At 33.7% G+C, this 123,594-nt stretch overlaps 1 protein-coding gene and 2 long non-coding RNA genes across 6 annotated transcripts; 2 read left to right on the top strand and 1 right to left on the bottom strand.

Moving 5' to 3' along the window:
• Positions 1-52,740: 52,740 nt before the first annotated feature.
• On the bottom strand, positions 52,741-62,545 carry LOC140014310 (uncharacterized). Of its 2 annotated transcripts, XR_011821035.1 has the most exons (4): positions 58,762-62,544; positions 57,340-57,400; positions 55,181-56,501; positions 52,741-53,136 (listed from the first exon to the last, which is right to left on the bottom strand). It is a non-coding gene; the product is annotated as an uncharacterized lncRNA (long non-coding RNA). The 2 variants fall into 2 exon arrangements; XR_011821034.1 differs by having other exon boundaries at positions 57,340-62,545.
• A 259-nt stretch (positions 62,546-62,804) lies between these two features.
• Positions 62,805-72,622, top strand: LOC140013984 (uncharacterized). 3 transcript variants are annotated; one of them, XR_011820832.1, is made up of 4 exons: positions 62,805-63,431; positions 63,704-63,774; positions 65,297-65,385; positions 67,233-72,276. It is a non-coding gene; the product is annotated as an uncharacterized lncRNA (long non-coding RNA). The 3 variants fall into 3 exon arrangements; XR_011820831.1 differs by lacking the exon at positions 67,233-72,276 and adding an exon at positions 72,293-72,622 and having other exon boundaries at positions 62,806-63,431; XR_011820830.1 differs by lacking the exon at positions 67,233-72,276 and having other exon boundaries at positions 62,806-63,431; positions 65,297-65,647.
• A 23,026-nt stretch (positions 72,623-95,648) lies between these two features.
• On the top strand, positions 95,649-98,358 carry LOC113708529 (large ribosomal subunit protein uL4z-like). Its single transcript, XM_027230994.2, has 2 exons — positions 95,649-96,805; positions 97,966-98,358. The coding sequence occupies exons 1-2, from the start codon at positions 95,702-95,704 to the stop codon at positions 98,077-98,079; spliced, it is 1,218 nt and encodes a 405-aa protein (XP_027086795.2). The 5' UTR covers positions 95,649-95,701; the 3' UTR covers positions 98,080-98,358.
• Positions 98,359-123,594: the final 25,236 nt, after the last annotated feature.

Here is a 123,594-nt window from a genome sequence, read left to right as displayed (position 1 = left end):
GAACACAGGTATTCGTAAGATGAAGAGGAGAACAGTTTATGTATAAAAGCAGTAAATGAAAGTAGAAAAAACAAACCAGAGTTCAAACACAACTGAGGTTTGAACAACACTTTTATATACCAAGTTACTTCAAGTTGAACACACTTGCAACCAATATCTTGTGTATAAGGGAGGGATCACTTCCTTCTTGCCCCAAACCACACTTGGTCAAGTAAGGAAGTTTTACAAGCACTCGAATAACCCTCACTGATCTACACCATTGAAGAAGCTGTGTCACACTTGAAAAACTACAAGAAGATTGCACAAGCTAAGAGTACACGAGTTCTTTTTGAGTATTCTAACACTTGAATCATTCACTATCTGATGTAGACTTGATGTACAAAGTTATTCTGAGGTGGTTGACTTTGTTCTTTTTATAGGATACCAGAAAGTTCTTCAATTAATGCTGTCAACGGGTAGAAGGCAACTGAAGAGTCAACTAGCCGTTGGTGCTGTCGGACGTCCGATGTTTAGTTTTTATGCGTCCGAACGAGATCAATAAGTTCTGGAAGTTTTCTTGAATCCCTTAGGACGTCCGATCATGCGTCCGAGGGCAGGATGCATACTTGAACTTTCTTCTTCAATTCCTTCGGACGGCCGATGCGTCCGAAGAGCAGCAACACTTGTCGAACGTCCGATACTCAGGTGTTGAGCGTCCGATCATGATCAGTAATCATAGAAGCCCTGGCTTGTCTTCTTCGGATGTCCGAGTCTGAGTTCTTCACACGTCCGAAGATACTCAAAGGATGTCGGACGTCCGATACTCTCCTTTTGTGCGTCCGACATCATCCTCAGCACCCTTCATCCTTTTTGATCTTCTTTTTCTGCTTTAAATCCACATACCTGTTTGGTGTCATTTCTGAAAAGGATCTCTACAAAAAGTATTAGTAACATCCATTTGTTTTGTAATCATCAAAAGATATGAATTGAGATAAACAGATTTGTATTTACTCTCAAATATTTAATTTTTGTTAAATAAAAAACCTACCAGTTTTTCTTCCGTAGAAATATTAATATAACACTTTTTCAATTTTAGTTATAAATATTTATGTATTTAGCATAAATTAAATGATTCAGGATAAAATACTCATAAAGAGCTAATACTTTACTCATGTAATGGATGAAAACCATAAAAAATTAATACTTTATGGGCCATTTCTTTTTTTAAAAAATATTTAATTTATATTAAATAGATAACCTATTTTCTTTTTGCGAGAATATTAGGTTGTCTTCAATCCTTACAAAATCTGTATTTGAGAATAAATATTTGTAATAAAGTAAATGTTTGAAAGTAAAATACCCGTAAAGAGTTGGTACTTTAAATAAGTAATACGTATTTGCCTATAAACTACGCTCCTTAAAGTTTATTAATTATTAATTAATTTGTAATACTTTGTCATTCATTGGACATGTAGCACAAAGGGCAAATCAGGTACAAAATTCTAATTTCACTCTCTAAAACAATATTTTAATTATTTGGATTGAATTTGTAAAGGATTAGTAACCTCAGGGGAGATTAGTGTAATTGTTCAAACCACATGGGAGGTGAGTGTAAATGTCAGAAACCTCAGGGGAGGTTTCTGAAATTATTCCTTAATAATAATAGAATGGACTCATTTGAGTAATCATTAATTCTTATGTTGGAATAAATATCCTAATGTCACCGTAACTTATGCCTAAAATTTAGATCACCTTAATTAAATTGCAGCAATTGATTATCATTTTAGTTTTCTATTGGTAGGAAATATTTTGCAAATCATTTAGGCCATGCTTGGTTCCAGGAAAGCACTACGGAAAGAAAGAAAGGAAATCGAAAATGAATTCCTTGAAAACCTTAATTCATTCTCTTGTTTGGTTGTCAGTGGAAAGTGCTAGGGAAATGAAAAAGAAATCCAAAGAAAGTATTTTAATTTTTTTGGTTTAGATCATGGGTTTTTCCTCTGGGAAATGGAAACGGAAACGGAAACGGAAACAAAAGTTACCAAAAAAAAAGTTACCAAAAATTACCTTTTTTTAATTAAGAATAACCAACGATATGGGAAATTCAACTTGGTATATTCTATAAGTTGACTTCGTAAAAGAAATCCAAAGAAAGTATTTTTTTTTTTTTGGTTTAGATCATGTGTTTTTCCTCAGGGAAATAGAAACGGAAACGGAAACGGAAACAAAAGTTACCAAAAAAAAAGTTACCAAAAGTTACCAAAAATTACCTTTTTTTTATTAAGAATAACCAACGATATGGGAAATTCAACTTGGTATATTCTATAAGTTGACTTCGTAAATATCTACAACTTGAGTCACAATTTAAAATTAAATAATTGAGCCATATCTTTAAAATTAAAATTGTGAGCCACAATTTAAAATTAAAATATCTACAATTTGAGCCACAACTTTAAAAATTAGTGTCCCTTAAGTTGGTCGAGATGGTAAAATTGAGTTTTTTGCCAAAATAACACTCTTTTAAAAAAATATTCCCAATATGATTCACTTTCAAATTTTATTTCCAAATCGATGTTATTGTTGCCAGCTAATTACCCTGATTGCCATGTAGTATAACAATAAAGGAAAGCTTTAATCTAGTCTATACTTTCCAACAAAAACTAAAAATTTAAACTTTTTTATTATAGAGGCACAAGAAGATTGCATAACTTTAATAATTTCCTTATAATTATTTAAAATAAATTCTACCATTTTGACCTTGCTATTATTGCTCTCTGTAATTTTTTTTAAATGTATCAAACTTATTGCATATATTTTTCAAAAATAAATTTGCAAAATACAAAAGTTGCAATGAAAATTGTAAGCAACAACAAGAAAAAGTTACAAAAACTTCAAGGCTATCATATTTGTTTTATGTTATGCTTCTGACTCATTGAAAAGAACTTTTACAAAAAGTAATCAAACTTTTGCAATTGAGATAATGCTAAAGTTTCTTGAAAGTAACACAAGCCATTAATTGATGTTGAATAAATGTGCAAAAATATTTCAAGTATACGAGATTATTTGATCATGTGATAGAGAGGCGCTACAAATGAACATGCTTATATATGTGGCGGAAATCAAACATATTGAGTATGAATATATGTTGTTACGTAGTTTTCTTATTAACATTTTATCAAATACACGGTGTGAGAAATCATTTGTTAAAACAATTAGTATTCAAAATTTTTGAAGGCCATAGGAATGTTCCAAAAATTGCACAATAGAAAGATAATAGAATAATCTTCGTTTACCTTGAAATTATCAAATTGAGGAGAATATTTTCATCCACAGATATAATATCAGGAATGACAATGAAGTTTTAGATGTTGTTAATATAAATATTGGCTTCTGACAATTACATTTGACAAGGAAAAATAATGAAAGAACGAAAAATAACGAACCGAAAAAAAAGGTGAGAAGGTTCAAAGAGAGAATGGGGGGGAAAATATTAGTTCGAAAAGAGAGATAGAATGTGCATCTATCTCTATCCTACCACATATGCAACCTATGTGACAAAAAAAGAATTATAAAGGTAATAAATTTTAAAACTAGGTTACTTTGGGTATATGTTTCGAAAGAAGAGTTATTTTGGCAATAAACTCGGTAAAGGTGTCATACCTTCCTATCAATCCGGATTCGAGCCTCTCCTGGGACATCTGCCGATCGCACAGGGTTTGCCTAATACGTCTTATCCCTCCGTGTGGTTGATAGGGTTCGAACCTTTCTGGGGACATCTGCCCATCGCACAGGGCTTGTCTAGCGTCTTACCCCTCCGTGTGGTTGGTGTGCTATTACACGGGGTGGAATTTACCTAATATGCACTCTTAGATAATGATTGTAGGTCTTCTTGTCAACAAAAAAAAATATATTAAAATTAGTTTAACCACTCTCACACCCCAAATGCAAAAAACCAAAGGCAACAAAATAGAAAAGACAAATCGCAAATTACCTACTTTTAGAATTCAAGTGCTTCATGCTTCTTTTATTCTTTTTTATTATCACTAGGAGGTGTTAACTACGCATATGCACAGTGTAGAATACAAAGGCGGGTATGACCAGTTTTGGTGATTAACCTAACAAAAATGGAGAAAATGGAAAAAAATGAAACTGAAAATTATAAGAAAGGACATTATAATCTATTATAATAAAAGACATAACTTCTATTAAAGGACATAACATTTGTAGCAAAGTGCAAGTTTAAAAAAATAATAAATACAGTGCTAGTCATTAATGTTGAGATTGTTGAGAGCTTCATCCATAGTATAGGAAGTGATTATTTCGTGAGTTGCATATCTGATAAGCCTAAATGTGGAAGGAAAAGGCTTGATGTAACATGTAATCATCCTTCTATGCAGAGCAGTTATGAGATACTGAGTTAAATATATATTTTGGCAGAGACAGAGAGAAAAAGTAACATAAGTTGTTGAAAAAACTAAAGGAAACAGTTGTTACATAAAAAGAAATGATTATTACCTCTGTATATAAATAGTAGAGCTCAGCGGTTGAAAACTGAGTTAGTCTCTCAACTTCAGATGACATAGCAGTTGCACACAAGGTTCCGGTTGAATCCATTATTGAAATTGAAATGCAAGCTCCTGAATTAGTGAGAAAATATATATGGAATTAGTAAACACAATATGTTATTTATAAGTACCTAGGTTGGAGATTGACATTGGATTGACGGTAGGTGCAGATAATTTTTCGTTCTTCTATAGAATTGTTTGGATGATTACAATTTGGACAAGCTATATAGGTGAGTTTTTGAGGTTTACAGGCAAGTTCTATAACATCTCTAATCCATGCAGTTTTTGGTTTCTGTAAAATAAAAGCAATAAAAGAACAAGTTAGAAAAGACTATTTAGTCAATATAAAGAGGTTTATTTGTGTAGTTAAGTTGTAGAGTTAGAGTTTTACTGAATGAAGTAGAGTGGCTATATCAAGGATCGATTGTCATGAACAGGAGGAAGAAGGATTCGTGGATTACTATAACTGTGTTCATGGACCATTTGTGCTAGTTGAATTGCATTGTTATGATACCTAAAAAAAACAGAGAAGTCATGAATAGGAGGAAGAAGGATGATGTTACATAGAGTAATAAAAAAAATTCTTACCAATGATGTAGGTCTATTGCCTGTTGCACAATTGAACTTGTCAAAATAACAGATGAATCTTGAGTTGAAAGACTAAGATCTAGTTTTAAGGAGAAAAAAAAAAGATAATGTTATGTATGAAAAGAATGAAAGAGTCTGTCTTCTAATAAATATGTTTATGTGTTCTAGATAATAAGTAATAGTGTTTGGCTACAATTTTGTGTTGTGACTTGTACTTTTGTGGCAATGATGATTGGAAAGTATTGTTGAGCAGTCGCAATGGCAGGACCGTCATTGTCTTCAAACTCATTCCATAAAGTTAAGATCAATGGTTTCATGCAAAGAACAAAGGAAGAATAAATGCTTCTGTTAGAAGTTTAGTTGTACGTGTAAAGAATAGTAAAGTGAATGAGGTTAATAATTAAGATGGTTACTCTTGATTGACAATCACATAGTCTCGAGCAATGAACGTTTTTCCATGAAAAGTGATAGTCTTGGCAGGTAAAGCATGTAATATAGCCCATGACATCTAAGATTGTCCAAATTAAGAAAGAATATTAACATTCAAGCTATTTGCGGGAAGTTTAAAAAATGTTGTATAGGATAAGTATAAACGTACTTATAAGCTGATTAGTGTCAGCAATTACATCCAACATAGTGAATGGGTACAGTTGATAGTGAAAAGGAAGAGAAGGTGGATTATATTCTTGAATCTCCTGAATAAAGGTATCTTCAGCAGCAATCCAGTAAAATGGATATTCGGCGGTTGAAGCATGTGCATTTTGATGACAAACCGATGCTTTGGAAATGTAATATTTTTTAAATGGTACAAGAAATCCAAGTGTTTGATCAAACATGTCTTCTGTAACATGCATTTTGACTTTAGTACCCTGTCATTAATTATTATTAGGCTACATTAGACTTGTGTTTGATGATGAGAAGGAAAAATGAAGAACGAGATACATAGTACCTGCATGTCGGCTAGCAGAAAGGTTCGATAACGTTGTTGAAGATTTGAGCTATGCTTTACATGAGTTGCTTCAATAACTTGACGAGTAATACACCAGTTTTCCAAAGATGGGTTAATTACAGACAAAGGAATAGTAACAGGATCCATTTTTGGGATATTCTGTATCAAGGATGATCAAGGAAATTGTATGTGAATGGTAAGAAATAAATAAGAAGTAATTAGAAAAATTTTAGAAGTAAAGAAGAAGATGGTGGAAAGATGTTTATAAACTGGGGAGGTTTTTTAGTATTCATAAACTGGAGAGGCTTTTTGGTATTCATAAATAGGTATTTCTAGATAGTTGTATCCACATTGGCAACAATAGTTTTTTTGCTTGCATGGCTGCAAATTATAGTTTTTAATTTCTTGCCATTTTTTTTGCAGATGTGTTGTGAATGCGATTGCTTATTTTTGTGCAAAGGTGAACTAAATTGGTGTGAAAAAAATGCCTGGAAACAATTTAACTATCAAAGAATACTTACCTATTTGAGAGTTCAAAAAGGTCTTCAGATTTTTGATGCTGAAGAAAGAAGTATAATGCAGTTAATATTAAAAAAAAGCTATGAGAAATCTGAGATAGATGGTAAGAGCACCAGTGTATTATATAGGGAAATAGTAAACTTAGATTGTAAAAGAAATAATGGTTAGAGAGAGACAGATTCGATTACAGCTAAAGTGGAAGGGCAAGATAGCTGTGTTATGATTAAGTTGTCCGTGAATGTTATGGATATTCTTTGTTTAGGGATAAAAAGTTAAGGAATACAAGGTAAAATCTATAATTGGGGAAAATAGTGATTAGAAAGGCTTAAAGCTGCATTTTTTATGTAGCTCTGGTGGATTAGCGAGAATGAAGTAGAATGAATAGGAATATCTGTAGGGGAAAGAAAATTTTGTTTGATTAGTATTGAGTCAGCTGGAACATTTGATTGAGATGAGACAATTCAGTGTCAGGAATCTTGTTGGCTTTTGCAGGAGTGGAATATATTCCTGACCAAAAATTTAAAGTAGTCTATATAGCTATCACAGATGTCATATGTGGTTTTTCATAGAAATGGGTGAAAGTAGTTTAGCTTTTCAGTAGCATGATAAAACGTTTGATACTTAACTGGATGAAAGGGTCAAGTAGATTATAAGGAAGATACAGATATGTATTGAGAATCATTAGCAAAGTAAATTTATGAGTAAACAGATCTCTATTGTGGGTAACAAATGCTCATTATACAATGGATGAAAGTAACAAGTCTGCTGCGTTAACTTGTAAATAATGTTACATATCTAATTGAGATTACTTAAGCACAAAAATACAATGGAAATGTATAGTACCAAGGAAAAATTTTCTCAACTCCATTACTATCAAAAATTAACACGGTAAAGGTTGTCTCTGATTCTGGAATGAACACAAGGATATCGTTATGTTGGAGATGATGTTGCAGAACAAAGTTTCTCCAGTTTCTTTAGAGGCGGTTGTGTTTCATGCCAACTTCAATACCGCTGTGTCCAGTTTTGAGAACTATAACTGAAGTTTTGTCACCGTTCAAAAAGTAATCAACAAAGCGAGATATTTTCTAATAATAAAACAATAATGGTTAGGTTATTAACTAGTATGAAATAACTTTGTTCATGAACCTTTTTGAGAAACAGGTGGAATAAATTCATTACCAAACTGTGTGGATATGCTGAGTCAAAGATTTGATAAAAGCAGGTTGAATTACACAAATCTTGAGAGAAATCTAGTTTCAGTGATGAGGAAATTGTTTGCGATTGAACTGATGAGAATGTAGCTTTTGGTGATGAAAAAGAATCATGTGATAACATATAATAAGTAATGCGGATAAGAATATAGAATTAGAGGGTTAGGTATACCTTGAGAAGTTATAATGCTGTGTTCATGCAAAAGATTTGGCAGAGGAACTATCAATTGAAGATAGACTTGTTTTTTGAGCTGACAAAAATAAATAACATCAAAAATTAGATCTCCAGAGTGTCAAAGTAACAGCATATCATGCTGTTTAGTAATGTTTGGAACTCAATATTGTTGCCAACCTTCTCCAAAACAGCGATTAGCAACTGCGATAGTCCATTGGTGGATCCCATGCCTGAAGGTGATGGCATTGCGATGTGCTGTGTTAGCAATATTTCATTTCATAGGTAGAATCTGTGCATTGTATAAAAAGAAAGCTCATGCGTAAATGTTACCTGTATAATAAAAATAGTGGAGTAGTGTGTTTGGAGAAAAAATAATACTACATGTCCTCTGTCTTTGCAGCTGATAAGGAAGCAATATGTTTGGGGACCATTGTTTGTCATATGAGAGTAAGCTATAGGGATAACGCTTTCTGTTGCCATTAAAGTTTTAACTTTAGGTGATGAGAAATTGTTGATAAGGTAATGTCAAAGTAATAGCTTGGAAAAGGAAAATGATGAATATATGAATGTCAATAGGTGGTGAAGTTGGCTTTGAGAAGTTATCAATATATAATGAAAGCAGCGGATAGAGAAGATCTTTTTGTGATGTTATGGACGAGCTTACCATATCATGTGCTGGGTCAAAGAAACAAAGATATCTATATATAAAGAATAAATGCAATAGGAAAGGTATCTTATCAATACCATTAATGAATAATAGTTAATAATTTTATAGCTAATATAACTTGTACAGTGAATGAAGAGTAGTTTATATATATTAGTAACCCCAGGTATACAAGAGTATTCGCTACAATTGATAAGATTGGTTTTTCTATTGAGTGAATATTTATTTTAGAAATGCATTAGTTGAGAGTAAATATGATTCATCAGTAGAAAGAAATCCAGGAAATGACTTAATTGTAAGATTGTATAAAAGATAATAAACTTGATTGGAATTGAAATGTTAGTGAGAACAGTTGGTTTAATGGCAAAATGAGCTCAATCTGATAGACACGTAATGAAGAAATAATTGAACACGGTTAAATGGCTGTAAAATATTTAGCTAGAAAAGTTACAAAATGAGCAAAAGCAGTGTTCATTGCACAATGTTTTCCAAAAACTAAGCTGCTGAATTAGCTATTGTCAGCATAGTTTTGTAGTAGAATAAGCTGCTCTACAAAAATAATTAGTAGCAGCACACTGGTGATATAGGCATCTCAGCTTTTTTAATACAAAAGGGTATGGCAACAGTCTAATTAATTTTTGGCTTCTTCCGAGAACTTTCGCCTGCAGCCTGAGAGACACATCTGTGTATTTCATCTGCGAAGTCAAATTTTCCAGCAAGGCAAATACGAGTCTTTGAAGGTGCTTTGTTTTCTTCAACAGTTTTAATTCCTGTACCATCAACAACTTAGTTTACAAAAGCAAAACATTAATTTATCTACATATACATTATGTTGTATTGTGTTGAATTAATATCTATTTAACTATGTAAAAGAATTTATTAGAGAGGCAAAAGTTTGTTTGAATTTCAGGAGGTGTCAGCCATTTGTGTCAAGAATGGAAGTTAAATTCTGATTAAGTAGAAACACCTGCGGTGATCATTTGGCCACTATCAGTTTGGAGGTCGATTAATAAAGAGTCAGTTTTTGTCTCTCTCGTTGGCTGAATAGCATCAGTAGTATCTACAATTTCAAAATAGTAAATAACTGTATAACGCTGCTTTGCATCAGCTAACTGAGTCTGCACTGGTTTTATATGCACCAGAGACCACTTTGACTCTAGATCCTTGTGGACAGTTTCAAGAGAAAGTTCAATGTTCTATGAAAAAATAGAAGAAATAGAAAAATCAATAAAGACGCAGATGTTGTATTTGCAATCTAGGCATGACTTGTGGTAAGAACTAAAATGAAATAATAATATTTTAACACTTTTTTTATGTTAATGATAACAAGCCTGCTTAAAATGCTCCATTATCTCAAGAGCAGTGAATGTCAGAAGTTTTTCTACTTGTTCTCCAAAGATAGAGGCTATGATAATTCCAGAATCATCAGATAAATCCAGATCAAACCGACACCTATAAATGTACATAATTTTCAGTCAATAATTTCAAAAAAGGAATTGTTAAATGATTATGAAAGAAGGTTTATATTATAATGAATTTTAAAACAACTACCTTAGCTGACTAGGATGCTTTTCTTTGCATGTATTAGACATAAAAATAACTCCGTAAGCTGCTGCTATGCTGTGACAGCATTTTTTGTAGCTCATATACCAATATTTTTGAAATATGTACTGAAAAGAGAACTTTGCCTTCACCCATGCACTCTAAAGAACAACAATAAATGGTAGTGTTTGAATCTATACATTAATATTCATATGGAGGGACAAATGACAGAGAAGGAAAATTTTTTTTTAACCTTTTGTGATGGACTGACATTTGAAATTAAGATAATCTTCTGATATGTTTTGAACGATATTTCAAGGTTATACTTAATATAACTCTTTTCATTGACAATTGTTGCAAGCAACTTGGCATTTCTCATTGCCTTATAACAGAGTGAAAAGAAAAAGAAAAAGTAACAATTGGCTGCAGTTTAACTATTGCTGAGTATAATACATCTAATTAACCAGCACCAGTTCTTCAAGTCTCTTGCTTCCTGTATAGGAGGATCAACCAGGATTGCAGAATCAAATCATGTGGATAATGCAACTCCTAGTATATAGACAACTATATTATATCAACAAATTTAGTGTATCAGATTTGCATGTAAAGACATTTTAAAATACAAAAGAAGAGAATGCAGAGTTACCATTGTAATTGGTAACTTTCATCCTACGGCATATAACGATAGGATAGGTATGCATGTTTGTCAATATTTACTGGGCTTCATTCTTGATGAAATCGTCCCACATCGAAAGCAGTACAGCTTGTGATCTAATAGCAGAACATCAATTATGAGTCAAAAAGTATGAGATATATTTAGAAGGTAGAAATAGAGAGGAAAAACTGGAAATAGGAGAAGAAACAAAATTCTCACTCATTGACGAGAACAAATTTTTGAACAATGGATTCTTTAAAATCCTTAGTAATAATTCTTTTGTCCAATGCTTCAATAACTATGCCGAGTACATCCGCAAAATAAGATGTTCTTATACAAGATATTATAAGGTATCGATCTATAACATATGTTTAATGTATAGTGTACATACCCACAGACTTATCCTTGCGATCCATGTATTGTGCCAAGTCTATGAATTTAGCGCAATTGAATTTGATAGACATTATGTCTTCAGCATCAGCAACCTCTTTAATGATAGTTTTGCTAGTGATCATTTACTGCATTGTTAGTTCACTCGTTTGATATTTGGGGTCGATCTATCTAACAACAACATTTGATGTCTTGTATTTCTTGTACACTTATAAGATTGGTCCCATTCTAAGAATGTTATAGTTGAAAATAATACCTTCAACCTTTGATCCTTATTATATAAAAGAAAGTATCAGGTTGTTAGTTATATGTAAATACGAATACAATATGAAAGAGAATTTTCATAAGGAAAAATTATGCTTGTGCACCTCTGCATCAACAAAAATAAACTTTTGTTTCTTTGTTGACGTGAACAATGACTAGGTAACTTGCTGTTTTTCTTGAACAATAATGTTGCATGCCCAGTTGTGCATATCAGGTACAATTTCTTTGATGGATAAAAGGTTATCCATTCTAAACAGAACAGAAAAAAAGAAATATGTAAGAAGCATTAGCATAATAAACAGTGCTATTATTGTTATCACAAGAAAGAATAATAATCATGGTAAACAAACCTAATGGTGAAATAGCTTTAATGTTCAGTTTTCGTGTTAAGTCAACTGAAATATTTCTTGAAAGACAATATTTCTATTCTTGCAATCTACTTTCATTTCATCAAAAGTTCCAGGCACAATAAAAATTTTAAGCACTGCAGATGTTTTAACTCTGGATAGAGCAATATATAGCTGACCATGAGAAAAAACCGGTTCACGAAGGTAGATTCCAACATAATCTAAAGTCTGGCCTTGATATTTGTTGATGGTTAAGGCAAAACAAACACGGATAGGAAATTGTGTCCTTATAAATGGCAAGTCATTTTTGTCATCATCAGATACTTGCAAAGGAATTATGGGGAGGAAAATTCTTTTTTCCCTGATGTTGACCAAAAGCTATCTCTAGGGCTGTGTATCGAAATCAAAATCGGTAAATCGGAAGTTTGAAATCAGAATTTTTTGAAATTTTGACATGAATTTTTCCGACCGATTTCGAATTCGAAATGACCTATTCCGATTTCAAATTTGATTCAAATTGAATTCAAAACCTGTTCCTTTTTTTTTTATTTCCTTGTTCAACACCCTGTTCGAATTTAATGACTTCTCACAAGAACTCCGCCACTTCATACAAGAATACAAAACATCATTCCAGTGAATACTTATACAACCATTCCAGTCCAAATTTCAAATACAAAACAATTCCAGTAAATAATACAAAACAACTATTATCAAATAATACAAACGTAAGCAACAATTTCAGTCCAAATTTCACACAAATAAGACAACAAGTATTTCAAATAAATCATAAATGTAAAACAACATTTCAATTTGTAACTTCCGAGGGATTGAGGGATAGGCTTGACTACTCAAACTTCAATTTATGTACTCCAAATCATCATTAGAGAATTCAAACATCAACAATTATGGCTTCTGCACCTCCTTTGATCAAACCCATTATTCAAGAAAGGAAAAAAGAATGAAGTAGTTTAATTGCATTTATGAATAGAAAAAATATTTCAAGTTTGTAAATAAGAAAGAAGATAATTTTCCAGATTCAAATTCCTCAAGTTCCTCCAATTTTTCTTCTACATTCAACTCCTTGTCTGATGCCCGCAACCAGTCTTGAGCAGAACAAGGCTTGCACAATTGTTGGAGTTAAAGAGTTTCTGAATAGGTCAAGAACACGTCCTCCGGTACTAAAGGCAGATTTGGAAGAAACTGTAGAGACTGGGACAGCCAACACATCACGAGCCATTTGCGAAAGTATTGGCAATCGAAAACTATTACCTTTCTACAAATTCAAGATATCGAACTGGGGATCCTCATCCTCACAATCCTCACTCAAATATTTGTCAAGTTCAGATTTAGCATTCTTTCCTCCAAGTTCAACTTTTCTTTTCTTGAACTCAATTCTGTATCTATCATTTATTTTTTTGGAGACTTCTCCATCAAAGGAAGAGATGCTATTTTCATATCCACTAGACTGTGAAGAAGTAGAGGATTGAGAAATAGTAGTTGATCCAGCAGGAATATTGAGTCTCTTGTACTCATCAAACAATTCATACATTGCATCCTTGGCTACACAAGCCACAACGGCACCCTCGGTATCACTATACATTTTACAAGTAATGAATTCAAAATACTCAAACTTTGTCCTAGGATCAAGCATGTAAGCAATGAAAATCAACATGTTCATTTTCTCCACTCTTCCCCAATACTTATCATACTTGTCTTTCATCGTTTTTGCCATCCCACTCAAGTCAAGATTAGCACTTTCTACCATTTCCTTTATGATGCCATTAATGTGACTAAGCTCATTAATAAGATTATTAGATGTTATATATTTGGAACCAGAAAACTTTACTGTGAGATCATAAAAGTTCTCCAAAAATATAGTTAACAATCTTGCCTTTTCCTAATCAACTTTTGTTAGCAAATGCTCTAGCTCATGCAGCATATATGGATTTTGCTCCTCAAACCTCTCAAATGCCCTCTTAAATCTATGAGCACTGTCTAACATTAAGTAGGTTGAGTTCCACCTAGTTGCCACATCTAAACTTAGCAACCTTTTACAGTCAATTTTTTCAATTTCGGCACATTTCTTGAACTTTTTCAAACGAGAAGGTGATTGTCTAATGTATCTCACAGCTGTTCGGATAGAATCAACGGACCCCCAAAATTTTTTTAGGCCATCAGTCACAATCAAATTGATTTTGTGAGTTACACATCTTATATGAATCCACTTTCCCCCTAATATGGCTTTACCCTAATTTTGCAATTTTTCAGCCAAATATTGCACAGCCGTGTCATTTGAAGAAGCATTGTCAACTATTACTGTGAAAACATCATCAATCCCCCACTCTAAGCATTTCTCAATACTCTTCCCAATTTTATTCCCTTTATGACTACTAGTTGGACAAAAATTTAAAATTCTTCTGTTCAAATAGCCAATCACAGTCAATAAAGTGAGCTGTCAAACACATATAATTTATTCGCTGAATAGATGTCCAACAATCAGTGGTAAGACAAACTCTAATAGCACTATGCCTCAATATATTCTTCAACTTAATTTTTTCATCTAAATAAAGTTGATAGCAATCTCTAGTAATTGTCCACCTTGAAGGAATTTTAAAAGAAGGACAAGCAGTTCTCATGACATGCTGGAATCTTTTACCTTCTACATGTTTGAATGGCAATTCATCAACAATCAACATATAAGCAATGCTTTTTCTAATTGTATCAGGATCATGCTTCCAACTAACAAGTGCACTCTTAACATCCCTCCCAAGAGTACCAACTTCTCCCAAGCATAATATACCTTGCTCCTTACACTTATTTGCAAGATTCGTTTCACATGATTTAATATGGGATAAGAGAGGAATAGTACTATTAGACTTCGGATCAGCAGCTATCATTTTCGTACAATAGTTACATATGCCATGGCGAGCACCTTGGACATAGTGAGGCTGAAAATGATCCCAAGCTGGTGACCTTTTCTTGCACTCACCTCTCTTCTTCTTAACACCAAGGCCAGATTCTTCATAGCTATTGGAAGCAGGAGCTAGACATGAAGATGGCGTTGAATCACTTGAATCTTCTATCTCCTTAAAAGTGGACATGTTTACTGGTATGCAAAAGAAAATGAAAATAAAATGAAGATATGTTTCCCAATATATGCAATAGATTAGACAATACTCTTCCATGGCAATAACTTAAAAGAAAAAATGCACATTCACAACACAAACACTTAGGAAGGTCAGATAGGTGGACAGGAATAGTGGCAGAGCCACAGAGGCCATAAAGCATAAATCCAGTAGCAGGGGAGAAAAAAAGCAAGTAATCTGACAAACCACCATATTCCAAACAAAATTAACCCGAAATCTAAATGAATGTCATAGAATTGAGCAAAATACACTCCCCCAACTCTCCTACTTGCTTGGTTGTCATTTTGCTTGTCTAGCATGAAATTATGCTTTAGTAAATGCTGCACGGAGGTTTGGATATATAATGCTATTTATAACTACAATTATAGGAAGATATATCGGTTTAGCTAGTTATGACAGAGATATGCATCTGTTGCTTTTGTTGCACTGAGGTTCTTAATGTTTGCTGTCCTAAAACAGATGAGCTATTAAGGATATGCCTACTATACTGCTTTTGTAAGTACTGAGTCAAACTAGTTGTAGTTTTATTTAGATGGTATGATGGCTGCTTTTTTGGTTTATAGCACTATGACATAGACATTGAAAGTTGTAACTAGATAAGAAGTTTTGAGTTAAGAGCAGATAATGTAATTATCTTTCATTTGTCGACTGTTCATACGTATATTTTGGAGCATTGTTTTATTATGTGGGGAGCGGTCAATATATGTAAAAAAAAAATTTTGCGAGTGTATTGACGAGTTCTATTATGCTACTGAAATGATAGGAGTAGGTCACAGATTCTCCATTTGTAATATCACCAAGAATAACTTTTAAAGTTAGCGTGCGGCTTCTTGGTGGTTTGATGGCCTTAGGATACACAATAGCAGCTATACTTAAGAGAAACAGTCATGTATTCTCTGATGATAAGGTCTGTGTGAAAATTGATTGGCTGGAGCTGCTCAACCGAGTACGAGTATAAAGAGAGAGAGAGTACGAGTATAGAGAGGAAACTCCTCCAACTCTCCTACTCCGAAGCTGTTTGATGAAATGCTTAAGAAAAATAAACTAGAAACATAGATGAAAGCTAAGTAAAATCACATGCGTACCTCAATTTGTCCTTGAAGATGAAGGATCTTGATGGCTAGCTGATGATGGCTTAAAGATGAAGGTGAAACCGAGAGTGAGAGACAATGAAGATGAAAGTTGAGGAAGTAGGAAAGCTGAAGGCAGAATAGTTGAGCTCTTTCTCAGCTTCTCGACTCTAGACTGAAGACTCAAGACTGGTAGACAGATTGGTGGTGGAGACGGAGCCGCAGAGGAAGGAAGGTTTCTCAAAGACGAATTGAGGAATGAGGAAGAGGCGGAAGATTAGGTTTTACAATTTGCACTTTTGCTTTTTTTGTCTTTTTGGAAGTTGTTTTGCAATTTAACTTATTATGTTAATAATTTAAATTATATATTACATATATAACACATTGTTAAAAAATATTATATTATATATACATATTATAAATCTAATTCGAAATTATATATAAATATATTATATTATATATCTGGGAATTCAAAATCGGAATTATCTATTTCAAAAATTATATTTTCGAATTTGACTCGATTTTGACTAATTCGAAATTGAAATTACCGAATTCCATTCAGAATTACCGATTTACCGATTTTGAAATTCCAAATTCAATTTGAAATCGGTCGGTAAATCAGAATTTTTCGACTTTGCACACCCCTAGCTATCTCAGCAGAGATAGTATTTTGTTTTAACTCTCTGCATATGAGTCGTGTAGCATGGCACAATCCTTCTGCAGGGTTCAAATTCCTTAAAAGCATATCGGACAATTTTCTTTAAGCAACAACTTGTGAGGAGAAAGACCTTTTGGATTTTGAGAATTAAGGAAATCCTCATAATCTCCTTGATGCCGTGGATCAACAGTTCTATCATAACTTATATAAACATGAAGATTTCCTGAAAATCTTTTAATCATCATATCATTTATTTCATCGATAGAAATATTTTTTGGAGAAAAAAATGCATCTATTAATCATACTATAAGGATCATTTGAATAGGTTGTTAAATCTGGAAAATGAGATTCCATCAACCTGTTTATAAGAAATCTGAGTTAGGATATATACATGGTGAACTGCAGAGCAAAGACCTGCTAAAAGTAGCACTTGAAAGGGAAAAGTTGATAACCTGTTCAAAGATTCTTCTTTTTCATTATAAGGAATGACTATGTCGCTAGGTAAAGTTATTTCACCTTGTGCATCGACAAGTTCTCTTCCTTCGCCTACTCTTCATAAAAAGTTTTATAATGCCGGATCTAAGATCGCTCGCATATTTTATGTCAACTTGAGCTTTTGTAATTTAGGCCACAAAGAAGAATTAGCAAGGATGGATTTTATAAGAACTTCTTTTGTAGCCTGTTTAATAACTGGCAGGGTTTGCCGAAAGTCGCCACCAAACAACCAATTTTTCTCCGAAAGGAAGGTCACAATCCATTATATCTCTGAGCAAATCATAAAAAGCTTCAATAGTTTGTCGTTTGGCCATTGTAGCTTCATCCCACAAAATTAATTTTGCCTGAAAAAGCAATCTGGCAACACTGCCCTGTTTACTAAGTTGGCTGGTCTTAATTTTAGAAAAATCTAATGGTATTTTAAATCTAGAATGCGCTGTTTACCCCCTGGAAGAATAGATGTTGCAACGCCTGATGTAGCAACAGCAATAGCAATGTGTCCCTGGGATCTTAAAGTAGCAAGAAGCGACCTATACAGGAAGGTCTTACCAATTCCTCCAGGACCATCAATTTAAAAACTTTGACCACCAGAAGAAAAAGTCGTTTCCAAAATCAGATTATAGGCATGACGCTGCTGAGCATTTAACTTGAAAGGCATAAGAAGATCTTCTGGTAGAACTTAAATATTCCTTTCACTCTCCACTTCTTTTGTTACTTGGTCAGAGTAGGTGTTTCTTGAAATACTGGGAGTTAGATGGTAATTAGCAAAGTTCTTACCCATTTGCTCCACTAATTTTTTGATATTTTCCAAGACCTTATTTTTTATTTCATCAGGTGAATAGGGACAGAGATTGTAGACACCAAATTTTATTTATTTTATTCAATTTTAGCTTTATCCTTGTTTTTTTCAATTTTAACTTTATCCTTGTTTTACTTAATTTTATTTTTATATTTTATTGATTAAATGATAGTTAATGTTCATTTTATTTATTTTTATAAATTAGGTTTATAATTTTTATTTTAAGGTATTTTTGCATTAAATTTCTAAAAAAAGAAAAATTCTCACAAAAATTCAAGATTTGTCTTTAAACCTTTTGGATTCACTTTTTTTTTTAAGATTAATGAAAATTGTGCAATAAGAATTAATATTTTTTATTTATTATGTTTACCTAAGTTGATTTTTGAAACAAAACAAAAATATTGAAAATCAGAAGACAAGTGTATTAGGAGGATATTAGACAAGTAGAGTACATGCAAATAGGACAAATGTCCTCATTCTTAGTTGACAACACATGCAAGGAGGGGTTAGGTGGTTAGACACTTGGAGGCCTAGAATAATTTGGAAGGAAAAAAAAACAACAAAAAGAAAATACAAAAGAAAAGAGCTGGCGGCTAGGGCTAGAAAAAGGCAGGGAAGAATGAGAGATTGAGAGGGTTTCAGAGAGTGAGAGATAGGAGGGCAAAAGAAAGCGAGAGCAAAGAAAGAAAGAGAGCTGGAGAGATAGAAAAAGCTTGGTGAGACTACGGGCTGGGCAGGAGAAAATCAAAGGAAAAAAAAAGCAAGAAGAGAACCAAGAAAAATCAGCAGAGGGGGCTACGGGAAAGAACCAAGGAAGAGAAAAAAAACTGGGAAAAGAAAAGAGCTTTGAGGAGAAGAAAAAGTGTCTTCGGCTGGTGGAAGAAAAGGGAAAAGAAACCAAGAAAAGGGGAGAGCTTCAAGAGGGACTGAGTGAGGGTAGGAAACCTGAGAGGAAGAGGGTTTCGGCCGTGAGCTTGAGGAATAAAGAAGAAAGGAAGGTTGCGAGGGGGTTTCGTCTATGGGAAAGGAAGAGTTTTGGGAGAGAAAAACTGAGCTGAGAGGAAGAGAGGGAAATATGGCACGACAACAGCAGAAGGACTACCACCGCTAACATTGGGGTATGCAAGCACACCGATGGATGCACACTCCATCGAGTCTTGAACTAGAATAGTTTCATGATCAGAAAATTGATCGTGATCACCCCATAATTTGCTATCACCCTCGGGAGCAATAGCAGGAAAACAAACACCGGTCTTTATGCAACCAAATGGTACTCTATGAACATAAGAACGCGAGGATTTTTCCTTTGTTTTCAAAAGCCTAACTTCACGCCTCCAACGCGAAAATGCAGCCTTTTCACTCTGTGACATTTCAGCATATCACTTCCGATGAATAGCATTTCTATCCATGCGACTTAAATAACTAAGATATAGGAGTCGAACAAAAGCCCGTGAGTCGTAATTTACAACATCCACAAAAGACTATAACAGAATCAGTGTAAACAATGGAAAAAAAACAATGCATGTGCACCACTGTAAAGAACAACGTTACATACATGGCATAAGAAAATAGAAAACATACATGTATAACAGCTTGACCGCACAAAAATTGAGAAAGAAAATAACAGCTTTACTGTACAAAATGAAGAAGGAAAAAGAACAAAGAATATATTTTTTTGGAATAACCATGCATGGCAAATGTCAAAGGTAAGCTAACGATTATCATGCAAAAGAGATAGTCTTGCATGAATTATGAACGTAAGATAGAATGAAAAAGTAGAGAAGACAAAAAAAACAAACATCTGACTTGCAGCAGAACTTCTGTCGCAATACATAGCAAAGAATCAGCTTCAAAGAAGGATTCTTGCAAGAAGCAAAAAGCCAGCGCATTCTACAGCAATAAATATACCATACGGATGTAAAATAGGTAATGACAAAATAGGAAGGAGAACCGAATACAAAAAGGAAAAGGCGGGAAAGCTTAAAATGAACTTGCCAAAAATCCAAAAGCGCATAGGCAGCCAGATTTACGAAGAAAGGGAAGAAAAAGTTCAAGTCAGCTAACAAAAAAGATCACATTACAACACTGCTGACATTAACAGAAAAATATAAATTTGTAAGAAGAAACTGACTTGGGCAACGCAGGCGAAGAAGTTGAAGACAAATGAGGCTTGCAAAAGAACAAAGGAAGAAGCAAAAGAGCAAATGAAATTAACAGGAGAAACAACACAATGCACAATAAAGAAAAGATTGTCTCTTATCGGTAGAAAGGCAAATAGGAAAAGAAAAGAAGAACTAAACGCACTACAAAGCATCATAATGCCTGCAAAATCTAGGACTAAGACATGGCCAAAGTTCCTAATACCAAAGTTCCTAACGTAGAGCAAAGTCAAAAGAGCAAGTATAATTCTAAAAGTTCTACAGTTGTTGGGACATTTTTTTACATATATAACCTAAGCAAAAAACTAATTCAATCTGCAAAAAAAGAAAAAAGAAGAAGAAAAGAAGACAAAGCAGCATGTTTAAGAAGGGCAAATAAGTAACATGAAACACATGATCCGTCATATTCAGCCAAACAAATGACTTCTCCAAGTTTCATCACAATTCATTACCAAAAGCCTGACATTAGGTAAAGTGAAAAGAAAGAAAAAAGACCACCTACAAACCACCTGACTCTCCCTAGTGGGTTGCATGTAATGTAAACAACAACAATAAAAACGGCCAATTGCTCACAAACGCAATTCACAGCCCATTTTGCAAGCATCAGCTCACATGAACATGGAGGACCACAACTTTTCAACAAATCACCAATCGACATGTCAGCAAAAACACATACCTTCGAACAAGTTCCTAAGCTCTTAGTCTATATATGTTTGATAATGGCTTAAAATAAGTTTTAATTATTTCCATTCTATCACTTCCCAAATTTTTCATCAAAATTTCCACATTGGATTTAAGATTACATTAAGAAAACATTTCATTTCAAGACAATAGCTCAACACTTGCATGGCTATGATTGTCCCCGAATTGGCTATGATTTTTGATAAGGATGTGTCAGTAGCAGCTAAACAATGTATTTACGCCTACCAAACTACAAAAAAAAAGGAAGCAAATAAGAACTAACAAGATTAAATGTCATTCTTTAAGTTCTCTTCAACATCAGACATCACTACTCTCCACTTCCCATTGACGACAACTTTCCTTCAGCACAATGGCTTATTTTCTTGTAGCATGATCTATCCCATGAATTTCATCCAGCTCTTTTGAAGTCAAGAAAAGGTGTATGTTGAAGGCAAGAATGAAATGGTTTCCCCTAGTTCATTTCAAAACAATAGATAGTCATTCGATAAAGTAGGTTTATAGCTAAATGTTAAATTGCACATAAACCATAGATTTATAGTTAAATCTCAATATTCTAAAACTACATTAAAATATTGAAAAATGAATTAGAACTTCATCATAGTATCTTTAGTTACTTTTAAATCCTTAATCTTCTCAAATTTACAAGAGAAGGGCCTAGAGGGTAGGAAGCCCTAAGATACAGACTACTATGGCACCTCCACCGCTCTCAGGTGTTTCTTCTCCAGGGATCATGTCCGGCGCTTTTGGGGAAATTAATTTTTACACCTACGGGTAATGGTGGGTAATATTTCTAGCATTTATCTCTTGTTTAGAAACATCATATTATATAACAAAAAGTACAAAATAGCTAAATCTCTAAAATCTAGTGGTTAAGCATTTAGACACACGGATCAAATTCAAAATCATAAATTCACAATTTGGATTGCCAATTGGTGTCAGGACATCCCATCCTGATATTGGCACTAAATATGACAAAATTTTTCAAAAATAATCAAATGTACAGAAAGTAGAAAAGATATTTGAAAACAATATACCACTCCATTAACTTTATAATTGAAGTTCTACTCTTATCTAAATAATTGATTCTGTAAGTTTGGTGTAAATGTATAATAAGAAAGAGAATTAAAGAGAGAGGAACCCTATAGAGCGAAAACTAGAGAAAGCAAATGAGGAGATTGAGAGAGGAAGAAATGTGGAGCCAACGAATTTGAGGAAGAAGGGATGAACTGGAATCTCGAACACTTCCTTTATTATTTTTTAAATATTTTATTTTAACCAATTTTGTAAGTTACTAGTGTTTGTTTAACCAATCACCTTTATGCAGTGTTTTCAAATTCAGACCAGACCAATTGATCGAATCGATTGAATCGGAATCGGCTAGGCATCCTATCCGAGTCAAATTAAAAACTCGAGTGGTTGGTCGAGTGACTAAAAGTAAAAACTAAAAAGATGAAAAATCCAAAGAAAAGGGAAAACTGAACATCAGCCAACCCCTTGCTTGACCAAATCCTTAATCTTCCTAATCGTTGCCACTCTATTCTTTCAACCTCCACCCGGCGCCACCTGAAAACACCAGCCAATTTTGGAGGACATCAACCTACGCGATTGATTAAAATGCTAAGGTTTGTTTCATATTTTTCGACTTTATGATGAATTTGCTATATTTTTGCATAGTTACATGAAGAATAAGGATAAAACAAAATTTATTCGTTGGATGGGTACTCCCAAATCTTTTGTAGAGAAGAAACAGAAGAAATAGTCACTCTATACTTATCACTAGTTTTGGTATCTTAAACATTTGTTTGCAATATAGGAAGGATGAGACGTTATTACTTGTCAAGTTGTCATCATCTTTTAGTTTCACCTCAAGTGTAAGATGTGTCACCTGAATTTAAACATAAGACTGGAAATAGGCTGACATTTTCTTAGCTTATTTATTGGCTGTTCAGTATTCTTGGATTTTCTTATTCTTCTAATATGGAGTTGAAAATTAAAAAGATTATGTATGCTATACAAGTCAATGTATCAAGTTCTGAAATATTTGTGTGAGCAAAGTTTTAGTTTGTTGCTCAGCCTAATTGTTTGTTTATATAACAAAATAATCAGTTTGATAGATAATGGAGGCCGTGATTTCTGACGAACAATATGATGCAACATCATACTATTTTATGTGTTTTGTTGCTTCTTATTGTCTCCCAACAAAACTCATTAATGTCAAGGTGTGTTTAGAATACAGATGATGAATTGTCAATTTTCATGCCAATGTCATTCATTCTCTATTGTTTCCTTTCCTTTGTTGTTTCTCTTCCTTCTTGCTAAGATATATGACAAATACATGAATTGGCACCTTACACAGCTTACTGAATTGTCTCTGGATTATAACTTTCTTTGAGGGAAATTTTTAGATAAATTTTCCAGTTCACAAAAGATAAGTAGGCCGTTACTTGGTCACAATTTATTGTTTGGGAAATTTTCAAATTCACTTCTCAACCTTACACAGCTTACTAAATTGTATCTGGAAGGTTACTATCTTCTAGAGAAAATTATAGATAAATTTTCCAGTTCACAAAAGATAAGTAGACTGTCACTTGATCACAATTATTGGTTGGGAAATTTCCAAACTCATATCTCAACCTTACGTATCTTTACCTTTTAGATCTCTCTAGTAATCAACTGGTGAGGGAAATAGAAGATTTCAAAAGTAGGCTACTATCAAAAATTTAGTTGGAAAATAATCAACTAAGTGGTTCAATTCCTCTATTAGTTTTTACTATTTCAACCCTATCTTACCATGACCTTTCATCAAATCATTTTACTGGGGTTGGGCAAGACTCGTTTGTGGACTTCAATAAGCTTCAAAAGAATTCTCTTCAGACTGAAGCACCATGGAACATTACCAACAATGCTAGCATATACTATCCAGGTTTCATGCACTTGGCATTGTCTTCTTGCCAAATAAAGGAATTTCTGGAGTTTCTTAGAAATTTAGAGAGCTTACATTATTTGGACCTCTCAAATAACACGATTCATGGTGAAATCCCAAGGTAATTCATGTCTAAGACTTTGGATAAGTTGCTCTCCTTCAGCCTTTTGCATAACTTTTTGATTGGTACCATAAATCAACTACCTATTACTCCATATCTAATGTGTCAATGGATAATTACTATTAATTGGGTACGTATGTCAGTATGGCTTGTGTATTGAAAGTTGGCCAATGCAAATTACGAGAATGATACATCAAAAAACATGATTTTTAAGACTACATACTAGCGGTGCAAACGAGTCAATGCGAGTTGAGTTTCGGCCTAATCAAGCCGAGCGTCAACATAATGTTAGGAACCTTAGAGATTTAGGCAAGAATTTGCAGAATTAGAATCAGAAAGAAGACTTTAGAGAGAGAATATGCGAAAGAGAGAGAGAGAGAGAGAGAGATGAAGATTTTATTCATAACCACCTGATACCTTCTTACATTATGGAGCGCACTATTTATGGTTATTGTCTAACTAATTCCAACTAACTCTTTATGGTGCTAACGGCACCGTATTGATGATTCTGGAAGGATTATTTATAGAAACTAATTTTTCAACAATTCACTAATCATTCTAATAATTTCCATCCTAACAATCCCTTCCCCTTGAGAAATGACTTGTCCTCCAGTCTGAAATTCTGGAAACTATTGCTCAATAAACATTTTTGTCTTCCCAGGATGCCTCATCAAAAGTAAGATGGCTCCATTTGATCAAGAGCTGTACAACTGGTTTCCCATCCTTTAGAATTGCTCTTCGTTTGAGGATCAGTTTTGGTTGTAACGGACACAAGTCATGGCCATTCCACTCTGGTAACGTAGCAGAAACCTGTTACAGAGGTCCCACCTTTTTTTTTAAGTAACAAAACATGAAATACTGGATGTAATCTAGCTCCCGTAGGAAGTTTCAGCTTGTAGGCTACTTTCCCAATTCTTTCTTCAACTTGGATAGGACCTAAATACTTGGTAGAGAGAGCTTCAACCATTTTCTAACTGATACTGTTTGCTGCCTAAATGGCTGCAATTTCAGAAATACCCAGTCCCTTACTTCGAATTCCCGTTCAGTTCTGTGCTTGTCAGCAAAATACTTCATTCTATTCTGAGCTTTGGACAAGTGTTCCTTGATGCTGCTAAGAATTCTGGTTCTTTCTTGTAACATTTGAGTTGCAGTAGGTATCATAAAATCCAAATAAGGTCCCAATGGTAGAGGAGTTTGTTTGTACCCAAACAAGGCTTCAAATGGTGACATCTCTAAACTGGTGTGATAGGTAGGATTATACCACCACTCTGCAGTAGGTATCTATTTGCTCCATTGAGATGGAAATTCACAGGTCATGCATCGCAGATAAGATTCAAGGCATTGGTTAAGCCTCTCAGTCTGACCATCTAACTGTGGATGGTATGAAGAAGTCTAATTAAGTTCAGTACCTACCAATTTGAACAACTCCTTCTCTTTCCGAAAACAACAAGCGAACACCTTATCTCTATCAGTGATAATAGATTTTGGTAAACCATGCAACTTGATGACATTATCTAAGAAAACTTATGCAACCTGTCTTGCTGTGAAGGGATATGTAAGTAGCAAAAAATGCCCAAACTTAGTAAACTTGTCAATAACTACTAGGATCATATCATATCCTTGTGATTTTGGATGTTTTTCAATGAAATCCATAGAAATGTAGGACCAAGCTTGCTGAGGAATTGGAATTGGTTGTAAAAAACCAGGATATGAGAGATGTTTAGGTTTACTTCTTTGGCATACATCACACTCCTGCACAAAAAGCAATAACATCCTTTGTGAGTTCTGGCCAGTAAAACAAGTATTTAATCCTATGCCAATAACTCCTTTGTCCAGAATGGCCCCCCTATTGCAAAGGTACGCAAAGCTATTATAAGTTTGTTTCTGATGCCATTGCTTGTGCCTACATACATCTTTCCTTGGTATCTCAGTATTCCATTTGTCAAGGTATAGGAGGGCTAAGATGTGGAATCAGTAGTAACTAGGACATGATCTCTTGGCAATGTTTGTCATTTTCATAGCTTTTCAACAATTCCTCAATCCACCCTAGTCTTTTAGTAGAAATAGCCAAGCAAGAACTGGTGTTGTTATCTATTAGGCTATTCCCTTCATATCTCCTTGAAAGAACATCTGCAACTAGATTTTTAGCACCCTTTTTGCATTGAATTTCATAGTCTAACCCCAGTAGCTTGGTTAACCACTTATGATGTAGGGCAGTGTTCAGTTTCTGATCAAGCAGGTATTTTAATGACTAGTGATCTGCCTATCGCACCCTTTTTTTTTTTTGAAAAATAATAATAATCTAAATATTTAGGTGTTAGAAAAATGAATTTTTTGATTTGGAAAATGAGTTTTCTATTTTAGAGAATAAACAAAAGAAAAAGGGCCTAAAATGGGATTTAAAAAGTGCGACGGTTTTGGTCCAAAATAATAGTCTAAAAAAGGGTTTCTAAGAAAAATAGGAGTTGCCACTTGGTATTGAGTTAAGGTGTACCAAGCCACTCAAACTATGTATTTTTAATTAAAAAATAGATAAAACCCCTTTTAGACAACTCCAGATCTTCGAAAAGCAAGAAAAAAGAGTTCGAGAGTCACGGTTGAAGAAAAAAAAGGCAAAAATTTGATCTAAAACACTTTTTAACCTAACCAAAGCTAGTTGCGTGATTTAGTCGAAAATTTTCTTAATCTAACCCATAAACTTATCATATTAGGGCGTTTCTATATGGATGCAAATCTAGACCTAATGGATATCGAGAGAATCGAAATATCTTTTCAAAATTTAATTGGTGCGAATCACATTAATTGTGATATCCAAAATGATTCTTAAAAGAGGCCATGAATATGCAAAAGATGAGACTCGAAAAAAGAAAAATTATAAGATATATAAACAAGTATATGGGCCTAAGAGAGGGATGCAACATAACGGGTACGGGAACTAAGATTCGTGACTTCAATTTTTCTTTTTATAGAGAGGATGAGAGCATGCTAAGACTAAGAAACCACCCTCGTTCATTTCCCATATTTGAAGAGTAACTCTCCTAATCTAATCAAGCAAATGAACCAACCTACTTCTAATTTCCTAAATGGAATGCAAGTTTGAATGCCATGTTTCGGACATGTCACGCCCCATTTTTTATGAAAAATAAAATAAAATAAAATATGAGTTTTTTGTAAAAATGAATTTTTGATTAATTTTGAGTGAAAATGAGTTTTTAATTTTTAGAAAATAAATAAAAAATGGGCCTAAATGGGACTTTAAAAAATGCGACGATTTTGGCCCAAAATAATAGTTTAAAAAGGGTTTTCAATGAAAAAAATAGGAGTCGCCACTTGGTATTGAATTAAGGTATACCAAGTCATATAAAATGAATTTTTAAAGAAAAAATAGAAAAAACCCTTTTTAAACGATGCTAAATCTACGAAAATCAAGAGAAAAAAGTTTGGGAATCATGGTTGAAGAAAGGAAAAGCAAGGATAAAATCCAAAGCACTCTTTCAACCTAACCAAGGCTAGTTACGTGATTTAGTCAAAAAATTTTCTTATTTTAATCTAAAAATTTATAACATTTGGATGTCACTATATGAATGTAAATCTAGACCTAATGTATATCGAAAGGGTCAATATGTCTCTTCGAATTTTAGTTGATGCAAATCGCATTAAATTGCGATACTCAAAAGTGACTCTTTGAAGAGGTCACGAGTGTAAGTCCCAAAGACAACCAAGAGGGGGGGTGAATTGGGTTGATTAAAATCCTAACCAAATTTATGCACTTTTTCTTTAATAAAAATTTACCTTCTTTTCTAGTAATGATTAACCAAGTAGATTAGAAGACAGGAGCAATATTGATCAGAAAAATAAGTATAGAAAAGCAATGAGAATTTTATTAAACAGAAAAATAAAATAGGGAATCAAACCAGGTGTCTACCAAGCTATCCTCAAACTTGAAGACCAAACACTAGGAAGAGCAACTTCTCTTTGATGAAAGAAGATCAACTAGATGTACAATGGAGGGAGCACTTCCTCCTCGCCCTAAGCCTCACTTAGTCAAGCTAAGAAGTTTTACAATCACTCAGAAAACCCTCAACAAAGCTACACTAAAGATCCTTTCAACCACAAAAGAAATGCTCAACAGAAATTCACACCACTTTAATACAAATCTGCTTTGGAGACTATTTTCTAGCTAAAATATATCTTGAGAACTTGTAAACAAAGTGTGCAAAAGTCTCTCCTTCGTTCAGACCAGTTTAATTTTAAAGGGAACCAGAAATGGGTTTCATCAATGCTTCCAACGGATAGAAGGCAGCTGAAGAGTCAACTAGCCGTTGGGGCTGTCGGACGTCCGACGATCGAATCATCGTCCGAACCAATCGTCCGATGATAGCCATGTTGAGGTTCGGACGTCCGATGAGTTTTTTGTCGTCCGACAGCACAGCGTCCGACCTTGGGCCGAGAGCTAGCAAGTTATTTTGGAATTTTTCGGACGTCCGATCTGGTTGATATGCATCCGAGGTGTGCGTCCGATCCTTCCGGACGTCCGATGCTCCCATATGAGCGTCCGACAGAGCTTCCTTCCTGATGTTCTTCATCCTTTCGGACGTCCGACAGATTCCTTTCGGCCGTCCGACCTGATTGTCCTGTTTTTGCTTCACATTTTGGTTGTTTTGCTTTTGATGACATATTCGAACCTGATTCTTGGATAGACAAAAACACTTGTTTTCGAAGAAGGTTAGATAAACATTTCAAAGTGCCAAGAATGACACACAAGACACACTTAAAAGACAGTATCTTTGATCGGAACAAAACAATTACTAAATTCATTTATATTATTTCAATCTTGTTTGCCACATCCAAAGCATCGTAGACTGGAGTCAATCAGACATATGCTTTCCTTGTTCCATCAGGCCTGATCAAAGTGTTCACTTTCTTGGTCTGTATAAACGAACTTTTGTGATCATCAAAACCAAGAATAACATTCTCCCCCTTTTTGATGATGACAAAACAAAAGTTTGAAATGAAATTTGATGATTGCAATGAAAACTCCCCCTTTCAAAATAGACAAGAACTCCCCCTGCCTTAGTGAATCATAAAAAGTTTGAAAACCTCCCCCTCACTAGACTGCCCAACCGAGTTTAGACAATTATCCAAAAACATGACAATTAAGCAACTCACAACCAATATATCATTTCCATTCTCCCCCTTTTTGTCATCACAAAGGGCAACCAATTACATCAACACATCAACACATCCACAAATACATTCATCAATGAAAACAAAAAAAAAAATTCATTATATTCACACAATTAGAATAGACAAACAAACATCCATCAAGACAGTACTTAAACATCTATCAAAACAGAACTTAAACATTCATCAAAAACATACCAAAAGAAACTTAAAATATCCATTACATTACATATTCATTGTTGAATACCACAAACACATAAACGAGACAGACAACATGCAAATGTCCTAAATGATGAACTAAGTGGATCCAGGTGTCCTCCGAGAGAGCTGATATTGGTCAAGATCCTCCTCTTCAGTCTCTTCATCATCTTCAGCAGCCTCTTCAACTGGTGCCTTGCCTTTATCTAATGTAGAGGTGCCATGAGGAGTCACAGGGGTTGAAGAATCAGGATCTGGAATTGATGAACTTGGATCAGTGGGGTGTGACTCTTTGTCATGGGAAACTTCCTCAACCACAGGTGGAGGAAAAAGAAGATTCTTTTTGTCAAGAAAGGCAGTTTGTTGCTCAGAAGACATGGTGAGCATTAGGCCATGTTCTAGAAGAAGAACATGCTGTTTGAGTTCATGAAGAAGCTCAATTACTTCATTACTTGAAGAGGAAGATGCTTTAGTGGCAGACTTCCTAGGGTGAATGGGAGTGAGTGAAATGGGTGAAAGATCATGTATAGTCTTAGACCTCTGTTCACTAGATGATGCCCCCTTATATGCCCACAGATTATCTTTAAAAACAAGATTTTTCCTTTCAAAATATGCTCTGGTAAAAGCATAAGAAGATGCTTCTTTGGGACAGACACCTAAAATTGGAACTTTGTAAAATTCAAAAATCTTTTGAAGAAACTTTCCATAGGATAGTTTTCTTCGAGAGTCAGTAGCATAGCGAAGTAAAAACTTGCACATGACAAAACCAAAATCAATCCGGATTTTTTCTCGAAAACAATAAAAGAGATACAACTCCATTTTGTTTGCATCAGTTCTGTGGCCATCAGTGGGCACAAGCAGGTTTGAAATGATAGAAAAGGCAATTAAATTCACAGGGGCCAGATCATTCAACTTAACATCAGCAGGTGAGGAAAAACTTCTTTTGAAATAAGTTAACATTTTTGTCCCATCAAAATGATTTGCAGCAGTAGGGAGCTGTTCATAGGAAAAGAAATTAGCAACCTTATCTTTGCATAAACGTTCAATTGTAGTTTTTAAAATGGAATTCACAGTATCAGAATCAAAGATGAGGTCTACCCCATTTACCCTAGACATGATCTCAGTTTGGTCAGTTCCTTTCCTAAGGTTGGCAAAAAATTGATGCAGCATATCAGGATAGTAGACATTGGGCATGGAAATGAGATGTGACCATTTCTGGAAAGTAAATAGATTCAGAATGGATTCTAAACCTATGGAGCGAAATTCAGAGGGGTTTACAGTTCTTTGAGGGATGACACCCTTCTGGGATATCCAGGCGTATCTGTCTTTCGCAACATCATCAAAGAATGGAGAGAGAGGGACTGATTTAGGAGGCGGTTGAGAAGAGGTCCCCTGTCCAGATTCTGGTTGAGAAGTGGGTTGTGGAGTAGGTCGTGATATCTGACCCTTGATAGCTCCTCTTTTGAAGCGCTTGGATGTCCGTTTGACAGTAGGAAGATCCTCATCCTCATCCCTGAGTGGATACTTGCGTCCGGCAGTAACTTTTCCTCCCCTTAGATTCACCATTTTTCTAAATGTGTGGAATGGAGGATGCAAATGATGCACACAGCAGTAGGGAAGTGAATCGCACAGAAATTTTGGGACAAAAATACCTTGAACGAGATTTGACAGAGCGGTTATGCAAGAGTAGGGTTGTGAGGAAAATTTGGGGATTTGCGAAATGTTATTCAGTTTGGTGAAATGATCAGGAGAAATGAAACGCAAACGATGGGGAAATGTTTTGGTTGAGTCAATTTGGGAATGGTAGCCACAAAATGGTACGAATTTGAGAGTGAGGGAAGAGAGAGTTTTCGTCCGAGAGGAAATAGGATGGGAAGAGTCTGAAGCAAATGCGGAAGAAAGTTGTTTTAAAAAATGAGCCGTTACACTGTCGGACGGCCGAACGAAGTTGTGCGTCCGACAGTTGCGTCCGAACAGACGCAATCTGGAGAATGGCTGAAGAACATCATCGGACGTCCGTTCATCTTCTTTCGGACGTCCGAAGACCCAAAGAAAATTAAGATGATTTTTCGATTATTCCTAATTTTGATCTTAGATGAATGAACTGTTCTAATGGCAAAGCTTTCGTAAAAATATCAGCAAATTGATCTTTAGAACAAACATAATTTACACATATTTCACTTTTTTGAACAAGATCACGAATAAAGTGATGCTTTATATCTATGTGCTTTGTCCTAGAATGATGAATAGGATTTTTGGTCAAATTGATAGCACTAGTATTATCACAGAATACAGGCATGCAGTCATACAACAATCCAAAATCATTCAAAGTGTGCTTCATCCATAGAAGTTGAGCACAACATGCACTAGCGGCAAATACATTCCGCCTCGGTGGTAGACAAAGAGATTGCACATTGTTTCTTGCTAAACCAAGAGACTAAACAATTTTCAAGAAAATGACAAGTTCCACTCGTACTCTTTCTATCCACATGACAACCTCCAAAATCAGCATCCGAATAACCATATAGAGCAAACTCATTAGATCTAGCATACCAAAGACCATAGTCTAATGTACCTTTCAAATACCTAAAAATTCTTTTTACAGCATTCAAATGTGATTCTTTTGGACAAGATTGAAATCTAGCACACAAGCAAACAGCAAACATAATATCAGGTCTACTTGCGGTTAAATAAAGTAGGCTTCCTATCATACCTCTATAATGCTTTTCATCCACATGATTACCTTCTTCATCTTTGTCAAGCTTTGTAGAAGTGCACATTGGAGTTCCAACTTGTTTTGAGTCCTCCATGCCAAACCTTTTCAGCAATTCCTTGGTATATTTTGCTTGATTTATAAAAATTCCCTCAAGAGCTTGATGTATTTGAAGTCCAAGGAAGAAATTTAATTCTCCCATCATACTCATTTCAAATTCACTTTGCATAGTGGTGGAAAACTCCTTACATAGATACTCATTAGTAGCACCAAAAATAATATCATCAACATATATTTGCACAATAAGAAGGTCATTCAACACATGCTTAGTAAACAGTGTGGTATCCACAATACCTCTTTTGAAACCTTTTTCAATCAAGAACCCACTTAATCTTTCATACCAAGCTCTTGGAGCCTGCTTTAAACCATATAAAGCTTTAGAAAGTTTAAACACATGACTTGGAAATTTTGTATTTTCCAAACCGGGGGGTTGATCCACATATATTTCTTGATCAATAAAACCATTTAAAAAGGCACTTTTAACATCCATTTGAAACAATTTGAAACATTTGAAGCAAGCAAAAGCAAGAAGCATTCTAATAGATTCTAATCTTGCTACGGGAGCAAATGTTTCATCAAAATCAATGCCTTCTTCTTGTGCATATCCTTTAGCAACTAATCTGGCTTTATTTCTTACAACAACACCTTTATCATCCAATTTATTTCTAAAAATCCACTTTGTGCCAATGATAGGTTGATTTTGAGGTCTATCAACAAGTGTCCAAACTTCATTTCTCTCAAATTGATTAAGTTCCTCTTGCATTGCCAAAATCCAGTTTTCATCCTTTAAAGCATCATTGACATTTTTGGGTTCATAAAGAGAAACTAAAGCAAAATTGTCAATCAATTTTCTAGATGAGGAACGAGTGTTTACCTTCTCGGATGGATCACCAATTATAAGTTCTTTTGGATGATTTTGGCTGAATTTCCAAGCCTTGGGAAGATCTTTGAGTGGATCATCATTTTTGTCTTCATCTTCCACTTCTTGATCATTATGAACTTCATTTTCCATTTCAGTTGCTGTTGGTTTAGAACTTCCTTCATTTTCAATTGATAGTTTTTCCATTCCTTCTCGAACACCTACATCATCATCCTCACACAAACTTTTGGAATTATCATCATTGGCTTTATCAAATGTTATATGTATAGCTTCTTCAATCACAAGTGTTCTTCTATTAAAAACTCTATATCCTCTTTTATTCTCACAATACCCCAAAAATATTCCTTCATCAGATTTTTTGTCAAACTTACCAAGATGTTCCTTTAAATTCAAAATAAAACATTTACAACTAAATGCTTTGAAGTAACCAACCGTAGGTTTCTTGTCAAAAATCAGTTCATAAGAAGTTTTCTTCAAAATAGGTCTCAAGAGGATTCTGTTCATCACATAACATGCGGTGTTTACCGCTTCAGCCCAAAGATATTTAGGCAGCCTACATTCATTCAACATAGTTCTAGCAGCCTCTTGGAGAGTCCTATTTTTCCTTTCTACAACACCATTTTGCTGTGGAGTCCTTGCAATAGAAAACTCATGTGTTATACCATTATGATCACAAAATTCTGGAAAATCACAATACTTGAATTCTGTTCCATTATCACTTCTAATCCTAACAATTTTTAACCCAAGCAGATTTTGCACTTTAGCAAACATTGAAGTAAAATTCTTGAAGGCATCATCTTTATGAGCAAGAAATATCACCCAGGTGTATCTAGAATAATCATCAACAATTACAAAACAATATTTCTTACCTCCCACGCTAGTGATTTGAGTGGGACCAAATAAATCAAGATGCAAGAGTTCCAAAGGTTTTGAAGTAGATACACACATTTTTGGTTTAAAAGAAATTTTAGTTTGCTTCCCAAATTGACATGCATCACATATTTTGTCCTTATCAAAACTAATTTTTGGCAAGCCTCTAACCAACTTCTTTTTCGAAATTTTCTTTAGTAAATCCATGTTAAAATGACAGAGTCTTCTATGCCACAACCAAGGATCTTCATTTGAAACTTTGAGACATTTTAAGCTAGAAGAATCAACTTTATCGAGAATCACAATATATATGTCATTAAACCTCTTACCTTTGAACACAACATTATATTTGGAATCAAGTACAATGCATTCATGCTTTTTAAACAACACATACAAGTCTTTATCACACAATTGACTAACACTAAGCAAGTTATAACCTAAGTTATCAACCAAGAGCACATTATGAACAAAAGTTTCACCATCCTTACCAACATCACCTATTCCAATTGTCTTAGTTTTCACATCATCACCAAATGTTACCTTTCCACTTGATTTTGATTTCAGCTTTATGAACAAGGAAGGATCACCGGTCATGTGCCTTGAGCAACCGCTATCAATGAACCATTTGGACTTGTTTGATCATTTTTCCTGAAAAGAAAAGGTGTTTGGTACCCTTTTTAATTTTTGGGTCCATAATAGTTAGCATTGTATCTAACTAACCACATGCACTTCATCCCTTTGTTCAGATTTCTTTTCACATAGCAATTACCTTTCAAATGCCCTCTTTGACAACAAAAACCACACATAATGGAAGAGTCCTTAACATGTACTGGTTTGATATATCTCAATCCACCTCTTCTATATGTTGTGAACCCATGTGCAATTTTGTTGTGTGCAAATGTTCTTTGAAAAGTAGTAGGATGGGTAAATAACATGTTCCTTTTGCAAAACTCCTGCTTTCTTGCTTTCAGAGTCTCATCCAAGTTGTCCATTCTTTTTTTCAAATCACCCTGTCTTTCCTTCAGCATTTCACAAATATTTGTCTTTCTATCAAGCTCATCTTGAACATTACATCCGGCTCTTACTAGACTTTCATTGTCGGTCTTTAGTTGTTTATTTTGTTGAAAAAGACTTGCATTTTCTTGAATGAGAAAAGCCATTTTCTGTTTTAACTGCTTGTTTTTATCATAAGATTCCTTCAAGGCATTATGCAGTTTTTCAACAAAGGATTCAAGATCATCATCTTCATCATTATCACTTTCAGATTGAGAGTGTGTGGAAGTTACCTCATTATTTCCAATAGCCATGAAGGCCATTTGAGCAGATTCTTCTTCTTCTTCAACTTCCCCTTCGGAGTTGCATTCATTCCAAGTAATCTGAAAATTGTTGAATCTTGGCTTTCGATCAGCTTTTCCATCTTTCATCTTCTTCATAGGGCATTCGTTTGCATAATGTCCAATCTGTCCACATTCGAAGCATTTGTCCAACTGTTTCTTGTTGAAATCTTGTTTACCTTTATACTTTGCGATAGATGGCTGATTGTGGAATTGATTGCTAGATCCTCCCCTTCTAAACTTTCTTTTATTCAAGATTCTTTTGAAGCCTCTGGTGATGAGAGCAAGATCATTATCGTCACCATCCGAGTCTTCATCATCCAGGTGAGCAGTATCATCTTCACCTTGAGTAGTCTTTAGAGCAATGTTTCTCTTTGCTCTAGCATCCTCTTCCTCCTGCACTTTAGATTTCAGTTTCAACTCATAAGAGGTTAGTGAGTTAATGATAGATTCAATAGGCACAGAACTTAAATCCTTGGCCTCCTCTATTGCAGTCACTTTATTTTCCCATTCTTTGCCCAAGGCATTGAGAATTTTCCTGTTCTTCTCTCCCAAGGTGTACTCTTTGCCCAACGCCTCGAGATCTTTGATCAAGTCAGTGAACCTGCAATACATTTTGTCAATATCCTCAAGAGGTTCAATTTTAAATGATTCATATTTCGTGACCAAGATGGCCTTTTTCTGTTCTTTCACATTGTCACCACCCTCATGGATTTCTCTTAGTTTATCCCACATTTCTTTAGCCGATTTGCAGCCTTTTACTCTGATTGATTCATTTGAATCTAGGGCACTATAAATAACATTCATGGCCTTGGCATTCAATGTGAGGTTAGTCCTATCTTGAGCATTCATTTCAACTCTTGTTTTTGGCCGAAGCAACCCTGTATCTGCATCAAGAAAGTTAGCTTCATGCGGTCCTTCACTCACAATAAACCATAATTCAATATCAATAGATTGCAGAAAGATAATCATTCGTTCTTTCCAGGTAACATAGTTGGAGCCACTGAACATGGGAGGCCTAGTAACAGATTGCCCCTCAACAAACATAGCATGACTGGTTGTCATCTTTACTCCAAGCCGTTAGAGCTTAATCTCAAGGAGACCAAGCTCTGATACCAATTGTAAGTCCCAAAGACAACCAAGAGGGGGGGTGAATTGGGTTGATTAAAATCCTAACCAAATTTATGCACTTTTTCTTTAATAAAAATTTACCTTCTTTTCTAGTAATGATTAACCAAGTAGATTAGAAGACAGGAGCAATATTGATCAGAAAAATAAGTATAGAAAAGCAATGAGAATTTTATTAAACAGAAAAGTAAAATAGGGAATCAAACCAAGTGTCTACCAAGCTATCCTCAAACTTGAAGACCAAACACTAGGAAGAGCAACTTCTCTTTGATGAAAGAAGATCAACTAGATGTACAATGGAGGGAGCACTTCCTCCTCGCCCTAAGCCTCACTTAGTCAAGCTAAGAAGTTTTACAATCACTCAGAAAACCCTCAACAAAGCTACACTAAATATCCTTTCAACCACAAAAGAAATGCTCAACAGAAATTCACACCACTTTAATACAAATCTGCTTTGGAGACTATTTTCTAGCTAAAATATCTCTTGAGAACTTGTAAACAAAGTGTGCAAAAGTCCCTCCTTCGTTCAGATCAGTTTAATTTTAAAGGGAACCAGAAATGGGCTTCATCAATGCTTCCAACGGATAGAAGGCAGCTGAAGAGTCAACTAGCCGTTGGGGCTGTCGGACGTCCGACGATCGAATCATCGTCCGAACCAATCGTCCGATGATAGCCATGTTGAGGTTCGGACGTCCGATGAGTTTTTTGTCGTCCGACAGCACAGCGTCCGACCTTGGGCCGAGAGCTAGCAAGTTATCTTGGAATTTTTCGGACGTCCGATCTGGTTGATATGCGTCCGAGGTGTGCGTCCGATCCTTCCGGACGTCCGATGCTCCCATATGAGCGTCCGACAGAGCTTCCTTCCTGATGTTCTTCATCCTTTCGGACGTCCGACAGATTCCTTTCGGCCGTCCGACCTGATTGTCCTGTTTTTGCTTCACATTTTGGTTGTTTTGCTTTTGATGACATATTCGAACCTGATTCTTGGATAGACAAAAACACTTGTTTTCGAAGAAGGTTAGATAAACATTTCAAAGTGCCAAGAATGACACACAAGACACACTTAAAAGACAGTATCTTTGATCGGAACAAAACAATTACTAAATTCATTTATATTATTTCAATCTTGTTTGCCACATCCAAAGCATCGTAGACTGGAGTCAATCAGACATATGCTTTCCTTGTTCCATCAGGCCTGATCAAAGTGTTCACTTTCTTGGTCTGTATAAACGAACTTTTGTGATCATCAAAACCAAGAATAACAACGAGTATGCAAAATATGATACCCAAAGAAAAGAAAAAAAATAATATTTATACAAATATACATGACCTAAAGGAATGCATCATAACGGGTGCGGGGGACTAAAATTTGTGACTCAATTTTCCCTTTTATAGAGGAGATACGAATGTGCTAAGGCTTAAGGGACCATACTCGTCCATATCCCATATTTAAAAGGTTTTTTTCTCTAATTTAATCAAGCAAATGCACTAATCTACTCTAATTTACTTAAATGGAATGCAAGTCTACGTGTTATGTTTCGCACATAGGGATAGGGAATATATATAGGGAAAATTTCATGCAAAAGTGATAAGGATCCTAAAAAGTGGAAAAAAAAATGTATGAAAGGTAGTGATTTGTTACACAAGCATGATCTAATGCGTGGACGGTTCCTAAGAGTCTAGTTTTGGACTATCCCATGTCTATAAGTTCTCATTAGCGTTGGATTAGTGGGAAATTAGAAAGGAGGGCTACAACTAATGTTGGACTAGTATGGAATCGAAAAAGGGGCCACAATTAGTGTTGGACTAGTGTGGTGACGTCATGCATTTATTACAATCAAATAAATCATGTAAAATATAATAAAGCAAATAAACACATAAATCACATATAGCACATAACACATAAACATGATATCTAGATGCAACAACCCTAAAAAAGCACGTAAACACATAGGCACACAAGCATGCAAACACAAATAAAATAAAAAAGAATAAAAACCTAACTATGACATTTGGGGGGTTCTAACTACAATCTAAAAGGGGAAAGAATGAAATAAAATAAAATAATAATCTAATTATTACAATTTGGCATTTAATCGCCTTTCAAATAATCAAAATTAAATTAAAATAAATTTACTAAATTAAAACAAATAAAGTGACTAAAATAAATAAATAAAATAAAATTAAAACATCCAAAAATCATGCAATTACACACATAGGAGCATATAGGATCAAGTAAAGTTAAAATAAAGACTACAGTATACCTCCTTTGAATTGGTCACCTAATGAAGTGAAATTACTCCCTTTCTACCCTCCAACACAAAAAAAATGATTAAGGTACCACTTTAGTTAACAAATAATCATAAGAGATGAAACTAAACATAAAATTGAACAATTAAAACATTTAAATGAACGTAAACAATCTAGATTCAAAAATTTAAAACAAGCAGGGACTTAATTGAAAGAATTAAAGAAATTTGTGGGGTCAAATTATTATTACTACAAATATTAAGGGTCTAAATTAAAATAAAATAAAATAAAATTAAGGGCTTAAGATGCAGCATACCAAAACCAAATGCTAAACTTCACAAAATGAATGAAAACCCCAAATCAAAACAATAAATCTATCAAAAATTATTAAACCTTCAATTTCTCTCCTAAAACTTATGAATAATCTGTCGAAAAATCACATTGAAGTATGCCAAATAAAGTTAACATTTTAAAAGGACAAAATTGATTAAATTTTCCAATATTCTGGGCCATAGTAGAATAAAGGAAAACTTGAGGGGTTAAAATACAATTGTTTGGAAAATCCCATGCAAAGCCGCGATGCGTTCTTCTTCTTCTTTGCTAGTTTCTTTCGGGTGAATTCTTAGTTTATGATGAAAAAAAAGGCATTCTACAACTAGGGCGACTTTGGGAGGGTATTCTACAAATGGGGTCTTCGCATTCGGAAAATGCGAGCTCACTGAGGTCATGCGAGCTAACTGAGCTTGCATTCCCTAAGTGCGAGCTCACTGAGCTCGCATTCCATGAGTGCGAGCTCACTGAGCTCGCATTCCATGAATGCGAGCTCACTGACCTCGCATTCGCGGAATGCGAGCTCGCCAACCGCCAAGCCCCCATTTCAAAAAAAAAAAAAAAAAAGAGAAAAGTGAGTCAAAGAAGCAGAACGCAATATCGAAACATAGATATAGAACAGGAAAACAAAGAAAACAGAGCTGGGTTCTGCACATCGAAGCATCCAAAGACCGGAGCTGGCCACAATTTGTCCTATTTTGTGCTGCCCAAACGCTGGACGGTAGAAATAGGAGGAGCGGCGTCACCAACTCTGTTGTTCTGCCCCGCCGGAAGCTACGCCTCCTTCTCTTTGTACCTCGCTGAAGCAAGCCCTCCAGATTGCAGCCGGTTTTGCAGAGCTTCTTCAACCATATTGCCGACCCATTTGCGGCTTTGACCACCCACTGCCGACCCAAAATTTGCGAGCATTGCCGTTCCATTGCGACTCTCAAACAGCATAAAGGTGAGCCTTTTCCATTTGCAATGCCTCACTTATAGCATTTTAAGTTTAATTAATACTTGAACACTTGAATCCAATGACAAGTTCAGATTTGTTGTGAAATTTGGGTTGTGAAATTTGGGTTTAAATTTGATGTGGGTTGTGCTTATTTTTGCAATTTTTGTGGTGGATTTGAGAATATACGTTACATTTTTCAAGTTCTTGCAATTTTTCTGTTTCCAATTTGTTGCAGTTTATTTGCAGTTTCTGTAATTAGTGCAAAAAAAGCATGATCCGAGCTCGGATCCGACTCAACGCAGACGGATCCGACGTCGGATCCTTTGAGGATCAAAGATGAAATTGGGTGATACGACCTCGGATCCATAGTTGTTCACTTAGATCTGAGGGCTCGTCTGATCATCTGTTGAGACGGATCCGAACCCTGTTGGATCCGAGGGATGCCAGATATTATCTGAGCTCGGATCTGTTGGATCCGAGAGATGCCAGAAATTATCCGAGCTCGGATCTGTTCGCGGACATAGCAAATCCTATGCTCTATTTCTTTTCACTGACCTCGCATCTCAGTGACCACGCATTTCATAAATGCGAGGTCTGTTTTTTTTTTTGTTTTTGTTTTGGATTTCGTTGTTGGAAAATTCGAGGAGACTTCGCATTCAGCAAATGCGAACCCACGGAGCTCGTATGTACTGAACGCGAAGACCCTTTGGACGGAATCCCATGCTAAAAAATGCTCCATTTATAGAATTTTTTAAAAATTCATCATAATTTTAGAAATTTCTCTTTCATCATTTTTTTTAAAAATGTCTATTTTTTTGTGTTGAAGAAGATAAAACAAAAAAAAAGAAAAAAGGGAAAAGTTCCATTTAAAATAGAAAATGGGTTCTAATTAAGGGAATTAAACATGAGATGCAAATGAGAAACGAATTTCTCTAGGGCAGCTATGGGTAAATTGTACATTATAGTTGTGTTGTTAGAGAAGATTTTAGAAAAATAAGGGCCTTGAACTAAAATGGAAAAATAAATTGTGCTAAAATTACAATATATGTTAGCGTGACCCAAAATTTGATGCCGAGCATTGAAGTTGTCTTGGATGCATTTCCGTTGCTTTAACAGTCTTAGCATGCCATTTAATTATTTTTTATATACATTTAGACACTATTGTCGTACTTTAACAAGTGTATATAAATATATTTGACAAATACTTATTTTTCACTAATGTAGTTATCAAAGCCATTTACAATAATTAGTACTTTAATACGCCTGTATAATTTGAAATGATAATAATTACAATAATTAGTACTTTAATATGTCTTGTGTAATTTAAAATGATAATAATTAATCATCTCTGACTAGTTTAATGTACAAAATAATTCTCTAAAATACTAAGCACATAATAGACAAAGTCTCTAATACTCAATGTGGGGGCAAGGGTTATGTACCAAATTTGGGTGGCAAGTGCCCACTTTTCAGTTTTTGTTTTTAAAATATATTTCGCAACTATTATTTTTTGTTGAAACACTATCTATATTGGACATTGTATGTTTTGCAATTGGAGTTTAGAAAATTTATTGATATTATTTAGTTTATAGATTGGAGCTTTTGAATTTCATGGATATTTGGATTGTTTGACAGGGAGTTTTAGCCTATTTATAGGGGAGACAATGTCGAAATTTTTGTAGATCTTTCTTTGTGAGGGCAACTGACTATTAGATAATTTATTTTATATTACAACTACCATTTCTTTGTGAGGGCTACATTCGGATTTGATACAAGCCATTAGGTAATTTATTTTATATTACAACTATTGGATCTTTGCCGTCAAATTGAAATAGTATAGTTTGTTAAATTTTGTTTCAGTAGAAAAGGGCGTTACAATATGAAATACGGATTTATTTTAAGGCGAATTAATAGATTTAAAGTCAATGACCAACCTTGTAGTATTTTTTGTAATTGGCAAAATCTATAATGCTAAAAAAGTGGCAAAATCTACTACAGGGAAAAACATTAATTTTGTAAGGTTCATTGCTAGAATATCACATCATTGTGAATATGGATTTTGTTATGCGGTGTGAATGTGGAGTCCAAATATATATAACTTCCCGTACTTTTCTTATACTTGTACTTTGAAAATTATAGGGTCTCTTGACAATATGTAGTGTGGCAAATGTCATTACAATTTCATATAAACCTTGTTCGGATTGGGTCGCAGGGAGTTTTAATCTATTTTGTGGATTGGTTGGCAGGGAGTTTTAGTCTATTTTTAGAGGAGACTCTGTCCAAATTTTCTAAAAATTTCGTTAGGTGTTTTAGGCTATTCGTATCGTCATTTATAGGATATTTCATACTTGTTTTCAATTTTTTGATAAACATCTGGATCGAAATTAGTCTATTTAATAGTTTCAATTTCGACCTAGTGTCCACTCTCTTTCATTTGTTTGGACCATTGGACTGCTAATTCTAATTTATTGTCCCCAAAATAGGGATTCATTTCACAGACATGTCTGTAGAAAGACCTCTGCGGGTAAACCTATACTAGGGAGGAGAAATACATTACGAGGGTGACTTTGTTTGTTATTTGCCTCGTACTTCCAACCGGACATTCACTTTGAGGCATAAAATTGGATAAGGAGAGTTGGTTGACAGGATTTACCACTATATTGGGGTCGATAAAGGGATGATCAAGTTGAAATTGTTTCTTCGTCAACCGTTGGAGAGTTTCAAATATACTGTTTTCGCTGTGGTGGATGATGAAACTCTTGATGTAATGTACGATCTTTGGATCGAAAGAGTTTCATACATGGCAGAAATTTATATCGAGAAGAAAAAAATCGTCCAAATGCCTGTAGTTAATAACGTATTCACTGGACCAATAGGTAATGTTGGTCCAATGATGTCGCTTGTACATGCATTCATGGATCCAACAAAGTTTAAATTCGATTCTAGTTCAGTCGTTCCAGAGACTTCATCGGCATCTCACTATATGCATGATGATCGATCTATGGATTCATTAGAACCAAGGCTCACATCAGGGTCCATGGGTGCCCAGAAATATTTTCATGGCCTGAATTCGATTCCAAGTTTTGGAGATCCAGGGCTATCATGCCATATTTCTCCACATAGGATCGAGTCTAACCCTGATCAATGTTGTCGCAGTTCAGCTGAAGATGATGTATTTGCTAGTGGGTATGATAGGTTCGTTGCCTCTGAAGAAGATGATCCATAAGAAGATGACCCGAAAGTTAATGCGGAAGAGGTTGACGAGTCGGAGTCGCAAGATGTGTCTGGTAGTGACTCGGATGATGAGCATGAAGGTGGGGGTTTAAGAGTAAACCTCAATACCCAACAACCCTTTGTTCTAAACAGGGTTGCCAACACAGAATGCGGAGATATCAGACGCAATAGCACAGCTGACAACTCTGCATATGTTCCAAGAGGGATGGCATTTTTCTCCGATCTTGGGAGCATAGATGATGATGTTATAGAAGAGGAAGATGGATTGGAGCGTATTGTCACATTCAGTGAGGAGAATAATAATATACGTTTCCATATGAGATTTGAGAGTAAGCAGCAGCTCAGCCGGGCAGTTAGGATGTGGTCCATCAATCACAATAGAGAGTTTAGAGTTATTGAGAGTAAGGGTAACACGTGGTTTGCTAAATGTAAATCATCAATTGAAAGAACTCCTTCCAGTTCAACCGTGCCATCGTATCCACCATGCGACTGGTGTGTTGGAGCCATAAAGAAAACGACTCATGGAATGTGGCAAATTACAAAATGGATCGATGACCATAACTGCTTGGGCGACATGATTAGAAATAACAATACAAGCCTGACGACTTTCGTTATTTCAAGGCACATACTCCGTAGCATTGAAGATGATCCTGGATTAAAGGTCAAGAACATACTAAGTTTCGTTAAAAAAAACTTGAAAGTTGATGTGTCTTACAAAAAAACTTAGTATGCCAGACGTAAAGCAATTGAGCTTGTGTTTGGATCTTGGGAGACGAATTTTACCAAACTACCACAGTATCTCGATGCCCTGGTGCAATCCAATCCAGGCACCGTGGTGGAGTGATCACATCATTCGGATAGTTCGGATCGAGTTAAGACTTTTAAATATGTATTTTGGGCCTTTGGACGGGCTATTGAAGCATTCCACATGTTCAGGTTGGTTATATGCATTGATGGCACTCATTTGCATGGCGAATACAAGGGTAAGCTCCTTGTTGCAGTCACTCAAGATGCGAACAACAAGATTCTGTCAATTGCTTATGCCATAGTGGATGGGGAGACGATTTTCAGTTGGTCGTGGTTCATGGAACAATTAAGATATAATGTGGCACTTGATCGACATCCTATCTATGTCATTTCCGATCACCACAATGGTATCATCTATACCATGACACACTTTGACTATGGGAGGAACCTTTGGCCTACCATAGATTTTGTCTGCGACATGTTAGGAGCAATTTGATAACACACTTCAAAGGTTTACACCTTAAAAAGTTGGTTTGGGCAATGGGAAGGGCAAGACAATTACGCAAGTGACGGATGTTCAGAAGAGAACTACGAAACATGTTTTCAGATGATTGGAATTATCTGTCTGCCATTAGTCCAGAAAAGTGGTGCTTAACACACGACGATGGCCGTCGTTAGGGTATTCTAACTACCAACATATTCGAAAGCTATAATAATGTCTTGTGCGGGGTACGGCATTTGCCAATTCGTGCATGCATTGACATGACATTACATTGGACAGTTGTGTTGTTTAAGACGAGAAGGGAAGATGCTTCACATTGTCGCAATCATTTTCCCCCAAAGATATGGCGGCGTTTTAAAAATGCTGAGCTGAAGGCAGGCGCTCACAGAGTCATTGAGTTCGATGGCCCATTCGGCGTATACAAGGTTATGACAGGCCGGCATGTCGATGGTAAAGGAGGCAATACGCAAACCACTAGATTTTTTGATAAGACATGCTCTTGTGAAAAGTGGCAGAATTACAGGTTTCCCTGTTCACACGCTTTGGCCGTGTGCAGGAATAGAGGTAACAATCCGGAATTGCTTGTGGATCAACAGTTTACCAAAACGAGGTGGGCCGTGCAGTATTCAGGAAAGTTTAACCCACTGCCGCATCAAGATACTTGACTCCATGTTGGGTGGGAGCTGCAGGCAGACAGGAGCAAATTTGTTGCACGTCGGGCAGGACGGATTCGAGCTAGTAGAATTCGGAATGAGATGGATGAAAGGGATCCAGACGAACCAAGAAGATGTCGAAATTGTCATCAGCCGGGTCACAATAGAAGAAATTGTCCGAATTATAGATCTTGATTTGATCGGGTTCCTAGAAATTGAAAACTCATGTCAGTGTACTCGAGTTTGTCGTAGGGTTCATTCTAGTTCATTTGTGTTCGATTCAGGACTTATTTTAAACAATTACAGTAGTGACTTTCATTTTTATTTGTCAAATACATGCTTCGTTCTTGACTATGATAAGTATTAAATTAACCAGTTTAAACGTGCAGTCCAACAGTTTTATTCATTTATCACTATAACCGGTGGCCATTGATTTGTTGACATATATGTTAAAGGAATGCTCGGATGGTGTGCTATATGTGTTAATGCTCTCACATATGCAGGATATGATATTTTGATGTTTGATTGACAGGGAGTTATGGCCGCTTTATAGGGCAGACAGGAGCAAATTTTTTTAAAACTTTTAAAATATGACTACAAATAGATTGCTGTAGTATATGAATACATAGAGGGATAACAAATGTTTATCCAAATAAATAACTGATAGGCATGGAGTTTTAGTCGATTTTTAAGGGATATATGGTCAAAATTTTCTCAAAAAAAAGTCTTGAGCGCAATTTATAGGTCAAAATTATATACACAAACTTTTGGGAAGTACTTATGCATAACTATTGAATTTATCGATGCAGATATTTGCTTGAAATTATGGCCGACACTCTTATCCCTGCAGGCCTACATCCAGGACCATACGTGCACGATATTATATCGGCCGGAACTGCACACCAAGCACATTCCATTTTTCACGGACATATTGAGGGCAATCAGTTAGATGTCAGACGGTGTAACAGAGGATTTTGGGAGCATACGCCTATTCCTGATCGGGTTTGTCATTATATTGCCTTAGCTGGATTCGAGGGGGTGCTTGAGAGTGGATATTAGATGGTTGATCATTCTTTGATCACAAGTTTAGTGGAGAGATGGCAGCCCGAGACGCATACATTCCATTTATCAGTTGGAGAGGCTACCGTGACATTACAGGATGTAGAGGTGTTGTGGGGATTACACATCGATGATCCACCAGTTATAAAAATAGACACATACCGCAGCATTCACGAGTGAGGAGCCATTTGTGAGGAGCTCATTGGATTTTCTCCTGCAGTTGGATACTTTGATGGACAGAGGCCAAAATTGGGATGTTTAGTAAGAGTCTTGGATACAGAGTTGCCACCCAATGCTTCAGATGTCGAATGTAGGCAGCGTGCGTGCATCTACCTCTTACTGATATTAGGTGGACATTTATTGTCCGATAAGTCCAGCAACAAAGTCCCTTTGTTGTATCTTCCATTATTGCGGGACTTGAAAACTGTTGGGCAATATAGTTGGGGTAGTGCATGTTTGGCGACTCTCTATCGGTCACTTTGTGATGCCATGAATCCTGCCAAATTGGCTATTGCCGGTCCATTAGTTTTGCTACAGGTACATTGCACCCAATAATGATAGGTTTTGGATTTTTTCCATATTATCATTTTACAATTTAGTCGATTGATTCTAAGTTTCTAACAGCTCCGGATTTGGGAACATATACCAACCATGCGTCCAGACCGAATCGCGCCGTTGGAGCATTACCCTGGTCCATATGGAGTTAGGTGCGCGTTTCGCCCTTATTTCGGTTGTTTTAATGACATTTGTTATCAAAATAACTTTAATTTGTTCTAAACAGGTTCCTACTTTATTAAATATAGGTGGAATAATGACTTGGACGTACACAGAGTTGTTAGGCATGTTATGCCCGCATTTCGAGATCAGTTGATTGGCCTGCGTTCTTAAGAGGTATTGTACATATGTCCGGACAATAGAATTTTTTGAAAATCGTGCCAGTAGTCTTGTCATAATATTTCTTGTCAACTGAAAGCATAAGTTTGTCAGATTGCATTTTGTGAATGGAAATTGAGTTTGTTGGCAGGGAGTTAACCTCCAGTTATAGGGGAGATTCTGCCGAAATTTTTTTAAAAATTCAAAAATTTTTTAATTTACCGGAGACTACCACTTTTTTCATGAAATTGTCCAATTTGAATATTGGGAAGTTTTATTATTTTTTAATAGAAAAAATGAAACAACTTTGACTTTATATTTTTTTCAGTTCATATGGCAGCCATATTCGGAGGACGTTCTCGCTTCTCTTTCTGCGTATTGTACTGCAGGTCGGGGTATTTGGAGGTCCGTAACGTATCTTATTTGTTGGGATGTAGTTGAGCCGCATCTCCCTCGTCGGGTTATGCGGCAGTTTGGGTTTCATCAGTCCCTGCCTGATATGTGGTTGACAGATAATCATGACGCTCTACATTCTCTAGATCGTCGTGGTAGGGTGAATCAGGACTGGAACATCACGCATAGACAATATATTGATATTTGGACTGATCGACGTGTGCATGTACAAGATGGCATTGTAATTGAAGATACTACATATCCATCGGATGAGTATGTTCAGTGGTATCAGGAGCGGACGGTGTTTTATATTTCAAATTCGAGTCGATTTCTGGCTTTCCCAGAAGGCTTTCAGGGTGATAGCGCTAGGGCACAATATCTTGTAAGTTTATTTCCAACCCACTTTTAATAATCACAAGCCATTTGCTCACTTTTTAAACTATTTTTTATCACAGTATCTCCTTATTCTTATATTTGTTTCTCCAGAGCAATGCCATGTCTCGCATGTATTTCATGGCACAGGACTCTCTTGCAGTTAGTGATGAACAACACAACAGATATTTTCAAGAGTTGAGGGACTTTGCATCCACATCTTTGCATCATGTAGAAGAGTCACGCCGACTTGCATTTCGCCCTCCACACGTACCACAGGAGATTCCACTATATGCTGATCCATGTCGTGTTCAGCGAACTCCTAGAAATACTCACGGAAGTCAGCATGGCGGTGGACGACGTCGTAGACTCCGATCACCAGAACCCGCCACACAAACTGGATTTCATGAAGGTTCGGTTCAATGGCTACTGAGGACCAAGCTGGCGCATCTACTTTTCTCACACCTTAGACTGAAATCATGCATGAGAGAGGTGTATCGATTGGGCATTCTAGGACCCCTGTGACTTTTCTAGAGTTTACGCCCGATAGGGACTCACATCAGCATACTTCTGAGCAATGTGAAGGAGGTGAAAGCACAAGCACTCAAATTCAAGATGCTACACTGTTGACACATATTACTCAAATCCATACATTAGTGCCAAACTAACCACGTCGAAGTCAAAGAATACCCAAACCAACAACATGTGGTACTCATGAAAAACTTGGGCAGCATTGATGGCACGCTACTTATATCGTTATTGTATAAATAACCTAACTTATGGATTGCATACTTTTTTGGTGACATTTTGTATATATTCTAAAATTTTACGAATATGAGTGGAACAATGCCATCACGCGTATCTTATTTCTCACTTTATATGAGTACTCTTTTAAACAAAATCAAACAAAAACGGCTACATATGTAAACCAAAAAAGGTAAACATACTAACCTCTTCTCTAGTTCATACACGGTAAGTTAGATACATGTCGGAATTTCACAAAAACAAAATTAAACATACTATTTATAATATATTTATAAACAGGTTATTTTTTACCTTTTGTTATTCATAGTTTCCCCATTAAATATAGGGAACAAACTTTAATATTCTCATATGGGTAAGTTAAAAATAAGATTCCAATTTTGTTCATGCAAATTAAGGCCTAACTTATTAACAATTTAATTTTATTTAATATTGACATTGAAAATAAAGAAGCAAGATGTGTAGTTATTTCGTTAGTATAGTTGTATTATAATAAAATTATTGGCTCACCACATGGTGGATTGGCTCGGAAGTTTCGACCCATAGGGAGAAAATCGCTCTCTAATGTTACAAAATAATTCAATTTTTTTGAGTCGAGCCAATGACTATAAACGAAACCGCTTGTTGGAAGGCAACCCAATAATAATATTGTAGTTGTGTTTTTATATGTTTCTTACATTTTGGTGTGATTTAATTGACTAATTAGATATGCCACACTTGTTTGCAGGCGGTACCGGAGTTTCAACATTATTTTGGAGCTACAATTGAGGAACAAGTGTAAAAAGGGAGGTTTTCTTACCAAATTGTGTTTTAAGTGTTTAGAATTCCCAAGCATACATATAATGTTGCATTTTCAGTATATTCAATTGAGTTTTGGTGATAACATGTTTATACATGCTTATGGACTCATTTGATGTGCATATAATGCCCAAAAGTGCCATTTTTGTGTAAAAATGTAAAAATGATCAAAGAATCTCACCCATCGATTTGCAATGTAGATGTATTTGATATGTTTTAAGAGATTGGATATTGTACTTTTGGTATATTACATGTGCGTAGGATGTTAGAATTGATAAAACGTTTTCCAACGCGGTGTTTTGTAATTGGCTGAAAAAAGGGAAAAAAGTTTAAAAAATTGCAGTTTCTGCAATTAGTTAAACTGCAATTAGTGCAGAGAAATACAGATCCGAGCTCGGATCATAATTGCCCAGACGGATCCGACCGCGGATCCATTGATCCGAGCTCGAATCCAAAAAATTTCATAAATATCCGAGGGCTCGTCTGTGCTTCTGGCGGAGCGGATCCGAACCATGTCGGATACGAGGACTTTCAGTAACGATCCGAGCTCGGATCGGTTCGCGGATATAGCAGAACCGAAGCCTTGTTCCTGCACTTTTCAAACTTTTCTTCCCTCTTTTCACTGAACCCTAACCCTCTCTCTCTAATATTCCATTTCATCCGTTCATTCCCTAATCTTTCACCTCAAAATCATTTTCCAACATCTTGTGATCATAAACCCTCAAAGATTTCATTTGAAAAACATCAATTTGGGGGATTTCAAGTGTTAAAACACGAAATGAGGGCTGAACTGAAATCTTCAAATTTGGAGCGAATTTGGACTGTTTTCTTCCTTATTTTTGCAACAATATCTTCTTCTATCATCACTTTACACATTTGAGGTAACAATTTGCAACTTCCTATGAGATTTTATATTTCCTATTTTTGCATTTTTCTAGTTTTTGGGCATATTGTGATAAATGCATATTTGTTGGAATTTCTTGTTATAAATGTGCTACATTGTACTAGAATATGTTGTTACTACTATTTTTATGTTTAGTATGGAAAAAGTTGTGGATTTGGTGATATTTTTGGTATATTTTTTGAATTTATTAGGCTTGAGCAATTTGATTCTTTAGGATTGTGAATGTTGGTTTCCATTGACTATATAAACTTGTTTTGAGGAGTATAAGTCACTGTTGTACCAATTAAAAATGATATGCGATTAATAGAACCAATACAATTGGGTAAAAGAGTGTGTTTATGATTAAGTTTAGCACATTCAATTAATTTTTTTTATTTGAAATCTCTTATCTCTTTGAGTTCAATTGTAATATGTTTTGGTAAATTTGGAACTCATTCGTATGCACTTTATTAAGAATGGGTATAGCCAATTGTGGTGTGATTCGTGAATAAAGTTATGAATATATCGGCATGTTCATTCTTAAAATAATGGTTGAGATTCAAATGATCGAACTCTTTGATGAGATTCTACCTGAAAATATGCTTTTGACTTTGAAATGAGTTCAGTAGGATCTTTGGTTGTTTTTTCGGTACATGTTGGCAGGGAGTTTAGCCCTTTTATAAGGGGAAACTCTGCTGAAATTTTCTTAAATTCTATGTGAGCAAGTTTATATTGTTCTAATGAACGTTCATCTTGTTTTTATATAAGAACTATGGCTCACACAAGGAGGGCTCGTATTCGTACTCCTACATCATCTTCAAGCGAGGAACGCACTCCCTTACATGAAGAGTCGCCTGAGAAAAAATCCTTTGCCTGAGCCACCACCTCGGTCTCACCGGAAGACCGCATCCATTAGCCGCGACGAGATGCTTCCAGATTATGACACCACTAGATTCACGTCACTCGAGAATCAACAGTGGTACGAAGCAGGTTTAGATAAAGAAATTATCATTGAAAAGCACCTGACACCGGAGGTGGATGCGCACTACCACATCTCTACGGCATTCAAAAGACTCGGATGGGATAACATCCTTCAATTGCCCAAACACTACTACCCCAACCTGGTCCGAAACTTCTATGCCAATGTAGAAAACAAACAGAGTAACAGTGACAACCTCATCGTCTCCTGGATTCGAGGAAAGAGAGTGGCTCTTAACCGGGATACAGTCGACAAAATTGCCAAACACAAAGACGAAGGAGTGGATGTTAAATTGACTAAAGAATTCAAGGCACGCGACCCTTGGCAGGTGGGAGAAGCGGTAGCACGTCTAAAGGGTCAATATAGGGAGCGGGGAAGTTCAAAGAAGCTCACCGTATATGCCGACTCCTTCGAGCATAGGTACCACTTGATTTTCTATCTCTTCGCCTTCAATGTGGTACCCAAGAGGAGTGGAAAACGGGAGCTCCGCAATAGTGACCTCTATTTCTTGGATAAGATGATGTATGGTGTGTGTGGGCAGTTGACTGGTATTCCTTTGCCCAATATCATCATCAGTTACATGACCACAAGTCGCATGACGGCTGGCGGGACTTGCTTTTGATTCCCTCGACTGCTATCCCTCATTTTTGAGAAGCTCAAGGTTCCTCTTGGAACTGGGCGAGCCATTGTCACTAGGTCCGTCGACGAGGTCAGTGCCTCGATACTCAAATTCTTGAGTGTCTCTACAGATTTTGGAGTTGCTCTGGTTCGAGACACTGGAGAAGCTTCGACTTCTGCTCAGCCCCCACCTCACACTCAGCAGGAACCAGAAGCTCAAGAGACAGGGGCACAGCAGACTCTTCCTCCACCCGTTTCACGACCACCACCTCCGCCGCAATCCAAGTGGCAAGAGCTCCTCAATGCCATCTGCTGTATGGAGACACGAGTCGTCGAGCGCATTGACCAGATCGAGAGAATGATAACAAAGCGACTCGACAGATATGATCGCCGTCTTCGTGCAATCGAGGATCATTTTCATATCCGTCGATCACCTACTCCAACGCCTTAGCAGGAGGAGGGGCATATTGGTACATCACAGGGTCCTCATGCAAATGAGGAGGCAGTAGACCCTCGTTCTGAGCAGCCATGAAGATCTTTAGTTGAATAGCACTTTTGTTGCTATTTTTTTCTTTTATTGTGTTCGGTTTAAACTTTGTAGTTTTCATATTGGATTCTCTTGTGCTACTCATGGTTTCTTGTACTCTTTTGTTTCATTGTGAACAAAATTTGGATGATCGTGAGGATTAATGGTTTTAAATTGAATCACCACTTATTTTGAGGGAAGTTTCTGTTTCTATTACCTTCTTCACAATGAGGACATTGTTAAATTTAAGTGTGGGTGAGGGATTACTTTATCTTATGGGGATTGTGTCTTGAAATGCATGATTTGAGTTGTCTATGACTTAAAAATGTTGGAATTTTATTTGGAAATGTTGTATTGTGGTTAATTTTCTTGAATTTGAGGTTGTTGACTGGGAGTTTTGTCCATTTTTATGGGGAAACTCTGTAAAAAATTTTTAAAATATTTTCCAATATTTCAAGTTAATGGCCAAAATGTTCAATTCTGTGAAATTGTGAGTGGATTAATGCATTAATTTTGTGAAATTGTTAAGAATATCGATATATGAAATTCATGCACGAGTTGAAAGAAGTGTAAGGATTGTCCAGAGGATAAAATACACAAGAAATTCGGAACAAAAATGAAGGAAAAAGGAAAGAAGCGAAAAAACTGGAAAGTTAATGGCACGGATCCGAGCTCGGATCCGTGAGAGCAAAGAGACATCCGATCCCTCATCTGTACTTCTGGAAGAATTTATCCGAGATCAGAACATCCGACCTCGGATCCATCATGGGAAGTCCTCGGATCCTAAAGATCCGAACTCGGATCTATATTCAACCCTCGGATCCGAGACTCGGATTTGTCCCTCTCTTCAGCAAGTGGCACAGTTGTTTTCCTTTACCTCTCTCACAACTTTTCCAGCTATTTTGAGGGACACAAATCGGTGGCACATGCTTCTGCAACAAAAGAGAAGACCAAACAAGTTGTACACAAAAGAAAACATCATATCTTTGGTTCAGCTACTGACTACATTACAGATAGCATTCAGGGTTTGAGGCTTTTAGGATTCAGGGATTTAGGGTTTTAGGGTTTTAGAGATCAAGATTTAGTGTTTTAGGAGAATAGCACTTTCAAGTTTAGGGTTGTAGGATTTTAGTTTGACAATAGTGTGCCTTGATTAGGACTTTAAATTTTTAATTAAAATAGTAATCCTATCGTGCCGCAAAAATATATTTTAATGGATTTTAATAAACCCAACAACCTTAATTTAATGTTTTAGGTTACAAGGATTTGGTTTCTAAGATTTACGATTTAGTGTTTTACGGCTTTAGCACTTAGGGTTTTAGGATTTTTGCATTACAATAAATTTGCCTTGATTATCGCTTTATTTTTTTTAATCAAAATAGTAATCCTGCCAATAATTGTAAAAGGTAAAACACGCAAGATTTAATCGCTAGATATTTGATTTAATTTTTTTCTTTTCCTTTTCAACTACCAAACAAATAACATGCACTTCATAAAAATAACTTATATAATTTTTTTAAATAACACTGCGTTATGAAATTTCTAAAATTACAGTTCAAATTGTAACAGATATTAGTGACTATTAACTATTAGATTCTTATAACTAATATTCATCGGTGTCAACAAATAAATACGATTCAATAATAACAAAGAAAAATTAGAATTTGACAAAAAAAATTTATTTGATAAAAAAGGAAAAAAAGTTAGTATTTTATTCATAAAATATAGTCAACACCTTACATGTTAACAATTTCATTCTATTTTTACATTGATATATGAAATAGAAAGAACTATGCATGTGTACTTTTTCCACCATTTAAATGTATTATAATAAAATAACGTATTTTCAACCGTACAATTACCAATTTTTTTTAATATAAAAGAAATATGATATTTTTAGAGCACTTATTTGATGACTTTAGGCATGTGCAAGTTTTAAAATAAAAAAATTTATTCCTCTGCTAATTACATATTTTTAAATAACATTTCTCCGAAATATAAGATTTTAGTAGAGCTTTTAAAATAAGATTTTACTACCGACAGCATTTTAGTAAAGGCAAATTCTACAAAACAAACAACATTTACAGTTAATTTTACATTTTTTTGGGAGCTCGTAAATTTTATTTTAAATTTTTTTTCCTAGCAAGTTTGAATTTAATTTTCTGAAAGTCATACCTATAAATGCGAAATCTAACAAAAAAATTAAATACAATTTTTGGAGCTCAAATTTATCAAATGCGAGCTATTTGAAAATTTTTTTAAAAATAACCTTTAGGAGCTCACATTTAGCTCTTACTATTTTCTGGAAAAAAATCTCTAGCTCCAAAAGAAAAAAGCAAAAAATTTAAATTATACTTAGTGTGGGAGCTCTAGAGCTCGCATTAGCGGAATGCGAGCTCAATAAGTAGAGCTCGCATTCCAGGAATGTGAGCTGTGCTGAGCTCGCATTCTGAGAATGCGAAGACCCCCCTTACGGAATACCTCACCAAAATCACCCCTTTTGTAGAATTTTTTTAAAATTCATCACAAAATTAGAAATTTCTCAGTTTCTTTCCTCTGCAACTAGGTTCTCAAATGCAACCTCCTCCATATTCAAACGCAACTCATGTCTCACCCAACGACAATTTAGACCAAAGCAACAAAATTACCAAGTAATTTTTTCTCACTTTTCACCTTAATACTCTTATATTTAAACACAAAATTCAAAGGAAAAGAGCATACAAAAATCTGGAAAATGTTTTGCAACTTGGGCCTTCATTTCCATAAACCACAGGAAATACCATTCCAAACAAGCAAGATCTCATAGTTTATGCATTTTATAACCTAACACAAAAAGAAACACAAGGAATACATGAAATGAAGCAAAAGCAAAGAAATGAGGAAGAACAAGGAAGTTGCAGCAACAAGATCCGTGAACAAAAGAAGAAAAGGGGAAACTGATCAAGGAGAATAAACCAAGTTAGAGCCAATTCTAACCTTCCTTCGCTGCTTTGTGTAGTCAAATCACTATGAACATCCATGGAATGAGCCAGATCCACAAAAACCCAGGATGCATAAAAAACCAGATTCATAAAGCATCAAAAACCCAGGATGCAGATTTCGGTGAAGAGCTGTGAAGACCCGAACATTAGATCCGAATATGAAGGCTATATTGGCATTTTTTCCAAAAGTGTTCGGAACCAAAATTGCTCTCCTAACACTAGAGAAAATGCAAAAGTCAAAAAGTCCTTAAAAGAACTTGTAACAAAAGAGAAAATCCTCCCCGAATATGGCTGAATGATCACCCTATTTTAGCAAATTCTCTGAAAAAATTTCTTTCCACTTTTCTCTTTGTTTTTCTTTGTTCCATTTCCTGATTTCTCTCTTTTGTCCTCAAATTATCTCTCCTTTTCCTCTCTTTTCCTTTCTTCCTCCCCTTCTCCATTCTTTTCTCTCTCTCTTCCTTGCCTATCCCGAAACCCTCCTTTTCTTCCTCTTTCGTTCTTTCTTTTTCTTTTCTGATCACTCCCGAAGCCTCTCTACCTCTACGCCATCTCCCTCTCTTCCTTGCTCAGTTTTCCTGTTCCTCTCTAAGAAAACTTTCTCTTTCCCGCAGCCTTTTTCTTCCTCCTTTTCAACCTCAAAACCCTCTTTTTTTCCTCCCTTTTTCTTACCCAGCCGTAGCTTCTTTTTTCTTTTTCTCCCTCGGTTCTTTCTTTTTCTCCTGTTCTCTCTTGTTTGGCCTGAAGCTCTCTCCCAGATTTTCCCTCTCGTTCCCTCTATCTCTCTGTAGTTTGTTTTTTTTGTTCCCCTCTTGCCCGTAGCCTCTGCTTCTTGTTTTTTTCTTCTTGCTTAGCCGCAATCTCCCCTTTCTTACTCTCTTTTCCAAGTTCTCCTCCTATTTCCTTGCCAGCCCGAGGCTCCTCCCCTTGGTTTTTCTCTTTTTCTTTTTTTCTTTGTCCCATAGCTCCTTTCTCTCATTTCCTCCTCATTTTTCTAGATTTTTCTTGTGATGGCCTCACCTCCCCCTAGGGCGTACCCCAGGGTTCAGCGGGTCGCCTGTCCAACTCTCGTCTGGACTCACTCACTTATAATTCAAGAAAAATAATGTACATCCATAGAAAAAAAATAACACATCCACTTCAACTTAATATATACATTAATGCTCAAATCTAGATACAAAGCTTCTACACACCAAAATACTTCAAAATATTTACAATTCGAGTACAATCAACCCTAGCGAGTGCTAGCGTGAGTACTATTTCAAAACTTCAAAATTAGACTACTCTGTACCAGTCTCACGTCTCGCTCGTACACCCTGTCAGGAAAACAAATGGCGTGGAATAAGCTAAAAGCCCAGTGAGGTTCCAAATAGTAAATTGACCATTATTTAAAGTCCAAGTATCACGTAGCAAAGTAATGAGCATGAAAAGTTCATAAAAGTAAGTAATAACACTTCAAGTAGCAAATCTCAAAGTGAGCGAGTATAAAGTTTTTCTTTTAAAATGAAACAATAACACGATAAATACTAATTATTTCAAAGTATAAGGATACGGATGGCTCTCAAGAGCCAAATTCCTATTGCATCACCAGAGATTGATCAAATAATAGTTGACATTCCATCAACTTTCAAGTAAGTAACCAATCCAGTAGAGCACCACTTAAACTACTCTCCGTCCACCATCAAACCCCTTACAGGGCCCGAACTCCAAGATAAACACTGGTGGTAATACTCGAGTATACCGATTTAGTCGAGGAGATAACACTCCACTCGACAACACTAACTACCCACGGTTCGTTATCTAATCGACCAAGTCCTTGCTGGCTCGACTCGATTAACTAGCCAGTGGGGTTTGGGTCCCCAAGGAATCGATGAGATAACACCTCCAATCGATTAAATCAAAATAAAAGTACGGAAACGGGAATGAGAGGCACCTTCTACTCACATTGGGTGTGGTACATGTTGCCTCTCAGCATTTACAAGTCAAGTACAAGTATATCAAGTCAATTGCAACAATAAACAAGTATATATCATATTAGGGCACGTGCGATAAAGTACACTCTTGCCCGATCAAACAAATTACATATCATTAAATCACATTGGTCAAGTATTGAAAACAAGTGTCTAATTCAATCAGATATTTGAAAGCACTCACCAAAAGATGCGGTGCCTTTACGGGTTACGTTCGGATATTACTCCGTGTGTGGAGTTCAAATCTGCGATAAAACATTGTTTAAGAGCTTTTGAAAGTAACTAAGATTCGAAACTTAAACGTTTCATTTAACGAGAATCACATAATTGAAACTTATTTGGAAAATATTTGTAAACCCATACTCGCTCTTAAGACGGTGAAACTTTAAAGTGATTAACCTTTGAAATCTCCGTTTGAGTCGAAGTGACGAGAAAAATATATTTCTATTAGTCGTTACTTTCATTTTTCAAGGGTACAAGTTTTGGCAGAATTCTAACTTATATACCTCTATGAAAGAAAACTTGAATATCCTAGGTGATTCAAGGGATATTCGTTCCCGAATTCGTACTCAAGTCGCGAGTACCTCTACCTAACTTTCGAGTGTAAATTTGGGCAGCACGCCATTTGTGTGTTTACCTATTTTTCAGCCATTTATGACTTCATTATTTTTCTCATTTCAGCCCCAAAACACACACAAGCAATGTTACCAACATAGCCCTTCAATTAGACTCCACAATCATCCATTTATAACCTAAGTCTAATAAAACAACCAAAAATCAATTTTGAGGACCAAAGCTAAACAACAGATTCGACGTCTCTTAGTTTTTTGGTCACAACCGACGCTATACTTATCGGATTGGGGTGAATTTTATACCGATTCGAAACTAAGACAAAGGGTCATAACTTTTATGAAGACAACTAAATCCAGTTCATAGTTTATCTAGGTTGAAACTACAAATTACAGAACCATAATTTCATCGTCAGGCTGGTTAACAGCACTGGATTCAAATGACAATAACTCAGGCTACAAAAGTCCGATTGAGGGGTTTTAAGTTGCGTTGGAAAGGTAAAACATAAGACTACAACTTTTATGTTTTGGACAAATGCTAATTTGATACGAATCAAAGTGAAAAATGAGGCCAGAATCGTGAAATCCCAAAACTGTCCGTAAAACTATACCTTTGGTAGTCAAGGGTATTTTTGTCATTTCATGTGCTACAGTGATCAGATTGAGATGAAATTTCACAGTCAACTATAAAATACCATTTCCTATAACTTTCATGTTTTAACCTAAGGCTGATTCAGCCTCTATCATGGCCGAATGAAACTGGTCAGAACAGGGCATCTTAAGGATTTAAAGCTGGAATTCAAAGCATTCAAGGTCTAACCTATTATTCATGTATAGAACCACTACTCCAACTCCTTATCTAAAATTATTCACATCATAAAACAAGAAGAAATACAACTGAACAATTCAAAATCCTAACTCACAAATCCACCATAATCATCAAAACTACTTATATAGCTATCATTAACCAAGAATATGAGTTGCTACACAACTTAAGCAAGATTAAGGGAAAGAAATATGATGGATAGCCAATATACCTCACTAAGATGCTTGTAAGAGATATCCACCACCTCTTCTTGTAAACTTTTAGCACACCTAACTTCTCAAGTGCTCAAAGAAAGGATTAATCGGTTTAGATTCTTGATTTTCACTCAACTAAGCTAAGCTACAAGATGCAAATGAGGTTTTCTCCCCTTGTTTTTTCTCCCTCAAGGTTTCGGCCACAATGCTGAAAAATGAAGAAAAATAAAGGCCAAGAAAGGTTAAGAAGCTTGGTCTTAGTTTGGGTAAAAAATGGTTAGATGTTCTCCAAGTGTCACCACAAGATTTACTCACAAAATTTTTTCTTTTCCTTGGTTTGATTAGTCAAAATTTTCGGCCAGCAAGAGCTGATTAGGGGCTGATATTTTGGCTCTAATAACAATGAGATTAAATTAATGAAGTGGTGGTCCAGTGGTGTGTTCAATCGGTAATGAACGATACCCGTCGGTTCAAGCCGATTTTTCCTAAATCGTGTATACTAGGGTTTTAATTTATGATTCACTGACTTATTATTATCACTTCCAATCACACACTTACTATCATCTAAAACTCATTCTCACTAAATTTGATACACACTCCGTACCGAATAATTACACTACGAAAAGGCGTAAAACCCTAATTTACGATAACTTGAAAACGAAAGGAAAAACCCTTGATTCTATGTTTATTTGCACTTATTGTGGGATAAATGAGTAGTAAGGCTATTCTAAAGTAATAAATTCCAAATAAAAGGGGATTTTAAGAAAAATATAGGGGATTTTACAAGTCCTCACATTTCTCCCATTTTCTCCTAAATCAACAAGTGTCTTGCCACCTAGTCTAGCATGTGTTGTGGTGTCAACAAAAAATGAGGATACTTGTCTAACCCTTACCTATTCCACTTAGCTACTTTACATGGCCTCCACCTATTTTCTTTTTTTTTTTGTTTTTCAAAACAAGTTTAGGGTAACCAAAAAATGTTAAATGCATCACTAATTTTCATTTAATTTTGAAGCACTTGAATTTAAAAAGATTAAAACAAATTTTTGTGAGAATTTTCTTTTTTTTTCAGAAATTTAATGCAAAATATTTTAAAAAGAAAAATGATGAACCTAATTTACTAAAATAAGCAAAAATAAATACTAACTATCATTTTGCAAACTTAGTCAATTAAAATAAAATAAAATAAAAACAAGAATAAATAATAAAAAATAAAGCTAAAATTGAATTAAATAAAAATTAAAATTTTAGTGTCTATAGTACACATAGGGATAAAAGAGATAATATAAAGGAAATATCATGTCAAATAAGGAAAAGAATCCTAAAAGTGTGTATGAAATGCAATAAATATCAAGCAAAGTATGAATTCTAGCGCGAAAACGGTCTAACGGGTTTAGCATTGGATTAGCCTATTTCTATAAATCTTCACTAGCATTGGATTAGTGAGAAATCGGAGAGAAAGGCCACAACTAGCGTTGAACTAGTGTCATGACATCATGCATTTATTATAAATAAATAAATTATATATAACATAATTAAAACAAATAAACACATAATGTACATAGAACACATAACACATAAATATAATTTCTAGATGCAAAACCCTAATGAAAGCGAATAAACACGTAAGCACGCAAGCATGCAAGCACACAAGCAAATAAACGCAAATAAAAGGCTAACTATTATATTCGGGACCCTAACTACAATCTAAGAGGGAATTTGAAAATAATAACATAACTATTACATTTGTTTAATTAATTACATTTTTGGCAAAATTAAAACATATCTATTACATAGCCTAACTAAAAACACGTCTTGAGCATCTATTTATTACAACTTGGCACCTAAATGCCTCTCAAATAATCATCAAAATTAAATAGAATAAATGAAACTTAAAATAAATAAAATGGGTAATTAAAGAAAAAAAGCACTCAAAACATGCAATTACACATAAAAGCACATAGAAGCATATAAAAGAATTTAAAATAATAAAAGAAGTTACCTCCCTTGAAGTTATGGTTAAATGGGCTGAAATTTGCCCTATTTATGCTCCAAAATCAACAAAATAATCAAGACACCAATTTAATTATAAAGAAATAGAAATAATCATGAAATCTATCAAATCAAGCACTTAAATAAAGTATAATTAACAATTAAAGAAGATAAACAACTTGTATTTAAGAAATCAACACTATTAGGGACCTAATTGCAAAAATTAAAAAGGTTTTTGGGGTTCAATTATAATTATTACAAAGATTAGGGTCAAAATTAAAGAAAAATAAAGTTTAGGGATCAAATTGTAATTAAATTAGGGATCTGATTGAAAGAAATCCAAAGTTTTTAGGGCCACAATAAAATTACACAAAATCCAAGAACCTGGCTGCAAATTCGTCACCAGATTGCTTGATAAAAGGCCATTGGGCCATTTCTTTTAATTTCTTTGGGCCAAAGCTTTCTAAGCCCAATCGAAAGTCCAAGACAAAATACACAGGCCAGCCCATAGTTTTCTCCAAACAAACCCAACCAAAAAGAGTGGAATTCAAACTCCCAAACCTAAACTAAAACCCAAAAATATAAAATCAAAGCCTTTTATCAAAACCCAAACAGAAATAACCGTCAACCCAAACTAACATATTTTACTAAACCAAACAAAGTAATAAATCTACAAAAAATACTAAGCCTTAATTATGCATTAAATACTAGAATTAATCTACCCAAAAAGTCACATAAAACATGTAAAAGAAGATTAAAGTTTAAAAGGGGCAAAATTGATTGAAATTTTCCAGATTTGGGCCACATTGAAATTAGGCAAAAGTTGAGGGGCCAAAATATAAATTTTAGAAAATTTCCATGGAAACCCACATAAGCTTTCTTCTTCTTCTTCTTTCTTCTGCAACCCTTTTTCTTTTGCATCTTATCAAACACAACAAACACCGCAAACGATTCGAAGTTTCAGACCAAAGCAGCAAGACCACACGACCACATCGTTAAAATTCAATTTTGGTACATTTAATACGAAATTGTGCAATAAAATCTGAACTATTATCCCATAAAATGAACAAAAAAATGCAGCTAGAAGAAGAAAGAAAGTGCAGGCAGAATTCGCAGATTTAAGCTTAGATGGCAAGAGAAAGATGAAATACATCACCTTTGGCGCTTTAAAGGATGAAACAACACGATAATCCTCGAAGGAAATGGATCCGAACGCAAGAACTTGAAGATTGAAACTTGCTGTAATAGGCTTCAAGAGCTGACAGTGTAGCAAGTTTAAGCCCAGATTCGACGAGTTTAGAAACGTTTTCTCTGAAAATTTCCAATCCAAAGGTTTTTCTCCTACATAGATAGAGTATTCAGAAATCAAGAGTCAATTCAAAAGAAGTCAATACAAAGAAGAAAATGGGCTCTAAACGGGGTCTCCTGCTCAACCCTGGCTCAAGATTATGCGGGAAAAAATTTCGAAGAGCGAAGTTTGGGCTGAGATTTGAAGGGTTTCTGATGTTTTTCAGCAAAACTCCTCAACACAAAAGTTATTCCCCTCTATCTCAAGAAAATACAGAAGGAAAAATCACTCGAAATCGATCTATAACGAAGGAGAAAAGTCTCCCTGAACTAGGCTGGTTCACCAGCTATTTCCAGAAATTTTCTGCAATTTTCTTCCACTTCCTCTCTCCCGTTTTCTCTCCTTTTTTGTTATTTTTCTTTCCTTTCCTTTGGCCGGCGCCTCCTTTCTTCCTCTTACTTTTTTCAGCCCTAATCTTACGTTTTGGTTCTATTTCTTACATATATAAAAAGAGTTAAGATTTCTACTCCCACGTTCAGCCACGTAGTGGTATGAGGGGAGGGAGAAAATTTTTCTTCCGTTTATGCCCTGAGAATATTGATTAGTTCTCCGAATAGTATATCACTGGTGAGGTCATTTTTGTCATGTTACATGAAATTACTATCTTGCCCAGGGAAAAATAACTAGCACCAAAACAGTAACTAACTGTTGAGGGCTATTTTTGACTTTTTGCGAATAATCTTTTGCTTTCTTTCTCAGTCTTTCCTATCTCTTCCTCGCTTTTCTCAGCAAAAGAAAGCAATAGTTGCTGCTTCTCTTTTGTGTCCGTTGTGAAAGACAAGAAGTCAAAATGTCAAATAAAAAAAGAAGTTCACCTATGGGGCAGCAAGACAAAACACTCTCTTTCTGCTTCCTTTTAGCCCATCATCTTTTGTTTTCTTCTTCCTTTCTCTCTCTCTGTTTCCTGTTTCTTTATTTCTCCTTTCTTTTCTTTCTGGTTCAACGAAGAAAAATACAACTTCAATTCTTCCATTAGTAGCGAATTGTTTAGAAGTGTTTTTGAATTTTTGCCTAGCATTCTTGCGCTCTCTTTTCCATTGTTTCCGCTTCATTTTTTTTTTGCTTCAGAAGAAGCATGTTTGCAGATTTCATTTTGTTTTCATGTTCAGTTCGTCCCTCCCTCTCTGTTTCCATTCCTTTCTTTCTCTTTCGTTTTCTTTCTGGTTTGGACAAACAAAAGTACCAATTGATCTCCTCCAACACTTGGTCAATAATTTGACCATATTTTCCCCCAAATTATGGCTACTCATCCATATCCCAACCATAGTATTGTTCCACAAAGAGTCAATTATGGCTGCCCATTCATATCCGAACCACGGGATTATTCCACAAAGAGTCAGGTATGAGGTATGATTTCTACCTATTACTAGAGATATATGTTTGTCCTTTTGCCTTCCTTTTCGTTTGCCAATTCACAAATTATCAAGAGTGAGAAGAAAAATCTCTAACACTCATCAATTTTGTGTCGTTATCTATTGTGTTCATGATGCCTAATACCATTGCTAGGGATATACGTTTCTCCTTTTGTTTTTATTTCTGTTGGCCAGTTGGCAAATTATCGACAGTGAAAAAAAAATTCCTAACAACTGATAGAGTTTGTGTCTTTATATATACATTAGGAACACAAACACTGCTTACAAAAAAATCGACGGTTCTTCCTCCTTTTCCTTTGCAACATTTCCGACTAAAGGTAACTACTCATTTTCTGTGTCTAATATTTTCTCGCACGAGTATTGAAGAGATTGGATAATTTGTATACTTTCTATTTTGGTTGCCAAATTTCTTCAGGGGTTTAATTGCACTTTGAAAGAATTGGTGCAGAAGAGCTTCTGATTTAGCGTTCACATATTTCAGTTATAAGTTCGTTTGCTTTCAGTTAATACTTGTCAACTGACTTTTTTTCCCTTGTTTTTTTTGTTATCAGTTCTAAGTTCCCTTGCGAGTATTAAGACCATAGATTGTAAGTTCTCCTATTTAACAGTCAAAGTCAGCTGGGTTCCTGTTACATGTTACGACAAGTTAATTGCATAAAATTCACATTTTCATGCACCCTAGGGCCACAGAATGAAAAGTTTAAGAGTACTAAACCATTAGCTATCAATTACTAATCACAACAGGAAATAATAATGCATCTGCTTCTAAAGTAATGGGAAAGATCTTCACATAATCTTTTGTTGAACAAAAAGAGAGGAGATAGGAAAAGCTGAGGTGCTACGTATGTCATACTTCCAGTTTTTTCTTAAAAAATTAAAAATAAATAAGTAAATAAAATTGGAGAAACAATCGTATCACACTAAAGAGAGAGGAAGTTTAAAAAGGAAATTATAAATGCTCCAAAGAAAAAGTGTTGCATAGTTCTCATACACTTTCTTGCTTTTTCTTTTCTTGTTAATAATATACTACAACTGATTACCCAAGAAGCGTTGTCACCACTTGCTGAATAGAGACAACTAAGCTAAAACAAGTTAAATTCTCAACCTCAACTTCAAGCTTAAGTTACCTAAAGGCATTAGAATGAATACCACCATCCATGTCTTAAAGATATGAGAAAAGTTTGCTAAAATCCCACTTATGAAAATGAGAATAAAAGATAAAGTCTTACACATTAAAGTTTTGCCCTACATTGGAGATATTGTTCACAAAGGTTAGGTAGGCGATAGAAGAAACAAAGTTTTGAACAGAGAATTCTAATATTGAGTTTCTAGCATTTTTTTTGGCTAGCTTAGAAGTGTAGAATATTACTTCATCAAAGTTATTTCTAGAGGCAATGTTTTTTTTTTTGCACAAAACTCTCAAATATTAAATCCACAATATGAGAAGTTGCATAAAATTCACATCTTTGTTAAGGAAAAGTTTTTGTGATATTCTGGCACTAAATTGAATCTAAGTCTACTATTGCAGTTTTAAATTACTATATACATGGTATTGGTTTTATATCTACTGTCTTGATTTAGTGTTTCGGGTTGCTTGAGTTTTGGCATTGAAATTTTTGGATGAAATTATTGATATGTCCATTCTGGTAGTTCTTAATATTTCAGCTGCTTTTCTCCTTAGCAGATTAACATTCATTTAAAGTGTGCCTAATTATATTTTTGTCTTTTTCTAATTTTTTCTCATCTGAGTATAGTTTAAACATATTGGATAATTTGTATAGTTTTACATTGATTGATACCTTTCTTCTACATTTTATTTTGGTTGCCAACTTTGTTCAGGGGTTTAGTTACGATATAAAAGCGTCGGTGCTAAAGAGGCTTTTGTTTGGGGTTGGCAGATTCGTATTAAGGAATTGCTTCAATTCAAGGTCATTCCTTCTATTCCTTCACTATATCTTGCAATTTTCGTGCTTAAGTTTTGCTCTGCTTGACTACACCCTGGAGAATATCATAACTAAATCTCTATGCTTATATCATTTTTCTTTCTCACATTTTGCCTTTTACTATTTAATCACTCTAATTCGTTGAATACGATAGTCTCAAACAATTAGTCTCACATTTGTATCTCTTGGTCAGCTGCTTGTATCTAACAGTTTGGATTTCATATATATAGAAGTTAGCTTTACTCTCTTCATTAGCTATCATTAGTGACATTTCGTTACTCCTACTTTCATTAAAATGAAAAGAAAAAGGAATGTAAGTAAAGCCTTTAGTTTAGTAGATGAGTGGTTCGATAAATGTTACAATGCTGAGGCTTCATTAAAAAGGAACGCAGATAGCTCTCATACAATAGAACAATGTGAAGAGCTATCAACAAACCTCCCATTTTCTTAGGCTCATCCTGCTAATCCAATCCATATGCATTCTGATGCTATATATGTAGATATTCAGATCTCAGGAAATAACACTCATCTAATTCATCCCACCTTCCACTTTATGACAGACCCAAATAGTAACATGATTAGGAAGGATCATGAGAATTATAGTAATGAAGTTGTCCCTGTTTCTAAACATTTATCCTCTCCCAATGTCGCATCTATGCATGGATTAGATGGTTCTCATTTAAGGACCTTAAATCAATCAAATCATAAACAGCTCCTATTAACCTCTAATATTGATGAGGTTTATGCTCACTCTCACGGTTGCCTTCCATCAATTTTACATGTGTCCCTGAAATCCGTACTTCTCTTATCAAGAGCTGCCCTCAGCCTAATGATATTGATCTTAGATCAAGCTCAAATAGAACATCTTCCTATCAAGACAGCTTTAATGAGAACTATAATATCACTGTCACTCAACTTCATGATATAAGTGGAACAGCAAACGTTTCCATTTCTCAACCACCTTCATTACTACCTTTCTCTGCTATTCTTTCTCATCCTCCTACACATTATCTTGAAGAAAAATGCTTTGAGAGAAGAATTATAGAAGACAAGCATACATACAGTGGAAATCTAAGAAATTACATAGACATGTTTGCACTAAAATCCAACATGTACCAGCTATGAGATTGGAAAGGATTGAGAATTGCATAGCTGCTACCAACTTTGCATTACAATCTGATGTACAATCACTAACCCAAAAAGGTAATAAATTCTCTATTTGAGATTTGTCTATTTCCACTTTCTTCTATAAATGTTTTTATACAAAAAAAGGTAAAAAAAATCTCCGATATACTGGTAGTAACATATGAATTTTTTCCTCCAATTTATTTTAGCTTCAAATATTCTAAACATTGAAGTGTTCGCACTAGTACTGCTTTCCTATTACAACATTTTGTTTACTTTCAGTGCTTATTTATAATCAAAAAATATATACATGCTTTTTGTTCGTTGATTTTTCATTACTACTTAGCTCCCTCTTTCAACTCACATAATTATTGTCTTAACCATAAAACATTATGAGTATTTTAAAAAAATTTCCAAACCATTTTTTTTGTAAATTTATATCACTGCTATCTAATTTTCAGACCATGTTTACTAAAACCTTTTCAAACTATCTTTTCTAAATTCATAAAAACTTTCAGACCATCTTTAATACTGTCAATATGAAATAAACACTATCAATAATTCTTCTCAAAAATCATTGATTCAAACATCGAAACAATTCTCCAATAATAACCATTCAGTTTTATACTCACTTCTCTTCAATTTTAGGATACAAAAATTTGCAAGATTTAAGAAATACTAATCAATGAATGCAAATCACATTATAGGTAAGACGCATCCGAGTGGAAGAGATTTGCTAAGGTTGATACCTGATTACTCTGATAGGTTACCATTGGAGCCGCAGTGTCAACATTGCGGAAGCAAAGAAATTCTATTCTGAGACAATGAATTTCTGTTGTTCCAACGGTGAAGTAGTTCTCTCTCAGAATAAACTCCCTAATGTTCTAAAATAGCTCTTAACTTCATCCTCGGAAGAAGCAAAAACCTTTAGAGTTATGATTAGAACTTATGACAACCACTTTGGTGTCACCTCTTCTGATGTTAAATATGACAAGAAACTCTGCAAAAGAAATAAAGGAATCTATACATTTAAAATTCAAGGGCAAATTTATCATTTTTAAATGATTTAAACTCAGCCAATGATCATGGCGAAAACCTTCAATTATATTTTCATGATCTTGAAATTGAGTTAGCCAATTGAATAGCATCTTGTCCGAGGTTATCAGAAACTTTAGTTAAGAAACTCATGTGCGTGTTGGAAAACAATCCATACACTAAATTTTTTCGAACTTTAAGTGGAGTGCCTAATCTCGATAATTATCACATTGTCCTAAAGACCATTCCTGGTCTAGACCAGAGAGTTTATAATAAACCTACAAGCTCACAAGTAGCAGCTTTATGGATTGAAGGTGAAGACAATAGACAAACATGAAAGCGAGACATTAGAGTGCACACTCATAGTGGGACCTCAAAAAATATTCAATATTATTATGGATGTTATGATCCGCTTCAATACCCACTAATGTTTCCTTTTGGTGATCTAGGATGGCACCAAGGCATTCCCAAAAAGGGAATACAGCCACAAACTAAGAGATTGAGGAAAAAAAACTTACAACCGAATCTATTTGCCCCATCAATGTCTCTAATGTAAATGAATTACTTGAGAATGAAGAGGTTGGTAAGTAAATACACGTTTATTAATCAGCACTCTTTAATGTAAAATTTCACAAAAATATCAATTAACAAAAAATTTTCTTCTCAATCCACACAGTAATGAGTAGCTTTCAAGAAGATCCAGATTTGTTTCCGTGCGAGAGCACTATGCTTATAAGCTCCAAATAAGGGATAACGATGAATCATTCCCCCTTCACTTTGCAAGGCTACTACAACAATACGTAGTAGATCAATATGTCAAATTAGAAAGCCAAAGACTTGACTTCTTTAGAAATCAACAAGAGGAAATATGAAAGCAATTTTTACAAGGAATCGTTGATGTTGCGACTAGAGGTGAGACAGAAGCATCAAAAGTCGGTCAGCGAATCATATTACCACCCTCCTTCATTGGAGGACCAAGGAATATGAGACGCAAATATATGGACGCAATGACTTTGGTCCAAAAATTTGGAAAGCTGGATATCTTTCTGACTATGACATGTAATCATAATTGGCCAGAAATAAAAGAATATTTAATTCATGGAGAAGAAGCACAAAATAGATCAGATTTACTTGCTAGAGTATTCCACTCAAAACTAGAAGTCTTAAAAGATGAATTACTGAAAAAATGTATTTTTGGTGAGGTGGCTGCCTATACATATGTAATTGAATACCAAAAATGAGGAATGCCACATGCTCATTTCTTATTAATATTAAAGTCCAAATGTAAATTATATAGTGCAGAAGAATACGATAGAATTGTGTGTGCAGAAATTGCATGTAAAAAAACTTATCCTCATCTATATGAGATGGTAGTCAAACACATGCTCTATGGCCCTTGTGGTCCTGCTAATCCATCGAATGCTTGCATGACAAAGAATGGCGCCTGTCGAAATAATTATCCAAAAGATTTTTGTGAAGAGACCATTCAAATAGTAGACGCATATCCTCAATATAGAAGAACAAACAACGGTGTCCAAGTAACAATTAGAGGTGTTGTTTTAGACAATAAATGGGTTGTCCCATATAACTCATATCTATTGGCCAAATTTGACTGCCATATGAATATTGAAATATGTTCAACAATCAAAGTAGTCAAATATATATATGTAAAGGTCATGATAAAACAAGCTTTTGCCTTTCAGCGTCTACTTTTGACAATGTGGTAGATGAAATCGAACAATATGCTTGCTAGAGTATTCCACCCAAAACTAGAAGTCTTAAAAGACAAATTACTGAAAAAATGTATTTTTGGTAAGGTGGCTACCTACACCTATGTAATTGAATACCAAAAATGAGGAATGTCACGTGCTCATTTCTTATTAATATTAAAGTCCAAATGTAAATTATATAGTGTAGAAGAATACGATAGAATTGTGTGTGCAAAAATTCCACGTAAAAAAACTTATCCTCATCTATATGAGATGGTAGTCAAACACATGCTCTATGGCCCTTGTGGTCCTGCTAATCCATCGAATGCTTGCATGACAAAGAATGGTGTCTGTCGAAATAATTATCCAAAAGATTTTTGTGAAGAGACCATTCAAATAGTAGACGCATATCCTCAATATAGAAAAACAAACAACGGTGTCCAAGTAACAATTAGAGGTGCTGTTTTAGACAATAGATGGGTTGTCCCATATAACTCATATCTATTGGCCAAATTTGACTGCCATATGAATGTTGAAATATGTTCAACAATCAAAGCAGTCAAATATATATGTAAAGGTCATGATAAAACATGCTTTTGCCTTTCAGCGTCTACTTTTGACAATGTGGTAGATGAAATCGAACAATATGTATCAGCAAGATGAATTTCTCCACCTAAAGCTGTATGCTGAATATTCAGATTTTGCACAAGTGAAATCAAACCTGCAACTATCCATTTACAGCTATATCTTGAAAACTATCAACCGATAGTCTTCAAGAAGCGAGCTAATCTTCAAAATGTTGCAGAAAATCCTCATTTTAAGACAACAATATTAATAGAATTTTTTCATATGAATAAGACAAATGAAGATGCACAAAGATTAAATTGGACATACTCAGAATTTCTAGACCACTTTGTTTGGAAACCAAACCAAAGGTATTGGAAACTCAGAGAAAGAGGAGACTTTGTTAGACGAATAATGACCGCACATCCAACAGAAGGTGAGAGATACTACTTTAGGCTCCTCCTCTCAAAAGTTTGATATCCTACTTCATTCAAGGACTTACAAACTTACAATGGCGTTACAGTAGATACTTTTAGGGAAACAGCATTAATTCGAAATTTATTGCAAGATGATAATAGTCAAGAAATTTGTTTACAAGAAGCCTCGCATTTTAAGACGCCTTACGAAATGAGATGGCTTTTCGCTACACTCTTAGTTTACTCTTGCCCAAATAATCCAAAATAACTATGGGAAAAATTCAAAGTGTCAATGTTGGAGGATCTTGTCCGATGCTCAATATTAACATTTAAAGAAATTGAACATAAAGCTCTACAACAAATGGACGGTTTCCTACAAACAATGGAAAAGAGCATACGTTCTTACAACTTAGTCCCACCTAATTTGTCATATAACAATGTAGAAGACCAGGCTAGAGAATTACGAGCAGAAAAAAGCATTCTTGTTACACCTTATGATTTGAGTGGAATCGACATGCTTAATGAAAAGCAAAAACAAGCATTCAAAGTTATTAATGAGAGAATTTATTTAGAAAAAAGGCGCTTTCTTCATAGATGGTCTGGGAGGAACAGGGAACACATTTCTCTATAGGACTTTATTGGCAGATGTGAGGAGCGAAGGCTTTCTTGCACTCACAACTGCTACTTCAAGAATTGCAGCTTCTATTTTACCTGGTAGTAGGATTGCACATTCTCGATTTAAGATCCCAATTGATATTTCTAAGAGTACAACATGCAGAATTAGCAAACAAACTTCTCTGGCAACAATGATTAGAGAAGCAAAGTTAATAATTTGGGATGAAGCACCAATGTCCAAAAAAACAGCAATTGAAGCATTGGATGATTTGTTAAAAGATCTCATGGATTCAACACAAATTTTTGGGGGAAAAATTGTTGTCCTTGGAGGAGATTTTAGACAGACACTTCCAGTAGTTCGAAAAGGAGCAAAAAGTCAAGTGATAAATGCCTGTCTAATCAATTCTCTAATATGGGACAAACTTGAGAAACTAAACTTAAGTGAAAATATGAGAACAAGATTAGATCCCGCGAGTTCCTATTAAAGATTGGAGATGGGACAATTGACACAGAAGCTAATGATTTAGTGAAAATTCCACCTTCTATCTTAGTTTCTTACACTAATGAATCTGATGCACTTCAAAAATTGATCCAAATGGTGTATCCTGAAATCACCAATGGATCACAAATCTCATCTTCTTTCTTAAACAGGGCAATACTAACAATGCAAAATCTATTTGTTGATGAGATAAATAATGCTCTCATAGATAGATATCCAGGAGAAGCAGTTGAATACTTGAGTTATGACGAGACATTAAATGAAAATCACCAGGCTGAATATATCGACTTGCTATACATTGACTCCAAGTTTTTTACTGCCACACAGATTAGTTTTGAAACCAAATGCACCAATAATACTCCTAAGAAATCTTGATCCAACTGAGGGATTATGCAATGGAACAAGGCTTACAATCAAATTCCTCAGTAAAAACATCATTCATGCTACCATATCATTTGGTGAATTCTCTGGAAAAGATGTATTTATTCATAGAATTCAAATGTAACCACCAGCCGATGACCAATATCCAGTCCCATACAAAAGGATCCAATTTCCAGTTCGCTTGTGCTTTGCAATAATTATTAACAAAGTACAAGGACAAACCTTAGACTTTGTGGGTATATATTTGAAAGAACCTGTGTTTTCCCATGGTCAATTATACATTGCTCTCTCAAGAGCAAAAACAGCCTCAGTAGTTAGAATACTAATAAAACCAACCTATTTTTCCCCTCATCAGATGGACAAAACAAAAAAACATAGTTTATAAAGAAGTACTTCAGCATATAGAACCACTACAAATAAGTACATTCATGACTTATCTCTCTTACTATTTTTATAGTGTTTTCCTATGTATGCAGCGCTTTACTAGTTATAATTCCTATTTCTCATTCGAAATAATAAAATTCTCACTATACTTCATCGTAATGCAGTTCAAAATGCCTAGACATATCTCGATTGTGCTAGACATTGACAAAGAATCAAACAAATGGATAGTTCTTATTCAAGCAGTTGAGAGGAATCACATTCAGTACACTCGGAAAGCACCACCTAGAAGGATCCAACGATTCATGCTCACCAATGCGCAAGTACTTTACTAACTACTATGTACATTCATCACCCAATATAAATAACTATAGATTAATCCCATTCTTACAATGACTCCTTAAATGTTTTTTCTCTTAGACTATCCAAGACAAAAATGACTGCATAGCTATATTTACACTTTACTAGAAAATAATATTTGATTTCTAATTCACTCATACCCTATCCTTTAGAAATTGTTGCACTTTAAAATTTTATGTATTCTATATATTCTAAGATCAGCCTGCATAGGATTACTTGGCAAAAGTAGCCTAGATATGACAGATCCAAATTTCAGTTTGCTTGCAAGTTCATTTTTATTTGGACTATTAATTTACACAACAAATTCTGGATATATACATAAATATACAATCAGTACTAACCACTAAGAACCACCTATATTAACAAGACTTAATAAATTTATATTTCTAACTTTTAAAAATTTGTATGTTTTCAAACTGATCCAAATCAATGTTTAACACCTTCTGAAAATTCAGTCTCAATAGTAGTAAAACAAAAACAAAATATAAACAACAGCTTTCCCTTTTCTCTTGGAACCAGAGATTCGAGAAAACATAAAACTTAGCATTCAAAGTTCAATATGCAATGCCATGCTTATAAACTAGACTTTCCTATAATACTCTCACTATGTAGCAGAAAATTCATACAAATTGCTTCCTCTTGCCGCCTTTTTTAATTCACAAGAATATTGAACACATTTAAGTAACTTTAACCACTTTGAATCATCTTCTTGCTGCTCCTGATAATTACAAATTTCATTCACTTTTATCTCATACATGATCATCAATCATAATCACCAATAAAACATAAACAATAGTTTCTTCCTATTCCCCTCAATTTACAATCCATAAACCTAAGATTCCACAATACATAGAGGGTCAAAAAAATGTTAACTGTCTATGATTTACTCTAAAAAAATCACAACTCCTACTTGATTGCTCCTACCTGATTGCAAACTCATTCATGCAGATATCCATATAGAAGATACACAATAATGTTACCTTATAGCATACTAACTCAACTAAAAACACCGCAAACAGGGAACCAAAGTCTCTGCAGCAACTTATGAAAATTGCATCCGACTGTTCAGAAATCTGTTAGTTCCATACCAGCGATACTACATCTCTGTGCAACTATTATCAATGATGTTCCTACATACAAAGTTAGCAAATATCCGTACTCTTGGGTCCTTCATTACTCAACTTTGATTGAGCGCTACCTCGAACCAATTCCTCCAATGCTTCCATGTCCTTTCACCTTTGATAACTTTTCTGATGCACATAAACATGCAGAATCTGATATTACTCTGATAAGTAAGTGTTATATAAAAAACATATCTTTGCAGAATTTTATCCAATTTTACAGTCTTAGATACTTTCAAATCTGACTAACTACTTCAAACTATAGGTGTCTAGGCATTTGTCATATATGCCTTCCCTAAAAAAGAAACAACTCCAGATTCAGTCACAAGAGATTTTTTGATTGTAAATGAAGAGTAAGAAATCTCACTTCCCTCTATTACTTAACACATACATTATTATTTAACATCATCCTTTTTATTGAGTCCTTATCATTCAAAGGAAAAAATTGATGCTTCTCACTTTATGGAATGAGTTCCAAGAGCATGAAGGCAATATCCTTGCAAACACCATTGCAACTGCTCCTATGATCTTTGCTATGAGAGTGAAAGTCTCAACTTTCTCCCTTACTCTAAAAATTCAGTATACATTCATTGCATATCACTCATATTTCTCACACATAAAAATATTAATTCTCTGCTTAAACAGGTTTGTCATTGACAACAATAGGACTATCATGCATTCTCATCAATCTACCAGTCCATGATGAATTGCCACTTCATGAATAGTATAGCATTCATAAAGATGAAGTTAAGATTTTATTGGAAGCAAAAGCATATAAAGATCCAGAATTACTGCTTCCACCGCCAAACCAAGAGGACATCAAGACCATTCATGATGCATTAATCTCATTCGGAACAGTAAGAACACCACAGTTTTTTCCTAACCAATCAGAAATATCATTTTACACTTCAACTTTGCAGAAAATGAAATAGTAATACACTAGAGTTTCAATTCATTTGCAGCAAAAAATAGCATGGATAGGTGGTACAGTGCAATTATCATTTGGCCAAACTCGCTTTTGGTACACTGCATGCTCAAATTGTTTGAAAACTATTGAAGCAAATACAGATTGGATCAAAAAATGTTCATCATGCAGACAAGAATCTGAAGTGGAACTAAGGTGTTGTTTCTCATCTAACCTGTTTAAAAATAACTCTTTTATACTATACATTGTACAATAAACTAAAACTCAGACATTGCACGTAAGGTGTCGCATTGGAATAACACTGACCGATCCGACTGCAAGCATTCAATGCTTAATATCTGGAAAAAAGCTGAAAGACAGATACAATTGACTACTGTGGAGCTTAAGGATGCAGAGACACATGTACATCAGCACACCTAACTTTCAAGTTATCGTTCAACATTTATATACAGAAATACTAATATATAAACACTCACATTGATGCTTATCATTTCAGGGAATAACAATGAACCAAGAACTTTCTGCCATCATGAAAAAGTACAGGTTGATCTGTTTCATCAAAACATATGAGACAACTTTTCAAGGACAACTCTAAAGAAGAAATGCAATCATCAAAGTCTACCCAATAGCTGAAGTCCCCAACATATCATTGGCTCTATTAGATTCACCAACAATTCTCCAAGCTTTAAAAACTAGAACAACATCAAACACCAAGCAAAAATAGGTCTCAGAAGAACAAACGTTCACACTAACAGCCAAGTTGCTCCTTCAAGAAATAGCTGAATCCACTACTACTAAAAAACGATTCATCACTAAATCCAAAACTGCTGCAACAACCATCCACAAACTGCTTGAAGACACTACTACCTCAGCTTCACCAAATACCACCACAATCGACAAAACTGCTGCCAGCCCAACAAAGAAACCAAAACAGGAAGGAAAAGGGAATTGAACACTCCCCAATCCTTACTAAAACCTTTTGATATTGCTAGAGAAGAATTTAGCAGGTCTATCGTGGCTAAATTGTAGTTTTAGAATCCATTGCTCCAATATGTTTTGATAGAGCAATGCATTCTAACACTTAGAATTACTACAACCTCCCTCACCTGCTAACGACTCCTATTACCAGAACCATAAACCTGTAAAACCTAGGTACATGACTTTGTCAAGCTGAAAATGCAGTATTAGAGTCGACTGCTCCAATATCTTTTGATAGAGTAGTGCATTCTAATACTAATATGTCATATAAGCTTCTCTAGCAATCAATAATATGTGCAGTACTTCTATACATTCCAAATGAGGGATTTACTTTTCATATAAGTTAAAAATTTACGTATGCTTCTCCATACATCTACTCTATTGAACTTATTGAATTACAAGTTGAAAATGTTGGTGCAGAAAAGCCTTTTTTTTGGAGTTCACAGATTTGTACTAAGGAATTACTTCAATTTCAAGTCACTTTCTCCTCTTCTCTAACTACATGCTATAATGTTTGTGCCTAAGTTTTGTTATATTTCATCTATTACTCATAATTTTTTCAGTTGTAGGTTCATTTGGTCTCACTTATTAACTGAATGTATGCCTTATACGATTATGGTGAGGTTGGCTAATCAATAGATTGATATGTATTAGAAGCAAACGAGTATGATTAAGGAAGATCACCTACTTGCTGCAACAAAGTTGCTGCTTCCATCAGGGGACACAACCTATTAGTAAGCTTGCAAGAATTGCCATGAATTGCACTTGAGTTCAGTTTTATTCAACATTCGAATGAAAGATTCTTATCTCATAAAGTATGCTCCAACCATTAAGATTTTATTAACAGTATTTTGTTTATTAAAAAAAAAGATCCAAAAGTCACAAAATTTTGACGAAATAGAAAGACGCTTCCTTGCTTGACTTAGTCCACATCAACTCCACTCTATAAGCATATGACCAATATTTTGCATTTTGCATTTTTGTATATAAACTTATAGATATTACTGCTGGTTTACTTTTTTTATTCTTATTCATGGTCCTGGTCATGCTATGCTACAAATAAAGAGCTTGATATAATTGATTGTTGTGGCCAGTCAATGAATACAAAAATAAAAAATGAAAAATGGGCTTCACAATGGGAATGTTTTAGGAATCTAGATGTTATACACAATCAATTTGGGCTTTCCATTTGATTTGAAAATAGTAGCAACAGCAACCCGCCTTGCTCTTCACTTTTCCTTTTATGGAGTCTTCTTTGGTAAGTTTAATTTGCCCTCTTTTTGTTGTTGTTAGCTTTTTTACGTGACAATAGCGGACAAATAAATAGATTGGTATACCTATGCTCTCATCCTAGATATTAATCACATGGACACCAAAGCAGTAGTACATTTTCAATCTTAATTGATAACCAAATTGCTGATTTGTTAATGTGTATCTCATCTGCCTACTTGTCAAAGAAATCAATGTTAACCGTTAATGGAAAGAGAGAGATGAAATGGAAGCTCTTGAATGAGTTGTTCCACCCACAGTACTTTGTAGAGTAATGAATTTTGTGTCAGTAGAAACCTCGAGTCACTTTGCAGACTTGCAATTAAAATCAACATAGCAGAAGAGTTAATAGATTGTCGTCATTGTACAATGTTAGAAATGTGAAAGTTAATGAAGAAAGAGAAAACATGGGTAAATATTGTCCATCTCCTATGTTCAGCAAATATCCACTTTATGATTCTCTAACATCTCTTCTTCACATATTTGGCCTTAAGGTCAGGGAAAAGACTGCAGCATGGTAGCATTATCTCATCTTAGTTCACTTTACCTTAACTTTGTTGGTAAATCCAGGGATCAGGAATTTGATAAAATGAAATTCAATGAGTGAAAATTGAGATGTCCCTTTTTGTGCTATATAAATTCTTATGTTCTAAATTATTCAATTTGGCATAGACTAATTATCTATGGTTTACGTTTCTAGCTGCATGGTTTTGTAAAGAAAGAGCAATTGGAGGATGCCCTCACTAGCATGGACCTTGTGATCATTCCTGTTGGAGTTCATAGGAAACTAGGAATGACTAGAGATGACCTTTTTAATATCAATCCTAACATTGTTAGGGCTTTGTAAATGAATTTCAAAGTGTTGTACGAAAGCTATTGTCTGTGTGGCGCCATTTGGTGCTGCAATGAACGTCACATGTTGGCATCAAACATTTGGGGATGGAAGGAATTTCAAAGTGTTTGTGAAGTTATGAACTATTGTTCTACGATTCAGTTAATTTTGTTTTGGTGTTGTTTAGGTATCTTTATTATCAATATTTGATAATTCAGAGTCCAACATGCTTGAATTAGCCCAAGATTTGAATTTTTTTTGTCATAATTCTTGTTCGAGCTGTACAAACTATTGTAAAACTGTGGAATTGTACGTGAGTGTTTATCTTTCTGTGTGAGAGAAAGATTGTGTGCTGTGAGTTAATTAACTTGGGTTTATTGTGTTCTTCATTTATGTTTATTTTTCATATTGCATATGTGCTCCTTTCTCTAGACTCTTCATGGTTTATGTGGAGGTATGTAAGCACTTCATTTTGGTCCAGAATGGCATAAGATTTACATCCCTTCTTAAGGGCCTTCATTGTCACCCAATATGAGAAATGATTCATTGATGTCTAAAATATGAGAACAAAAATTAATATGTCTTCCTGATAGAATTTTTACTGAACTTTACCACTGTGGTCTCGCCCCTTAAGCACCTCAATTGGCAATTACTTCAATGCTTCAGTTCTACGAGTTATGCATTTGCATGGACACTACATATAACTTGGCAAGAATTTACATGTCATTGTTTAAAGAAATGAGAATGCCAGCAAATTTTTCAATATTTTTGACCGCAACGGATCTTCTGTCCCACATCCTGTGCTACTCTCTATCCCACTTTTTATTAGATTGCTATTTCTCCTACATAAACATCATGTTTTAGTTCTTTTTTGTTTCCTTAAGATTCAACAACTATTAATTGAGTTATACACAAAATTTAACAAATTCAAAAAATCAAAATGCATAAAAAATGAGATTTATTTATGAATTTTCTACTGCATTTTTTAATTTTCTATTATCTATTGCTTTTTTTAAGCTACTGTATTTATTTTTTATTCAATTAATAGTTATTGAATCTTAAGGAAACAAAAAAAACTAAAACATGATGTTTATGTAAGAGAAATAACAATATAATAAAAAATGGAATAGAGAGTGGCACAGAATGTGGGGCAGAAGATCCGTTGCGATTTTTGACACTATATTGGGCAAGGCACAGCCAAAAAAATCTCTAGTATATGGTACAAAGAGCTTCCAAACCCTCACCTCAAAGGTGGAGATGAAAGCTATGGTTCTTGGGCTCTTTTGAAGCCCTTGGATGACTGTTGTTCCAGAAAATTCTTTATAATGATCAAAGGGGTGAGTAGGGCTGCAAATGAGTCGAGTCGAGTCGAGTTTTGGCATAATCGAGCCGATCCTTAACTTAGTTTTATTGAACTCGAACTCGAGCTCAAACTCGACGAGTTGACAATTTAATGTTCGAGCCGAGTTCGAAAAAATAAAAAATAATTATTTTATTTTTTAAAAAATAAATAAATTAATATTTTTCTTAATAAATAATAAAATATTAAGAATATATATGTAATTTTACTATTAAAATAAAAATATATATATATATATGCGCGACCCGAGCCAACTCGAACTCGATATTGAACGAGCTCAAGTCGAGCTTGATTCGAGCTGCTTGCGAGCGGTTCGGTTCATTTGCAACCCTAGGGGTGAGGTGGCCAAAGTTTAGGGAAAAAAGAAGCAAGAAAAATGAGTGGAAATGGGGCCAAATTTTGCAGTCGCAATTTTGCTTCCCTTGTACTGGTTTCTTGCTTGGCTTTTGGTATGAGGATGATAAGGTTTGCACGCGCATGTGGAAATTTTTTTTTTTTACAAAAAATTGATTTTAATCAAAATTTTTCTACTTTTTTTCTTTTCTTTTCTGCCTAATTTTTTTTAAAAAAATGAATTGAAATGATTTTTTCTCAAGAAATAGAAATGAAACAAAATAAATAAAATTTAAACTAAAAAAAAACAAAAATAGGAATAAAAAGAAGAAAAATAAAAATGAAAAAATTTTGGTGTCTACACTGCCCTGATGATAAAATGGTGCCCTACCAAATAATGTTTCCATTTAGTAACAGCCATGACCAATGAAAGGAGTTCTTTCTCATATACAGATAATTCAAGATTCCTTGTGCTTTGCTTTAAAATGTAATAAGGTGAGCACCCTGCATTAATACAGCTCCTAGACATGTGAGGACTCGAAAATTATTTTATATTTTATTTTATTTCTTCGAATACATTTTCTTTACTTGAATTTATTGCCTTAATTTCCTAGATATTTTTATAAGTGAGTCAAGTTTTTAAATCATTTTCCTTATATAAGTTAGTACATGTTAAGTTCGTAATGCATTATGAAAATAGGACCCACTAGTGAGGTGGGTGCGATAAATTTTTGAAGAGTAGAGGAGTTTTGTGCAAAGGGATATTATTTTTTAATGTGCTAAGAGATAATTAGAGATTGACTAGATATTTTAGCCTTTGAAAGACAAAGAGATGAAGATTAACCTTGGAGTGCCACTTGTCACAAAAGCCATGGAGTTTGGACTTTGACTAAAACCATTCTTAACCTTTAATAAAAATAAAATTTGACCAAAACAACCTTCATTCTTTCCTTCCCTTGGCCGAATTTCATGAGAGGAAAAGAGAGAGAGAGACTTCATCTTCAACCTCAAATTCTTGCTTAAATCCTTGAGTTTTCACCATAAATTTGCAATCTACTTCATAAAAGTTAACCTTTAGGAAGGGTTAAGGGCTTTGGTGAAGAGCTTTTGGAGAAAGAAACTCTTGGTTTCCATTTCTTCTTAGGGTTTCAAGGTAACTACATCAAGAAACCATCTTCTCTTTTATAACTTGCATATGAATATATTTAGAACTTGATTTTGGTAGTTTATATGAAAAATTTCATGGTTTAAGTGGTGATTGGCAAATTTCAGTTTTGAATGAGAAAATTTCAGCCTTGATATGATGGTTAAGTTTGGCTATGGTCCAGTAGCTTTGCCATGTGAATTTTCTAACTTTTATAAGTTATTTGGTTTGATTATAGAAAATTTTAGCTTGTAGAGGTAAATTTCAGCTTAGGGTTTCCATTTTCCAGCTTTATTATGGTAGTTCGTGAGCTAGATAATTGGCTATTTTGGGTGGTTTTGTGGCCTTAAACAAGTGTATTTTATAATCTATAACTTGTGATTGTGATTGAGGTTGGATTGCTATGAATATTAGTGTTGAATTTGGATAGAAAAATTAAGAAAATAAGAGGAAGTGCTGCTGAAAATTTTTCCAGCAGGAGACTCTGAGCAGTCTTGGATAATCTATTATATCTTGGTATAGAAAAATTTGAATTGAGTCCCGTTTGTTGCATTTGAAACCAGACTCATAGCTCTTTTAACTGTGTAAAATTTGTGGTTTGGTTTTTATTTCTATAAATTTCAGAAAAATTTCCAAGTAGGCAGAAAATCTAAGACTATCCTGTTTTTGCACTCAGTTGAATAGTGAATTGAGACTGAGATTTGACTAAGTTATGGGCTGCATTTTATGAAGGTGTCTTCTAGAGAGTTGTAGATTTTTTACTCTATTTCTAATGGTATAAGATTTATGATTTTTGAACTTACGAAATTCAAGTTATGACTTTTCAAAGAGCAATACACAAACTAGGATTTTTCTTATGAAATGACAAACAAAACTTGGAAGGTTTTGACCGAATCTTGGATTAAAATTTGTCTCATTTCCTCTAACTTTAAAGTGAAATTTTGCTCAATATAACTTGCTAATTAATTACCCAAGAATGTGCTTTTAAAAGGAACAACAAGTTTGAATTAAAAGGGGTGAAAAGTGGAGCGTCATGCCAAGAGTTTTATGGGAAATTTCACTTGCTTGATGTTCAAAACTTGAAGGATTTGTTGGTGTTTTTGCTAAGAAATAAATGGTGGTTTGGTGAAGTTTTGACTTCATAAATTTTAGTAAACTTGAATGCTCATTTATATATATCCAAACTTGAGCAAAAGATTAGGAGTTAAGCAGGTGAAAGTGATTTTTCGCTCCCATGTGTGTTTTGTTAAATTCTTTAGCAGTTTGGCTAACTTTTGAATCGAAAACTCTTGCCACGTTTTGACTTACAAATGGAGCACTTTTGAATCTTCCCTTGAGCGTTACCTTAGTGGTTAAGTGAAGAGAGTCTCTCTCTTACTTTGACAAGAGATTGAACATGCTTGAGGGAAGGGTCGAGGGGAAATTGTTTGACCTTAGTTGAACGATTATAGGTAATCATTGATTGTGCATGTCTTAGGTATTCGAGAGGAATTCGAAAGAAATCCTGAGGAGAACTTGTAAAAGCCTTCCCTTGTCTTGCTTACTTGATTATTGGTGAGTGTTCGAACTGCATGTTCCATGTTCATTGTTTCTAGAAATTTGCTAGACACTTGATTTGACATTTCATGGGGGAGTGTATACTTTATCGTACTTGACCCAACTTGACTAAACTCTTGATATCTCATTTATGCATTTACAAGTAACTTGATTTGCAAATGACCTGTATCTTGATTTGAAATGCTTGAAATGCTTGAAAATGTGACATGCTGGGCATTACTTGTGACTTGATCATGGCTAGGCGAGTGTGTCCTTATTCACATTCAACCTCCATAAATTTGAAATAATCGATCCTGCATGCGGACTTCCATGTATATATGCATGATTGTAGACAGGCTACATTCTTCTTGCAGTGGTTGATTGTAGGTCAGCTGCATTTCTCTTACAGCGGTTGAAATAGACCCTTGGATCCTTATCCGAAACGTCGGGTATGTGAAAACTTGGGTTACTCATGTGTATGCGTGAATGTAGATCGGTAACGGCTGAACTGAGCCCTTGTTGGACCTCTTGCTTGAGACCAGCATCAGAGCGGTTGGGTAAGTTGGGCAACCTTGGGTAAAGGACGAAGTTCCTAACCTATTTATTCCCGACTTGAACTTGTGATATTTCTGAATACGGAATGTTAAGTGACAACTAATGTCTTCAATTATTACCTGCGTGAGCATTGGATGACAGCCAACGACTCCATTCCTGAATACTTAGGGCTCTAAGTCATATTTTGAATATCTGAATATCTGAGGCTATAAACCCAATGTAGGGCTAGTTGATCGAATCGAACCGGCAAGTACTTGGTCGAGGAGATCGATGAATTTTGGGTACTTCTTTGACGTTCGAACCCGGTAGGGGGATGATCGGTGGATGGAAATTGTCGTTTAGTGGTGATCTACGGATATTATAATTTCATAGTTGACGGAGAGTCAACGGACCCTAGACAAGTTGCCGTGGAACCTGCTCCTCAGAGCAGTCTATATCTTTTGCCATGAACGTGTTCTTTACTGTATACCATTGTATGATCTATCTGGTTACCTGTTTTATTATACATTATGTCCTGCTCTATTTGGGTTTCACTTAATGGTATCATACCTGCTAATTTACTTGCCTGTTTATTTGGAATCTCACTGGGTTTCTAACTCATTCCTTTTTGTTTATTTTCCTTAGCTGGCATTGGCAACGGGGAAGCGGGGAAAATAGACAGTTCGAGAGTTGATGTCTTATTTTAAGTAACTTACCATCCTACTTGTATTTGGTGATTTGATTCAATGACTTAGAATTTATTCTTTCGATTGTATGTATATAAGTAGGGATAATTTGTAACATTGGATAGTATGTAATGTTTAACCATTAACTTTTGATGCTCATTTTGCTGTTAATACTATTGGAGTTTGCGAATTGTTATTATTTTCTGAGATTCGTGAGTGAGTTCTGGCGAGAGTTGGGCCGGCAGTCCGCCGAACTCTTGGGTACGCCCTAGGGAGAGGTAGGGCTGTCATAGGAGATATCAGAGTCGTTTCACGCGGTCTCTGCGCGAGGTAAATTTGGGGCCAAGTGATGTTATGGTCCGATTATGTGGATAAGTGTAAAAGACTAGATGCTCTTCTTGACTGTAAGTTGTGAATCATGACTGTTATAGGTATAAAACCTTTATCATGATAATTGAGGAAAATAGATATGTATGTCAGGTAGAAATCTCTAATATAGGTGATTTACTCTTGGGACCGGCCAGCTCAAGTTGTGAATTATTTTATTTTGGATTCTTGTACCCGAGTACCAAAAAATGAAGAGCACTAGAATAAGGGCTGGTATCTTGATTGCACTTGAGGTAAGTTTTGATGGAAAAGGTCAAGGCGCAGAAGATTCTAATATTTGATCTAGGAATTGAACTGATCGAAAGGATTGGATCGAGAAGTGCTATCATGGACTAATCTAGTAATAGTCTGGTTAGGGTTTCTATAGACGACGGCTAGATTATAGTGTATGTTGAGAAATTAGCACTAAAGACCTGTTTCCTTTCCCCTATGAACGTGAGCATTTGATAAGTGTTTACTTGATTTTGAAACGGTTTAATTGCAACTATATAGGTATTTCTACCCTTCTTGTAATATTAGATACCCGTAGTTCGGTTCTTGATGAACTATGTTTGCCTATACTTTCTTGATATCTATCAATTGATGTCAAAGTATGGACTTGACTTTGATTACTATCATGCTGAGATTGAGAGTTTTGAAATTATGTATGAAGTTTTTGAGAAAAAGGATTTGAGTACTTTATCAAAACTCTCTGTCATATGTTGATACTTCTTTTGATATCAAATTCTCTGTGATATGTTGGTGATTGCTGTCATTTTGCTGTTTTTATACTCTGTTATTGTTGCTGGATTATGATAGTTGATTTTTTACTCTCATCTTATGATGACAAAAAGGGGGAGAGATGGATACTATGTGTAAGGGGGAGTTTTTCTGAAATTATAAGTCTTGGATGCGATGATTGAGGGGGAGCTTATATTTATTTTTGTTTCTTTCCATCCATTGTTTTGTCATCATCAAAAAAGGGGAGAATGTTGATCTTGATCCCTATCTTTAGATGTTTACAAAACAAATGGATGATACTAATATCTCTTCAAGATATATTTTCAGTTTTGAAGTTATTTGATTCCATGAACAAGTGCAATTGAAAGGGGACAAAGTATGCTGAAGCTGTCGGACGCTCAAGAAGTCAAGATCGGACGTCCGATAATCGTTGCGTCACTTCGGACGCAGAAAACCAACCTACCGGACGTCCGAAAGAATTGAAGAAAATTTTTCAGTTTTACATCATACCTTCAGACGCAGAAAACCAACATATCGGACGTCCGAAAGAATTGAAGAAAATTTCTCAAACTCACTGCCTGCTGTCGGACGCATAAAACAGGGCTATCGGACGTCCGACACTACCAACGGCTAGTTGACTGTTCAGCTACTTTCTATCCGTTGGAAGCATTAATGAGGCACTTTCTTGGTCCTATATAAATAGTGGTTGGTCAGACACTTCAAACAACTTTGGCACATTGAAGATACAAAAGATCTAGAGAGATTTTAATGAGAAAATATTCTTCAAAGAAGATTTGTAGTCTTAGTGGTGTGAGATTCATTGTAAGCTTTTCATTTGTGAGTGAATATTTCATGAGTGTAGCTCTGTGAGGGTTGTCCTGAGGGATAGTAAAATGTCCTGGCTTGACCGAGTGGAGTTCGAGGTAAGGAGGAGGTGAACCTTCCTTTGTACACAAGAGTGATTGTAATTCATCAATTTAAAGAAGTTTGGTTGAATTAATCTACAAGCTCAAGAGGAGTTGTGTGGTTAATTGGTTTGCAATTCCTTCCTTTTTATTTACTTACTGTTACGTTTATGATCTTTGTATTGTTTGTCTGTTGGTTGTTTTCGATCCTTACATATATTGAATTAGTTAACAAAATTTCAATATCATACATGTTGCTAAAATTACATATTTTTATTTGATTTTGGTAAAACCGGACTTTGGCACTCTCGCATTTTGAAACAAATACTATTCAAACTTGAAGGACTAAAACTGCAAATTTCATAAACTTCATCAAAGCTCTAAAATTTTCCACAAAGAGTCCTTTAGCTAGACATATCCTCTGAAGTTGCCGCACTTAGAAATGCCTTCCTATCCTTGTGTTCTTTCCATCCATTGATAGCTGTATAAAAAAACTTATAGTAAAACCTCTATAAATTAATTCTTGTTAAATTGATAACATCCACTAAATAACAAGTTTTTGGGGTCCCAACTTGGGCTAACAAGCTAAATTAATAATTTTGATAAAGTAATGAGATAATAAATTTTTTTTGAAAACCTTACCTAACCCTTTAGTTTCATTCATATCATAAATTAATAACTCATTAAAATTACATATACTATATTCACATAATGCTTTATGCATTTCATTAGTTGTTTATGAACACCTTTTAAATGGGAAGCCATAGTTTAACAATGAAATATGCAGGAAGACTTTGTATTTGTTTATTCTAAGAAGACTTCCTTGTCACACACACACACACACACACAATTTTGTTAATCTGATTCATTGTATTCATTTAATAAAATGGAAGTGGAATTATTTAGTATTCCTAAAACTTTTTGACCTCTTGATAATAGAAAAATGATATTAGTTACGTACATTAATAGAATTAAATTATACTTGCGAATCAAGAAGGTATGAATTGTTTTTTTTTATATAGATTTTTAGTCTCCTTTTATTAATAAATAATGCATATTTTTATAAAATAAAATAAAACTTTAGTTGATTAAATGAATGTATCTTTGAATTGAAAATACACTCAATAAATTAATAAGTCATTCATTTATCGATTAATTAATATCTCTTCAAATAAATAGAATTTGTGTGGTCCCAAGATTTTTACTTTATAAAGGTTTTACAATATTTAATTAGCTCAACCATCAACAAATGAGTTTACATATGTAATTTAATTGGACTCAAATGGGTAACTCAACTAAACTCATTAATTAATGGGTATCAAATTGACAGATTTGGATCATTTATTTTGACCTAATTAAATTAAACGTAGATTCAAACTCAATCATTAGTAGGTAAATCTAAATGACTACCAATCCAGTGATTATATTTAATTTTTGCAAAAGCATCTTTAGCATTTTTTCCTCTTCTTCTATTTCCATTCTTTTATTTTTTTTTTAAAATTATCCTACTTCCTCCATTCCTTTCATAAAAGTCTACTTCCTCCTTTCCTTTCATAAAAGTCTAATTAGTTTCTTGAGTGTTATTTGATTGTTTGCATTAATATCTTTTAGATTTTTGTAAGGTGATAAAATTTGAAACTCACTACGTTCACCATTTTAGGTTCCTCTATGTAATTTTTTTTTTATGTTTTTACTCTTTATTTGGTTAAAAATTTATTTATTAATTTGATATGTTGTTATTTTTTATTACAAATTTACAATGATATACTATTTTGTTACAAAACAAAATGTGGGAGAAAAAGTAAATAAAATTTAATAATAGGTTGTGAATGGGTATGAATAACTCAAAACCATCTAAAATTTTATTCATTTATGATTTTTCCATTTTGAATTATTAACTAAGTAGTTTTATATAGGTTAACCCAATTATAACTTGCTTAGACCCACATGAATCATCCGATTTGGTAGCTTTTCCCTAAGCTCTACCATCCTCAACCCTACAATCATATTTTTTTCATCCCTTTCATTAATTAGGATGTGTTACCTCACATTTTAAAGTGTTTTTAGTCATTTAAAAAGTTAGAATTATCTTTTCACTCTTTTCACTATATAGGATTCGTTGCATCATTTTTCAAGTATTTTTTGTCAACTAAAAAGCTAGAATGGTATTCAAGAAAAGATTTAAACTTTTGGGTGTATGTTTGGTGAAATACTACATTTTTTACCAAAATTTTGCTAAAATACTGCCAAAACAATCATCTAAATATACCTTTATTGATTTAGAATTCATACATAAATTTTCTTTTATATGCACTTTTGATGTACATGTGCAATATGAAAAATCATCTAGATGCCTGCACAATATTAATATTAAGTTTATTCTAAGTACAAATAAAACATCATAATTATTATATTAATATTAAGTTTATTCTAAGTACAAATAAAACATCATAATTATTATATTAATATTAAGTTTATTCTAAGTGCAAATAAAATATCATAATTATTATTTACATACTCCAAATTTAATGCTAAAGTATAAGTTTCAACATTAAAAATTTAAAACTTTTGAAAAACAAACTTACAGAATAAAGTCCAACATAATAATATAAAACTTAGAAAAAGCAAACCTATGAAAGTGCCCTAAGCTCACTAAATATAAAAAAAAATGATAATAAGATAAGTTTAAATCGACAAGAAAATTGATTTAGTGATTATAGGATGAATCATTAAAAAATAGGAGTAATCGAATATATCATTGAAAGACTTAACAAATGATTATTGCATTCAGAAGGAAAGTGATGAAAATATAATTGGGTGAATAACTTAAAAATAGGACCGATCACACTATTCCTAAGAATTTGACTTGAAAAATCAATAATGAAGGAGTAACAAGGGCTAAAGTGATAAAGGTATAATAGGGCGAATGATTTTAAAATGCGACTAATTAATTATCCCTCAGAATTAGGCTTGACAAATGTATTTTGTTTAATTAAGGAGTAAAAAGGGCTTAAAGTTTGAATAGTAAACTATAAATGATTTATGAAACACTCAATTAATTCATCTAACATGGAGAGATAATGGGAAAGTTTTAAATTTCAAATTTGATTGGTGACAGGATTAGTTATAGCCTTCTATTTCAAAGTTTTTAATTGGATTTTATATATTAAAATAATTGAAATTGAATTTTATATGTTAAAATAATTGAAAAATCTAGAAAAAAGAATGAATTTATAATTTCATCAAGATCTGGCCCAGTTGGTTGCATATTATGCCTGTTGCTTGTTTTATTAATTAAATTGGATTTTTAATTGACATATTGGACAGATATATATGTATATATGTCTATATATATATATATATATATATATATATATATAGGGATAATTTTAGAAACCTCCCTTGAGGCTTCTCATAATATCACTTAACTCCCTTGAAAATTTTAAAATCTCACTTACCTCCCCTATCAACTCGACAAGACTAAATATTCCTATCAAAAGTCACAAATTGACAATATTAGCCTTGCTCTTAATAACTGTTTAATTAAAATAAAATTTTAAACCAAAATATGTAGATTAAAAAAATAAATTGATCTCTAATAATGGTCCTTATTTTTCTATATCAAGATCGTGATGGGACAACAAGGAACATGGGTTGGGTGGTACGAGGGGAGGGAGTGTAAGCAAGAGGTCTCGGGTTCGAGTCATCCCACTTACACTAAAAAAAAAAAAAAAGTTTATCACTTAGAAGGATTTTGGTGAATAACTGACACATTTGAAGAATTTCATTGATAATTATAAGAAAGTCAAGAATTTTTTTAGGACATATATTTTACTATATGTTATAGTTTAAGTTGTACTAAAAACTAAAATAATCTTTTCATACGTGTGAATCTTTCAAGGTGTAAATTTTGTTTTTGTTCCAATACAACAAAAATAAATAGTTCAAGTTAATAAATTTACATCTCGTGAAAATTTAATCTTATTTTACTTCTTATTGTTGTTGTAAACTTCACAAGTAAGATAATATAAGGGTAGTATTGGAAAAAAAGCATTATCTTTCTTGTATTTCCTCCAAAGGGGCTAAATGTTACAAGAAATGTCAATTAAAAGGAAGTAAGTGAGATTTTAAAAATCTTAAGGGATCCAAGTACTATTATGAAAAACATTAATTCTAAAAGAAATTAAGCCAATTTTCTAACATTTCTCTCTCTGCGATTTACCATTTGATAACTCTTTGGGATACTGCTTCAATTGCTTTTAAAGGTCAGTACTATCATTTACTTGTATGTTGTACTTAAAAATGCATTTTTGATTGCTACTGATGAAATTGTCTCTAAATTGGTGATTGCTAGAATTTATGTAGATACAATGGGATTTAATCTATTGAAAAATTTGTTCCCCCTCCCCAAAAAAAAAAAAGAAAGAAAAAAGAACAATTTGAGCCCTTTCCATAGGTTTTAGTTTTTTGCTCTTGTACGCATTCTTGAATTGATTTAAATGGGTTCTTTCTTTCTCCTTGACGGTATTTGATTTTCATATATGCACGTATGAGCTTTGTTTTTTACATAGATTAGTTTTTTTTTTGGGTAATCATTTGTGAATGGGGTTTGCCCTCAGGAGTTACATAGGTGTGAATAGTTGGCTACATTTTGTTTGACGTGATGATCAACTAAAAACTAAAATGTTAAGTTCATGCTAATAGTACAATGTTGAATGATTAGGGAAATGAATGGCTATGGCGGGTTTTTACATTATTCTCTATTCTATTAGGGATTGAAATGAAAATTAAAAAGTTATCCTTTTTGCACTATTTGCTCTCTTTCTTTTTTTTTTTTTTTCTTTTTGGGTTATGTTCTTAAAGTTGTATTTGATTTGAGCATTGTTATAGTCACTTCATATCTACTTGGTGATTGGAAAAGAAAGATTCTATAATTTGATTAATGTGGCTGAATAACAAAGATATGAAAATTAAATGTGTAAAAGAGCACATGCATGGCATATTAATGAAAAATAAGTTTAGAGACATCATATCTTTTGGCGCTCATTGAAGATTTATACTATTTCACCTGATAAGAACTTTTCTGAATTGAATTAGTTTGCTTGAGTGAAGATATGGATTGAGTAAAGTAAAGAAAATTTAGTAATATGAATTTGGACATGGATTATATCAGTAATATTCATTCTTATACTTGGTAGTAAGTCTTAAGAGCTTCAGTTTTCTTACTAAAGAATACTCAGGTTGTTCTTCAATTATCAAGTTAAAATGTTTATTGTGCTTTGAATTTGACTGATCTGCCAGGTTGAGTTACTTAGAAAAATTATAGATCCTACTCGACTATGTGCCCTATTGTTAGGCAAGAAAAATGATCTCTACATTTGTTGATACTTGCCTATTAATATATGTAAGCTTTCAGTTGTGCTTTTCTAGTTTCAAGGTTATGTCTTGGATGTATGGTAATAGTGTCCAATGATGTACAACAATTCAAGTCAGACTCATGGCTGATTAATGTAAATCTTCAATAAAGGGTCAATTTAAGCAAAAGCCTGACAATTAATTCTTAGTCGTTTAAGTAAAATTACTTGCTCTCTTCCTCTTCATATCAACACAAATACTTGGTTTAGGAGCTTGAGATTCACTTTCCACTTCTGTCATTGTGTTTGACTGATTTTCCTTATTTGTCTTCTAATTTGGTTAATGTCTATCTTGAACATATCTTTAACAAAGTGGTTGTATCCAGGTCATTGCATTAGAGATTTGATGTCAATGTTTCTGTAGATGACAAGTTTCTCTTATTCAAGTCGTTGCATTGGAGTTTAGAAATCAATGTTTCTATAGATGACAAGTTTCTCTATTCTCTATTCTGTAGATGACAAGTTTCTCTATTCTCTACTTTTCATTTTTGTTTTAGCTTAAAGTTAGATATTGCCTAAAGTTTATAGCAAAAACATGTAGATTGATGTTTGGAATCCTGAGGTGAATCTATAACTCAATCGTGAACAATCCTTTGTGCACATTTATGAATCTGCAAGTCATTGCTTTATATCCATCCAGAAGACCACATGTTTTCTCATTGTTTTGTTGTAATTGCTCTTTCACTTGTTTTATATTTGTAGGATATCTATCCATGATAAGATCATCTCAATTAAAGTAAAATTTGAAATGTTAAGGAATTGTATTCCTATATCAGCGTCTTGTTGCAACTCTATAGTTGAAATCAAATGGGATGAATTGGTCTCCATAAAAATATTAGGAACTAAATTCATGTATTGGAATTGAATTGGTTATCTCATGATGAGTGCTTTGCTATACAAAAGCCTTCCATTGTGAAATCTTCTGAAAAAAGGAATTTTTAGTAATGACTTAGATCGTAGTTTAGTTTCTTTGGCATGATTTGGTATGGTTTTAAATAGGAAGAAAATGATTACTTGTCATCTCTCTTTAGGTTCTTTGGCATGATTTTGTTTTATCCTTTGAGCTGTTATGATTTATTACATATCACAATATGATTGAATGTTAAAATTCCAGTGCCAATGAATTTTCTCAACTAGACTGATGGAATGGTTTCCCTTGATGTCTTGAAGATAACAAGACTAACAACCACCTTGAAGCAAAAATGACTCGAGTATGTTTTGAAGGACCATTTAAAAGAAATGATTGTAGCAGAGGAGTTTGGATAATTTTGTGAATATATTTTTCTTGTATTGATAAACATATGTATGCTATTTTGCACTTGAAATGTAATTCTTAAATATTTGCTCTAGATTATGTGGTTTTGTGTTAGATCTTGATCATTAGGAATAAATAATTTATTGATTGGGCAAGCATTTAGTCTTTTTTTTTTGTCATTTTCCTTCATCTTCTATTTGAAATTTATAAGAAGCATATGAAAGTGATGCTATATAGGAAACATTCTTATTAGAATTGTTTAGGAATGAATTTCTTTTAAGTTATGAGCATATTAATTCTTCTTTCTATATATATATATATATATATATATATATATTAATTTATATTATTGTGGGTACATATTCAAGTAAAAGTTCAATTTTGTAGAAGAGAAGACACTATAATTTAATTTTGTATACTCTGGTAGAAAGACTTTCCATCATATAATTAATTTGTGCAAATTTAATCAAGTTTTATCTTTCAAGTTTCTTCCAAAAAATATAAGTAATTTTGAAAGGAACCACCAATTCCAAATATAAGTGTTAAAAAAATTTGAATTCCAAATTTATACAATTCTAATTCCGAACGAGTTCTTGTTTCATTCAAACAAAAGATTTGGAATTCCAAATGAATTTCTATAATAATTCTATACATTTACCAAACAAAAGAATTCCAAAATTTTGGAATTACTATTCATAGAATTTCAATTCCAGGGAATTGTGATTCCATTTCATTTTCAATTCTATGGAACCAAACACAGCCTCTATAAAACCTTGGGGATGCTTTTGAAAAACCTTATAAAACCTAAACACACTTCAGTCTCTCCCAAATATTGTTGCTAACTTTACATATTTTTTATTTGAGTTTAGTAAAATAGGACTTAGGCACTTTTGCATTTTGAAGCTGATATTATTCAAACTTGAAAGACTAAAACTGCAAATTTCATAAACCTCCAAACCCTTGTAGATTGTTACTTCAGTAAAGCCCTAAATCTTTTTAGAGAGAGTCCTTTAGTTACACCCATCTCTCTGAAGTTGTTGTACTCAGAAATGGCTTCCTATCCTAATAGTCTTTCCATCCATTGATAGTTGTATCAAGAAGCCTATAATAAAACGTATATAAATTAATATTTCTTAAATTAATATCCTTTACTAAATAATAATTTTTTGGGTCTCAACTTCGGCTAACAAGCTAAATTAATAATTTCGATTAAATAACGAGATAATAATTTTTTTTGAAAACCTTACATACATACCATTCATAAATTAATAATTCATTAAAATTACATATATTATATTCATATAATGCTTTATGCAATTCATCAGTTATTTATGAATACCTTATAAATGAGAAGCCATAATTTAACAATGAAATATGTAAGAAGACTTTGTGTTTATTTATTATAAGAAGACTTCCTTGCCATATATATATATATATATATATATATATATATATATATATATATATATATAGTATTATTAATCTGATTCATTTTATGCATTTAATAAAATAGAAGTGGAATTATTTAGTATTCCTAAATCCTTTTGACCCCTTAATAATAGGAATATGATATCAATTACGTACATTAGTAGGAATTAAATTACACTTGCAAATCATGTAGATATGAATTGGTTTATATTCTATGGACTTTTAATCTCCTTTGATTTATAGAATAATTCATATTTTTATAAAATAAAATAAAACTTTAGTTGATCAAATGAAAGTTTCTTTGAATTGTTAATACGCTTTATAAATTAATAAATTATTATTTTATCAATTAATTAATAACTCTTCAAATTAATAAAATTTTTATGGTTCGAAGATTATTAATATATAGAGATTTTCCTGTTTTATTTAGCTCGAGCATTAACAAATGGGTTTACATATATAATTAAATTAGATTCAAACGGTTAACCCAATTAAACTCATTAATTTGGATCGCTTATTTTGACCTAATTAAATTAAATGCAGATTCAAACGCAACCATTAGTGGGTGAATCTAAATTACTACCAATCTAATAATTACATTCTAATTTTTGCAGGGACATATTTTGCGCTTTTCTTCTTCTTTAATTTCCATTCTTTTATTTTGTTTTAAAATTTATCATACTTCCTCCCTTCCTTTCATAAAAGTCTACTAAATTTCTTGAGTGTTAATTGATTGTTTGTGTTAATACCTAAATTAATTTTAGATTCTTGTAGAGTGACAAAATTTGAAACTTACCATGATCACCAATTTACGTTCCTCTGTGTAATATTTTATCTTTTTTCACTTTATTTGGGCAAAATTTACTTATTAACTTGATATGTTGTCATTTTTTATTACAAATTTAGAATGATATAGTGTTTTATTACTAAACAAAATGTGGGAAAAAAGTAAATAAAATTTAATAATGGGCCGTGAATGAGCATGAATAACCCAAACCCATCTAAAACTATGTTCATTTATGACTCATCCATTTTGAATTATTAACTAAGTAGTTATATCTAGGTTAATCCAATTATAACTTAAGTACTTATATATAGGTTAATCCAATTATAACTTGCTTAAACCCACATGAATCATCTCAATTTGATAGCTCTTCCTCAAGTTCTATCGTCCTCAATCCTACGATCTTATATTTTCGATCCCTTTTATTATTTAGGATTCGTTGCCTCATTTTTCAAATGTTTTTATCAAATAAAAGCTAGAGTGGTTATCAAGAAAAAGTTTAAAAATTTGGGTATAAGTTTGGTGAAATACTAAATTTTCATCGAAATATTGCCAAGATGCCGCCAAAAACAACCATCTAATTTTACCTTTATTGATTTAGAATTCATACATAAATTTTCTTTTATATGCACTTTTTGATGTACATGTGCGATATGAAAAATCATCTATATGCTTGTACAATAGTAATATTAAGTTTATTCCAAGTGCAAATAAAATGTCATAATTACTATTTACATACTCGTATTTAATGTTAAAGTATAAGTTTCAATGTTAAAAACTTAAAAATTTTTTAGAAAACAAACTTACTAAACAAAGTCCACCATAAAAAAAAAACTAACTAAAGTGCCGTAAACTGACTAAATACAAAAAAAAAATGATAACAAAATAAGTTTAAATCCACAAGAAAACTGATTTAGTTATTATGGGGTGAATCATTAAAGCACAAGAGTAATCAAATATATCATTATAAGACTAAACAAATGATTATTGCACTCAGAAGGAAAGTGATGAAGATATAATTGGGTGAATGACTTAAAAATTGGACTAATCACACTATTCCTGAGAATTTGACTTGACAAATAAAAATTGAAGGAGTAAAAAGGGCTAAAGTGATAAAAGGATAATAGGGTGAATGATTTTAAAATGGAAATAATTAATTATCCCATAGTATTTGGCTTGACAAATGTATTTTCTTTAATTAAGGAGTAAAAAGGGTTTAAAGTCTGAATAGTAAAATTTAAATGATTTATGAAACAGTAAATTATAAACTATTTATGAAACACTCAATTAATTTTCCTAACAGGGAGAGCTAATGGGAAAGTTTTAGATTTTAAATTTGATTGGTGACAAAATTAGTTATAACCTCCTATTGCAAAGTTTTTAATTGGATTTTATATATTAACATAATTGAAAAATCTGGAAAAAAAGAATGAATTTATAGTTTGATCAAGATCTGGCCCAATTAATGGCATATTAGGTCTGGCCCAATTGCTGGCATATTAGGCCTGACATTGGATCGTTAATTGGACGTCGTTATATATCGCTATGTTAAAACCCTAAACGCACTCTCCCAATTCCCAAACCCCTCAGTTACCCGCACCAGAAATGGCTTCCGCCGCCGCTCTCCCGGTAGTTACCGTTATCCCTCTTGAGAATGAAATGGAGGCCGACGCCAACTCCCTCCCTCTGCCTGACGTCATGAAAGCCCCAATCCGCCCCGACATCCTCCAAGACGTTCATCGCGACATTTCAAAGAACTCCCGCCAACCCTACGCCGTCTCTAGGTCCGCCGGCCACCAGACCTCCGCCGAGTCCTGGGGTACTGGTCGCGCTGTTTCCCGTATCCCTCGTGTTCCTGGCGGCGGCACTCACCGTGCCGGCCAGGGTGCCTATGGCAACATGTGCCGCGGCGGCCGCATGTTCGCTCCGACTAAGATCTGGCGTCGTTGGCACCGCAAGGTCCCAGTCAACAAGAAACGGTATGCCGTGGTTTCTGCCATCGCCGCCTCTGCTGTGCCTTCCCTTGTCATGGCCCGCGGTCACCGCATCGAGTCTGTCCCGCAAATCCCCTGTGTGATCTCCGATTCTGCTGAGGCCGTGGAGAAAACCTCCAATGCTATCAGTCTTCTCAAGAAAATTGGGGCTTACCCTGATGCTGAGAAGGCTAAGGACAGCCAGGGCATCCGCCCAGGAAAGGGCAAGATGCGTAACCGCCGCTACATCTCCAGGAAAGGTCCTCTGGTTGTGTACGGTACTGAGGGGGCCAAGCTCGTGAAGGCCTTCCGCAACATTCCTGGAGTCGAGGTGGCCCACGTGGACCGTTTGAATTTGTTGAAACTTGCTCCGGGAGGTCACGTTGGGAGGTTTATTGTTTGGACGAAATCAGCATTTGAGAAATTGGATGGGATTTACGGGTCATTTGATAAGCCTTCCTTGAAGAAGAAGGGGTATGTTTTGCCCAGGGCTAAGATGGTGAATGGTGATTTGGCCAGAATTATCAACTCTGACGAGGTGCAATCTGTGGTGAGGCCAATCAAGAAGGTGGTGAAGAGGGCACCAATGAAGAAGAACCCTCTTAAGAATTTGAATTGTTTGCTCAAGCTCAATCCTTATGCCAAGACTGCTAGGAGGATGGCTCTCTTGGCTGAGAAACAGCGTGTTGAGGCTAAGAGGGAGAAGCTGGCCAAGAAGAGGAGTCCAATGACGAAGGTATATGGTTTATATTATTATTTTTCCCTCTCCTTTCTATGCTTGATTCTGTTGGAATATTGATGCAACTGTAGATGATGTATCTATCTGCCCGTGTTGGTATGCTTTAGGCTACAGAACGCGTGTTCCATTTTCTACTGAAAACCTTGATGTCTATATGATTCAGATTGAGTCTTTAATAAACAAGCTCAACCCTTTTGGTAAATAAAAAATTCAGATTTTCTTGCATCAAGCATTAGTGGCTTTATAAACTGTTGTGTTCTCTAATAATATACAAGAATTGAGGAATTTAGATGACTTCCTGCCATGCAACTGATGTTAATTTAGATAATTGATAATAGCTTTGAATATGGACAAGTTGTGATGGAAGGAATACAGCTAATAATTATCGGAACCCACTGTGATTTAGTTTGATGATTTAAAATGTTATCATGATGCAAAGTTAACTTAATTAACATCACAACTTGTGCTTCTGTTTGTTTCTATTGGTTGTCTGGTTCATCCTTTTAGTTGGCTTTCAAGTCCTTTTTTTTTCAATGTAGTGGTGCGTTGGATGTTTTTCTTTCTTTGTTGTAGTTTTGGTTATTGCTACTGACTTTTGTTTTTATACATATGAACTCGGGCGCAGAGTTGTGTATTACATGATATGGTGTGTGTGCTGATATTTTCTTATCTTGTCCTGGACGTTCTTAATAGATGCTTGTCCTAAATTAGCATGCTTGGTTACATTCTAAACGATAATCTTAAGGTTTCATTACATGTCTGGCACTGTAGCTTTGTTTGACTGGCTTTTTCTAGATGTCTTAACTGGCTTTATGGGTTCTGAGTAATGATTGATCATTTCTAACAACTTTACAGGTTCTAGGCTTTGTGCTTTTTTAATTGATGATGAAATACCTGATCTAATAGAGTTTTGGATTTATCTGACTGGTTTGCAGTAACCGATGGGTCTTACTTTTTTGTTTTAGTGTCATCATTGGTTGATAGTTTCTTGCTATCCTGTTCTCTTTGCTTTTGCTTGATAATAGTTGAAGGGGCCTAAGACTTGTTTTGGGCATGAGTGGCCCCAACTTTCTTGACTTGGTCAATTTGGTATTATTTAGTTCTAATGTTGCCTCAATGAGCCCTCGTTCATTATACTATTTTTTTGCTTCTGACAGGAGGAGACGTCTGCTGTAAAAGCTGCTGGAAAGTCATGGTACAAAACAATGATCTCAGATAGTGATTACACCGAGTTTGAGAACTTCTCAAAGTGGTTGGGCGTTTCACAGTAATTGGTTTCACTTTGAAGTTTAGTAAATCTCGTGTGTTTATTCAGTTTTGTTTTATTTCAAGTAGGCTATTTGGTAATTTAAGACGTGCAAGAGCTTAGACTGCAGTGACTTAATTCCTCAGTGTACTAAGAAATATTTTTGCCTAAAGGTGATCATCTTGACTAGGAGTCAATAGCTTCTTGTTCTGGAATACTCAGCCATCAACTCTGTTTTCTGGTCCTTGATTATGAATGTTACATTGATTTTAAACATTCAGAGCAGGTGCAGCTTGCATTGGAATTTGTTGTACTTGTCTTTTTGTCCTGCCTGTCACTGTTTGTTAGATGCCAGCCTTACTTCCATAATTCTGCTTCTGATTGTATACCATTGTACTACTTTTTTGTGCTATAATTTGATAACCAGGCCTCTGATTTGTCTAATCTGATTTTTGGGTTTCGATGAGTTCTGAAATCCTTTTGGTCTGTTTTTCCCCTCTGAATTGCATGTTTCCTTTACCGCATGACCTGTTTGTATTGGTAAAGTGAAACCAAAGTATGTCGAAAGTCTTCGAACGTTTGGTGAAATATATAAATATGGAATTGTAGTCTCAGTGATTGTTTTGGTTTGACATTCTGTTTGTATGTGGAAAATACCAAATACATATTCTATCCCATCCATGGTTGAATGGTGAACCTAGATGGGGCTTGTAGTTCCTGGACTTATTCGTTGACGAGCTGCTACTGAGTTCAACTTGTTTTGAGTTGAGTTGGTTCGTCTTCCAGCTTGTCTTTCCTCCTAAATGTTCTTTGTATCTGCTTTTACAAGAAACAAATTTGCAAAATGAATTGTCAGCGAAGTTAACCTGGCTTTTCATGATGGTAAAAAAAATCAATTAGGCTACTTGTTATGACGGATTCTTTGAAGATGAATACCTTGTTAATTCACGCTTTTACAGTACCCGAAGCTCAGTGTCATATTTCTGCAACTTCCAGAAAGTTTCAAATACTTAGAATCTTAATAATGCATCAGGGATGGATATAAGAATCGACATACTTTATATAGCTGCAACTTCCAGAAAGTTTCAAATACTTGAATCCTGATAATAATCAGGGAAGGGAATAAAGACTATAAAGAAGAATCGACATAAAAGCAGGACAAACTAAGAATTCAAAAATGTGTCCGTTTAAGATTTGTCTATTTAAGATTGGTCATTAACTATGCTTAGCTACAATAACAAATTGTACTTTTTGAACTTGCAATAACGAAATGGGATGATATCAGAAATCTCCCTTGAGGTTTATCCTAATATCACTTGGCACCTCACAGGTTTTGAAAATGTCACTTTCCTCCTCTAGTAATTGTAAAAAGATTATATTAACCTTCACTTAATACGTAATTTACCAATCAAATAAATAGAGCTCAAAAAATTCCAAAAAAAAAAGAAACCAAAAGTCACTTTCTTCTAATTCATCTTTTTCCAACATTTTCTCTTATTTATTTTTTTGGATGATTATATGATTTTTTATTTATAATTTATAGTAAATTGAATTTTATTTATTTTTTACTTTTTGTGATTGTGATAGAATGAGATATGATTTCTTTGTTTATTTTGAGTTGATTTTTTTAATGATCAGTACAATTTAAAGGCTTGGGGATCGATTGAGAAGAAGTTAGAAAAAAAAATATAAGGTTCATAAGAAATTAGTTTTGAGCACAGAGTTAAATTTTGCTAATGTATTTCTTTACAAATATCTTTTTTGTTTTTCAAAATTATATTTTTGTGGACTATAGCATTGTGATGCGGTAGTACTACTAGATATTGTATTTTAGGTGATGGTTTTCTTGAAATAAGCAAAGTGGCTTAAGAGTATTTTTATTAAGCAAGCAAAGTGTAGTTTAGGGTTTTCAAAAACTTTTTAACATAAATAACAAAAGTAAGAGAGGTAAGTGATATTTTTAAAACCTTAGAAATGCTAGATGATATTGAGAGAAACCTCAGGAGAGGTTTCTGATGTTATCCCTAACGAAATAAGTGCAACTAGTTACTTATTCTAATTATATGAGGTTTTAATAATATTTTTCTTCCATAAATATCTCTAAATCAACATTTACAACCTATACAAAGATTCAAAATATCACGATTGGAGTCCAAACGTTTGATCTTCTTTTATAGAGTGCAAACATTTATGTGGGGAAAACGTTACTAAAGTCTGAAATTACTATAAACAAATGATTAGTTGCGTTTTCGGATAGTATATGGTTAAATTTTCACTAGTAGTGTCCATTTTATCTTATTTTTCACTAAAGTATAAGGGGTGGAAGTGGATACTTTTAAATTATAAGGGGTGCATTTTTTAAACTGCTTAATCTTTTTTTTTTTTTCTTTTTTTTTTCCGGAACCGATAGATGAATTTTATAACAAACAAGACTTTACAATATTTGAGCAACGGCTCAACTACCTATACAAAGTGTACAAAGACACTAAGGAGATACAACAAATCTCTCCTCATCCATGACTATGCTTGAAGCATAAAAACTAATTGTTTTACATAGAGCCATATTAGTAGATTTTCCTTCTTAAAAAAAGCACAGGTGAAACAGATTTGCAAGAGCAAGTATGTCTTCCACCAACGTAGCTATATTCGGGTTGTTTCCCTTCCCAGTTTTCAGCAGGCCAATAAGTTGTTTGTTGCCATTTATGACTTTGATCCTTTGCCAACCGAGCTGAGCTGCTTTGATAAGTGCGAGACGCACTGCTACAGCTGCATCTTGGATGTCCATATGTGAGCTTCTGTCCACAAGCGCCCATTCAGCTCTGATTCTGCTATCTTTCTGTTTGGACGCAACCCCAATTCCCATCTTGTGACCCGATGATGCTTTGTGTTTTGCTACATGAAGTTCCATCAGGTCTGTTGCCTCTATTTGTTCCTCCCCTTAATCATAGGGGGTGTATGTGCCCATTATAATATTGACTTTGAAATTCGTGTATCTTAAGAAGTGCTACAAAGGTTTAAATTTATGAGTTTGAACTTTGAACCAATCTAAGCGCCATTTTTTCTTATTTCGTATTTTTCTTATTCTATATTTCTTAATAATATTTCACCGTTGAGAAAATTGATATGAATATATTTCATATTTAAGTGACTATTTACTTCATTCTGTGTTTCTTTGGTTACAAGAATATAGATTCAAGAAAAAATTCATTTTCCTTAATCAGTTCACCAATTTCATTCTTTCCTTGACATATAAAAGCGCATGTTTTTTAATTTAAAGTCTAGACTCAAAACCTTTTTTCTCTCCCGACCCGTTAAATCATAGGAATAATATCAGAAACCTCCTCTAAGGTTTTTCTTAACATCACCTAGCACTCCTAAGGTTTTAAAAAATTACTTACCTCCCTTAGTAATTACAAAAAGACTATCCATTTGGATTAGCTGTTTTTGGGGTATTTTTGAAAAATTTTATTGTAGTAGTGTATATGAAAAACTTTTACTATAAATATTTTTTGAAATATTTGATATATTGTATGGATGAAATATTTTTTGAGTTATTTTGATTTGTGTATTACTGTAGTATTACATTTGAAAAACTTGTTTTTGAAAAAATTTACCTCACTTGATACATAATTCACATATCAAATACATGGAAGTCAAAAAAATTATAAAAATAAAAAGAAACAAAAGTCAATTTCTTTTCTTTCCCCCATTCCCAACATTCTCTCTTACTCTTTTCTTGGACGACTATGCAATTTTTTATTTTTAAATTATAGATAATTGAATTTTATTTATCTTTTACTTTATGAGATTGTAATAGAGTGGGATGTGATTACTTTGTTTATTTTGAGTTGATTTTATAATGATTGGTGCAACTTAAAAACTTGGGCTAGGGTTTGAGAAGAAATTGGGAAAAAATATAAGGTTCATAAGAAGTCATTTTAAGTATATAGAGTTAAATGAGTCCCAGTATATTTCTTTACAAATATCTTTTTTGTTTTCCAAATTTATATTTTTATGAACTATAGTTTTTTGACCTGGTGATACTACTAGAGATTAGCTTTTAGATGGTGATTTTTTTTTTTTGAGTGAATAAAGTGTCTTAGAAGTATTTTATTTAGCAAAATGAACAAAAGGGTAGTTTAGAAATTTTTAAAATTTTGTTACACAAATAACAAAAGTAAGGGAGGTAAGTGCTATTTTGAAAACCTTAAGAGTGTTAGGTGATATTAAGAGAAATCTCAGGGGAGGTTTTTGATATTATCCCTAAATCATACCCTTCCCTTGTTAAAAACTTTTCCTTAAAACAAAGGTGCATGTTTTGTCTCTTTTCATTTCTTCATAAAACCACATGTAATGTTAAATTTTCCGCTTTGAAGCTTTTGTAACTTTGTGAATATTCTGATTCTTGCATATAGTTTTATTGAGATGTGAACTTTATCTCATCTAACTATAACATGTCATCCAATATATTGCATCCAAAATATTTTCGGAACTTCTAACTTTTACCTTTCTTGTTTCTTTAGGTGCTAACCTACTCTTTGTTTTCGCTATAAAACAAAAAAAAAAAGGTGCAACTTTTTGATAATATCTTTAATCATTAACATGGTTAATCATGCTTACCTAGTCTAAAATTTGTGACAATTCATTACCAATTTCAAGTGAGTTTTTGACAGACAAAAAAGAATTCTCTCAGATAAGCATATATTTCTGAAACCTGATAAATTTTGCAAGTTCTTGTCGAGCAAGTTTCTAGCGAATGACTTATGTAAGAACATCAATAACTTTTGCTTTTAGTTTTCCCCAAAAAAAAAAAAAAGATATTTTCTCATGCTTAAATCATAAAACATAAGAATTTATAAGATGCAAGTACAACAAATTGTGTAAATTTGGCCCTAGACATAGAATCAAGTGTGGCAATCATATCAAGTTCATAGATGTACGTTACATGATGTTAAGTTCGTGGAGTGTATGTTCATAGAATGTATTAATGTATGCAAATATGGCCCTAAACACGATACATGTTACATATTTTGTCATCACCACAAATTATAGCTTTAGCCTTCGTTGCAATAATATCTGTGTGCAATATACTGTAAGAGTAGTTGTTGATAGGAGTTAAAAAAAATACATTCCATAACAAAGACAAGATGCTTTAGAGTTGTGTGTTTCTCGAAGCTCCATTGCAGCCTCCCGGTAAATTTATAACTATTGAAAACTCCTTTTCCTGTAAATTAAACTAAAAGAAAATTAGTAATAAAATGAAGACAAGTAATGTACTTAAGCCTCTTCCTTAAAGTAGGATATATGTTAGCATAGCGGGCTTTTAACAAAAGAATCTGGTAATATTACACACGTTGTGATTTTAAGAGTTGTAAATCTACAAAAATTACAATATTATTTTTAAACACGTAAAATTCTAGATTTCTATCCGGACTCTAGAAATTGGGTGTGAAAGTAATGCCTTAATTATAAGACAAGGAAAGAAAACAATTTTAAGTTTGAGAGAATTAGATAGCATATTTTTACAATCTAAAATTTAAATGAAAAATATGTAACCTTTTTTTTTAAAAAAAATTTTTTGACAAGAATGTGTCAGTCATATTACTCCTTATATACTGGAATATTTGGAATACAAATCTACAACCTGATGTTTAAGGAAACAACTGCAGAAATGTGTTTTTGAAGAATATAAAATCCACTTCTAGATTGAAGGTTCTTTGAATTTTTCCCTCTTATATTATTTACTGTAACACGTTGAATTGGACACTTTTCCCAACTTTCAAGTCATTACTTAAAAAAATGGATATTGTGTATATAAAATAAAAGGTTTAAACACTGAACCATGAACAAACAGTATTTGAATGCCTTATTCAAAAACTCATTTCAGCTCAACTATATAAGCCGTAATATGACACATTAAAGTCAATTCAAATCCAACTCAATCCCAAATATTCATATAGTTGCACAAATGTTGACCATATCATACACTATGTTGTAATTAAGATCACATGTCAGTTTTTCCCACAATCATAAAGTGCTTTCCTGTCCAATTAGTCAAAATCACATGTAACTTCACTATTGCACAGGAATCAATTTCCACAAAAATTGTACACATTATTGTACAAATCATGTCCTAAACATGAGACATAAAAGTCATCTATATATCTTACTATAAGATAAGTAAAGGCCCAAATTTACGGTAACAACTTTCCTTAATGACACGTGGCACTATAGGTAAATTTTGAGCTTTTATTTTTTTTTTCTTTCTCTTTGGATTTGCTGAATGTCTAAAGTTACTGTAGCAACTTTCATTGCTCAATGACCTAAATTGGACTGGATTTCGCATTCCTTTATAAGGTTGAATTATTTCAATCTTTACACTTTGGACAGATATAATTCAATTAGAATTTACATTTATTACTATTTACATTATCATTTGAAATTATATTTGACAAATTAACTTATGTCTTGGTCAAATGTAATCGAACTACAATATTATTATAATTATCATTATTATTTGAATTTATATTTATTTCAATGTGAATTGTCATTTAAAATTATATTTGACAAAATAAGTTTCACTTGTTAAAAATTATATAATTACATTGATCTTTTCAAAATGTTATATTTTTTTTATTTTTTGCTATTTTGTTAATGTAATGCAAAAGATTATTTAAAACTGATTCCACCTTATTATAAAGAAAAAGATTATTATCGCTACTTAATGCAACGTGCATTTTCTATTTCAATTTTATTTTAATTTGTTCATATTGAAATATTTAGTAACTTTTGACTTATGTTTATTCATATTTCTATTTCTATTAGCATTTAAGGTTATACAAATGAACTGACATTGCCACTTAAGATATTATATATTTTTGTTATCAATTTTATTTTAATTCATTTATATGTTAATATTTGCTTTTTGTTACTATAAATTTTTTCCTTTATCAATCAAAGGAATGCATTAACGTCTAAATGACAAATATATATATATTTATTATATTTCATTAAAATGCTCTTCTATTTTTTTTGTTTTAATGGTAGCCGTTAGATTTGCATTTATTTTTGTCATTATTTTTTTGCCATCAGATTATTAGATTATTCAATAAACCTATTTATTATAAGTTCTACCAATTGTTATTCTGTTTTCTTTGCTTCTCGTTCCCACATAGTAGAAAGAAAGCTTCCTTCACTTTCTTGCTTTCTCATCATTTGGTAATACAATTTTTCTAAGCTTTTTCTTCACCATCTCTATGCATTTACATCTTATTGTAGTAAGATATGGATGCTTTTACATGTTTTGTGTTTTGATTTTGCAGCATTGCCTTCAGCATTCAAGATTTTACTTTGTCAAGCACTTTACTTTAGGTTAGTCACATTACTCATACCTAGCCTACATAATGTTTGATAAAATGCTAGTTAAGTTTACTTGATATTTACAAGTTTCGTAAGTAAACTACTGGTAGCTACTTGCTATTGAATCGTATATACTGTGTGACTTATCATTGTAAACTCTGGCAATGAACTTTGAAATTATTTAGATTTGTTTTTCTATTTTTGTGATCATTTTTAAATTGTTCATGTTGAAGATGCTTGCTAATTTCTTTTATGGATAGCTAAGCGAATTGAATGTCTGTTTCATTATCAGCTAAATTTTGATAGTCAAAACAAAGAAAAAAATCAATTAGACAAGTTAATAAAATTCTTCACTCAGCTGATAAAGGATGGAATAACAGATTTTTATGTCAATCAATACCAGCAAAATTTCAAAAGTTCAGTGTATAGATCATGCACTGTTGTTCTTGTTTCATTGCCTTCATAGATGAATTAAAATAAAATTGATAGGAAAAGTTTATATTATATTTGGTGGTAATTTCAGTTGGTTTATACAAGTTTAAATGACACTAAATATTTTAAAATATTTTAAAATGCCGCTAAATATTAATTTATTAATGAATTAAAATAAAATTCACAAGAAAATCATATAATATATTAAGTGGTAAAGTAAGTTCATTTTAAATGCTAATAATCCAATTTCTCTCCATTTTAGTAATATACATACTTCACGTATACATTTACACATGACACTCAATTCAGAAACATTCCTTCAAATTTTGCTACCCTTAAACACTTCAAGGTGGGACTTGGTTGTGCGTAGCATAGCTAAGCCTTACTAGTCTACCTTGTATCCTTGTATATAAGAAGAAAGCCAAATTACTATAGTAGCCTATCTTTTTGATATATGTATTGCCTATATTTTTGACAAGTGAAATCTTGCTCATTTTAGCTAATTTTTCCTTCCCTTTTTTGATTCAATTTGGCCAAAAGGATTAAAATATTTTTTCTCCTTCAGAAAGTCAACTCCATCTCTTTTTCTTCTTCTTCTTGCGGCAACTGCTGTCATCCCTCGCCTTTTAAAAAAAAAAAACTAATTTAACTAAGATTGTTGCCATGTTCATTTTCTTTGGGATAATTTTAGAAACCTCCCTTGAGATTTCTGAAAATTTCACTCAGCTCCCCCCAAATTTTGAAAATTACACTGACCTCCCTTAGTTCAATAAAATGACTACAATACTCTCTACTTAATGTATAATTTACCACATATGTGGGACACACAAACCAAACCAAAAGTAAAAGAAAAAATAAAAACCTGCAACAACTCATCATCATCCCAACCCTACTTTAATTAATAGTCGCTTCTTTTCTCTTTACCTCTTCCGATTCTCTCCTTCCTGCCTATAACCCCATAGTCTCTTCCACCCATCAACTACACCATCATGCTAACCTACCCGAAGTGTTTATTTCTTGTCTATTTCTCTCTTTCCGTGGTACTTAACTATGAGCCACTCTTTTTTATTTTTTCTTATATTATAATTTGTATACATTGAAGAATCAAAACTTCCAAATTTACAAATCGAGAGAGCAAAGGAAAATTTCATGGTCAAATTAGATGGAGATGATGAAGATGGTTGTGATAGAGGGGAAAAAAATGAAATTAATGCGCTATGGTTGGAAGAGAAAAAGGAACGAATCTGAGTTATGCTATTATGTCTATTATACACTAGAATCTAATATCTTCATTTGGTTTCGTTTTTGTTTGATTTACAACTATTGGGAGTGGTTTGTCACAAAAATTAGTTTCTCTGTTCCTAATGCCATTAGAGTATGGGGTTGCTCTTGGCATAGGTATCAATAATGGTTGGTTAGGTATTTTTCTGTTCAAGGAAGGTGACAGGCGATAGGTTTTGGGTTCATAATTTGAGATGTGAAATTAGTCAATAGACAAATAAAGTGTTAATTTAGGGTGTGAAGCTTTTGAGGGTATTGTAGTTGGTGGTGGTGATTATGGTCAATTTGTAGAGGGAGTGATTTGGGTAGGTTTGGAATTTTGATGATGTCGAAATTGATAGAATTTTGCGATTAAGTTGGAGTGCGATTGTGGTAAAATTTGGGATTGTAGTGATGCCAAAATTGATAGAATTTGGGGATTAAGTTAGAGTTTGCTTGAACAGGTTGATGAGCTTTTGGGTTTACAATTATCGTGGACGTATAGTAAGTTTGGATGAAAGTGTTTGTTACTTTTTTTTTGGTTAAATTGATCACTAAACCTTTTTTTCATTTTCATTTGATGTGTGATATTGCATAAGGGTATTTTAGGATACTTAAGTATAATTCTAGCCTAATGGGTCTATATACTATTACTTAAACAGTAAAAGCAAGGGAGGTTAGTGTAATTTTCTAAAATTGGGAGGAGCTGAGTGAAATTATCAGAAGCCTCAAAGGAGGTTTCTGAAATTATCCATTTTTCTTTTTCACTGAGAGGATTAGCTACTTAGTAAAGAGAAGTCTTTATTATTTTTTTGATCCCGTTTTTCATTTTCTTTTCTTCCTTTCTTTCATCTCTAATCTCTCATGTTTGCTCTAATATTCTTTGATCATAATGGTATAGTCAACTGGCATTTTTTTTGTTAAATTTATAGGATGACATTGTTATTTGGTATTTCTTCATGGATAAAAGGTGAAATATTAAAATATGTAAAAAAAAGTATTAGAATTCATTTTATACTGGTGATCATCTTCTATGAAGAATAAAACAAAAATTCATTCTTTCCTTTTCTCCTCCTAGGATTAGATTTCTTACTTCACATTCTTTTTCCTTTTCTTTGTTTTTTGGTTCCATTTTGTAATTATCTACAATTTTTATGTATTTTTTTAGGAGAAAAGATATATCATGTGATGTTTCCACTAAGATAATTCTAACTAGACATTTTTCTACCTCTGTTTTTCTCTGTTTCTTTCTTTTTTCCCCTTTTTGGAATTACTTTAAAGTAAATTTTATATACACTATCACGATTGAATAGATGATACATGAGTAAATTTTGAATTTCAAATTCAAATTTTGCACATATGTCATATATCTAATGGTGATAGTATATTCACTGACAGTGTATATAAGATTAATCCATTACTTTATGATTTATTCAATTCAATTGAAGGATCCAATAAGATTTTGTAATCTTTAAACTCATGTTAATTTCTGTTTGTTTTTTAATTACTCAAGTGCTGTAGTATCAATTGGGTTGGCATACAACAATTGCAGTTGGTGGTAGAAGTCAGAATTGAGGCTTTCAACCTGGACCGTGACTTGACAAAAAATTGTTAGAAAATTCAATTTTGATTAGGAAGATATTTTTGCAATAGTTCGGTTCTAATTTGTATATGTAGTTCTGAAAATATAGCAATTCATATGTTTATCTAATCTTGCTATTTAGATTCTAGAGTTGCGGGATAATGCTGTCATCTTTAGGCTGGATTTAAATAGATGAAGTACCTCTAGTATAGCTACTATACACGAAAATGTCATCTATTTGCGGCTCCTATCCATTTCCTCTTTCACATGCTAATGGTGGATAGGATCTTTTACAAGAGGCTGGTGATATTACTAGAGCTCTAGTTTCCTACGAGAGCAACTTTTTTTCAAATTTCAATTTTATCATTGTGAAAGTACTAAAACTTTTCACTATATATCGTGGAACTTTGTTTGTGGACCCACAAATAAAACGTTATCAACCACCAAAAGGGCTCTAACTAATTTGGTGATGGGTTCAAAAATTTATGCCCTTTAACCTAATCTATAATCAACAATTTCTAGGCTGAAATAAAATTTCCATGGCAATATTCCAACTATAACCGACTCCAGTTCAACAAGTCATTTCTGCCGTAATGATCTATTCAATTTAGTATATATGGTCCAAATCAAAGGGAAAAAAAATTTCTGATCAACCATACAATTTCACAAAACAAAAGCCACCATTGTAGCAGGGACTTGAACCAATATGGCGTTACAGATGAGAGATACTTGTGAGATTTGCTGAGCAGAGGAGGACAGAAAAAAAAATTATTGTAGTAACGAACTGGGATTAGGATGAAGGAACATGGGGGCTAGAAAGAAATGGAAGAAATGGAGATTCTGGAGATGAGGATGTGCCATGAGTGATGAGAAGAGAGAACTTGCTATGCTGCTACGAGACATTTAGTATAAAAGGTTGAGTAGAAGGCCACGGTGGAGAGTGGTGGCTTCAGGATAGTAATACGGTTGTTGATTAATAGTTGTTGGTAAAGACATTAAACTTTTAATTGTAGCTCACGAAAGTAGGGAAGTACTTAAAGGATGATTGTATAATCTCAAGATCCTAATGAGTCTTTATTAGGTTCAAATCACGAAATAAGACTAATTTTTGTTTTTGATATAGATAATACATTGATTAAAGCGGGTACATGACTTTAAGAGGTTATGGTTTTGCACAGGAGTAAATTGATTAACCAAAATAAATTTTAGACTAGGATAATTAAGAACATCTAAACCCTAATAATAATTTCTTTTGACAATTTTTGCATTATTTGATTTTAATCATTATTGCTAGTATTATTTTTTTCATAAATTTTGTGATAATTTGTAATTTGATTAATAAAGAAGTTTGATAAATATTGATACTTGATTAATCTTCACTGTAAGATTTGACACCTGAATACTCCTTGTATTAGCATATAGCCTGTGCACTTACAGGCTATAGCAAGGAGAAGAAAGATTAATGAATTTTACATCACCCTTCAAGTATTTACAAAAATGTAAAAGTACCCCCTTATGTATGCATCTTCACTAGTCTTGCCCCACTCTCTCCAAAATCCCAACCCGTGGTTCCACCAGTGTATTTCTCTATTGTCCCAAATAGATTTTAAGAGCTAATTGAAATCTATTTTAGGTTTTAATACCAACCCCCCCACCCCCCTCGGGCCTCACTCCAAAAAAAAAAAAAAGGAAAAGAAAGAAAAGAAATGGCCCAAGAAAGGAAAAGGAAAAAAATTGATGGCCGTGGGCTCATTAATGCTTGATTATAAGGGGTATAAAATTGTAGTTTCGAGACCTTCCATACAATTGAAACATGTCACTTGTCGATGGTCCTTCTATGTAGTTTCTTCTAATGTACTAATGATGCTTATTGCCAAGGATCTTTCCTCATTCTAAAGTACAAGATGATTTTCTTCTGATACTGAAAGTAACATTTTAACAGATCATGAATGGAGGATCTAAATCAAATATCACGACACATGTATAAACACAAACATATACACAAGTAAATAAATAAATAATATACATGTATATATACATATTTTGTGTTTGTATGTGTGTATGTATGTATGTATATGTATGTATATATTTATGTATATATATACACATATTTTGTGTGTTTGTATTGTGTGTGCGATCTATCTTGACATATATGATTTATCTCGATTTATTGGTGAATCTAATGTGTGCTATTTTATGTCTTTGCTTTCATCTTTACAATTAAAAGGGTCCTTAGTGGTAAAGCATTTAAGGTGTTAATTGATAGACAATTGTTATTGACTAATAGTTGTTGGTAGAGACATAAACTTTTAATTGTATCTCATGAGGGAAGTACTTAATGGATGATTTGTATAATTTCAAGATCCTAGTGAGTCTTTAATTAGGTTCAAATCACGAAAGTAGACTAATTTTTGTTTTCGATATAGATAATACATTGGCTAAAGAGGGTATATGACATTAAGAGGTTCATCATGGTTTTGCAAAAGAGTAAATTGATTAACCAAAATAAGTTTTTGACTAGGATAATTACGAATATCTAAAACCTAATAATAGTTTCTTTTGACAATTTTTTGCATTATTTGATTTTAATCGTTATTGCTAGTATTATTTGTTTTCTTAAATTTTGTGACAGTTCGTAATTTGATTAATAAAGGAGTTCGATAAATATTGGTACTTGATTAATCTTCTCTGTAAGATTTGACACCTGGTACACCTTGTATTAGCATACAGCCTGTGCACTTACAGGCTACAGCACGGAAAAGCAAGATTAATGAATTTTACATCACCCTTCAAGTATTTTTACAAAAATATAAATGTACCCCCTCATGTATGCATCTTCACTAGTCTTGCCCCACTTTCTCCCAAATCCCAACCTGTGGTTCCACCAATATATTTCTCTAACGTCCCAAATAGATTTTAAGAGCTAATTGTAATCTATTTTAGGATTTAATTTTCTTTTTTCGGAAGAAGATTGCCACAGAACTCCCCCCCCCCCCCAAAAAACCCAAAAAAAAAAAAAGAAAGAAAAGAAAGAAAAGGAATGGCCCAAGAAAGGAAAAGGAAAAAAAATTGATGGCCATGCGCTCATTAATGCTTGATTATAAGGGGTATAAAATTGAAGTTTCGTGACCTTCCATACAATTGAAAAATGTCACTCGTCGATGGTCCTTCTATGTAGTTTTCTTCTAAAGTACTAATGATGCATATTGCCCAGGATCTTTCCTCATTATTATTGGTACAAGATGATTTTCTTCTGATACTGAAAGTAACATTTTAACAGATCATGAATGGAGAATCTAAATCAAATATCACGACACATGTATAAACACAAACATATACATAAGTAAATGAATAAATAATTATATTTATGTATATGTATACATACATATTTTGTGTTTGTATGTATATATGTATGTATGTATATGTATGTATATATAATGTGTGTGTGTGTGTGAGTGTATATATATATATTGTGTGTGTGATCTATCTTGACATATATGATTTATCTCGATTGATTGGTGAATCTAATGTGGGCTATTTTATGTCTTTGTTTTTATCTTTACAATTAAAAGGGTCCTTAATGGTAAAGCATTTAAGTTGTTAATTGATAGACAATTGTTATTGATTAATAGTTGTTGTTAGAGACACAAACTTTTAATTGTATCTCGCGAAAGTAGGGAAGTACTTAAAGGATGATTTGTATAATCTCAAGATCCTAATGAGTCTTTAATTAGCTTCAAATCACGAAAGTAGACTAAATTTTGTTTTTGATATAGATAATACATTGGCTAAAGAGGGTATATGACATTAAGAGGTTCGTCTTGGTTTGCACAAGAGTTAATTGATTAACCAAAATAAGTTTTTGACCAGGATAATTACAAAAATCTAAACCCTAATAATAGTTTCTTTTGACAATTTTTGCATTATTTGATTCTATTGCTAGTATCATTTGTTTTATTAAATTTTGTGATAGTTCGTAATTTGATTAATAAAGGAGTTCGATAAACATTGGTGCATAATTAATCTTCTCTGTAATACAGCCTGGGCACTCACAGGCTACAACACGGAAAAGCAAGATTAATGAATTTTATATCACCCTTCAAGTGTTTTTTTCAAAAATATAAAAGTCCTTAAGTATGCATCTTCACTAGTCTCGCCCCACTCTCTCCCAAATCGCAACCTATGGTTCCACCAATGTATTTCTCCATTGCCCCAAATAGATTTTAAGAGCTAATTGAAATCGATTTTAGGTTTTAATTTTCCTTTTTGGAAGCCATAGACACCCCTCCCCCCCAAAAAACACCAAAAAAAAAAAACGAAAAGGCAGAAAAGAAATGGCCCAAGAAAAGAAAAGGAGAAAAATTGATGGCCGTGGGCTCATTAATACTTGATCATAAGGGGGTATAAACGAAACCTTCCACACAATTGAAAAATGTCACATGTAGATGGTCCTTCTCTGTATTTTTCTTATAGATTACTAATGATACATTGGATGCTGCACCATGACTAAGGATCTTTCTTTATTATTATTGGTTGGAGTTGGTTTTCTTCTGACGCTGAAAGTAACATTTTATCAGATCATGAATGGAGATCTGCCAACAGCCATTTGGGATTGGTAGGAATTGAAGGTTAATGGTTGAAATCTTACTTCTTATTGAAAAAAATTTATCACTATATGTGACTTATCACTTTTAGTAGTTTCCTCTGATGTTATTTTTCATCGATTAGGCTCTCCCTTCCCTTATAATAGGATAGCGTAGATTATAAAAATATTATCGTTATCATAAAAATAAAATGAAAGATCTGAATCAAATGTCATGACAGCTTCAATTACTGCATCCAGCTACTCATTGCACTAATTGGTACTTTCCATTTAACACGTCTTGAATGGTGGAAATGAAGTGACATCATAACTAATTCGTTAGGCTATTGATGTTAATGTTATGGGATTTTGTCTTGCTCAATAATGGTCCAAAATGGTGTCCGTGGTCCAAAATTTAAAAAATGATATAGAATTCAAAAGTACGATTCATCAATTTGTCAAATATTAATTAGCTAACTATGATAATGGAATATAAAATCTTTTTTTTTTTTGTAAACTATACTAGTAGTTTGCAATAAATCATAAAATTATTCAATATATGTTACGCTGTTTAGTGCAACCGTTCTTGTCAACTGTAATTTCTTAACACTTCCACAATGAATAAAAGAAGCCTCCTAATATGATGGCTGAATTAATTTTTCAACTAGGGGGTTTGTTTTGCTATTAAATACAGACGTACCGAATGCTCATAACTATCATGGACAAGGGTTCTCCGCAATTGCCAGTGCTATTGCAGAGAATTGTTCACGGTTCAAATCAAGTCGAGCTAATGTGGTCCAGATCTAAGCTTTCAATTTTGAAAATAAAGAAAATTAATTTGTGTTTGGATTGCATTTTCCGTCATTTTTCATGGAAAAATTATTGTAGCGATTTGATATATGTAAGGGAAAAAAGTGATAGAGAAATGTGATCACGGAAAATGACAATATTTTCCGACGGAAACAAGCAATCCAAGCAAGGCCAGGATTGGAAATGAGGGCCAGATCAAGTTGAACTAGTGTGGCTAGATCTGCACTACGAATTGCGCTGTGCAACGAGCAAGTAATTTTACACTTAGTAATTGCTATGAATTTGATACATAGTTGCATATAAGTAACTTGATAACAATTATTTGTAAAGAATACAAGCTATAGAAATAGATATCACTTTAATGATGAGTACAAGTAAAAAAAACTCAATGCTTGAAGGAGTTTTATCCATTGATGCATCAGTTCATAAAAAAGTTCATATTTTGATCAATTTCCGGGCATCTGTGCATTTCTTGCAGTCTCTCATCTTCGTATTTATTTGCCGACGAAGCCTTTTGTTTTGGCCTAGCACTCAGGGTTAAGACACCAAGAATTAGAGATTCTAGTTTCAAATCTGATAATAAGTGAGTTTCTTCTCCCACTATATGTGGATTAGTTTTACAAAATAGATTTTAGAACTATAGCAATTATTGGTATGTAAATATAGTTATTTAACTATTTAATTCCTTTTTTTTTTATTTAATCTTTGTTTAACTGGAAATTCTTAAGTGTTGAAAGGGGTTTTTTTTGGGCACTGCAGAGTAGTATTGATTGTACCGAAAATTAAAAAGATTGGTATCGAAAGCCAGGGGATGAGTACCCAAAATGTAAAATTAGTCTTTCATAAGGGCATAATTGATATCTCATAATAGTGGGTGCTCATGTGGCAAATGGTGAGAAAATTTCTGTATTTTCAAAATCGGCACTGTTGTAGAGCCCTTGTTTAACCCCAAAAAAAAAAATTCTGTTAGTGCCCCATTTGAAAATTCTCCCTGCTCCGGTACTGAAATGAGCTAAATAGTGCTTTATATGTGATATTGGACAAAAAAAAAAAAAAAAAAAAACCATGGTGTCTAAATCTCATTTTTGTTGGCTTATATTTCACTCAAGATTCTTTGAAGCTAGCATGTAGAAAGTGGAAATTATGGATTCAGTGTAAAATTCTCTCAACTAATGCTCTTTCAGTTCCATTGTTGTTTGTTTTTGCTAACAACTAGATTTTCCAATACTTAATCTTTGGCACATACAAAAGTACTATAGATAGAAGTTGACTTTAGTTGTATTCTTTCTTGAGGCTTCATTAGGATAGAAACAAACTTAGGGCTTGTTTGGGGTTGTGGTGTTTTTAGTAAATATGCAATTTTAAGTGTTAAAAGTACTTGTGAGGCATTTGGTAGACATCATTCCATAAAATTAGAAATGGAAGTTTTTGTGCTAAAAGCACTTTTAACAAAAACTAAAATTTGATACTTTTAAAATAGCTTTTATGTTTTAAAAAATAACACATTAAATTTAATTATTTTATCCTTTATTACGAACTAAATAAAGAGATAAATACATTTAAGAATATTCAAATTACACATTATTCAATATAATAAGTATTTATTGAACTATATAACTAAATGCTATATTTAAAAGCAATTAAGTACTTAATAAGTGTTTTTATTAAAAACTGCATTAGGTCAAATAGTTTTGAATAAGTTACCACAACCTCAATTGAGCCTTAGATTGTACCACCCCTCAATGTATAACGAAGACGAGGAAAGCTGGTAAGTTGTGAATAGAGGTGTCAAAATGGGTGACTTTGGCGGTTTTGGGTTGGGTAAAATGGGTAATGAGTATAAGTGAGTCAATTCATTTATACCCATTTAATTAGATGGGTGTAAATGGATAAGTCAAAAAATGAATTGGGCAACCCAATTACCCATTTATAACCCATTTATTTTAAATTTTTGTAAACTCAATTAAATTCATTTTTTCAAACTAAGTTATCAATTTATATTGCTTTTTGCACTCATCATTAGTTTTAAATATTTACTTATAATGTTCAATAAGCCTAATTACCAATTTTTCCCCATCTATACTCTATGTCGCAAAATTACATATTATTTAATAATTGAATAATAAGAATATAAAAATTTGAACTAAGTACTATAAAAGTTAATATAAAAATTTAATCCAAAAATTTTGAACCCCTAACATTTTTTTCATATATAAATTTAAAATTTCATTTTAGAAAGATAAGAAAAGAGGATAAACCTTATCATAAATTGGTAATGCTGAAAAATGAGCAAGTTAACAAACTAAGAGAAAATAAAATGATAAGATAAAACCAACAAATAATAATAATAATAAAACAAAAGTAGTTAACATCATGACATTGAAAATTTTTTTTTAAAAAATAGGTGGGGGAAGAGAGGAGACTTGGGGAAAGAAAATTCTAAATGAGTTAATTGGGTTTGATGGGTTACCCAATAATACTCATTTAATGGGTTACTCATTTATACCCATATACAAAATTTAAGATACCCATACCCATCTATTCATGGACGGGTATGGGTAAATTTAGTTAAATGAGTTGGTTTACCGCATATAGTTGTGAAAGTATTCTTTTTGACAACCAAAAAAAGAAAAAAAAGAAGAAGTGAACTTACTATTCCTGGATAGTTCTTTCTTGGGCCCCATTGCAATAAGGAATTAAACTCACATTAAAAAAATGGGGAAAACATAAGATCGTGCTTATAAAATGCACTGTCTTATTGTTGCCAAGCTAAAGGATAATTGATATACTTTTGTGTATTAAAACTTATTTAATTTACTTATAGCCCTAGTGCTCTACCATGTTTTTCCATAAAATAAGTATAGATAGTTCGAAGTCCAATTTTGGATACGATCTAACATGCAGAGAATTTTTGCATTTGCAGAGTTCAGATACATTGAATATGCCAACCAAATCATAAAAACTACAAAAATGAAGATGTTGTGAGAAAATAAAAACAAAGACTTTTGGATATATAAGAATGTAAAAGGGAGAAGAGATGGATTGGGTGGTACAAGAAGAAGGAGTGTGAGCGAGCAGTTTCATATTTGAAACCTTCCACTAAAAAAGAAAGGAACGTAGAAGAAAATTGAAAAGAAATCGTATATTATATACACTTTCTTTACTTCAAATTATATTTGTCTATTGCTTAGTGTAATAGAAGGAGTAATACCCTTGAGGTTAAAACGTAGCAACAATATTTAAGAGAACTTGTACTTGTTTCTTAAGGTTTAGAACAAAAACTAAGTTCACTTTCTACAAAATAAACTAAATATGAGATAATAGTTTTCTGCAACAGAACAAGACCCATTTGGTCTTTATATAGAGTTTAGGAACTTGTTATTGAAGAGTTGCAACATATCTTGGTGGTTGCAACTTGAATTCTTGAGTCTCTTCATTAAAATCCATTGGTTTTCTCGTTTTTAGTGATATTTCATATTGTTCAAACTCTAGAATTCTGCAAAAATCGCAACTTTTCAATGATGCAGACGTTCACTACCTCATTCCCATGAACAAAACATTGGCCATGTGGACTCGCCAAGCAGAGGTCTTCATGAAGCTTGCATGCATCCGATTAAAAAATCATTGAAAATACTAAAGGCCCGTAATTTTCAATAATTTTGAAAATTTTAAGCTCATAGCTTATTTCAAAAATTATATACATAAATAATGATGTCTTTCGATTATATTAACTTTGCTAAAGCTCTTTGTGATAAGTCCATAAGCAATGGTAGACAAACTTCGACCTACTCAAATATATGACAGGCTACATGAATACATCACATACAGATTTTATGCACCATTGCATGTTTCATAAACGATACATTTTAACGCCTTGTATCGTTATCCTCTTCATGAATGTCTCTCAAAGGTAAACGCTTAAGTTTGTGAATTGCCTAAGTTCTACATTCGTATAGGTGAATTCTTTATTGCTCCGGCCATTTCATGCATTTAATAAAATACTCAAGAGTTCTAAATGACAAGGGTTTATTTTACGTATTTTTAAGTGCATTTTATTAGTCAATTTTGGCTAGATTATTTAGTTTTATAACTAAAATAACTAAGGTTTTGGTAGAAAACTACATTTTATGTTAAAATGGCTAAACATTGCATTTTATGGATTTTTATGGTAAAAACTTCATATTTTGTAGGTTTAATGATTCAATCATCAAATGAAATGCATTGGGAAGATATTTGGATGATTGAAGATGAATTTAAGTGGTGAAAATAAAATATGAAGTGTAAAAGGAAAAATGCAAGAAAAGTCAGGTTTGACAACTCTGACACATTTTGGTATTTTGACTATATCTGGAGCTACACAGATCGGATCAAGGTGATCTTGGTACCATTTTGAAGCTAAGAGATAGATCTAAATTCGGTATAAAGACATCAAAGTCCAATTCAGCCGTTTTCATAGTGCAAAAGTTGAAATACCGAAATTCAACTCAGCTGTCCAAAGTGGAAAACAGAGCTCCGAACAGTCTATAGTATTTCGGTCATATCTCAAGGTAAAAAGCTCCAATTTGGATGATTCTTGAAGCATTGGAACGCTAACTCAAAGGGCTACAACTTTGGTGTTTTGCACAAAATCCAGTTCGGCCTGCATCATGGAGAAATTTGCAGTTGAAGTAAGGACAAAGTGAAAACGCGAGTGCACAAAACGCGAGTTGTAGCCGCGTTTTGTATAGGCGCGTTTTCTGGCCGAAATTCTACAATTTGTTCAGTCAATTCTCTTGTGTTCAGACTACTTTCCAGCTATAAGTTGGAAAGTGAATTCGGTGCACATGCTTCAGAAGACAAAAGGGCAATAAAGGTGGCTTATTTTCAAGTCAAAAACAATGGTTTTTGACTATCTTAACAAAAAGAGATTTGAAGAATCATAGCAGAAAAATTTGACTGGAGAAGAGCTCTTCATCAGTTTATATGCAGAGACATTTGGGTGGTCTGACATTCATTCATTCAGGATCATACGGGAGAGAACTTGAAGTGCAGAAATGTAGTTCTTTCATTTTCTTAGTGTAGGATAGTGTAGTAAGTGTAGTTAATCCATTCTTGTATAATAGCTAGATTAGGATGAAGATGGAGATAAAGAAGGAGGAGTTGAAGCTCAAGTGACATGGGTTATCTCTACTCCAATTCTTTATCTTTTGTATTGGATTCTTAACTATGGTTATAATGCAAGTTCTGGAATTTATGTTTATTATTTGTTTCTAAAGTTTATGCCTTGGGTTTGGTTGAACTTCCTATGATTGTTAGTGTTTATTATTTGGTTATTTGATTGCTAGTATTTGAGCAAGTTATTTAGCACTTTAGCTCTTTAAATCATGATTAATCTGGTACCATTAATTGTGATTATCTAAGGTGTTATTTCTGCAATGAAAATTGAGATTTAACATTAGTTCAATAAGTGCTAAACATGGGGAGTACACTCACGAGAGTAGAGGTGCACCTATGGGGTTTTGGTGATTAATTTCATGTAATTTCATTGAAAAAATAAACTTGTAGCTAATTTCATAACCATGAAAATAGGTATGGATTAGTTATGAGTATAGTTGATTCACTACGAAAGTAGGTTTCACATGTTTAAGGAAATTACACTATAACTAGCCTAGATGTAGTATTCAATGATCCAAATATAGCACTTGCATGAGTAGTTAGGGATACCACAACTTAAGGAGCTTTCATTTGCTATTTTCTTGTATAATTTCAATAGGTTTTAATTTGTATAATTCATTGATAGTCTAAATAATAGAGAAGCTTTAGTAATACCGGTAATTGTTCACTCTTCCCTGTGGGATCGACCCGATATATACCCTAAACTACTAGTTGACCTGTATACTTGCAGTGAACGGGTGTAATTCGGTTTTTTAACTTGTACGTATGTAAAATACCCGTCAAGTTTTTGGCGCCGCTGCCGGGGAAGATTTGGCAATATCGGTGTGAAAAGCAACTTTATTAATTTAGACAATTTCACTTGTTTTTGTTGGTTAAGTGTCTTGTTTGTTTTGAGTCTTGTTGAGTCTTTTATGTTTAATGTCTTGTTTTTGTATGTTTAAAGTCATCTATTCTTCTTGACTAAACTTGTTTTTGAGCTACTTTGAGAGCATGTTTAGGGGATCAAGGAGAGTAGAAAACAGGGGAGGACAATGCTTGAGAAATGGAGGTTTGACAATGGATGGTTACCAAGTGCAAAGCTCCTTCAATAGAGGTAACCAAGAATTTACTGAATGTATGTCTTTTGAAGATGGTTTAAGGTGCTTAAAGGCTAAATTTGATGTTATGATGTTGCAAGTTCAAATGGACGCAATTATGCATGAAATTGAGCAAGGGAGGAATGCTAATGTTTTTAATTCTTATCATGTGATTTGTGACTTGTGTGGAAGTTATCATGCTACTAATACATGTATGCAAGTACAAAATGTGGATTATTATGATGAATTAGAGCATTACAATCCTTGTTTTGATCAATATAGTGCTAATTGGAGCAATTCTCCTGCTTATGGTTGGGATGATCAATGTACTTATAGTGATTATTCATGTTTTTATGATTACCAACCTGGAAGTGTCCAATATGAATCAAAACCATCTTGGGAGTTGGCAATAGAGAAGTTAGCTAATGCACCTCTGCCTTGGGAGTTAGAAAGTGAACCATTAGCTAATGATTCTAATGCATCTTGGGAGCTAGCTGTAGAAAATTTTTCTAATCAATTTGATTTAGCATTAGAAAAGCTAGCAAATGTAACTTCCGACCGTTTTGATAGGATTGAGGAAAGAATAGATGAATTAGCTTCTCACTTTGGTCGAATACATGAGCAATTGAGTGCATTGTGTGAAGTTATTTCCTCTAATAATGTGCAAAATGATCCTAGCATGAATGGTGGGAATGTTGTATGTGAAAATGGGTTGCATTTTGATGAAAATGATGAATCTCAAGAGTGTTTTAATGAGCAAATATCCATTTCACATGATAATATCTTTGGAACTAACTTTGAACCTCAAGAGGTGAGTTTTAATGGCTCAATTTTCACCCCTCTTGAGGAGTGTATAAAAAGTACAGGTTTTAAAGATATTCCTGCCCAAGATACTCTCATGGCATTCCCTTTGGTAAGTTCTCAAGTGGTGCATATTCAAGGTAATATCTATGAACCACTTGGGATAGGTAAGTCACTTCCATTTCTCACATCATTAGATCATGTGGCTTTTTCTATAAAGTCACCTTTTAATGATCCACCACGACCTAAAATGGTGGATTACTCTTTAACCAAACCTCCTTGAAAAATGAGGTTCAATAGTCGAGCCAACGACTATAAATAAAAGCGCTTATTGGGAGGCAACCCAATGTTTTGGCTATTTATGTTATTTTTGTGTGATTTTATGTTTACAGTATGAGTTTGAGTTTTTTTTATGTTTTTCATTTGTAGGTATTGGAAATGAAAGCAAAAGTGACCAAATGAGGTGAAAAAGGCGAAATTTGATCAAGGAACTCAACCCCTCAATTTGGATAATTGTTGTTTTTGATTTGTTAGAAGGGGTTAAAATGCATATTTTGATCATTTTACATGTGCATGCATTGAGTATTTTAGCAAACAAATAATTTATGATGCATTTTGAGTGATTGGGGTATTAGTTGTAAATTTTTAAAAATTGAATTTCTGCTAAAAATCGCAGCAGAAAAACGCGTTTCTCAAGAAAACGCGCCTCTGAGTCGCGTGTTCACAGAATCGCGTTTTCAATTCTGCACCTGCAGTCGCGTTTTCAAGCCTGGATCAAACTAAAAAACGCGACTTATCGCGTTTTCTCAAAGAACCGCGTTTTCAATCCTGCAAGATTGGTGAAGGAAACGCGACTTCAAAAACGCAGCTTAGTGGCGCGTTTTTTTCAGCAACGTTTTCTGAGCATTTTTTTTAAACAAAAAAATGCAATTTCCTTGATTCTCTTTTTCTTCTTTTCCTCATATATTTTCTTGTACCTTGAGTTGCTTATTGTGTATTTTTTTATAGGTACATCACCAAAACAAGGGCTTGAAGTTACGGATCGCCGTTTTGATGTTTTGAGCCTTTGTTATCACTTTTGTTTCTCATTTTCCATTTTTAGGTTTATATCACTAATGGTTACCAAATGGAACTCATGAAGCGATGAAGACAGGCGAACAACGTACCTTGAAGCTTCATATTCAATCGCAACAATAGGGGAGTATTACTTTCTTTATCTTGATTTTCCTTTTTACACATTGAGGACAATGTGTATGTTAAGTGTGGGGGGAGAATTGAGATTATATACATTGTATGTGATTGACTTATTAGTTGCAAATATTGGACTTGTGTTAAAATTCAAATTTTTCTACAATCTTGTCCAAAATTGCAAACTTGCCCCAAAAAGTTTCAATTTTTTCGATTTTATCCAAAGGGGTAACAAGTTTCATACCATTAGTAGTTCCAATTTCTTCTACATTTGAGATAAATATATGTGATTTGGAAACTTCTTTTCTCATCTAACTTGGAAATGACTATTATGTGATTATAATTTTTGCATTTGTAGGAAAGTATATCTTTTAAAGTGGAGAAAATTATGCCTATATTTTTTTTGCATATTTGATGAAATTTTTTCGCTTTATTTGATTTTATAAGTTAAGGATAAATATGGTCAATAATTTCAATACTCTTCTCATGATTATGCTTTCAAGGGAATGTTATTATCTTTACTAAAAAAATATAATAAAATAAAAAAAATGATGAAAAATGAAAAAATGAAGAAAAAGAGAAAAAAAAAACAAAAGAGAAAAGAAAATAAATAAAAAATTGTTCTACTCCAATGATTCTCGTACCGAGTAACCGGGGGTTGGCATCTACAAATGTCGACATTCGCGTAAAAAGGTACTTGAATTAAGAGTATGCAAAGCAATTTGAGTATGTGAAGTGTTGAGTAACCGGTGATCTTCATCTAAAAATGTCGATCCTCGCGTAAAAAGATACTTTCACAACTTAAGTAATATTTAGCTATATTATATAAATAAATCCCTCTTTAAGTTAAATAAGAAGATGATCATGGGTTTAGGAAGCATATTATTGACCATATGAGTTACTTACTTGTAAGATTGGGTAAAGATGAAAAATTGATTTGAATTTGTTATAATGACGGTTTAATTGGCTCTCCTTTACTTGATATTATGAGTACTTGAGGTTATTGAATAATTGCATAATAGTTATTTACTTTGTTTTAAGGAAATGAAGTTGAAATGCTACATATGTTTATTTTCAAATTTTGAATCATTGTTGGTTTTGTATTTCTTATTGCTTGAGGACAAGCAATGATTCAAGTGTGGGGGTATTTGACAAGGGTTTATTTTACGTATTTTTAAGTGCATTTTATTAGTCAATTTTGGCTAGATTATTTAGTTTTATAACTAAAATAACTAAGGTTTTGGTAGAAAACTACATTTTATGTTAAAATGGCTAAACATTGCATTTTATGGATTT

Source organism: Coffea arabica, chromosome 9c, assembly GCF_036785885.1.
Source record: "Coffea arabica cultivar ET-39 chromosome 9c, Coffea Arabica ET-39 HiFi, whole genome shotgun sequence".
NCBI classification, from domain to species: Eukaryota; Viridiplantae; Streptophyta; class Magnoliopsida; order Gentianales; family Rubiaceae; genus Coffea; species Coffea arabica.
This window is presented reverse-complemented; position numbering and strand designations above follow the sequence as displayed.

What these genes read in the sequence shown, in the direction of transcription:
- LOC113708529 (XM_027230994.2), top strand. Translation starts at nt 95,702, where the DNA reads ATGGCTTCCGCCGCCGCTCTCCCGGTAGTTACCGTTATCCCTCTTGAG. An exon ending in AGAGGAGTCCAATGACGAAG is followed by an intron (nt 96,806 to 97,965) that starts GTATATGGTTTA and finishes TGCTTCTGACAG; the next exon opens with GAGGAGACGTCTGCTGTAAA.